The 142,367-nt window shown below is 37.4% G+C and overlaps 3 protein-coding genes across 3 annotated transcripts; all 3 read right to left on the bottom strand.

The window, feature by feature from the left end:
• Nucleotides 1-66,622: 66,622 nt before the first annotated feature.
• LOC133754709 (syntenin-1-like) lies at nt 66,623-101,967 on the bottom strand. Its single transcript, XM_062185141.1, has 2 exons — nt 101,960-101,967; nt 66,623-68,043 (listed from the first exon to the last, which is right to left on the bottom strand). The coding sequence occupies exons 1-2, from the start codon at nt 101,965-101,967 to the stop codon at nt 67,098-67,100; spliced, it is 954 nt and encodes a 317-aa protein (XP_062041125.1). The 3' UTR covers nt 66,623-67,097.
• Nucleotides 101,968-123,868: 21,901 nt separating this feature from the next.
• Nucleotides 123,869-124,586, bottom strand: LOC133754711 (syntenin-1-like). Its single transcript, XM_062185142.1, has one exon. It carries the CDS (start codon nt 124,550-124,552, stop codon nt 123,869-123,871), a length of 684 nt encoding a protein of 227 aa, XP_062041126.1. The 5' UTR covers nt 124,553-124,586.
• An 8,266-nt stretch (nt 124,587-132,852) lies between these two features.
• Nucleotides 132,853-134,703, bottom strand: LOC133754712 (MLV-related proviral Env polyprotein-like). The gene has a single exon (XM_062185143.1). It carries the CDS (start codon nt 134,701-134,703, stop codon nt 132,853-132,855), a length of 1,851 nt encoding a protein of 616 aa, XP_062041127.1.
• Between the last annotated feature and the right edge of the window lie 7,664 nt (nt 134,704-142,367).

Genomic DNA, 142,367 nt, shown 5'->3' on the forward strand with positions numbered 1-142,367 from the left:
TGTCTCCATGTGGAACCAATTAGTGTTTCCAAGCACAAAATTAAATGTTCCCTGATAAAAAAAATTAAAAGCAATAAAGTCCAAGGATAATATCTGGAAAACACACACACAGAGGCTGTAGCAATATCTGGGATTGAGTTAGCCAAAACAAAACCAGATATTTCCGGTTTCATCCAGTCATATCTGCACAAACTGGTGTGGAATTCGTATGCAATGGACCGAGAAATTCACAGTAAAAATGGTTTTAGAGAAAAGTAAAGTCTTTTCATTAAGCAAGTAGATAAAATGTCATCAATACAAACAGAAATATCATATTTGTTTGTCGCAGTTCCTCTAGCTTTCTCCCTAGAAAATACCAATATGTAGAGCTGGTGTCTCAATGTGGAACCAACTAGTGTTTCGCAGCACAAAATTAAATGTTCCCTGATAAAAAACATTCAAAACAATAAAGTCCTTTGATAATATCAAGAAAACACAAGCACAGAGGCTGTAGCAATATTTCGGATTTAGTTAGCCAAAACACAACCGGATATTTCTGGTTCCATCCAGTCATATCCGGTCAAACTGGTGTGCAATTCATATGCAATGGACCGAGAATATCACAGTAAACATCGTTTTGAAGAAAAGCAAAGTCTTTTCATTAGGCAATTGCATAAAATGTCATCGATGCAAACAGAAATATCATGTTTGGTTGCCGCTTTTCTTCTAGCTTTCTCCCTAGAAAATACGAATGTGTAGAGATGGTGTCTCCATGGGGAAAAAAATTACTGTATCCAAGAACAAAATTAAATGTTCCCTGAGAAAAAACATTCAAAACAATAAAGTCTGTGGATAATATCAGGAATAAACAAACACAGAGGCTGTAGCAATATCTGGGATTCAGTTAGCCAAAACAAAACCGGATATTTCCGGTTTCATCCAGTCATATCCGGACAAAATGGTGTGGAACTCGTATACAATGAACCGGAAAAATCACATTACATATTGTTTTGGAGAAAAGCAAAGTCTTTTCATTAGGCAAGTAGATAAAATGTCATCTATACAAACAGAAATATCATGTTTGTTTGTTGCAGTTCCTCTAGCTTTCTCTCTGTAAAATACAAATATGTAGAGCTGGTGTCTCAATGTGGAACCAACTAGTGATTCGCAGCACAAAATTAAATGTTCCCTGATAAAAAAACTTCAAAACAATAAACTCTATGGATAATATCAGGAATGCACAAACCCAGAGGCTGTAGCAATATCTGGGATGGAGTTAGCCAAAACAAAACCGGATATTTCCGGTTTCATCCAGTCATATCTGGACAAACTGGTGTGGAATTCGTATGCAATGCACCGAGAAAATCACAGTAAATATGGTTTTGGAGTAACGCAAAGTCTTTTCGTTAGGCAAGTTCATAAAATGTTATCGATACAAACAGAAATATCATGATTGTTTGCCACAGTTCCTCTAGCTTTCTGCTTAGAAAATATAAATGTGTACAGCTGGTGTCCCCATGTGGAACCTATTAGTCTTTCAATGGTACAAAATTAAATGTTTCCTGATAAAAACATTTGAAACAATAAAGTCTATCGATAATATCCAGAAAACACAAACACAGAGGGTTTCACAATATTTCGGATTCAGTTAGCCAAAGCACAATGGATATTTCTGGTTTCATCCAGTCATATCCGGAGAAAGTGGTGTGGAACTCGTATGCAATGGACCCAAAAAATCGAAGTAAAAATGGTTTTTGAGAAAAGCAAAGTCTTTTCCTTAGGCAAGTGAATAAAATGTCATCTATACAAACAGAAATATCATGTTTGTTTGTCGCAGTTCCTCTAGCTTTCTCCCTAGAAAATACAAATATGTAGAGCAGGTGTCTCAAGGTGGAACCAACTAGTGTTTTGCAGCACAAAATTAAATATTCGCTGATAAAAAACCTTCAAAACAATAAACTCTGTGGAAAATATCAGGAATGCACAAACACAGAGGCTGTAGCAATATCTGGGATTGAGTTAGCCAAAACAAAACCGGATAGTTCCGGTTTCATCCATTCATATCCGGACACACTGTTGTGGAATTCGTATGCAATGCACCGAAAAAATCACAGTACATATGGTTTTGGAGAGAAGCAAAGACTTTTTTTTAGGCAAGTACATAAAATGTCATCTACACAAACATTAATATGATGTTTGTTTGCCGCAGTTCTTCTAGCTTTCTCCTTAGAAAATACAATGATTAGAGCTTGTGTCCCTTGATGAACCAATTAGTGTTTCTACGGTACAAAATTAAATGTTCCCTGATAAAAATATTCAAAACTATAAAGTCCATCGAGAATATCCAGAAAACACAAACACAGAGGCTTTCAAAACATTTCGGATTCAGTTAGCCAAAACACAACTGGATATTTCTGGTTTCATCCAGTCATATCCGGAAAAAGTGGTTTGGAATTCGTATGCAATGGAACGAGATAATCAGAGTAAAAATGGTTTTGGAGAAAAGCAAAGTCTTTTCATTAGGCAAGTGCATATAAAGTCATCTATAAAAACAGAATATCATGTTGGTTTGTCGCCGTTCCTCTAGCTTTCTCCCTAGAAATTACGAATATGTAGAGCTGGTGTCTCCATGTGGAACCAATTAGTGTTTCCAAGCACAAAATTAAAAGTTCCCTGAAAAAAAATTAAAAGCAATAAATTCCATCGCTAATATCTGTAAAACACAAACACAGAGGCTGTAGCAATATCTGGGATTGAGTTAGCCAAAACACAACCGGATATTTCTGGTTTCTCCAGTCATATCTGGATAAAGTGGTTTGGAATTCGTATGCATATACCGAGAAAATCACAGTAGAAATGGTTTTTGGAGAAAAAGTCTTTTCGGTAGGCAAGTGCATAAAATGTCATCTATACAAACATAAATATAATGTTTGTTTGCCGCAGTTCCTCTAGCTTTCTCCCTGGAAAATACCAATGTGTAGAGCTGGTGTCTCCATGTGGAACCAATTAGTGTTTCCAAGCACAAAATTCAATGTTCCCTGAAAAAAAATTAAAAGCAATAAAGTCCATAGATAATATCTGGAAAACACAAACACAGAGGCTGTAGCAATATCTGGGATTGAGTTAGCCAAAACAAAACCAGATATTTCCGGTTTCATCCAGTCATATCCGGACAAAGTCATTTGGAATTCATATGCAATGGACCTAGAAAATCACAGTAAAAATGGTTTTGGAGAACAGCAAAGTCTTTTCGTTAGGCAAGTGCATAATACGTCATCTATACAAACATAAATATCATGTTTGTTTGCCACAGTTCCTCTAGCTTTCTCCCCAGAAAATACGAATGTGTAGAGCTGGGGTCCTCATGATGAACCAATTAGTGTTTTTACGGTACAAAAATAAATGTTCTCTGATAAAAATATTCAAACAATAAAGTCCATCGATAATATCCAGAAAACAAAAACACAGAGTTTGTAGCAATATTTTGGATTTAGTTAGCCAAAACACAACCGGATATTTCAGGTTTCAGCCAGTCATATCCGGAGAAAGTGGTTTGCAATATGAATACAATGCACCCAGAAAATCACAGTAAAAATGTTTTTGGAGAAAAGCAACATATTTTCGTTAGGCAATTGCATAAAATGTCATCGATACAAACAGAAATATCATGTTTGTTTGCCACAGTTCCTCTAGCTTTCTCCCTAGAAAATACGAATATGTAGAGCTGGTGTCCCCGTATGAACCAATTAGTGTTTCCAAGCACAAAATTAAATGTTCCCTGATAGAAAACATTCAAAACAATAAAGTCCGCGGATAATATCCGGAAAACACAAACACAGAGACTGTAGCAATATCTGGGATTGAGTTAGCCAAAACAAAACCAGATATTTCCGGTTTCATCCAGTCATATTCGGACAAACTGGTGTGGAATTCGTATGCAACGGACCTAGAAAGTCACAGTAAAAATGGTTGGGAGAAAAGCAAAGTCTTTTCGTTAGGCAAGTGCATAAAATATCATCTATACAAACAGAAATATCATGTTGTTTGCCACAGTTCCTCTAGCTTTCTCCCTAGGAAATGCGAAAGTGTAGAGCTGGTGTCTCCATGTGGAACCAGTTACTGTATCCAAGCTCAAAATAAAATGTTCCGCAATAAAAAGTATTCAAACAATAAAGTCCATCGATAATATCCAGAAAACACAAACACGGAGCTTTCACAATATTTCGGATTGAGTTAGGGAAAAGAGAACCAGATATTTCTGGTTTCATCCAGTCATATCCGGAAAAAGTCGTTTGGGATTCGGACGCAATGGACCGAAAAAATCACAGTAAAAATGGTTTTAGAGAAAAGCAAAGTCTTTCATTAGGCAAGTGCATAAACTGTCACCTATTCAAACAGAAATATCATGTTTGTTTGCCGCAGTTCCTCTAGCTTTCTCCCTAGAAAATAGTAATGTGTAGAGCTGGTGTCCCCGTATGAACCAATTAGTGCTTCAAAGCACAAAATTAAATGTTTCCTAATAAAAAAACATTCAAAGCAATAAAGTTCATCGATAAAATCCAGAAAACACAAACACAGAGGCTGTAGCAATATCTGGGATTGAGTTAGCCAAAACAGAACCGGATATTTCTGGTTTCATCCACTCATATCCGGACAAACTGGTGTGGAATTCGTATGCAATGGACCAAGAAAATCGCACTAAAAATGGTTTGGAGAAAAGCACTCTTTTCGTTAGGCAAGTGCATAAAATGTCATCGAGAGAAACAGAAATATCATGTTTGTTTGCCACAGTTCCTCTAGCTTTCTCCCTAGAAAATACGAATGTGTAGAGCTGGTGTCCCCATGATGAACCAATTAGTGTTTTCAAAAATGCATTTAAATGTTCCCTGATAAAAAAAAAATTCAAAGCAATAATGTCCATGGATAATATCAGGAATACACAAACACAGAGGCTGTAGCAATATCTGGGATTGAGTTAGCCAAACCAAAACCCCATATTTCCGGTTTCATTCAATCATATCCTGACAAACTGGTGTTGAATTTGTATGCAACGGAGTGAGAAAATCACATTAAAATTGGTTTTGGAGAAAAGCAAAGTCTTTTCATTAGGGAAAAGCATAAAATGTCATCTATACAAACAGAAATATCATGTTTGTTTGCTGCAGTTCCTCTAGCTTTCTACCTAGAAAATAAGATTATTTAGAGCTGGTGTCTCCATGTGGAACCTATTACTGTCATATCTGGACAAAGTGGTGTGGAATTCTTATGCAATGAACCAAAAAAAATTACAGTAAAAATTGTTTTGGAGAAAAGCAAAGTCTTTTTTTTAGGCAAGTGCATAAAATGTCATTGATACATGCAGAAATATCATGTTTGTCGCAGTTCCTGTAGCTTTCTCCCTAGAAAACAGTTATGTGTAGCGCTGGTGTCTCCATGTGGAACCAATTAGTGTTTCCAAGATCAAAATAAAATGTTCCCTGATAAAAAATATTCAAAAAATAGAGTCCTTGGATTATATCAGGAATACACATAGACAAAGTCTGTAACAATATCTAGGATTGAGTTAACCAAAACAAAACCGGATATTTCGGGTTTCATCCAGTCATATCCGGACAAACTGTTGTGGAATTCGTATTAAATGGACCAAGAAAATCACAGTAAAAATGGTTTTGGAGAAAAGTTAGGCAAGTTCATAAAATGTTATCGATACAAACAGAAATATCATGTTTGTTTGCCGCAGTTCCTCTAGCTTTCTCCCTAGAAAATAGTAATGTGTAGAGCTGGTGTCGCCATGTGGAACCACTTAGTATTTCTAAATACGAAATTAAATGTACCCTGATAAAAAACATTCAAAGCAATAAAGTCCATGGATAATATCAGCAATACAGAAACACAAAGGCTGTAGCAATATGTGGGATTGGGTTAGCCAAACCAAAAGCGGAGATTTCCGGTTTCATCCAGTCATATCCGGACAAACTAGTGTGGAATTCGTATGCAATGGACCAAGAAAATCACACTAAAAATGGTTTGGAGAAAAGCAGAGTCATTTCGTTAGGCAAGTGCATAAAATGTCATCTAGACAAACAGAAATATCATGTTTGTTTGCTGCAGTTCCTCTAGCTTTCTCCCTAGAAAATACGAATGTGTAGAGCTGGTGTCCCCATGATGAACCTATTAGTGTTTCAATGTTATAAAATGAAATGTTCCCTGATAAAAACATTCAAAACAGTAAAGTCCATCGATAATATCCAGAAAACACAAACACAGTGGCTTTCACAATTTTTCGCATTGAGTTAGCCAAAACACATCCAGATACTTCTGTTTCCATCCAGTCATATCCAGACAAACTGGTGTGGAATTCGTATGCAATGGACCAAGAAAATCACATTAAAAATGGTTTTGGAGAAAAGCAAAGTCTTTTCATTAGGCAAGGGCATAAAATGTCATCTATACAAACAGAAATATCATGTTTGTTTGCTGCAGTTCCTCTAGCTTTCTTCCTAGAAAATACGAATGTGTAGAGCTGGTGTCTCCATGTGGAACCAATTAGTGATTCCAAGTACAAAATTAAATGTTCCCCGATAAAAAAACATTCAAAACAATAAGATCTGTGTATAATATCAGGAATACACTAATAAAGTGGCTGGAGCAATATCTGTGATTGAGTTAGCCACAAAAAAGCAGATATTTCTGGTTAAATTCAGTCATATCTGCACAAACTGGTGTGGAATTCGTATGCAATGGACCGAGAAAATCACAGTAAAAATGGTTTTGGAGAAAAGCTAAGTGTTTTCGTTAGGCAACTGCATAAAATGTCATCTATACAAACAGAAATATCATGTTTGTTTGCCGCAGTTCCTCTAGCTTTCTCCCTACAAAATACAAATGTGTATAGCTGGTGTCCCCATGATGAAGCAATTAGTGTTCCTAAGGTACTCAATTAAATATTCCCTGATAAAAACTTTCAAAACAATAAAGTTCATCCATAATATCCAGAAAACACAAACACAGAAACTTTCACAATATTTTGGATTGAGTTACCAAAACATAACCGTATATTTCTTTTTTCATCCAGTCATATCCGGACAAAGTGGTGTGGAATTCGTATGCAATGGACTGAGAAAATCACAGTACAAATGTCACAGTACAAATGGTTTTGGATAAAACCAAAGGCTTTTCGTTGGGCAAGTGCATAAATGGTCATCGATACTAACAGATATATCGTGTATGTTTGCCGCAGTTCCTCTAGCTTCCTCCCTAGAAAATACGAATGTGTAGAGCTGGTGTCCCAATGATGAACTAATTAGTGTTTCTACGGTACAAAATTAAATTGTCCCTGATAAAAACATTCAAAACAGGAAGGTCCATTTATAATATCCAGAAAACTCAAAAAAAGAAGCTTTCACTTATTTCGCATTGAGTTAGTGAAAACACAACCGGACATTTCTGGTTTCATCCTGTCATATCCGGACAAACTGGTGTGGAATTCGTATACAATGGATGGAGAAAATCGAAGGAAAAATCTTCCCTGAAAAAAACATTCAAAACTATAAAGTCCATCGATAATATGCAGAAAACACAAACACAGAGGCTTTCACAATATTTCTTATTGAGTTAGCCAAAACACAAGCGGATATTTCTGGTTTCATCCAGTCATATCCGGACAAACTGGTGTGGAATTCGTATACAATGGACCTAGAAAAATCAGAGAAAAATGGTTTTGGAGAAAAGCAAAGTATTTTCGTTAGGCAAGTGCAGAAAATCTCATCTATACAAACAGAAATATCATGTTTGCTTGCTGCAATTCCTCTAGCTTTCTCCCTAGTAAATACGAATGTGTAGAGCTGGTGTCTCCATGTGGAACCAATTAGTGTTTCCAAGCACAAAATTAAATGTTCCCTGATAAAAAACATTCATAACAAAAAAGTCCATCGATAATATCCAGAAAACACAAACACAGAGGCTGTCGCAATATATGGGATAGAGTTAACCAAAGAAAACCCGGATATTTCTGGTTTCATCCAGTCATATCCTGACAAAGTGGTGTGGAATTCCTATGCCATGGACCATGAACATCACAGTAAAAATGCTTTTGGAGAAAAGCAAAGTCTTTTCGTTAGGCAAATGCATAAAATGTCACCTAAACAAAAAGAAATATCATGTTTGTTTGCAGCAGTTCCTCTAACTTTCTCCCTAGAAAATACGAATATGTAGAGCTGGTGTCCCCTTGTGGAACCAATGAGTGTTTCCAAGCACAAAATTAAATGTTCCCTGATAAAAAATATTTAAAACAATAAAGTTCATCGATAATATCCAGAAAACGCAAACACAGAGGCTGTCGCAATATGTGTTACTGAGTTAGCAAAAACACAACCGGATATTTCTGGTTTCATGCAGTCATATCCTGACAAAGTGGTGTGGAATTCATATAAAATTGTCACAGACAATCACAGTGAAAATGGTTTCAGAGAAAAACAATATCTTTTCATTAGGCAAGTGTATAAAATGAAATCTACACAAACAGAAATATCATGATAGTTTGCCACAGTTTCTCCAGCTTTCTCCCTAGAAAATACGAATGTGTAGAGTTGGTGTCTCCATGTGGAAACAATTAGTGTTTCCCAGCACAAAATTAAATGTTCCCTGATAAAAAACATTGAAAACAATTAAGTCCATCGATGATATAGAGAAAACAAAAACACAGAGGCTGTCGCAATATCTGGGATTGCCTTTAGCCAAGACACAACCGGATATTTCTGGTTTCATCCAGTCATATCAGGAAAAAGTTGTGTGGAAATCGTATGCAATGGACCGAGAAAATCACAGTAAAAAATGTTTTTGAAGAAAAGCAAAGTCTCTTCGTTATGCAAGTGCATGAAATGTCATCTATTCAAACAGAAATATCATGTTTGTTTGCCGCAGTTCCTCTAGTTTCTCCCTAGAAAATACGAATGTGCAGACCTGGTGTCTCCATGTGGAACCAAGCAATGATTCAAAGCGCAAAATTAAATGTTCTCTGATAAAAAACATTCAAAACAATAAAGTCTGTGGATTCTATCAGGAATAAACAAACACAGAGGCTGTAGCAATATCGGGATTGAGTTAGCCAAAACACAACCGGATATTTCTGGTTTCATCCATTCATATCCAAACAAAATGGTTTGGAATTTGTATGAAATGGACCAAGAAAATCATAGTAAAAATGGTTTTGGAAAAAAGCAAAGTCATTTCGTTAGACAAGTGCATCAAATGCCATGTACACAAACAGAAATATCATGTTTGACCCAGTTCCTCTAGATTTTCCCTAGAAAATACGAATGTTTACAGCTGGAGTCTCCATGTGGAAACAATTTGTGTTTCCCAGCATAAAAATAATGTTCACTGATAAAAAACATTCAAAACAATAAAGTCCATCGATGATATCCAGAAAACACAAACAGAAATACTTTCACAATATCTGGGATAGAGTTAGCCAAAACACAACCGGATATTTCTGGTTTCATCCACTCATATCCCCACAATGTCATGTGGAATTTGCATGCAATGGACCGAGATAATCACAGGAAAATTGGTTTTGGAGAAAAGCAAAGTCTTTTCATTAGGCAAGTGCATAAAATGTCATTTATACAAACAGAAATACCATGTTTGTTTGCCGCAATTTCTCTAGCTTTCTAACTAGAAAATACAAATGTGTAGAGTTTGTGTCTCCATGTTGAACCAATTAGAGTTTCCCAGCACAGGGTTAAATGTTCCCTGATAAAAAACAATCAAAACAATAAAGTCCCTCTATAATATCCAGAAATGACAAAAACAGAGGCTTTCACAATATTTCAGATTGAGTTAGCCAAAACACAACCAGATATTTCTGGTTTCATCCAGTCATATCCAAGCAAAGTGGTGTGCCATTCGTATGCAATGGACCGAAAAAATCACAGCACAAATATTTTTGGAGAAAAGCAAAGTCTTTTCTTTAGGCAAGTGCATAAAATGTCAACTATACAATCAAAAATATCATGTTTGTTTGCCGCAGATCCCCTAGCTTTCTCCCTAGAAAATACGAATGTATAGAGCTGGTGTCTCCATGTGGAACCAACTATTGTTTCCCAGCAGAAAATTAAATGTTCCCTGATTAAAAACATTCCAAAAAATAAATTCCATCGATAATACCCCGAAAACACAAACACAGAGACTTTCGCAATATCTCAAATTGAGTTAGGAAAACACAACTGGATATTTCTGGTTTCATCCAGTCATATCCGGAAGAATTGGTGTGACATTAATATAAAATGGACATAGACAATCACAGGAAAATGGTTTTGGAGAAAAGTAAAGTCTTTTCTTAGGCAAGTGCATAAAAAGCCATCTATACAAACAGAAATACCATGTTTGTTTGCAGCAGTTGCTCTAGGTTTATCCCTAAAAAATACGAATGAGTAGAGCTGGTGTCTCCATGTGGAACCAATTTGTGTTTCCCAGCACTAAATTAAATATTCCCCGAAAAAAACATTCAAAACAATAAAGTCCATCGATAATATCCGGAAAACACAACCACAGATGCTGTCGCAATATCTGGGATGGGGTTAGCCAAAACACAAACGAATCTTTCTGGTTTCATCCAGTCATATCCGGACAAAGTTGTGTGGCATTCGTATGCAAGGACTGAGAAAAATCACAGTAAAATGGTTTTGGAGAAAAGGAATGTCTTTTCCTTAGGCAAGTGCATAAATTGTCATGTATAGAAACAGAAATATCATGTTTCTTTGCCGCATATCCGCTAGCTTTCTCCATAGAAAATATGAATGTGTAGATCTGGTGTCTGCACATGGAACCAATTATTGTTTCCAAGCACAAAAATAAATGTTCTCTTATAAAATACATTCAAAACCATAAAGTCCGTTCATAATATCCGGAATACACAAAGAAAGAGGCTGTAGCTATATATGGGATGGAGTTAGTCAAAACACATCCAGATATTTCTGATTTCAACCAGTCTTATCCGGGCAAAGGGGTGTGGCGTTCGATAATATACAGAAAACACAAACACAGAGGCTGCAGCAATATATGGGATTGAGTTAGCGAAAACATAACTGTATATTTATCATGTCTTCCAATCATATCCGGAAAAAGTGGTGTAGAATTCGTATGCAATGGACCGAAAAAATCACAGTAGAAATGGTTTTGGAGAAAAGCAAAGTCTTTTCATTATGCAAGTGCTTAAAATGTCATCTATACTAACAGAAATATAATTTTTGTTTGCCGCAGTTCCTCTAGATTTCGTCCTAGAAAATACCAATGTGTAGAGCTGGTGTCTCCATGTGGAATAAACAAGTGTTTCCCAGCACAAAATTAAATGTTCCCTGATTAAAAACATTCAAAACAATAAAGTCCGAAGATAATATCCGGAAAAAACATAGACAATGGCAGTAGCAGTATCTGGGATTGAGATAACCACAAAACAACCGGATATTTCTTGTGTCATCCAATCAACTCCGGACAAAGTGGTGTGGAATTCGTATGCAATGGACCGAGAAAATCACAGTAATAATGATTTTGGAGAAAAGCAAATCTTTTGCTTCGGGCAGTGCATAAAATGCCATGTATACAAACAGAAATATCATCTTTGTTTGCCACAAATCCTCTGGCTTTCTCCATAGAAAAAATGAATGTGTAGAGCTGGTGTCTCCATGTGGAATCAACTAGTGTTTCCCAGCACAAAATTAAGTGTTCCCTGATAAAAAAAATCAAAACAATAAAGTCTGTCGATAATATCCAGAAAACACAAACACAGAGGCTGTAGCAATATCTGGGATATAGTTAGCCAAAACACAACCAGATATTTCTGGTTTCATCCAGGCACATCTGGACAAAGTTGTGTGGAATGAAATGGACCAAGGAAATCACAGTAAAAATGGTTCTGGAATAAGGGAAAGTCTTTTAGCTTGGAAATTGCATGAAATGTCATATATGCAAACAAAAATATCATGTGTGTTTTCTGCAGTTCCTCCAGCCTTCTCCCTAGAAAATACGAATGCGTAGAGCTGGTGTCTCCATGTAGAACCAATTAGTGTTTCCCAGCAAAAAATTAATGTTCCCTGGTAAAAAAACATTCAAAACAATAAAGTACATCCATAATATCCAGAAAACACAAACACAGAGGCTTTCACAATATTTCAGATGGAGTTAGCAAAAACACAACTGGATATATCTCATTAAATCCAGTCATATCCGGACAAAGTGTTGTGGAATTCGTATGTAATGAACTGATAAAATCAGTGTAAAAATGGTTTTGGAGAAAAGCAAAGTCTTTTTTTAGGCAAGTGTATAAATTTTCATCTATTCAAACAGAAATGTCATGATTGTTTTCTGCAGTTCATCTAGCTTTCACCCTAGAAAATATGAATGTGTAGAGCTGGTGTCTCCATGTGGAATCAACTAGTGTTTCTACGGTACAAAATTAAATGTTCCCAGATAAAAATATTCAAAACAATAAAGTCCATTGTTAATATCCGGAAAACACAAACACAGAGGCTTTCACAATATTTCACATTGAGTTAGCCAAAACACAACCGGATATATCTGGGTTCATCCAGTCATATCCGGACAAAGTGGTTTGGAATTCATATGCAATGGACTGGACTGAGAAAGTCACAGTGATAATGGTTTTGGAGAAAAGCAAAATCTTTTCGTTAGGCAACTGCATAAAATGTAATCTATAAAAAAAGAAAAATTTGTTTGCCGCAGTTCATCTAGCTTTCTCCCTAGAAAACACGAATGTGTAGAGCTGTTGTCTCCATGTGGAATCAACTAGAGTTTCCCAAGCACACAATTAAATATTCCTGATAAAAAACATTCAAAATAATAAATCCATTGATAATATCCGGGAAACAGAAACACAGAACCTGTAGCAATATCTGGGATTGAGTTAGCGAAAACACAACCGGATATTTCTGGTTTAATCCAGGCATATCCGGATAAACTGGTGTGGAATTGGTATGCAATGGACGGAGAGAATCACAGTAAAAAAGGTTTTGGAGAAAAGTAAAGTCTTTTCGTTAGGCAAGTGCATGAAATGACATCTATACAAAGAGAAATATCATGTTTGTTTGCCGAAGTTCCTCTTGGTTTCTCCCTAGAAAACACGAATGTGTAGAGCTGGTGATTCCATGTGGAACCAATTAAAGTTTCCCAGTACAAAATTAAATTTTCCATGATAAAAACATTCAAAACAATAAAGTCCATCGATAATATCCAGAAAACACAAAGATAGGCTGTAGCAATATGTGGGATTGAGTTAGCCAAAACTGAACCGCATATTTCTGGTTTCATCCAGTCATATCCGGACAAAGTGGTGCGAAATTCGTATGCAATAGACCAAAAAAAACACAATGAAAATGGTTTTCGATGAAGCTAAGTCTTTTCGTTAGGAAGTGCATAAAATATCATGTATATAATCAGAAATATCATGGTTGTTTCCCACGGTTCCTCTAGCATTCTCCAAAAAAATACAAATGTGTAGATCTGGTGTCTACATGTGGAACCAATTAATGTTTCCCATAAAAAAAATTTTTCCCTGATAAAAAACATTCAAAACAATGAAGTGCATCGATAATATCCAGAAAACTCAAACACAGAGGTGGTAGCAAGACCTGGGATTGAGTGAGCCATAACACAAGAGGATATTTCTGGTCTCATCAAGGCATATCCAGACAAAGTGCTGTGGAACTGGTATGCAATGGACTCAGATAATCACAGTCAAACTGGTTTTGGAGACTAGCAAAGTATTTTCTTAGGCAAGTGCATAAAATATCATCTATACCAACACAAATATTATGTTTCCTTGCAGCAATTGCTGTAGTTTTCTGCCTAGACAGCACGAATGTGTTGAGTTTGTGTCTCCATATGGAGCTAATTAGTGTTTCCCAGCACCAAAGAAAATATTCCCTGCTTAAATTCATTCAAAACCATAAAGTCCATCGATAATATCAAAAAACACAAACACAGAGGTTGTAGCAAGATCTGGGATTGAGTTAGCCATAACACAAGAGGATATTTCTGGTTTCATCCAGTCATTTCCAGACAAAGTGTTGTGTAATTGGTATGCAATGGACTCAGAAAATCAACCTGAACCTGGTTTTGGAGAAAAGCAAACTCTTTTTCGTGGCCATGTGTATAAAAAGTCATGTTTGCAAATATAAATATTCTGTTTGTTTGCAACGATTGCTCTCGCTTTCTGCGTAGAAAATACAAATGTGAACATGTTTGGCCTGCATATGGAAGCACTTAGCATGTCCAGCACAAAACAAAATTTCCTGTACTGAAATTCATTCTAAAATGTAAAGTCCATTGATAATATCCAGAAAAGACAAACACAGAGGTTGTAGCAAGATCTGGGATTGAGTTAGCCATAACACAAGAGGATATTTCTGGTTTCATCCAGTCATTTCCAGACAAAGTGTTGTGGAATTGGTATGCAATGGACTCAGAAAATCACCCTGAACCTGGTTTTGGAGAAAAGCAAACTCTTTTTCGTGGCCATGTGTATAAAAAGTCATGTTTGCAAATATAAATATTGTGTTTGTTTGCAACGATTGCTCTCGCTTTCTGCGTAGAAAACACAAATGTGAACACATTGGGCCTACATATGGAATCACTTAGCATTTCCAGCACAAAACAGAATTTCTTCTACAGAAATTCATTCTAAAACGTAAAGTCCATTGATAATATCCAGAAAACACAAACACAGAGGTTGTAGCAAGATCTGGGATTGAGTTAGCCATAACACAAGAGGATAATTCTGGTCTCATCCAGGCATATCCAGACAAAGTGCTGTGGAACTGGTATGCAATGGACTCAGATAATCACAGTCAAACTGGTTTTGGAGAATAGCAATGTATTTTCTTAGGCAAGTGCATAAAATGTCATCTACACCAACACAAATATCATGTTTGTTTGCAGCAATTGCTGTAGTTTTCTGCCTAGAAAACACAAATGAATGAGTTTGAGTCTCCATGTGGAAATAGAGTTTCCCAGCATCAAAGAAAATATTCCCTGCTTAAATTCATTCAAAACCATAAAGTCCATTGATAATATCAGAAACACAAACTCAGAGGTGGTAGCAAGATATGGGATTGAGTTAGCCATATCACAAGAGGATATTTAAGGTTTCATCCAGGCATATTGGGACAAAGTGCTGTGGAACTGGTATGCAATGGACTCAGAAAATCACAGTCAAACCGGTTTGGGAGAATAGCAAAGTATTTTCTTAGGCAAGTGCAAAAAATATCATCTACACCAACACAAATATCATGTTTCTTTGCAGCAATTGCTGTAGTTTTCTGCCTAGACAGCACAATAGTGTGGAGTTTGTGTCTCCATGTGGAACTAATTAGAGTTTCCCAGCACCAAAGTAAATATTCCCTGCTTAAATTCATTCAAAACCATAAAGTCCATTGATAATATCAAAAAACACAAAGCAGAGCCTGTAGCAAGATCTGGGATTGAGTTAGCCATAACACAAGAGGATATTTGTGGTTTCATCCACTCATTTCCATTCAACCTGTTGTGGAACTGGTAATCAATGGACTCAGAAAATCAACCTCAAACTGGTTTTGGAGAAAAGCAAACACTTTTTCTTGGCCAAGTGGATAAAAAGTCATGTTTGCAAATATCAATATCCTGTTTGTTTGCAATGATTGGTCTAGGTTTCTGCGTAGAAAACACAAATGTGAACACATTGGGCCTGCATATGGAATCACTTAGCATTTCCAGCACAAAACAGAATTTCTTCTACAGAAATTCATTCTAAAACGTAAAGTCCATTGATAATATCCAGAAAAGACAAACACAGAGGTTGTAGCAAGATCTAGGATTGAGTTAGCCATAACACAAGAGGATATTTCTGGTTTCATCCAGGCATATCCGGACAAAGTGCTGTGGAATTGGTATGCAATAGACTCAGATAATCACCCTCAAACTGGTTTGGAGAAAAGTAAAGTCTTTTTCTTGGCCAAGTGGATAAAAAGTCATGTCTACGAATATAAATATCCTGTTTCTTTGCAATGATAGCTCTAGCTTACTGCGTAGAGAACATGAATGTGAACACGTTTGGCCTGCATATGAAACCAGTTAGCATTTCCAGCACAAAACAAAATTTCCTCTACTGAAATTCATTCTAAAACGTAAAGTCCATTGATAATATCCAGAAAACACAAACACAGAGGTTGTAGCAAGATCTGGGATTGAGTTACTCATAAGACAAGAGGATAATTCTGGTTTCATCCAGGCATATCCACACAAAGTGCTGTAAAACTGGTTTGCAATGGACTCAGATAATCACAGTCAAACTGGTTTTGGAGACTAGCAAAGTATTTTCTTAGGCAAGTGCATAAAATGCCATCTACACCAACACAAATATCACGTTTCTTTGCAGCAATTGCTGTAGTTTTCTGCCTAGAAACACAAATGAATGAGTTTGAGTATCCATGTGGAAATAGAGTTTCCCAGCATCAAAGAAAATATTCCCTTCTTAAATTCATTCAAAACCATAAAGTCCATTGATAATATCAGAAAACACAAAGCAGAGCCGGTAGCAAGATCTGGGATTGAGTTAGCCATAACACAAGAGGATATTTCTGGTTTCATCCAGGCATATCCAGACAAAGTGCTGTGGAACTGGTATGCAATGGACTCAGCTAATCACAGTCAAACTGGTTTTGGAGACTAGCAAAGCATTTTCTTAGGCAAGTGCATAAAATGTCATCTACACCAACACAAATATTATGTTTCCTTGCAGCAATTGCTGTAGTTTTCTGCCTAGACAGCACGAATGTGTTGAGTTTGTGTCTCCATATGGAGCTAATTAGTGTTTCCCAGCATCAAAGAAAATATTCCCTGCTTAAATTCATTCAAAACCATAAAGTCCATTGATAATATCAAAAAACACAAACACAGAGGTTGTAGCAAGATCTGGGATTGAGTTATCCATAACACAAGATAATATGTCTGGTTTCATCCAGTCATTTCCAGACAAAATTTTGTGGAATTGGTATGCAGTGGACTCAGAAAATCACCCCAAAATAGGTTTTGGAGAAAAGCAAACTCTTTTTCATGGCCATGTGTATAAAAGGTCATGTTTACAAATATAAATATTCTGTTTGTTTGCAACGATTGCTCTCGGTTTCTGCGCAGAAAATACAAATGTGAACATGTTTGGCCTGCATATGGAAGCACTTAGCATGTCCAGCACAAAACAAAATTTCCTCTAGTGAAATTCATTCTAAAATGTAAAGTCAATTGATAATATCCAGAAAACACAAACACAGAGGTGGTAGCAAGATCTGGGATTGAGTTAGCCATAACACAAGAGGATATTTCTGGTTTCATCCAGGCATATCCGGACAAAGTGCTGTGGAATTGGTATGCAATAGACTCAGATAATCACCCTCAAACTGGTTTGGAGAAAAGTGAAGTCTTTTTCTTGGCCAAGTGGATAAAAAGTCATGTCTACGAATATAAATATCCTGTTTGTTTGCAATGATAGCTCTAGCTTACTGCGTAGAGAACACGAATGTGAACACGTTTGGCCTGCATATGAAACCAATTAGCATTTCCAGCACAAAACAAAATTTCCTCTACTGAAATTCATTCTAAAACGTAAAGTCCATTGATAATATCAAGTAAACACAAACACAAAGGTTGTAGCAAGATCTGGGATTGAGTTAGCCATAACAAAAGAGGATAATTCTGGTTTCATCCAGGCATATCCACACAAAGTGCTTTTAAACTGGTATGCAATGGACTCAGATAATCACAGTCAAACTGGTTTTGGAGACTAGCAAAGTATTTTCTTAGGCAAGTGCATAAAATGCCATCTACACCAACACAAATATCACGTTTCTTTGCAGCAATTGCTGTAGTTTTCTGCCTAGACAGCACGAATGTGTTGAGTTTGTGTCTCCATGTGGAACTAATTAGTGCTTCCCAGCACAAAACAAAATTTCCCTGCTGAAATTCATTCAAAACCATAAAGTCCATTGATAATATCAAAAAACACAAAGCAGAGCCTGTAGCAAGATCTGGGATTGAGTTAGCCATAACACAAGAGGATATTTCTGGTTTCTTCCAGGCATATCCGGACAACGTGCTGTGGAACTGGTATGCAATGGACTCAGATAATCACAGTCAAACTGGTTTTGGAGACTAGCAAAGTATTTTCTTAGGCAAGTGCATAAAATGTCATCTACACCAACACAAATATCATGTTTGTTTGCAGCAATTGCTGTAGTTTTCTGCCTAGACAGCACGAATGTGTTGAGTTTGTGCCTGCATGTGGAACTAATTAGTGTTTCCCAGCACCAAAGAAAATATTCCTGCTTAAATTCATTCAAAACCATAAAGTTCATTGATAATATCAAAAAACACAAAGCAGAGCCTGTAGCAAGGTCTGGGATTGAGTTTGCCATAACACAAGATAATATGTCTGGTTTCATCCAGTCATTTCCAGACAAAGTGTTGTGGACCTGGTATGCAGTGGACTCAGAAAATCACCCTCAAACTGGTTTTGGAGAAAAGCAAACTCTTTTTCTTGGTCAAATGGATAAAAAGTCATGTTTGCAAATATCAATATCCTGTTTGTTTGCAATGATAGCTGTAGCTTACTGCGTAGAGAACAGGAATGTGAACACGTTTGGCCTGCATATGAAACCAATTAGCATTTCCAGCCCAAAAATATTTCCTCTACTGAAATTCATTTAAAACGTAAAGTCCATTGATAATATCCAGAAAACACAAACACAAAGGTTGCAGCAAGATCTGGGATTGAGTTAGCCATAACACAAGAGGATATTTCTGGTTTCATCCAGGCATATCCGGACAAAGTGCTGTGGAACTGGTATGCAATGGACTCAGATAATCACAGTCAAACTGGTTTTGGAGACTATAAGTATTTTCTTAGGCAAGTGCATAAAATGTCATCTACACCAACACAAATATCATGTTTCTTTGCAGCAATTGCTGTAGTTTTCTGCCTAGAAAACACAAATGAATGAGTTTGAATCTAAATGTGGAAATAATTAGAGTTTCCCAGCATCAAAGAAAATATTGCTGCGTAAATTTATTCAAAACCATAAAGTCCATTGATAATATCAAAAAACACAAAGCAGAGCCTGTAGCAAGATCGGGGATTGAGTTAACCATAACACAAGAGGATATTTCTGGTCTCATCCAGGCATATCCGGACAAAGTGCTGTGGAACTGGTATGCAATGGACTCAGATAATCACAGTCAAACTGGTTTTGGAGACTAGCAAAATATTTTCTTAGGCAAGTGCATAAAATGTCATCTACACCAACACAAATATCATGTTTGTTTGCTGCAATTGCTGTAGTTTTCTGCCTAGACAGCATGAATGCGTTGAGTTTGTGTCTCCATATGGAACTAATTAGTGCTTCTCAGCACCAAATAAAATATTCCCTGCTTAAATTCATTCAAAACCGTAAAGTCCATTGATAATATCAAAAAACACAAAGCAGAGCATGTAGCAAGATCTGGGATTGAGTTTGCCATAACAAAAGAGGATATTTCTGGTCTATCCATTCATTTCCAGACAAAGTGCTGTGGAACTGGTATGCAATGGACTCAGATAATCACAGTCAAACTGGTTTTGGAGACTAGGTAAAGTATTTTCTTAGTCAAGTGCATACAATGTCATCTACACCAACACAAATATCATGTTTCTTTGCAGCAATTGCTGTAGTTTTCTGCTTAGACAGCATGAATGTGTTGAATTTGTGTCTCCATGTGGAACTAATTAGTGCTTCCCAGCCCCCCAAAAAATATTCCCTGCTTAAATTCATTCAAAACCATAAAGTCCATTGATAATATCAAAAAACACAAAGCAGAGCCTGTAGCAAGATATAGGATTGAGTTAGCCATAACACAAGAGGATATTTCTGGTTTCATCCAGGCATATCCAGACAAAGTGTTGTGGAACTGGTAGGCAATGGACTCAGAAAATCACCCTCAAACTGGTTTTGGAGAAAAGAAAACTCCTTTTCTTGGCCAAGTGCCTAAAAATTCATGTTTTCAAATATCAATATCCTGTTTGTTTGCAACGATTGCTCTAGCTTTCTGCGTAGAAAACACAATTTTGAACACATTGGGCCTGCATATGGAATCACTTAGCATTTCCAGCACAAAACAGAATTTCTTCTACAGAAATTCATTCTAAAACGTAAAGTCCATTGATAATATCCAGTAAACGCAAAGACAAAGGTTGTAGCAAGATCTAGGATTGAGTTAGCCATAACACAAGAGGATATTTCTGGTTTCATCCAGGCATATCCACACAAAGTGCACTGGAATTGGTATGCAATGGACTCAGATAATCACAGTCAAACTTGTTTTGGAGACTAGCAAAGTATTTTCTTAGGCAAATGCATAAAATGTCATCTACACCAACACAAATATCATGTTTCTTTGCAGCAATTGCTGTAGTTTTCTGCCTAGACAGCACGAATGTATTGAGTTTGTGTCTTCATGTGGAACTAATTAGTGTTTCCCAGCACCAAAGAAAATATTCCCTGCTTAAATTCATTCAAAACCATAAAGTCCATTGATAATATCAAAAAACACAAAGCAGAGCCTGTAGCAAGATCTGGGATTGAGTTAGCCATAACAGAAGAGGATATTTCGGGTTTCATCCAGGCATATCCGGACAAAGTGTGGTTGAACTGGTATGCAATGGACTAGAAAATCACCCTCAAACTCGTTTTGGCGAAAAGCAAAATCTTTTAATTCGCCAAGTGGATAAATATTCATGTTTACAAATATAATTCTCAAAGAGATGAACAATTTGGAACATGCTCAATCGGACTGGCTGCAAATGGTGGAGTTAGAAATGTGCCAGGGGATTCCAACACAATCCCATCAAGATGGCATGTACCAATGCCATCGCACTAGTCCAAGTGATCAATTTCAGCTCACAATTGATAGCTCTGATAGCTCTAAGAGTCAAAGAGATCACACAAACAAGACAAGTATCTGCTAATACTAACTGATAGAATCAAAAAGGGAGAGAAAGATCCAACATGGGAAGTGGGATACACAGCAGACTCATAGGATGGCAGATGTCCTAAACAACACTCTGGCCTCAGAATCAGCCCTCAAGGCATTCAGATCTGGCTGAAGAGCCCATGAGAGTATAGCAGGCATGGAAAGCCAAGATATCATGGGAAAAAAAAGACCTAAATGAATGATCTCTGTGAGTGAGATCCCAGTGGAAAGAACGGAGCCATGAAAGAAGGAGGTACCCTTCTCCGAAGGGAGGAGAGAACTTCCACTTTGACTATGACCCTATCGGAATAAGATCAAAGTCAGCGAACTCTAAAGGCTTCCATAGCCCTGGCAACTCATGACTAGAGCCTAGGGAGATTACTGACGCCATGAACAGGAGTGTCAAATTGTTAAATCAGCAACAGGAGTCACTGTGTACTTACACCCCATGTGGGATCTGTCCCTAATGTGTCGTCTAAAGCCAAGTGATGCTATAACTAGTACTGAAACAGTATTTTTATACTTTGCATTTCTGTGTGGGCACAAACTGATGAGGTCTTTACTAATTATATACTGAAGTGATCTTCTTTATATAAAGAGAATTGGAAATGAAAAAAAAAACAACCTGGTGTTAAAATGGAAATGGCATAGAAAATTAATTAATTTGAAAAAAAATTATGTAGGATCTCTGTCTTTAATGTGCTGTACATTGCTATTTAATGCTATAATTAGTAATCCAATGGTAGTTTTTTCACTTTATGTTGCTATATGGGCAAAATGTTGAAATCTTTACCTAATATATACTAAACTGATCTTCTGTATACAAAGAGAATTGAAAATGAATCTTTACATGAATGGAAGGGGAAAGGGAGCGGGAGGGGGGAGGGTTGCGGGCGGGAGGGAAGTTATGGGAGGGGGGAAGCCATTGTAACCCATAAGCTATACTTTGGAAATTTATATTCATTAAATAAAAGTTTAATAAAAAAAAACAAATATAATTCTCATGTTTGTTTGCAACGATTGCTCAAGCTTTCTGTGTAGAATAATGTCTCGTCTAAAGCCAAGTGATGCTATGACTGGTACTGAAACAGTATTTTTATACTTTGCGTTTCTGTGTGGGCGCAGACTGATGAGGTCTTTGCTAATTATATACTGAAGTGATCTTCTGTATATAAAGAGAATTGGAAATGAAAAAAAAAACAACCTGGTGTTAAAATGGAAATGGCATAGAAAATTAATTATTTTGAAAAAAAATTATGTAGGATCTCTGTCTTTAATGTGCTGTACATTGCTATTTAATGCTATAATTAGTAATCCAATGGTAGTTTTTTCACTTGATATTGCTATATGGGCAAAATGTTGAAATCTTTACCTAATATATACTAAATTGATCTTCTGTATACAAAGATAATTGAAAATGAATCTTTACATGAATGGAAGGGGAAAGGGAGCGGGAGGGGGGAGGGCTGCGGGCGGGAGGGAGGTTGTGGGAGGGGAGAAGCCATTGTAACCCATAATCTATACTTTGGAAATTTATATTCATTAAATAAAAGTTTAATAAAAAATAAATAAATAAATAAATAAATTCTTCAAAAAAAAAAAAAAAGAAAACACGAATGTGAACACATTTGGCCTACATATGGAAGCACTTAGCATTTCCAGCAGAAAACAAAATTTCCTCTACTGAAATTCATTCTAAAATGTAAAGTCAATTGATAATATCCAGAAAACACAAACACAGAGGTTTTCACAATATTTCAGATTGAGTTAGCCAAAACACAATCAGATATTTCCGGTTTTATCCAGTCATATCTGAACAAACTGGTGTGCAATTCGTATGCAATGGACTGAGAAAATCACAATAAAAATGGTTTTGGAGAACAGCAATGTTTTTCATTAGGCAATTGCATAAAATGTCAAGCATACAAAAACAAATATCCTGTTTGTTTGCTGCAGTTCCTCTAGCTTTCTCCCTAGAAATTACGAATGTGTTGAGCTTGTGTCTCCATGTGGAAGCAATTAGTGTTTCCAAGCACAAAACTAAATGTTCCCTGATAAAAAACATTCAGAACAATAAAGTCCATGGATAATTTCCTGAAATCACAAACACAGAGGCTGTAGCAATATCTGGGATTGAGATAGCCAAAACAAAACCGAATATCTCCGGTTTCATCCAGTCATATCCAGACAATGTGGTGTGGAATTCGTATGCAATGGACCGAGAAAATCACAGTAAAAATGGTTTTGGAGAAAAGCAAAGTCTTTTTGTTAGGCAAGTGGATTAATTGTCATCTACACATACATAAATATCATGTTTGCCGCAGTTCCTCTAGCTATCAGCCTAGAAATTACGAATTTGTAGATATGGTGTCTCCATTTGGAACCAATTTGTGTTTCCAAGCTCAAAATAAAATCTTCCCTAATAAAAACATTCAAAACAATAAAGTCCATTGATAACATCCAGAAAACACAAACACAGACGCTGTAGCAATATCTGAGATTGAATTAGCCAAAACAATAACGGATATTTCTGGTTTCGTCCAGTCATATCCGGACAAACTGGTGTGGAATTCGTATGCAATGGACCGACAAATCACAGTAAAAATGGTTTTGGAGAAAAGCAAAGTCTTTTCGTTAGGCAAGTGCATAAAATGACATCTAGACAAACAGAAATATCATGTTTTTTTACCGCAGTTCCTCTAGCTTTCCCCCTAGAAAACACGAATGTGTAGAGCTGGTGTCTCCATGTGGAACCAGTTAGTGTTTCAATAGTACAAAATTAAATGTTCCCTGATAAAAAACATTCAAAACAATAAAGTCCTTGATAATATCCAGAAAACAAAAACACAGAGGCTGTAGCAATATCTGGGATTGAGTTAGCAAAAACAAAACCGGATATCTCCGGTTTCATCCAGTCATATCCAGACAAAGTGGTGTGGAATTTGTATTGCAATGGACCGAGAAAATCAAGTAAAAATGGTTTTGGAGAAAAGCAAAGTCTTTTCATTAGGCAAGTGCATAAAATGTCATCTATACAAACAGAAATATTATGTTTGTTTGCCGCAGTTCCTCTAGCTTTCTCCCTAGAAAATAAGAATGTGTAGAGCTGGTGTCCCCATGATGAACAAATTAGTGTTTCAACGGTACAAAATGAAATGTTCCCTGATAAAAACATTCAAAACAGTAAAGTCCATCGATAATATCCAGAAAACACAAACAAAAAGGCTGTAGCAATATGTGGGATTGAGTTACACAGAAGAAAACCGGATATTTCCGGTTTCATCCACTCATATCCGGACAAACTGGTGTGGAATTCGTTTGCAATGGACGGACAAAATCACAGTAAAAATGGTTTTGGAGAAAAGCAAAGTCTTTTCGTTAGCCAAGTGCATAATATGTCATCTAGACCAACAGAAATATCATGTTTGTTTGCCGCAGTTCCTCTAGCTTTCTCCCTAGAAAATACGAATGTGTAGAGCTAGTGTCCTCATGATGAACCAAATAGTGTTTCAACGGTACAAAATGAAATGTTTCCTGATAAAAACATTCAAAACAATAAGTCCATCGATAATATCCAGAAAACACAAACACAGAGGCTGTAGCAATATCTGGGATTGAGTTACCCAAAACACAACCGGATATTTCTGGTTTCATCCAGTCATATCCGGACAGACTGGTGTGGAATTCGTATGCAATGGACCGAGAAAATCACAGTTAAAATGGTTTTGGAGAAAAGCAAAGACTTTTCGTTAGCCAAGTGCATAAAATGTCATCTATACAAACAGAAATATCATGTTTGTTTGCCACAGTTCCTCTAGCTTTCTCCCTAGAAAATACAAATATGTAGAGCTGGTGTCTCCATGTGGAAACAATTAGTGTTTCTCAGCACAAAATTAAATGTTCCCTGAAAAAAAACATTGAAAAATATAAAGTCCGCGGATAATATCAGTAACACACAAACACAGAGGCTGTAGCAATATTTCGAATTGAGTTAGCCAAAACACAACCGGATATTTCTGGTTTCATCCAGTCACATTTGGACAAAATGGTGTGGAATTCATATGCAATGGACCGAGAAAAGCACAGTAAATATGGTTTTAGAGAAAAGCAAAGTCTTTCGTTAGGCAAGTGCATAAAATATCATCTATACAAACAGAAATATCATGTTTGTTTGCCGCAGTTCCTCTAGCTTTCTCCCTAGAAAATATGAATATGTAGAGCTGTGTCTCCATGTGGAAACAATTAGTTTTTCAACGGTAGAAAATTAAATGTTCCCTGATAAAAAACATTCAAAAGAATAAAGTCTTTGGATAATATCAGGAATACACAAACACAGAGGCTTTCACAATATTTCGGATTGAGTTAGTTAGCCAAAAAAAACCGGATATTTCCGGTTTCATCCAGTCATATCTGGACAAACTCCTGTGGAATTCGTATGCAATGGACCGAGAACATAACATTAAAAGAGGTTTTGGAGAAAAGCAAAGTCTTTTCGTTAGGCAAGTGCATAAAATGTCATCTAGACAAACAGAAATATCATGTTGGTTTGCCAAAGTTCCTCTAGCTTTCTCCCTAGAAAATACGAATGTGTAGAGCTGGTGTCCCCATGAAGAAACAACTAGATTTTCCAAGCACAAAATTAAATGCTCCCCGATAAAACATTCAAAACCGTAAGTCCATCGATAATATTCAGAAAACTCAAACACAGAGGCTGTAGCAATATTTCGGATTTTTTAGCCAAAACACAACCGGATATTTCTGGTTTCATCCAGTCATATCTGGACAAAGTGGTTTGGAATTCATATGCAATGGACTGAGAAAATCACAGCAAATATGGTTTTGGAGAAAAGCAAATGCTTTCGTCAGGCAATTGCATAAAATATCATCTAGACAAACAGGAATATCATGTTTGTTTGCCGCAGTTCCTCTAGCTTTCTCCCTAGAAAATACGAATGTGTAGAGCTGGTGTCCCTGTGATGAACCAATTAGTGTTTTAACGGTACAAAATGAAATGTTCCCTGATAAAATCATTCAAATCAATAAAGTCCATCGATAATATCCAGAAAACACAAACACAGAATCTTTCACAATATTTCGCATTGAGTTACCAAAAAAAAAAGTAGATATTTCCGGTATCATCCAGTCATCTCTGGATGAAATGGGGTGAAATTCGTATGCATTGGACTGAGAAAATCACAGTAAATGGTTTTGGAGAAAAGCAAAGTCTTTCGTTAGGCAAGTGCACAAAAAGTCATCTATACAAAAAGAAATATCAAGTTTGTTTGCCGCAGTTCCTCTAGCTTTCTCCTTGGAAAATATGAATGTGTAGATCTGGTGTTTTCATGTGGAACCAATTAGTTTTTCCCAGCAGAAAATTAAATGTGCCCTGATAAAAAATATTCAAAACCATAAACTCCGTTGATAATATACGGTAAACAGAAATACAGAGGCTGAGGAATATATGGGATTGTGTTAGCCAAAATAAAACCGGATATTTCCGGTTTCATCCAGTCATAACCAGACAAACTGGTGTGGAATTCGTATGCAATGGACCGAGAAAATCACAGCAAAAATGGTTTTGGAGAAAAGCAAAGTCTTTTCTTTAGGCAAGTGCATTAAATGTCATCTATACAAACAGAAATATCATATTTGTTTGCCACTGTTCCTCTAGCTTTCTCCCTAGAAAATATGAATATATAGAGCTGGAGTCTCCATGTGGAACCAATTACTGTATCCAAGCTCAAAATAAAATATTCCCCCATAAAAAAATGTCAAAACAATAAAGTCCATTGATGATATCCAGTAAACAGAAATACGGAGGCTTTCAAAATACCTGGGATTGAGTTAACCTAAACGCAACCGATATTTATGGTTTCATCCAGTCATATCCGGACAAAGTGGTGTGGAATTCGTATGCAATGGACCGAGAGAGTCACAGTACAAATGGTTTTGGAGAAAAGCAAAGACTTTTCGTTTGGCAAGTGCATAAAATGTCATCTATACAAACAGAAATATCATGTTTGATTGCCGCAGTTCTTGTAGCTTTTTATCTATAAATACGAATGTGTAGAGCTGGTGTCAGCATGATGAACCAATTAGTGTTTCAACGGTTCAAAATGAAATGTTCCCTGAGAAAAAATTCAAAACCATAATGTCCATCGATAATATCCAGAAAACACAAACACAGAGGCTTTCACAATATTTCAGATTGAGTTAGCCAGAACACAACCTGATATTTCTGGTTGCATCCAGTCATATCAGGACATACTCGTGTGGAAATAGTATGCAATGGGCTGAGAAAATCAGAGTAAAAATGCTTTTGGAGAAAAGCAAAGTCTTTTCATTAGGCAAGTGCATAAAATGTCATCTAGACAAACAGAAATATCATGATTGTTTGCCGCTGTTCCTCTAGCTTTCTACCTAAAAAATACGAATATGTAGAGCTGGTGTCTCCATGTGGAACCAATTACTGTATCCAAGCTCAAAATAAAATGTTCCCCGATAAAAAATTTCAATACATTAAAGTACATTGATGATATCCAGAAAACGCAAACACAGAGGCTTTCACAATATCTGGGATTGAGTTAGCTAAAACACAACCAGATATTTCTGGTTCCATCCAGTCATATCCGGACAAAGTGGTGTGGAATTCGTAAGCAATAGACCGAGAAAATAAGAATAAAAATGGTTATGGAGAAAAGCAAATTCATTTCGTTAGTCAAGTGCATAAAATGTCATCTATACAAAGAGAAATATCACGTTTCTTTGCCACAGTTCCTCTAGCTTTCTCCCTAGAAAATACGAATATGTAGAGCTGGTGTCCCCAGGATGAACCAATTAGTGTTTCCAAGCTCAAAATAAAATGTTTCCTGATAAAAACATTCAAAACAATAAAGTCCATTCATAATATCCAGAAAACACAAACACAGAGGCTTTCACAATATTTCGGATTGAGTTAGCCAAAACACACCTGGATATTTCTGGTTTCATCCAGTCATATCAGGACAAACTCGTGTGGAAATCGTATGCAATGGGCTGAGAAAATCAGAGTAAAAATGCTTTTGGAGAAAAGCAAAGTCTTTTCGTTAGGCAAGTGCATAAAATGTCATCTAGACAAACAGAAATATCATGATTGTTTGCCGCTGTTCCTCTAGCTTTCTACCTAAAAAATACGAATATGTAGAGCTGGTGTCTCCATGTGGAACGAATTACTGTATCCAAGCTCAAAATAAAATGTTCCCCGATAAAAAATTTCAATACATTAAAGTACATTGATGATATCCAGAAAACGCAAACACAGAGGCTTTCACAATATCTGGGATTGAGTTAGCTAAAACACAACCAGATATTTCTGGTTACATCCAGTCATATCTGGACAAAGTGGTGTGGAATTCGTAAGCAATAGACCGAGAAAATCACAGTAAATATGGTTTTGGAGAAAATCAAAGTCTTTACCTTAGGCAAGTGCATAAAATGTCATCTATACAAACAGAATTATGAGTTTTGTTTGCCACAGTTACTCGAGCTTTCTCCCTAGGAAATATGAATGTGGAGAGACGGTGTCTCATGTGGAAACAATTAGTGTTTCGCAGCACAAAATTAAATGTTCCCTAATAAAAATATTCAAAACAATAAAATCTGTGGATAATATCAGGAATACACAAACACAGAGTGTGTAGAAATATCTAGGATTGAGTTAGCCGAAACAAAACCGAATATTTCCGCTTTTATCCAGTCATATCCGGTAAACTGGTGTGGAATTCATATGCAATGGACAGAGAAAATCACAGTAAAAATGGTTTTGGAGAAAAGCAAAGTCTTTTCATTAGGAAGTGCATAAAATGTTATCTATACAAACAGAAATATCATGTTTGTTTGCCGCAGTTCCTCTACCTTTCTTCCTGAAAATACGAATGTGTAGAGCTGGTGTCCCCATGATGAACCAATCAGTGCTTCTATGGTACAAAAATAAATATTCCCTGATAAAAATACTCAAATCAATAAACTTCATCGATAATATCCAGAAATCATAAACACAGAGGCTTTCACATTATTTCAGATTCAGTTAGCCAAACACAACCGGATATTTCTGGTTTCATCCAGTCATATCCGGACAAACTGGTGTGGAATTCATATGCAATGGACCGAGAAAATCACAGTAAAAATGGTTTTGGAGAAAAGAAAAGTCTTTTCATTAGGCAAATAGATAAAATGTCATCTATACAAACAGAAATATCATGTTTGTTTGCTGCAGTTCCTCTAGCTTTCTCCCTGGAAAATACGAATATGTAGAGCTTCTCTCTCCATGTGTAAACAATTAGTGTTTCCAAAAACAATAAAAATGTTCCCCGAAAAAAAAATTCCAAAACATAAAGTCCATGGTAAATTTGATGAATACACATACACAAGGGTGTAGCAATATCTGGGATTGAGTTAGCCAAAACATAATGGATATTTCCGTATTCATCCAGTCATATCCAGAAAAGCTGGTGTAAAATTCATATTCAATGGACCGAGAAAATAACATTAAACATTGTTTTGGAGTCATGGAAAGTCTTTTTGTTAGGAAAGTGCATAAAATTTCATCAATACAACCAGAAATATCATGTTTGTTTGCTGCAGTTCCTCTAGCTTTCTCCCTAGAAAATACGAATGTGTAGAGCTGGTGTCCCCATGATGAACCAATTAGTGTTTCAACGGTACAAAGTTAAATGTTCCCTGATAAAAACATTCAAAACAATAAAGTCCATCGATAATATCCAGAAAAAAAACACAGAGGCTAACACAATATTTTGGTTTGAGTTAGCCAAAACACAACTGGATATTTCTGGTTTCATCCCGTATATCCGGACAAAGTGGTTTAGAATTCGTATGCAATAGTCCCAGAAAATCAGAATAAAAATGGTTTTGGAGAAAAGCAAAGTCTTTTCGTTAGGCAACTGCATAAAATGTCATCAATACAACCAGAAATATCATGTTTGTTTGCCGCAGTTCCTCTAGCTTTCCCTAGAAAATACGAATGTGTAGAGCTGGTGTCCCCAGGATGAACCAATTAGTGTTTCTACGGTACAAAATTGAATATTCCCTGTTAAAAACATTAAAAACAATAAAGTCCTTCATAATATCCAGAAAAAACAAACACAGAGGCTTTCACAGATTTTGGATTGAGTTAGCCAAAACACAACCTGATATTTCTGGTTTCATCCAGTCATATCCGGACAATGTGGTGTGGAATTCGTATGAAATGGACCGAGAAAATCACAGTGAATATGATTTTGGAGGAAAGCAAAGTCTTTTCTTTCGGCAAGTGCATAAAATGTCATCTATACAAACAGAAATATTATGTTTGTTTGCCGCAGTTCCTCTAGCATTCTCCGTAGAAAATACGAATGTGTAGACCTGGTGTCTCCATGTGGAAGCAATTAGTGTTTCTAAGTACAAAAATAAATGTTCCCAGAAAAAAAACATTCAAAAAATAAAGTCCGTGGATAATATCAGGAATACACAAACACAGAGGCTGTAGCAATACCTGGGATTGAGTTAGCCAAAACAAAACTTGGTATTTCTGGTTTCATCCAGTCATATCCAGACAAACTGGTGTGGAATTCATATGCAATAGACCAAGAAAATCACAGTAAATATGGTTTAGGGGAAAAGTAATGTCTTTTAGTTAGGCAACTACATAAAATGTCATCTATACAAACAGAAATATCATGTTTGTTTGCCGCAGTTCCTCGAGCTTTCTCCCTAGAAAATACGAATGTGTAGAGCTGGTGTCTCTATGTGGAACCAATTACTGAATCCAAGCTCAAAATAAAATGTTCCCCTATAAAAACATTCCAAAAAATAAAGTCTGTGGATAAAAATGGTTTTGGAGAAAAGCAAAGTCTTTTCGTTAGGCAAGTGCATAAAATGTCATTAACACAAACAGAAATATCATGTGTGTTTGCCGCAGTTCCCCTAGCTTTCTCCCCAGAAAATACGAATGTGTAGAGCTGGTGTCCCCATGATGAACCAATTATTGTTTCTACGGTACTAAAATAAACTTTCCCTGATAAAAACATTCAAAACAATAAAGTCCATGGATAATATCCTGAAAAGACAAACACAGAGGCTGTAGCAGTATTTCAGATTGAGTTAGCCAAAACACAACCGGATATTTCTGGTTTCATCCAGTCATATACAGACAATGTGGTGTGGAATTCGTATGCAATGGACCGAGAAAATCACAGTAAATATGGTTTTGGAGAAAAGAAAAGTCTTTTCGTTAGGCAAGTGCATAAAATGTCATCTATAGAAACAGAAATATCATGTTTGTTTGCCGCAGTTCCTCTAGCTTTCTCCCTAGAAAATACGAATGTGTAGAGCTGGTGTCCCCATGATGAACCAATTTGTGTTTCAACGGTACAAAATGAAATGTTCCCTGAAAAAAACTTTCAAAACAATAATGTCCGGGGTGCAGAGCCAAGATGGCACATAGTGAGGACGTGCGCCTTAGCTTGGGAAAATAAAATTTCATAAAAGTGGAATTATTGTAGCCTCAGGAATAGACTGAAGAAAAAAACTGCAGAGGAAACGCTTCCAGATCTAGTGGATGTGAAACAGAGGACTTTAGGGAGCCCACCGCATGGAAGACCAACCGAGAGGAGCTGAGCGGCGGGAGAGGAGCCAGAGCCACAGAATCTCGCCAGCACGGGAACCCGAGGAGGGTAAGACAAAGACCTCAGAAACCCAAGACATTGGGGGAGGGGGGAACAGAGGCCTCTCCCTTCACTCACCAAGCAAAACAAAGAGCACTGCGATTTTACATATGTAAAGCGCAGCCAAACTCAGTAACTTTAGCGAAACTGGAGAACACTTTGAGGGCTGCATAAACTCTTTGTGTGGTCCCAGGTGTAGATCAAACAAATACTCACAGAGGCCATATTTCAACTACCCTCAACTCCACTCCCAACTGAGTCAAAAAAGAGAGAGAGAGAGAGAGAGAGAGAGAGCGAGCCAGCAAGGAGCAAGTGAGTGAGCAATCTGGGAGAGTCACTCTTTATACAGCCTTAAACCTAAACAATCAAGCATAGCTCTCTGGCCACACCCATCACAGCCCCTAAGGATTCAACAAAGCAGACAGCTCACTTAGAGGCATAGTATAATGAGAAAAAAAATACCACAGCAAAAAGAAAAAAAAACACCATAAATTATCACCAACATGCCAAACAACAAACATAGAAGCCGAGGTAACAAGAGCAAGGAAGACACTATGACGCCCCCAAGCGAACAAGACACGCCAATGCAAGATTATGAAGATGAAGAGATAGAGGAAATGCAAGAAGCAGATCTCAAAAAAATGATAAGAACATTAAGAAGTTCTCAAAAACAAATTCTTGAACTACAGAAATCCTTAATGGACAAGATAGAAAATCTCTCTCGTGAAAATGAAATATTAAGGAGGAATCAAAATGAAATGAAACAACTAGTAGAACAGGAAACTGAGATAGTGACCAAAAACCACAATGAAATGAAGAACGCAATAGATCGAATGGCAAACACATTAGAGAGCCTTAAAAACAGAATGGGTGAAGCAGAAGAGAGAATATCGGAATTAGAAGACAGAGAACAGGAAAGGAAACAGTCAAATCAAAGAAAAGAAGAAGAAATCAGAAATCTAAAAAATACTGTCAGGAATCTACAGGATACTATTAAAAAACCCAAATTCGTGTTCTAGGAGTTCCTGAAGCCATGGAAAGTGAGAAAGGATTAGAAGGCCTTTTTAGTGAGATACTAGCAGAAAATTTCCCAGGTTTGGAGAAGGACAGAGACATCCTAGTACAAGAAGCTCATAGAACCCCTAATAAACATGATCAACAGAGATCCTCACCACGACACGTCGTAATCAAACTCACCACAGTGAAACACAAAGAAAAGATCCTAAAATGTGCAAGAGAGAATGCCAGATTACTCTCAGAGGATCTCCAATTAGACTTACAGCTGACTTCTCATCAGAAACCCTACAAGCCAGGAGAGAATGGCGAGACATAGCCCAGGTACTAAGAGAGAAAAACTGCCAGCCCAGAATATTATATCCTGCAAAGCTCTCATTTGTGAATGAAGGTGAAATTAAGACCTTTCACAGCAAACAGAAATTGAAAGAATTTGTCGCCACTCGTCTAGCCCTGCAAAAGATGCTTAAAGATGTGTTACATACAGAAACACAGAAACACGGTCACCAATATGAAAGAAGGTAAAGGAAGGAAACCTCACAGCAAAAGACCACAAGAATCTCAAACCAGATATTAGAAAATATCTTTGGCAAATGGCAGGGCAACGTTACTGCTTCACAATAGTCACATTGAATGTTAATGGCTTGAACTGTCCAGTTAAAAGACACCGATTGGCTGATTGGGTTAAGGAACAAAACCCATCTTTTTGCTGCTTACAAGAAACTCATCTTTCCAACAATGATCCATACAGACTGAAAGTGAAAGGCTGGAAAAAGATATACCATGCCAACAGAAATGAAAAAAGAGCGGGCGTAGCCATCTTAATATCGGACAACATAAACTTTACCACAAAAACTGTCAGGAGAGACAAAGAGGGGCACTGTATAATGATTAAGGGATCCATTCAACAGGAAGATATAAGAATTATCAATGTATATGCACCTAATCACAGGGCACCAGCTTATTTAAAAGACTTGTTAAGGGACTTAAAGGGAGACTTAGACCCCAATACAATAGTACTGGGGGACTTCAATACTCCACTCTCAGAAATAGACAGGTCAACAGGACAGAAGATCAACAAGGAGACAGCAGATTTAAATGACACTATAGCCCAAATGGATCTAACAGATATCTATAAAACATTTCATCCTACATCTAAGGACTTTACATTCTTCTCAGCAGTATATGGAACCTTCTCTAGGATTGACCACATACTAGGCCATAAAGCAAGTCTCAGCAAATTCAAAAGAATTAGAATCATACCATGCAGCTTCTCAGACCACAAAGGAATGAAATTGGAAATTAGCAACTCGGGAATCCCCAGAGCACGTGCAAACGCATGGAGATTGAACAAGATGCTCCTGAATGAACAATGGGTCATAGAAGAAATTAAAAGAGAAATCAAAAATTTTCTGGAAGTAAATGAGGATAACAGCACAACATACCAAAACCTATGGGATACAACAAAAGCAGTGTTAAGAGGAAAGTTTATATCAATAGGTGCCTACATCAAGAAATTGGAGAGGCACCAAATAGATGAGCTTTCAAGTCATCTCAAGGATCTAGAAAATATGCAGCAAACCAAACCCAAACCCAGTAGAAGAAGGGAAATAATTAAATTCAAAGAAGAAATCAACAGGATTGAATCCAAAAAACATTACAAAAAATCAGCCAAATGAGGAGCTGGTTTTTTGAAAAAATAAACAAAATTGACACCCCATTGGCCCAACTCACTAAAAAAAGAAGAGAAAAGACCCAAATCAATAGGATCAGAGATGAAAAAGGAAACATAACAACAGACACCACAGAAATAAAAATAATCATCAGAAATTACTACAAGGACTTGTATGCCAGCAAACAGGGAAATCTATCAGAAATGGACAGATTCTTGGACACATACAACCTACCTAAATTGAGCCAGGAAGACATAGAAAACCTAAACAGACCCATAACTGACACAGAAATTGAAACAGTAATAAAGGCCCTCCCAACAAAGAAAAGCCCAGGACCAGATGGATTCACTGCTGAGTTCTACCAGACATTTAGAGAAGAACTAACTCCAATTCTTCTCAAACTATTCAGAACAATCGAAAAAGAGGGAATCCTCCCAAATTCTTTCTATGAAGCCAGCATCACCTTAATTCCTAAGCCGGAAATAGATGCAGCATTTAAAGAGAATTACAGACCAATATCCCTGATGAACATAGATGCAAAAATACTCAATAAAATTCTGTCCAATAGAATGCAACAACACATCAGAAAGATCATCCACCAGACCAAGTGGGATTTATCCCTGGTATGCAAGGATGCTTCAACATCCGCAAGACAATCAACGTAATACACTACATTAACAGGCTGCAGAAGAAAAACCATATGATTCTCTCAATAGACGCAGAGAAAGCATTTGATAAAATACAACACCCTTTCATGATGAAAATTCTAAGCAAACTGCATATGGAAGGAACATTCCTCAATACAATCAAAGCAATATATGAAAAACCCACGGCCAACATCCTATTGAATGGGGAAAAGTTGGAAGCATTTCCGCTGAGATCTGGTACCAGGCAGGGATGCCCACTCTCACCACTGCTATTCAATATAGTTCTGGAAGTTTTAGCCAGAGCTATTTGGCAAGAAAAAGAAATTAAAGGGATACAAATCGGGAAGGAAGAACTCAAACTATCCCTCTTTGCAGATGATATGATTCTTTATTTAGGGGACCCAAAGAACTCTACTAAGAGACTACTGGAACTCATCGAAGAGTTTGGCAAAGTAGCAGGATATAAAATCAATCCACAAAAATCAACAGCCTTTGTATACACAGGCAATGCCACAGCTGAGGAAGAACTTGTAAGATCAGTCCCATTCACAATAGCTACAAAAACAATCAAATACCTTGGAATAAACTTAACCAAGGACGTTAAAGATCTCTACGATGAAAACTACAAAACCTTACAGAAAGAAATAGAAGAGGATACCAAAAAATGGAGAAATCTTCCATGCTCATGGATTGGAAGAATCAATATCATCAAAATGTCTATTCTCCCAAAAGCAATTTATACATTCAATGCAATACCAATCAAGATACCGAAGACATTCTTCTAAGATCTGGAAAAAAATACTGAAATTCATATGGAGACACAGAAGACCTCGAATAGCCAAAGCAATCTTGTACAACAAAAACAAAGCCGGAGGCATCACAATACCAGATTTCAGGGCATACTACAGGGCAGTTGTTATCAAAACAGCATGGTACTGGTACAGAAACAGATGGATAGACCAATGGAAGAGAATAGAAACACCAGAAATCAATCCAAACATCTACAGCCAACTTATATTTGATCAAAGATCCAAACCTAATCCCTGGAATAAGGACAGCCTATTCAATAAATGGTGCTGGGAAAATTGGATTTCCATGTGCAGAAGCTTGAAGCAAGACCCATACCTTTCACCTTACACAAAAATTCACTCAACGTGGATTAAAGACTTAAATCTACGACCCAAAACCATCAAATTAGTAGAGAGCATTGGAGAAACCCTGCAAGATATAGGTACGGGCAAAGACTTCTTGGAAAAGACCCCAGGAGCACAGGCAGTCAAAACCAAAATTAACATTTGGGATTGCATCAAATTGAGAAGTTTCTGTACTTCAAAAGAAACAGTCAGGAAAGTGAAGAGGCAACCGACAGAATGGGAAAAAAATATTTGCAAACTATACTACAGACAAAGGGTTGATAACCAGAATCTACAAAGAAATCAAGAAAATCCACAACAACAGAACAAACAACCCACTGAAGAGATGGGCCAATGAACTCAATAGACATTTTTCAAAAGAGGAAATCCAAATGGCCAACAGACACATGAAAAAATGTTCAAGATCACTAGCAATCAGAGAAATGCAAATCAAAACCACAGTGAGATTTCACCTCACCCCTGCGAGAATGGCTCACATCCAGAAATCTACCAACAGCAGATGCTGGAGAGGATGTGGGGAAAAAGGGACACTAACCCACGGTTGGTGGGAATGCAAGCTGGTTAAGCCACTATGGAAGTCAGTCTGGAGATTCCTCAGAAACCTGAACATAACCCTACCATACAACCCAGCCATCCCACTCCTTGGAATTTACCCAAAGGAAATTAATTTGGCTAATAAAAAAGCCATCTGCACATTAATGTTTATTGCAGCTCAATTCACAATAGCTAAGACCTGGAACCAACCCAAATGCCCATCAACAGTAGACTGGATAAAGAAATTATGGGACATGTACTCCATAGAAAACTATACAGCAGTAAGGAACAATGAAACCCAGTCATTTGAAACAAGATGGAAGGATCTGGAAAGCATCATGCTGAGTGAATTAAGCCAGTCCCAAAGAGACAAATATCATTTGTTTTCCCTGTTCAGCGACAACTGAACACCAAAGGGGAAACCTGTTGAAGTGAAATAGACACTATAAGAAACAATGACCTGATCAGCTTTTGTCCTGACTCTAGATGTACAATGTAATACTTTATCCTTTTTAGTATTTGTTGTTGTTGTTATTGTTCTAGTACTAGCAGTTGAACTCTGTAATTAACACACAATTATTCTTAGGTGTTTAAATTTTAACTGAAAAGTGATCCCTGTTAAATTTCAGAGTGGAAAAAGAGAGGGAGGAGATGCACAATTTGGGACATGCACAATCAGTCTTGCCCCAAATGATGGAGTTAGAAATGTGCCAGGGGATTCCAATACAATCCCATCAAGGTGGCATGTACCAATGCCATCTCACTTGTCCAGGTGATCAATTTCAGTTCACATTCGATGGCCTGGATAGGTCTAAGAAACAAAGGGATCACACAAACAAGACAAGTGTCTGCTAATACTAACTGATAGAATCAAAAAGGGAGAGAAAGATCCAGCATGGGAAGTGGGATACACAGCAGACTCATAGAATGGCAGATGTCCTAAACAACACTCTGGCCTCAGAATCAGCCCTTAAGGCATTCAGACCTGGCTGAAGAGCCCATGAGAGTATTGTAGGCATGGAAAGCCAAGATACCATGGAAAAGAAAAAAAGAAGAAGACCTGGATGGGGGATCTCCGTTAGTGAGATCCCAGTGGAAAGAACGGGGCCATCAAAGAAGGAGGTACCTTTCTCCGAAGGGAGGAGAGAACTTCCACTTTGACTGTGACCCTATCGGAATAAGATCAAAGTCAGAGAACCCTAAAGGCTTCCATAGCCCTGGCAACTCATGACTAGAGCCTAGGGAGATTACTGACGCCATGAACAGGAGTGTCAAATTGTTAAGTCAGCAACAGGAGTCACTGTGTACTTACACCCCATGTGGGATCTGTCCTTAATGTGTTGTCTAATGTGCAGTGAGGCTATAACTAGTACTGAAACAGTATATTTACACTTTGTGTTTCTGCGTGGGTACAAACTGATGAGATCTTTACTAATTATATACTGAATCCATCTTCTGTATATAAAGATAATTGGAAATGAAAAAAAAAAAAACCTGGTGTTAAATTGGAAACGGCATAGAAAATTAATTAATTTTTTAAAAAAATATTATGTAGGATCTCTGCCTTTAATGTGCTGTACACTCTTATTTAATGCTATAACTAGTATTCGAACAGTATTTTTTTTTCACTTTGTGTTGCTATATGGGGGCAAACTGTTGAAATCGTTACCTAATATATACTAAACTGATCTTTTGTATATAAAGGGAATTGAAAATGAATCATGATGTGATTGGAAGTGGAGAGGGAGCGGGAAAGGGGAGGGTTGTGGGTGGGAGGGAAGTTTTGGTAGGGGGAAGCCATTGTAACCCATAAGCTGTACTTTGGAAATTTATATTCATTAAATAAAAGTTTAATTGAAAAAAAAGAAATAATAGTTCTCACTGGCAGGCAATTTGCAAAGGCAGACTGCCTTAGCTGTATAACATGAATATCCACCTGCACGTACTAGCACTAATCAAATTGTGAAATTAAACTTTTTATTCAAACAGAAAAAAAAACAATAAATTCCATCGTTAATATCCAGAAAACACAAACACAGAGGCTTTCACAATATTTCAGATTGAGTTAGATAAAACAGAACCGGATATTTCCGGTTTCATCCAGTCATATCCGGAGAAACTGCTGTGGAGTTCATATGCAACGGACCGAGAAAATCACAGTAAAAATGGTTTTGGAGAAAAGCAAAGTCGTTTCGTTAGGCAAGTGCATAAAATAACTTTGAAACAAACAGAAATATCATATTTGTTTGCCGCAGTTCCTCCAGCTTTCTCCCTAGAAACTACGAATGTGTAGAGCTGGTGTCTCCATGTGGAAACAATTAGTGATTCCAAGCACAAAATTAAATGTTCCCTGATAAAAAACATTCAAAACAATAAAGTCCGTGGATACTATCAGGAATAAACAAACACAGAGGCTGTAGCAATATCGGGATTGAGTTAGCCAAAACATAACTGGATATTTCCTGTTCATCCAGTAATATCCAGACAAACTGCTGTGGAATTTATATGCAACGCATTGAGAAAATCACAGTAAAAATGGTTTTGGAGAAAAACAAAGTCTTTACTTTAGGTAAGTGCATAAAATGACATCTACACAAACAGAAATATCATGTTTGTTTACCGCAGTTCCTCTAGCTTTCCCCCTAGAAAATACGAATGTGTAGAGCTGGTGTCTCCATGTGGAACCAATTAGTGTTTCCAAGCAGAAAATTAAATGTTGCCTGAAAAAAAAAAACATTGAAAAATATAAATTCCATGGATAATATTAGGAATACACCAACACAGAGGCTGTAGCAATATTTCGGATTGAGTTAGCCAAAACACAACCGGATATTTCTGGTTTCATCCAGTCATATCCATACAAAGTGGTGTGTAATTCGTATGAAATGGACTGAGAAAATCACAGTAAAAATGGTTTTGGAGAAAAGCAAAGTCTTTTCCTTATGCAAGTGTATAAAATGTCATCACTACAAACAGAAATATCATGTTTGTTTTCAGCAGTTCCTCTACCTTTCTCCCTGGAAAATATGAATGTGTGGAGCTGGTGTCTCCATGTGGAACGAATTAGTGTTTCCAAGCATAAAAAAAAGTTCCCCGAAAAAAAATTTTCAAAAAATAAAGTCCGTGGATAATATCAGGAATACACAAACACAGAGGCTGTAGCAATATCTGGGATTGAGTTAGCCAAAACACAGCCGGATATTTCTCTTTTCATCCAGTCATATCCAGACAAACTGTTGTGGAATTCGTATGCAATGGACCGTGAACATCACAGTAAAATTGGTTTTGGAGAAAAGCAACATATTTTCGTTAGGCAAGTGCATAAAATGTCATCTATACAAACATAAATATCATGTTTGTTTGCCGCAGTTCCTCCAGCTTTCTCCCTAGAAAATTTGAATGTGTAGAGCTGGTGTCCCCATGATGAACCAATTAGTGTTTCAACGGTACAAAATGAAATGTTCCCTGAAAAAATATATTCAAAACTTTAAAGTCCATTGATAATATGCAGACAACACAAACACAGAGGCTGTAGCAATATCTGGGATTGAGTTAGCCAAAACAAAACCGGATATTTCCGGTTTCATCCAGTCTTACCTGGAGAAACTGGTGTGGAATTCGTATGCAATTGACCAAGAAAATCACAGTACAAATGGTTTTGGAGAAAAGCAAAGATTTTTCATAAGGCAATAGATAAAATATCATCGATACAAACAGAAATAATATTTTTGTTTGCCTCAGTTCCTCTAGCTTTCTTCCTAGAAAATACGAATGTGTAGTGCTGGTGTTCCCATTATGAACCAATTAGTGTTTCAACAGTACAAAATGAAATGTTCCCTGATAAAAACATTCAAAACAATAATTCCATCGATAATATCCACAAAACACAAACACAGAGGCTGTAGCAATATCTGGGATTTTGTTAGAGAAAACAAAACCGGATATTTCCGGTTTCATCCAGTCATATCTAGTCAAACTGGTGTGGAATTCATATGCAATGTACTGCGAAAATCACAGTAAAAATGCTTTTGGAGAAAAGCAAGGTCTTTTCATTAGGCTAGTTGATAAATTATCATCAATACAAACAGAAATATCATGTTTGCTTGCCGCAGTTCCTCTAGCTATCTCCCAAGAAACTACGAATGTGTAGAGCTGGTGACTCCATTTGGAACCAATTAGTGTTTCCAAACAAAAAATTAAATGTTCCCTGATAAAAAACATTCAAATCAATATGTCCATGTAGAATATCCGGAAAACACAAACACAGAGGCTATGGCAATATCTGGGATTGAGTTAGCCAAAACAAAACCGCATATTTCAGGTTTCATCCAGTCATATCCGGACAAACTCGTGATTTTCTCGTTGCATTGCATAAGTATTCCACTCCACTTTGTCAGGATATGACTTGATAAAATTGGAAATATCTGGTTTTGTTTTTGCTAATTCTATCCTAGATATTGCTACAGCCTCTGTGTTTGTGTTTTCTGGATATTATCAATGGACTTTATTGTGTTGGATGTTTTTTATCAGGGAACATTTTATTTTGAGCTTGGATACAGTAATTGGTTGCACATGGGGACACCAGCTCTACATATTCATATTTTCTAGGGAGAAACCTAGAGGAACTGCAGAAAACTAACATGATATTTCTGTTTGTACAGATGACATTTTATGCACTTACCTAACGAAAAGACCTTGCTTTTCTCCAAAACCATTTGTACTGTGATTTTCTTAATCCATTGCATACGAATTCCACACGACTTTGTCCGGATATGACTGGATGAAACCAGAAATATCCGGTTGTGTTGTGGCTATCTCAATCCGAAATATTGCTACAGCCTCTGTGTTTGTGTTTTCTGGATATTAACGAAACACTTTGTTGTTTTGAATGTTGTTATCAGGGAACATTTCATTTTGTAACGTTGAAACACTAATTAGTTCATCATGGGATCAGCAGCTCTACACATGCGTATTTTCAGGGAGAAAGCTAGAGGAACTGCGGTAAACAAACATGATATTTCTGTTTGTATAGATGACATTTTATGCACTTTCCTAACGAAAAGACTTTGCTTTTCTCCAAAACCATTTTTACTGTGATTTTCTCAGTCCATTGCATACGAATTCCACAGCAGTTTGTCCGGATATGACTGGATGAAAGGGGAAATATCCGGTTTTGTTTTGGCTAACTCAATTCCAGATATTGCTACAGCCTCTGTGTTTGTGTTTTCTGGATATTATCAACCGACTTTATTGTTTTGAATGTTTTTTATCAGGGAACATTTAATTTTGTTCTTGGAATCAGTAATTACTTCCACATGGAGACACCAGGTCTACACATTGGTATTTTCTAGGGAGAATGCTAGAGGAACAGTGGTAAACAAATATGATATTTCTGTTTGTATCGTTGACATTTTATGCAGTTGCCTAATGAAAAACTTTGCTATTCTGCAAAACAATTTTTATTCTGATATTCTCCATCCATTGCATACGAATTCCACACCTATTTGTCCGTATATGACTGGATGAAAATGGAAATATCCGGTTCTGTTTTGGCTAGCACTCCCCGATATTGGTACCGCCTCTTTGTTTGTGTATTCCTGATATTACCCATATACTTTATTTTTTTGAATGTTTTTCATCAGGGAACATTTAATTTTGTGCTTCGATACACTAATTGGTTCCACACGGAGACAACAGCTCTATATATTCGTATATTCTAGGGAGAAAGCTAGAGGAACTGCGACAAAAAAACATGATATTTCTGTTTGTATAGATGACATTTTAAGCACTTGCTAATGAAAAGAATTTGCTTCTCTCTAAAATCATTTTTACTGTGATTTTCACAGTACATTGCATACGAATTCCACACCACGTTGTCCAGATATGACTGGATGAAACCGGAAATATCCACTTCTGTTTTGGCTAACTCAATCCGAAATATTGTGAAAGATTCTGTGTTTGTGTTTTCAAGATATTATCAATGGACTTTATTGTTTTGAAAGTTTTTATCAGGGAACATTTCATTTTGTACCGTAGAAACACTAATTGGTTCATCATGGGGACACCAGCTCTACACATTCGTATTTTCTAAGGAGAAAGCTAGAGGAACTGCGGCAAACAAACATGATATTTCTGTTTGTACAGATGACATTTTATGCACTTGCCTAACGAAAAGACTTTGCTTTTCTCCAAAACCATTTTTACTGTGATTTTCTCGGTCCGTTGCATACGAATTCCAGGCTACTTTGTCCGGATATGACTGGATGAAACCTGAAATATCCATTTTTTTTCTGGCCTACTCAATCCCAGATATTGCTACAGCCTCTGTGTTTGTGTATTCCTGATATTATCGATGGACTTTATTGTTTTGAATGTTTTTATCAGGGAACATTTAATTTGTGCTTGGAAACACTAATTGGTTCCACATGGAGACACCAGCTCTATATTTGAATTTTCTAGGGAGAAAGCTAGAGGAACTGCGACAAACAAACATGATATTTCTGTTTGTATCGATGATATTTTACGCACTTGCCTAACGAAAAGACTTTGCTTTTCTCCAAAACCTTTTTTACTGTGATTTTCTCAGTCCGTTTCATACGAATTCCACAGCAGTTTCTCTGGATATGACTGGATGAAACCGGAAATATACGGTTGTGTTTTGGCTAACTCAATCCGAAATGTTGTGAAAGCCTCTGTGTTTGAGTTTTCTGGATATTATCGATGGATTTTATGGTTTTGAATGTTGTTATCAGGGAACATTTCATTTTGTAACGTTGAAACACTAATTAGTTCATCATGGGATCAGCAGCTCTACACATGCCTATTTTCTAGGGAGAAAGCTAGAGGAACTGCGGCAAGCAAACGTGATATTTCTGTTTGTATAGATGACATTTTATGCACTTGCCTAACGAAAAGACTTTGCTTTTCTCCAAAACCATTTTTCTGTGATTTTCTCGATACAGTGCATACGAATTCCACAACAGTTTCTAAAGATATGACTGCATGAAACTGGAAACATCGGATTTTTGTTTTGCTATCTCAATCCCAGATATTGCTACAGACTCTGTGTTTGTGTATTCCTGATATTTCTGTTTGTATCGATGACATTTTATGCACATGCCTAACGAAAAGATTTTCCTTTTTCCAAAACCATTTTTACTGTGATTTTATCGGTCCATTACATACGAATTCCACACCACATTGTCCGGATATGACTGGATGAAACCGGGAATATCCGCTTGTGTTTTGGCAAACTCAATCTGAAATATTGTGAAAGATTCTGTGTTTGTGTTTCCAAGATATTATCAATGGAATTTATGGTTTTGAAAGTTTTCATCAGGGAACATTTAATTTTGTAATGTTGAAACACTAATTGGTTCATCATTGGGACACCAGCTCTACACATTCAAATTTTCTAGGGAGAAAGCTAGAGGAACTGCGGCAAAGAAACATGATATTTTTGTTTGTATCGATGACATTTTATGCACTTGCCTAATGAAAAGACCTTGCTTTTCTCCAAAACCATTTTTACTGTGATTTTTTCGGTCCATTGCATTCGAATTCCAAAGTACTTTCTCTGGATATGACTGGCTGAAACCGGAAATATCCGGTTTTCTTTTGGCTAACTCAATCCCATATATTGCTACAGCCTCTGTGTTTGTGTTTTCTGGATATTATCAACGGTCTTTATTGTTTTGAATGTTTTTTATCGGGGGACATTTTATTTTTCGCTTGGATACAGTATTTGGTTCATCATGGAGACAGCAGCTCTACATATTCCTATTTTCTAGGGAGAAAGCTAGAGGAACTGTGGCAAACAAACATGATATTTCTGTTTGTATAGATGATCTTTTATGCACTTTCCTAAGGAAAAAAACTTTGCTTTACTCCAAAACCATTTTTACTGTGATTTTCTTAGCCCATTGCATACGAATACCACAGCACTTTGTCCGGATATGACTGGATGAAACCAGAAATATCCGGTTGTGTTTTGGCTAACTCAATCCAAAAAATTGTGAAAGTTTCTGTGTTTGTGTTTTCTGGATATTATCGATGGACTTTATAGTTTTGAGTGTTTTTTATCAGGTAACATTTCATTTTGTACTGTAGAAACACTAATTGGTTCATCATGGGGGCACCAGCTCTACACAGTCATATTTTCTAAGGAGAAAGCTAGAGGAACTGCGGCAAACAAACATGATATTTCTGTTTGTATCGATGACATTTTATGCACTTGCCTAACGAAAAGACTTTGCTTTACTCCAAAACCATTTGTACTGTGATTTTCTCGGTGCATTGCATGCGAATTCCACACCACTTTGTCCGGATATGACTGGAAGAAACCAGAAATATCCGGTTGTGTTTTGGCTAACTCAATCCAAAAAATTGTGAAAGTTTCTGTGTTTGTGTTTTCTGGATATTATCGAAGTATTTTATTGTTTTGACTGTTTTTATCAGGGCATATTTAATTTTGTATCTTAGACACACTAATTGGTTCATCATGGGGACAGCAGCTCTATACATTCGTATTTTCTATGGAGAAAGCTCGAGGAACTGCGGCAAGCAAACATGATATTTCTGTTTGTATCGATGACATTTTATGCGGTTGCCTAACAAAAACACTTAGCTATTCGCCAAAACCATTTTTACTGTGAGTTTCTCAGTACATTGCATACAAATTCCACACCAGTTTGTCCGGATATTACTGGATGAAACCGGAAATATCCGGTTTTGTTTTGGCTAACTCAATCCCAGATATTGCTACAGACTTTGTGTATGTGTATTCCTGATATAATCCACCGAATTTATTGTTTTGTATGTTTTTTATCAGGGAACATTTAATTTTTGGTTGGAATCTCTAATTGGTTCCACATGGAGACACAAGCTCTGCACATTCTTATTTTCTAGGGAGAAAGCTACAGAAACTGCGACAAACGAACATGATATTTCTGCTTGTATCGATTATATTTTATGCACTTGCCTAATGAAAAGACTTTGCTTTTCTCCAAAACCAATTTACTGTTATTTTCTCAGTCCATTGCATACGCATTCCACACCACGTTGGCCGGATAGGACTGGATGAAACCAGAAATATCTGGTTTTGATTTGGCTAACTCAATCCCAGGTATTGCTACAGCCACTGTGTTTGTGTTTTCTGGATATTATAGATGGACTGGCCTAACGAAAAGACTTTGTTTACTCCAAAACCATATTTATGTTTGTTTTCAGCAGTTCCTCAAGCTTTCTCCCTAGAAAATACAAAATGTAGAGCTGGTGTATCCAGGTGGAACCAATTACTCTATCCAAGCTCAAAATAAAATATTCCCCGATAAAAAACATTCAAAAAAAAAAAGCCCATCGATAATATCCAGAAAAAACAAACTCAGAGTCTGCAGCAATATCTGGGATTGACTTAGCCAAAATAAAACTGGATATTTCTGGCTTTATCCAGTCATATCCGGACAAACTGGTGTGGAATTCATATGCAATGGACCGAGAAAATCACAGTAAAAATGGTTTTGGAGAAAAGCAAAGTCTTTTCATTTGGCAAGTGCATAAAATGTCATCTATACAAACAGAAATATCATGTTTGTTTACCACAGTTCCTCCCTAGAAAACACGAATGTGTAGAGCTGGTGTCTCCATGTGGAACCAATTAGTGTTTCCAAGCAAAAAATTAAATGTTACCAGAAAAAAAAAAACATTCAAAAAAAATGAAGTCCGTGGATAATATCAGGAATACACAAACACACAGGCTGTAGCAATATTTCGGATTGAGTTAGTCAAAACATAACCAGATATTTCTGGTTTCATCCCGTCATATCCGGACAAAGTGATGTGGATCTCGTATGCAATGGACCGAGAAAATCACAGTAAAAATGCTTTTGTAGAAAAGCAAAGTGTTTTCGTTAGGAAGTGCATAAAATGTCATCGATACAAACAGAAATATCATGTTTGTTTGCCGCAGTCCCTCTAGCTTTCTCACTAGAAATTACGAAAGTGCAGAGCTGGTGTTTCCATGTGGAACCAATTACTGTATCCAAGCTCAAAATAAAATGTTCCCCGATAAAAAAATTTCAAAATATTAAAGTCCATTGGTAATATCCAGAAAACACAAACAAAGAGGCTGTAGCAATATCTGGGATTGAGTTAGCCAAAACAAAACCGAATACTTCCGGTTTCATCCAGTCATATCCGGACAAACTAGTAAAAATGGTTTCCCAGAAAAGCAAAGTCTTTTCGTTAGGCAAGTGCATAAAATGTCATCTATACAAACAGAAATATCATGTTTGTTTGTCGCTGTTCCTCTAGCATTCTCCCTAGAATATACGAATCTGTAGAGCTGGTGTCTCAATGTTGCACCAATTAGTGTTTCCAAGCACAAAATTAAATGTTCTCTGATAAAAAAACATTCAAAACCATAAAGTCCGTAGATAATATCAGGAATACACAAACACAGAGGCTGTAGCAATATCTGGCATTGGGTTAGCCAAGCCAAAACCCGATATTTCTGGTTTCATCCAGTCATATATGGACAATGGTGTGGAATTCGTATGCAATAGACCGAGAAAATCACAGTAAAAATGGTTTTGGAGAAAAGCAAAGACTTTTCGTTAGGCAACTGCATAAAGTGTCATCTACACAAACATAAATATCATGTTTGTTTGTCGAAGTTCCTCTAGCTTTCTCGCTAGCAAATAAGAATGTTTAGAGCTAGTGTCTCCATGTGGAACCAATTAGTGTTTCCAAGCACAAAACTTAATGTTCCCTGGTAAAAAAATTCAAAGCAATAAAGTCCGTGGATAATATCAGGAATACACAAACACAGAGGCTGTAGCAATATCTGGGATTGAGTTAGCCAAAACAAAACCAGATATTTTTGGTTTCTTCCAGTCATATCCGCAGAAACTGGTGTGGAATTCGTATGCAATGGGCCGAGAAAATCACAGTAAAAATGGTTTGGAGAAAAGCAAAGTCTTTTCGTTAGGCAAGTGCATAAAATGTCATCTAGACAAACAGAAATATCATGTTTGTTTGCCGCAGTTCCTCTAGTTTCTCCCTAGAAAATACGAATATTTAGAGCTGGTGTCAGCATGATGAACCAATTAGTGTTTCTATGGTACAAAATGAAATGTTCCCTGATAAAAAATTTCAAAATAGTAAAGTCCATCGATAGTATCCAGAAAACACAAACACAGAGGCTTTCACAATATTTTGCATTGAGTTAGCCAAAACACAACCGGATATTTCCGGTTTCATCCAGTCATATGCGGAGAAAGTCCTTTGGAATTCATATGCAATGGACCGAGAAAATCACTGTAAAAATTGTTTTGGAGAAAAGCAAAGTCTTTTCGTTAGGCAAGTGCATAAAATGTCATCGATACAAACAGAAACATCATTTTGTTTGCTGCAGTTCCTCTAGCACTCTTCCTAGAAAATACGAATGTGCAGTGCTGGTGTCTCCATGTGGAACCAATTACTGTATCCAAGCTCAAAATAAAATGTTCCCCAATAAAAAACATTCAAAACAATAAAGTCCATTGATAATATCCAGAAAACACAAACTGCGATGCTGTAGTAATATCTGGGATTGAGTTAGCCATAACAAAACCGGATATTTCCGGATTCATCAAGTCATACCCAGACAAACTGGTGTGGACTTCGTATGCAATGTATTGAGAAAATCACAGTAAAAATGGTTTTGGAGTAAAGCAAAGTCTTTTCGTTAGGCAAGTGCATAAAATGTCATCTATACAAACAAAACTATCATGTTTGTTTGCCGCAATTCCTCTACCTTTCTCCGTAGAAAATGCGAATATGTAGAGCTGGTGTCTCCATGTGGATCCAATTAGTGTTTCGAAGCACAAAATTAATAATCCCTGATAAAAAATATTCAAAACAATAAACTCCGTGGATAATATTAGGAATACAGATACACAGAGGCTTTAGCATTATCTGGGATTGAATTAGCCAAAACAAAACCGGATATTTCCGTTTTCATCCAGTCATATCTGCACAAACTTTTGTGGACTTCCCATGCAATGGACCGTGAAAATCACAGTACAAATGGTTTTGGAGAAAAGCAAAGTCTTTTCATTAGGCAAGTGCACAAAATGTCATCTATACAAACAGAAATATCATGTTTGTTTGCCGCAGTTCCTCTAGCATTCTCCCTAGAAAGTACGAATGTGTAGAGATGCTGTCTCCATGTGGAACCAATTAGTGTTCCAAGCAGAAAATTAAATGTTCCCTGATAAAAACATTCAAAACAATAAAGACCATCGATAATATCAAGAACAAGCAAACACAGAGACTTTCAAAATATTTTGGATTGAGTTAGCCAAAACACAATCAGATATTTCTATTTTCATCCAGTCATATCCGGACAATCTGGAGTGGAATTCATATGCAATGGACCGAGAAAATCACAGTAAAAATGGTTTTGGAGAACAGCAAAACCTTTTCGTTAGGCAACTGCATAAAATGTCATCGATACAAACAGAAATATCATGTTTGTTTGCCGCAGTTGCTCTACCTTTCTCCGTAGAAAATGCGAATATGTAGAGCTGGTGTCTCCATGTGGATCCAATTAGTGTTTCGAAGCACAAAACTTAATAATCCCTGATAAAAAATATTCAAAACAATAAACTCCGTGGATAATATTAGGAATACAGATACACAGAGGCTTTAGCATTATCTGGGATTGAGTTAGCCAAAACAAAACCGGATATTTCCGGTTTCATCCAGTCATATCCGGACAAACTGTTGTGGACTTCCTATGCAATGGACCGAGAAAATCACAGTAAAAATGGTTTTGGAGAAAAGCAAATCTTTTCGTTAGGCAAGTGCACAAAATGTCATCTATACAAACAGAAATATCATGTTTGTTTGCCACAGTTCCTCTAGCTTTCTCCCTAGAAAGTACGAATGTGTAGAGCTGCTATCTCCATGCGGTACCAATTAGTGATTCCAAGCACAAAATTAAATGTTCCCTTATAAGAACATTAAAAACAATAAAGACCATCGATAATATCCTGAACAAACAAACACAGAGCCTTCACAATATTTCAATGAGTTAGCCAAAACACAATCGGATATTTCTATTTTCATCCAGTCATATCCGGACAATCTGGTGTGGAATTCGTATGCAATGGACCAAGAAAATCACAGTAAAAATGGTTTTGGGGAAAAGCAAGTCTTTTCATTAGGCAAGTGCATAAAATGTCATCGATACAAACAGAAATATCATGTTTGTTTGCCGCAGTTCCTCTAGCTTTCTACCTAGAAAATACGAATGAGTAGAGCTGGTGCACCCATGATGAACCAATTAGTGTTCCAACGGTACAAAATTAAATGTTCCCTTATAAAAACATTCAAAACAATAAAGTCCATCGATAATATCCAGAAAACTCAAACACAGAGGCTTTCACAATATTTCGAATTGAGTTAGCCAAAACACAACCGGACATTTCTGGTTTCCTCCAGTCATATCCGGACATAGTGGTGTGGAATTCATATGCAATGGACCGAGAAAATCACAGTAAAAATGGTTTTAGAGAAAAGGAAAGACTTTTCGATAGGCAAGTGCATAAAATGTCATCTATACAAACAGAAATATCATGTTTGTTTGCCGCAGTTATTCTAGCTTTCTCCCTAGAAAATACGAATGTGCAGCGCTGGTATCTCCATGTGGAACCAATTAGTGTTTCCAAGCACAAAATTAAATGTTCCCTGATAAAAAAAAACATTCAAAACAATAAAGTCCATCGATAATATCCAGAAAACACAAACATAGGGGCTTTCAAAATATTTCTGATTAAGTTAGCTAAAACACAACCGGATATTTCCGGTTTCATCCAGTCATATCCGGACAATCTGGTGTGGAATTCATATACAATGTTCCGAGAAAATCACAATAAAAATGGTTTTGGAGAAAAGCAAAGTATTTTCGTTAGGCAAGTGCATAAAATGTCATATATACAATCAGAAATATCATGTTTGTTTTCGCAATTCCTCCAGCTTTCTACCTAGAAAATAATAATACGTAGAGCTGGTGTCTCCATGTGAAACCAATACTGTATCCAAGCCCAAAATAAAATGTTCACTGATAAAAACTTTCAAAACAATAAAGTCCATTGATAATATCCAGAAAACACAAACACAGAGGCTGGAGCAATATTCCGGATTGAGTTAGCCAAAACACAACCGGATATTTCCGGTTTCATCCACTCATATCCGGACAAACTGGTGTGGAATTGGTATGCAATGGATCAAGAAAATCACAGTACAAATGGTTTTGGAGAAAAGCAAAGACTTTTCGTTCGGCAAGTGCATAAAATGTCATCTAAACAAACAGAAATATCATGTTTGTTTGCCGCAGTTCCTCTAGCTTTCTCCCTAGAAAATACAAATATTTAGAGCTGGTGTCTCCATGAGGAACCAATTAGTGTTTCGCAGCACAAAATTCAATGTTCCCTGATAAAAAACATTCAAAACAATAAAGTCTGTGGATAATATCAGGAGTACACAAACACAGAGGCTGTAGCAATATCTGGGATTCAGTTAGCCAAAAAAAAACTGCATATTGGTGGTTTCATCCAGTCATATCCAGACAAACTGCTGTGGAATTCGTATGCAATGGACTGAGAAAATCACAGTAAAAATGGTTTTGGAGAAAAGCAAAGTTTCTTCATTAGGCAAGTTGATAAAATACCATCAATAGAAACAGAAATATCATGTTTGTTTGCCGCAGTTCCTCTAGCTTTCTCCCAAGAAAATACGAATATGTAGAGCTGGTGTCCCCATGATGAACCAATTAGTGTTTCTACGGTACAAAATTAAATGTTCCCTGATAAAAACATTCAAAACAATAAAGTCCATTGATAATATCCAGAAAACACAAACACAGAGGCTGTTGTAATATCTGTGATTGAGTTAGCCAAAACAAAACCTGATATTTTCGGTTCCATCCAGTCCTAGCCGGATATAGTGTTGTGGAATTCATATGCAATCGACCGAGAAAATCACAGTAAAATGGTTTTGGAGAAAAGCAAAGTCTTTCCGTTAGGCAAGTGCATAAAATGTCATCTATACAAACAGAAATATCATGTTTGTTTGCCGCAGTTCCTGTACCTTTCTCCATGAAAATACGAATATGTAGCGCTGGTGTCTCCATGTGGAACCAATTACTGTATCCAAGCTCAAAATAAAATGTTCCCCAATAAAAAACTTTCAAAAGAATAAAGTCCATTGATAATATACAAAAAACACAAACACAGAGGCTGTAGCAATATCTGGGATTGAGTTAGCTAAAACAAAACCTGATATTTCCGGTTTCATCCAGTCATATCCGGACAAACTGCTTTGGAATTAGTATGCAACGGACCAAGAAAATCACAGTAAATATGTTTTTGGTGAAAAGCAAAGTCTTCTCGTTAGGAAAGTGCATAAAATGTCATCTAGACAAACAGAACTATCATGCTTGTTTGCTGCAGTTCCTCTAGCTTTCTCCCAAGAAAATAGGAATGTGTAGAGCTGGTGCCCCATGATGAACCAATTTGTGTTTCAACGGTACAAAATTAAATGTTCCCTGATAAAAAACATTCAAACAATAAAGTCCGTGGGTAATATCCGGAAAACACAAAACAAATGCTGTAGCAATATCTGGGATTGACTTAGCCAAAATAATACTGGATATTTCTGGCTTTATCCAATCATATCCGGAGAAACTCCTGTGGAATCCGTATGCAGTGGACCGAGAAAATCACAGTAAAAATGGTTTTGGAGAAAAGCAAAGTCTTTTCTTTAGGCAAGTGCAGAGAATGTCATCTATACAAACAGAAATATCATGTTTGTTTGCCGCAGTTCCTCTAGCTTTCTCCCTAGAAATTACAAATGTGCAGAGCTGGTGTTTCCATGTGGAACCAATTACTGTATCCAAGCTCAAAATAAAATGTTTCCCGATAAAAAAATTTCAAAATATTAAAGTCCATTGATAATATACAGAAAACACAAACAAAGAGGCTGTAGCAATATCTGGGATTGAGTTAGCCAAAACAAAACCGAATACTTCCGGTTTCATCCAGTCATATCTGGACAAACTGGTGTGGAATTCGTATGCAATGGACCGAGAAAATCTCAGTAAAAAGGGTTTTGGAGAAAAGCGAAGTCTTTTCATTAGGCAAGTAGATAAAATATCATCCTTAAAAACAGAAATATCATGTTTGTTTACCGCAGTTCCTCTAGCTATCTCCCTAGAAATAACGAATGTGTAGAGCAGGTGTCTCCATGTGGAAACAATTAGTTTTTCCAAGAAAAGAATTAAATGTTCCCTGCTAAAAAACATTCAAAACAATAAAGTCCGTGGTTAATATGCGGAAAACACACACACAGAGTCTATAGCAAAATCTGGGATTGAATTAGCCAAAACAAAACCGGATTTCCGGTTTCATCAAGTCATATCCGGACAAACTGGTGTGGAATTCGTATGCAATGCAATGCACCGAAAAAATCACAGCAATATCTGTGATTGCATTAGCCAAAACACAACCAGATATTTCTGGTTTCATCCAGTCATATCCGGACAAAGTGGTTTAGAATTCGTATGCAATGGACCGAGAAAATCACAGCACAAATAGTTTTGGAGAAAAGCAAGTCTTTTCGTTAGGCAAGTGCATAAAATGTCATCGATACAAACAGAAATATCATGTTTGTTTGCCGAAGTTCATCTAGCTATCTCCCTATAAATTACGAATGTGTAGAGCTGGTGTCTCCACGTAGAACCAATTAGTGTTTCCAAGCACAAAATTAAATGTTCCCTGAAAAAATTATTGAAAAATATAAAGTCCACTGATAATATCAGGAATACACAAACACAGAGGCTGTAGCAATACTTCGGAATGAGTTAGCCAAAACACAGCCAGATATTTATGGTTTCATTTAGTCATATCCGGACAAATGGTGTGGAATTCGTATGCAATGGACTGAGAAAATCACAGTAAAAATGGTTTTGGAGAAAAGCAAAGTGTTTTCAACAGTCAAGTGCATAAAATGTCATCTATACAAACAGAAATATCATCTATGTTTGCCGCAGTTCCTCTAGCTTTCTCCATATAACATACAAATGTGTAGAGCTGGTGTTCCCATGATGAACCAATTAGTGTTTCAACGGTATGAAGTTAAATGTTCCCTGATAAAAAATATTCAAAACCATAAACTCCATAGATAATATCCAGAAAACCCAAACACAGAGGTTTCACAATATTTCGGTTTGAGTTAGTCAAAACAAAACCGGATATTTCCGGTTTCATCCAGTCATATCCAGACAAACTGGTGTGGAATTCGTAAGCAGTGGACAGAGAAAATCACAGGACAAATGCTTTGGAGAAAAGCAAAGTCTTTTCATTAGGCAAGTGCATAAAATATCATCTATACAAAGAGAAATATCATGTTTCTTTGCTGCAGTTCCTCTAGCTTTCTCCCTAGAAAATATGAATGTGTAGGGCTGGTGTCTCCATGTGGAATGAATTAGGGTTTCCAAGCACAAAAAAAAAAAATATGTTCCCCGAAAAAAAATATTCAAAATAATAAAGTCTGTGGATAATATCAGGAATACACAAACACAGTGTCTGTAGCAATACCTGTGATTGAGTTATCCAAAACAGAACCGGATATTTCCTGTTTCTTCCAGTCATATCTGGACAAAGTGGTGTGGAATTTGTATGAAATGGACTGAGAAAATCAAAGAAAAATGGTTTTGGAGAAAAGCAAAGTCTTTTCTTTGGCAAGTGCATAAATTGTCATCTACACAAACAGAAATATCATGTTTGTTTGCCGCAGTTCCTCTAGCTTTCTCCCTGGAAAATACGAATCTGTAGAGCTGGTGTCTCCATGTGGAACGAATTATTGTTTCCAAGCAGAAAAAAAAAATGTTCCCTGAAAAAAAGATTCAAAAAAATAAAGTCGGTGGATAATGTAAGGAATACACATTCACAAAGGCTGTAGCAATATCTGGGATTGAGTTAGCCAAAACACCACCAGATATTTCTGGTTTCATCCAGTCATATCCGGACAAATGGTGTGGAATTCGTATGCAATGGAACGAGAAAATCACAGTAAATATGGTTTTGGAGAAAAGCAAAGTCTTTTCGCTAGGCAACTGCAGAAAATGTCATCGTTACAAAGAGAAATATCATGTTTGTTTGCCGCAGTTCCTCTAGGTTTTCCGTAGAAAATACGAATGTGTAGAGCTGGTGTTCTGATGATGGACCAATTAGTGTTTCAAAGCAAAAAATTAAATGTTCCCTGAAAAGAAACATTGAAAATAATAAAGTCTGTGGATAATATCAGGAATACACAAAAACAGAGGCTGTATCAATATTTCAGATTGAGTTAGCAAAAACACAGCCAGATATTTCTGGTTTCATCAAGTTATATCCAGACAAACTGGTGTGGAATTCGTATGCAATGGACTGAGAAAATCACAGTAAAAATGATTTTGGAGAAAAGCAAGTCTTTTCGTTAGGCAAGTGCATAAAATGCCATCGATACAAAGAGAAATATCATGTTTGTTTGCCGCAGTTCCTCTAGCTTTTCCGTAGAAAATATGCATGTGTAGATCTGGTGTATCCATGTGGAAACAATTAGTGTTTCCAAGCACAAAATTAAATGTTCCCTGAAAAAAAACATTCAAAACAATAAAGTCTGTGGATAATATCAGGAATACACAAACACAGAAGCTGTAGCCATATCTGGAGTTGAGTTAGCCAAAAAAAAAACGGAGATTTCTGTTTTCATCCAGTCAATCCGGACAAAGGGGTGTGGAATTCTTATGCAATGGACCGAGAAAATCACAGTAAAAATGGCTTTGGAGAAAAGCAAATTCTTTTCGTTAGGCAAGTGCATAAAATGTCATTGATACAAACAGAAATATCTTGTTTGTTTGTGGCAGTTCCTCTAGCTTTCTCACAACTCACAACTAGAGCCTAGGGAGATTACTGACGCCATGAACAGGAGTGTCAAATTGTTAAGTCAGCAACAGGAGTCACTGTGTACTTACACCCCATGCGGGATCTGTCCCTAATGTGTCGTCTAAAGCCAAGTGATGCTATGACTGGTACTGAAACAGTATTTTTATACTTTGCATTTCTGTGTGGGCGCAGACTGATGAGGTCTTTGCTAATTATATACTGAAGTGATCTTCTGTATATAAAGAGAGTGGGAAATGAAAAAAAAAAAAACAAAAAACAACCTGGTGTTAAAATGGAAATGGCATAGAAAATTAATTATTTTGAAAAAAAAATTATGTAGGATCTCTGTCTTTAATGTGCTGTACATTGCTACTTAATGCTATAATTAGTAATCCAATGGTAGTTTTTTCACTTGATATTGCTATATGGGCAAAATGTTGAAATATTTACCTAATATATACTAAATTGATCTTCTGTATACAAAGAGAATTGATAATGAATCTATACATGAATGGAAGGGGAAAGGGAGCGGGAGGGGGGAGGGTTGGGGACGGGAGGGAAGTTATGGGAGGGGGGAAGCCATTGTAACCCATAAGCTATATTTTGGAAATTTATATTCATTAAATAAAAGTTTAATAAAAAAAAAGAAAATACAAATGTGTAGAGCTGGTGTCTCCATGTGGAACCAATTACTGTATCCAAGCTGAAAATAAAATGTTCCCCGATAAAAAACATTCAAAACAATAAAGTCCGTTGATAATATCAGGAATACAGAAACACAGAGGCGGTAAAAATATCTGGGATTGAGTTAGCCAAAACAAAACCGGGGATTTCCGGTTTCATCCAGTCATATCTGGAAAAAGTGGTGTGGAATTCGTATGCAATGGACCAAGAAAATCACAGTAAAAATGGTTTTGGAGAAAAGCAAAGTCTTTTCCTTAGGCGAGTAGATAAAATGTCATCTAGACAAACAGAAATATCATGTTCGTTTGCCGCAGTTCCTCTAGCTTTCTCCCTAGAAAAAACAAATATGTAGAGCTGGTGTCTCCTTGTGGAACCAATTATAGTTTCCAAGCACAAAATGAAATGTTCCTTGATAAAAAACATTCAAAACAATAAAGTCCGTTGATAATATCCAGAAAACACAAACACAGAGGCTGTAGCAATATCTGGGATTGAGTCAGCCAAAACAAAACCGGATATTTCCGGTTTCATCCAGTCATATCCAGACAAACTGGTGTGGAATTCGTATGCAATGGATCGAGAAAATCACAGTACAAATGGTTTTGGAGAAAAGCAAAGTCTTTTCTTCGTTTAGGTGCATTAAATGTCATCTATACAAACAGAAATATCATGTTTGTTTGCCACAGTTCCTCTAGCTTTCTACCTAGAAAATACGAATATGTAGGGCTGGTGTCTCCATGTGGAACCAATTACTGTATCCAAGCTCAAAATAAAATGTTCCTCAATAAAAAACTTTCAAAACAATAAAGTCCTCGATAATATCCAGAAAACACAAACACAGAGGCTGTAGCAATATCTGGGATTGAGTTAGCCAAAACAAAACCGGATATTTCCAGTTTCATTCCGTCATATCCGGACAAACTGGAATGCAATTCCTATGCAATGCACCGAGAAAATCACAGTTAACATGGTTTTGGAGAAAAACAAAGACTTTTCGTTTGACAAGTGCATAAAATGTCATCTATACAAACAGAAATATCATGTTTGTTTGCCGAAGTTCATCCAGCCTTCTCCGTAGGAAATACAAATGTGTAGAGCTGGTGTCTCCATGTGGAACCAATTTGAGTTTCCTACCACAAAATTAAATGTTCCCTGATAAAAAACATTCAAAACAATAAAATCCATTGATAATATCAGGAATACAGAAACACAGAGGCTGGAACAATAACTGGGATTGAGTTAGCCAAAACAAAACCGGAAATTTCCGGTTTCATCCAGTCATATCCGGACAAAGTGATGTGGAATTCGTATGCAATGGACCGAGAAAATCACAGTAAAAATTGTTCTGGAGAAAAGCAAAGAGATTTCGTTAGGCAAGTGCATAACATGTGATCTATACAAACAGAAATATCATGTATGTTTGCCGCAGTTCCTCTGGTTTTCTCCCAAGAAAATACAAATTTTAGAGCTGGAGTCTCCTTGTGGAACCAATTAGAGTTTCCAAGCACAAAATGAAATGTTCCTTGAGAAAAAAACGTTCAAAACAATAAAGTCCGTGGATAATATCAGGAATACACAAACAAAGAGGCTGTAGCAATATCTGGGATTGAGTTAGCGATAACAAAACCGGATATTTCCGGTTTCATCCAGTCATATCCGGACAAACTAGTGTGGAATTCGTATGCAATGGACCGAGGTAAAAACAGTCAAAATGGTTTTGGAGAAAAGCAAAGCCTTTTCATTGGGTAAGTGCATCAAATGTCATCTATAAAAACAGAAATATCATGTTTGTTTGCCGCAGTTCCTCTAGCTTTCTCCATAGAAAATACGAATGTGCAGAGCTGGTGTCTCCATGTTGAACTAATTATTGTATCCAAGCTCAAAATAAAATGTTCCCCGATAAAAAACATTCAAAACAATAAACTCCGTCAATAATATGCAGAAAATACGAATATGTAGAGCTGGTGTCTCCATGTGGAACCAATTAGTTTTTCGCAGCACAAAATTAAATGTTCCCTGATAAAAAAACATCAAAACAATAAAGTCCGTGGATAATATCAGGAATACACAAAAACAGAAGCTGTAGCAATATCTGGGATTGAGTTAGCCAAATCAAAACTGGATGTGTCCGGTTTCATCCAGTCATATCCGGACAAAGTGTTGTGGAATTGATATGCAATGGATCGAGAAAATCACATAAAAATGGTTTTGGAGAATAGGAAAGTCTTTTTGTTAGGCAAGTGCATAAAATGTCATCTAGACAAACAGAAATATCATGTTTTTTTGACACAGTTCCTCTAGCTTTCTCCCTAGAAAATACGAATGTGTAGAGCTAGTGTCCCCATGATTAACCAATTAGTGTTTCTACGGTAAAAATTAAATATTCTCTGATGAAAACATTCAAAACCATAAGTCCATCGATAATATCCAGAAAACACAAACACGGAGGCTGTAGCAATATCTGGGATTGAGTTAGCCAAAACAAAACCGGTTATTTCTGGTTTCATCCCGTCATATCCGGACAAACTGGTGTGGAATTCCTATGCAATGGACCGAGAAAATCACAGTTAACATGGTTTTGGAGAAAAGCAAAGTCTTTTCGTTTGACAAGTGCATAAAATGTCATCTATACAAACAGAAATATCAGGTTTGTTTGCCGCAGTTCATCTAGCTTTCTCCGTAGAAAATACAAATGTATAGAGCTGTTGTCTCCATGTGAAACCAATTATAGTTTCCAACCACAAAATTAAATGTTCCCTGAGAAAAAACATTCAAAACAATAAAGTCCGTGGATAATATCAGGAATACACAAACACAGAAGCTGTAACAATATCTGGGATTGAGTTAGCCAAAACAAAACCGGAGATTTCCGGTTTCACCCAGTCATATCCGGACAGTGTGGAATTCTTATGCAATGGCCCGAGAAAATCACAGTACAAACGGTTTTGAGAAAAGCAAAGTCTTTTCGTTAGACAAGTGCATAAAATGTCATCGATACAAATAGAAATATCTTGTTTGTTTGCCGTAGTTCCTCTAGCTTTCTCCTTAGAAAATACAAATGTGTAGAGCTGGTGTCTCCATGTGGAACCAATTACTGTATCCAAGCTGAAAATAAAATGTTCCCCGATAAAAAACATTCAAAACAATAAAGTCCGTTGATAATATCAGGAATACAGAAACACAGAGGCGGTAAAAATATCTAGGACTGAGTTAGCCAAAACAAAACCGGGGATTTCCGGTTTCATCCAGTCATATCTGGAAAAAGTGGTGTGGAATTCGTATGCAATGGACGAAGAAAATCACAGTAAAAATGGTTTTGGAGAAAAGCAAAGTCTTTTCCTTAGGCGAGTAGATAAAATGTCATCGATACAAACAGAAATATAATGTTTGTTTGTCGCAATTCTTATAGCTTTCTCCCTTGAAAATACGAATGATTAGAGCTGGTGTCTCCTTGTGGAACCAATTAGAGTTTCCAAGCACAAAATGAAATGTTCCTTGAGAAAAAAACATTCAAAACAATAAAGTCCGTGGATAATATCAGGAATACACAAACAAAGAGGCTGTAGCAATATCTGGGATTGAGTTAGTGAAAACAAAACCGGATATTTCCGGTTTCATCCAGTCATATCTGGACAAACTAGTGTGAAATTCGTATGCAATGGACCGAGGTAAAAAAGGTCAAAATGGTTTTGGAGAAAAGCAAAGTCTTTTCTTCGTTTAGGTGCATTAAATGTCATCTATACAAACAGAAATATCATGTTTGTTTGCCACAGTTCCTCTAGCTTTCTCCATAGAAAATAAGAATGTGCAGAGCTGGTGTCTCCATGTTGAACTAATTATTGTGTCCAAGCTCAAAATAAAATGTTCCCCGATAAAAAACATTCAAAACAATAAAGTCCGTCAATAATATCCAGAAAACACAAACACAGAGGCTGTAGCAATATCTGGGATTGAGTCAGCCAAAACAAAACTGGATATTTCAGGTTTCATCCAGTCAAATCCGGACAAAGTGGTGTGGAATTCGTATGCAATGGACCGAGAAAACCACAGTAAAAGCTTTTGGAGAAAAGCAAAGTCTTTTCATTAGGCAAGTAGACAAAATGTCATCTATACAAACAGAAATATCATGTTTGTTTGCTGCAGTTCCTCTAGCTTTCTCCCTAGAAAATAAGAATATATAGAGCTGGTGTCTCCATGTGGAACCAATTAGTTTTTCACAGCACAAAATTAAATGTTCCCCGATAAAAAACATTCAAAACAATAAAGTCCATCGATAATATCCAGAAAACACAAACACAGAGGCTGTAGCAATATCTGGGATTCAGTTAGCCAAAACAAAACCGGTTATTTCCGGTTTCATCCTGTCATATCCGGACAAACTGGTGTGGAATTCCTATGCAATGGACCAAGGAAATCACAGTTAACATGGTTTTGGAGAAAAGCAAAGTCTTTTCGTTTGACAAGTGCATAAAATGTCATCTATACAAACAGAAATATCATGTTTGTTTGCCTCAGTTCATCTAGCTTTCTCAGTAGAAAAAACAAATGTGTAGATCTGGTGACTCCATGTGAAACCAATTAGAGTTTCCAACCACAAAATTAAATGTTCCCTGATAAAAAACATTCAAAACAATAAAGTCCGTGGATAATATCAGGAATACACAAACACAGAAGCTGTAACAATATCTGGGATTGAGTTAGCCTAAACAAAACCGGAGATTTCAGGTTTCACCCAGTCATATCCGGACAGTGTGGAATTCTTATGCAATGGCCCGAGAAAATCACAGTACAAACGGTTTTGAGAAAAGCAAAGTCTTTTCGTTAGGCAAGTGCATAAAATGTCATCTAGACAAAAAAAAATATCATGCTTCTTTGCCGCAGTTCCTCTAGCTTTCTCCCTAGAAAATTCGAATGTGTAGAGCTAGTGTCTCCATGTGGAACCAATTAGTGTTTCCAAGCACAAAATTAAATGTTCCCTGATAAAAAAAATTCAAAACAATAAAGTTCGTGGATAATATCAGGAATACACAAACACAGAAGCTGAGGCAATATCTGGGATTGAGTTAGCCAAAACAAAACCGCATATTTCTGGTATCATCCAGTCATATCCGGACAAACTGGTGTGGAATTCGTATGCAATGGCCAGAGAAAAAAACAGTAAAAATGGTTTTGGAGAAAAGCAAAGTCTTTTCGTTAGGCAAGTGCATAAAATGTCATCGATACAAACAGAAATATCATGTATGTTTGCAGCAGTTCCTCTAGCTTTGTGCCTAGAAAATACGAATGTGTAGAACTGGTGTCTGCATGTGGAACCAATTAGTGTTTCCAAGCACAAAATTAAATGTTCCCTGACAAAAAACTTTGAAAAAAATAAAGTCCGTGGATAATATCAGGAATACACTAACACATAGGCTGTCACAATATCTTGGATTGAGTTAGCCAACACAAAACTGGATATTTCCGGTTTTATCCAGTCATATCCAGACAAACTGTTGTGGAAATCCTATGCCATGGACCGAGAAAATCACAGTAAAAATGGTTTTTGAGAAAAGCAAAGTCTTTTCGTTAGGCAAGTGTATGAAATGTCATCTACACAAACATAAATATCATGTTTCTTTGCCGCAGTTCCTCTAGCTTTCTCCCAAGAAAATACGAATGTGTAGAGCTGGTGTTCCCAGGATGAACCAATTAGTGTTTCTATGGTACAAAATTAAATGTTCCCTGATAAAAACATTCAAAACAATAAACTCCATTGATAATATCCAGAAAGCACAAACATAGAGGCTGTAGCAATATTTCCGTTTGAGTTAGCCAAAACACAACCGGATATTTCTGGTTTCATCCAGTCATATCTGGAAAACGTGGTGTGGAATTCGTTTGCAATGGAACGAGAAAATCACAATAAAAATGGTTTTGGAGAAAAGCAACATATTTTCGTTAGGCAAGTGCATAAAATGTCATCTAGACAAACAGAAATATCATGCTTCTTTGCCGCAGTTCCTCTAGCTTTCTCCCTAGAAAATACGAATGTGTCGAGATGGTGTCTCCATGTGGAACCAATTAGTGTTTCACTGCACAAAATTAAATGTTCCCTGACAAAAAACTTTGAAAAAAATAAAGTTCCTCGATAATATCAGGAAAACACAAACACAGAGGCTGTCGCAATATCTGGGATTGGGTTAGGCAACTCAAAACCGGATATTTCCTGGTTCATGCAGTCATATCCGGACAAACTGTTGTGTAATTCCTATGCAATGGACCGAGAAAATCAAAGTAAACATGGTTTTGGAGAAAAGTCGTTTCCTTAGGCAAGTGCATGAATTGTCATCTACACAAACATAAATATCATGTATGTTTGCCGCAGTTCCTCTAGCTTTCTCCCAAGAAAATACGAATGTGTAGAGCTGGTGTCCCCATGATGAACCTATTAGTGTTTCTACGGTACAAAATTAAATGTTCCCTGATAAAAACATTCAAAACAATAAAGTCCATTGATAATATCCAGAAAACACAAACACAGAGGTGGTTAGCAATATTTCGGATTTAGTAAGCCAAAACACAACCAGATATTTCTGGTTTCAGTCAGCATATCCGGAGAAAGTCGTGTGGAATTCATATGGAATGGACCGAGAAAATCACAGTAAAAATGTTTTGGAGAAAAGCAAAGTCTTTTCGTTAGGCAAGTGCATAAAATGTCATCGATACAAACAGAAATATCCTGTTTGTTTGCCGCAGTTCCTCTAGCTTTCTCCGTAGAAAATACAAATATGTAGAGCTGGTGTCTCCATGTGGAACCAATTAGTGTTTCCAAGCACAAAATTAAATGTTCCCTGATAGAAAACATTCAAAACAATAAAGTCCGTGATTAATATATGGATGACACAAACACAGAGGCTGTAGCAATATCTGGGACTGAGTTAGCCAAATCACAACTGGATATATCTGGTTACATCCAGTCATATCTGTAAAAACTGGTGTGGAATTCGTATGTAATGGACCGAGAAAGTCACTGTGAAAATGGTTTTAAAGAAAAGCAAAGTGTTTTCGTTAGGCAAGTGCATAAAATGTCACATATACAAACAGAAATATCATGTTTGTTTGCCGCAGTTCCTCTAGCTTTCTCCCTACAAAATACAAATGTGTAGAGCTGGTGTCTCCATGAAGAACCAATTAGTGTTTCCCAGAACAAAATTAAATGTTCCCTGATAAAAACATTCAAAACAATAAGTCCATCGATAATATCTGGAAAACACAAACACAGAGGCTGTCGCAACATGTGGGATTGAGTTAGCCAAAACACAGGCTGATATTTCTGGTTTCATCCAGTCATATCCTGACAAAGTGGTGTGGAACTCGTATGCAATTGACACAGACAATCACAGTAAAAATGGTAGTGGAGAAAAGCAAAGTGTTTCCATTTAGCAAGTGCATAAAATGTCACCTATACAAACAGAAATATCATGTTTGTTTGCCGCAGTTCATCTAGCATCTGCATATGGAATCACTTAGCATTTCCAGCACAAAACAGAATTTCTTCTACAGAAATTCATTCTAAAACGTGAAGTCCATTGATAATATCCAGAAAACACAAACAAAGTTTGTAGCAAGATCTGGGATTGAGTTAGCCATAACACAAGAGGATATTTCGGGTTTCATCCAGTCATATCCACACAAAGTGCAACATATTTTCGTTAGGCAAGTGCATAAAATGTCATCTAGACAAACAGAAATATCATGCTTCTTTGCCGCAGTTCCTCTAGCTTTCTCCCTAGAAAATACGAATGTGTCGAGATGGTGTCTCCATGTGGAACCAATTAGTGTTTCCAAAAACAAAATTAAATGTTCCCTGACAAAAAACTTTGAAAAAAATAAAGTTCCTCGATAATATCAGGAAAACACAAACACAGAGGCTGTCGCAATATCTGGGATTGAGTTAGGCAACTCAAAACCGGGTATTTCCGGGTTCATGCAGTCATATCCGGACAAACTGTTGTGTAATTCCTATGCAATGGACCGAGAAAATCAAAGTAAACTTGGTTTTGGAGAAAAGCAAAGTCTTTTCGTTAGGCAAGTGCATGAAATGTCATCTACACAAACATAAATATCATGTATGTTTGCCGCAGTTCCTCTAGCTTTCTCCCAAGAAAATACGAATGTGTAGAGCTGGTGTCCCCATGATGAACCTATTAGTGTTTCTACGGTACAAAATTAAATGTTCCCTGATAAAAACATTCAAAACAATAAAGTCCATTGATAATATCCAGAAAACACAAACACAGAGGTTGTTAGCAATATTTCGGATTTAGTAAGCCAAAACACAACCGGATATTTCTGGTTTCAGTCAGCATATCCGGAGAAAGTCGTGTGGAATTCATATGGAATGGACCGAGAAAATCACAGTAAAAATGTTTTGGAGAAAAGCAAAGTCTTTTCGTTATGCAAGTGCATAAAATGTCATCGATACAAACAGAAATATCCTGTTTGTTTGCCGCAGTTCCTCTAGCTTTCTCCGTAGAAAATACAAATATGTAGAGCTGGTGTCTCCATGTGGAACCAATTAGTGTTTCCAAGCACAAAATTAAATGTTCCCTGATAGAAAACATTCAAAACAATAAAGTCCGTGGATAATATCCAGAAAACACAAACACAGAGGCTGTAGCAATATCTGGGACTGAGTTAGCCAAATCACAACTGGATATATCCGGTTTCATCCAGTCATACTGTAAAAACTGGTGTGGAATTCGTATGTAATGGACCGAGAAAATCACTGTGAAAATGGTTTTAAAGAAAAGCAAAGTGTTTTCGTTAGGCAAGTGCATAAAATGTCACATATACAAACAGAAATATCATGTTTGTTTGCCGCAGTTCCTCTAGCTTTCTCCCTACAAAATACAAATGTGTAGAGCTGGTGTCTCCATGAAGAACCAACTAGTGTTTCCCAGAACAAAATTAAATGTTCCCTGATAAAAACATTCAAAACAATAAAGTCCATCGATAATATCTGGAAAACACACACACAGAGGCTGTCGCAACATGTGGGATTGAGTTAGCCAAAACACAACCGGATATTTCTGGTTTCACCCAGTCATATCCTGAGAAAGTTGTGTGGAACTCGTATGCAATGGACACAGACAATCACAGTAAAAATGGTAGTGGAGAAAAGCAAAGTGTTTCCATTTAGCAAGTGCATAAAATGTCACCTATACAAACAGAAATATCATGTTTGTTTGCCGCAGTTCATCTAGCTTTCTCCCTAGAAAATACGAATGTGTAGAGCTGGTGTCTCCATGTGGAACCAATTAGTGTTTCCAAGCACAAAATTAAATGTTCCCTGAGAAAAAACATTCAAAATAATAAAGTCTGTCCATAATATCCAGAAGACAGAAACACAGAGGCTGTCGCAACTTGTGGGATTGAGTTAGCCAAAATACAACCGGATATTTCTGGTTTCATGCAGTCATATCCGGACAAAGTGGTGTGGAATTCATATGCAATGGACCAAGAAAATCACAGTACAAATGGTTTTGGAGAAAAGCAAAGTCTTTACATTAGGCAAGTGCATAACATGTCATCTATACAAACCGAAATATCATGTTTGTTTTCCGCAGTTCCTTTTTTTTCACTTTATACATGTTTAATTAGGATAGGCATAAACCAAAACAGAAAAAAAAGATAAAGTGTCACTGTCACTTTGTTTACAGGCAAGAGTCAGGAAATAGAACAAATTACCAGGAAAACATTTTTCCTAAGTAGGTAGGTTACATAATTTTAACATTCAGATGCCAAAATTAGTATTATTCTACTTAATCTACAAATGAAAAGAGGAATCAAAAGTTCATCCTGTTTCGTATAAGAAATTTTACATTAAATATATAGCGCTTTGTTTCTCAGGAAGCAGTACTGGCAATTTGGAGAAGATATTTCTGTTACGTGATGACTAGAAAATGTCAAATACAACCAAGCAGCTATGCTATAGCTCAGAAAGTACTATTAACCTCTTTTGGGCTAGTGCACATTTCAGTTTAATACAGAACTACATCTTGAGTTTTAGGAAGGCAGCAATAATTATATTTTGGCTTTTGTTCTAGAGCTTAGCATAGTTAAGGCGACAGTTGAAGCATATTAGTGAAGGTAGTTAAAATTTAATGACAATCATCATAATCTCTTATAACCTACATAAACTGTATAATGCTTACATGGAATGAAACCAGCATTACCTAATTGGTGTTTACATACATACAGAGGGAGAAAAAAACCTACCAAAGGCAATCACTCTAAATGTACTATCACGTACTTGTTAAAAATGCAAATATACCATAGAACTAAAATGACGTGAAGAGCACTACTCATTACCTAGAAGAAAGGTAACTGGTTCTCATACAAAGCTAAGCTGGCATCAATCACCCTCGTCACAATGGCTTAGAAAAGCATCAGGTTTCCAGTAGAGAAACTATTCTAGGAAAGTCAGTCAATCTTGTGAAAGTTTCACAGCTGTAAAACCAGGCTAAGACTACAACGACCGTGAAATCTGAGGAGATCAGATGAACCAGTAGATTCCCAGCCATAACGTGAGACGGGAAGGTCCTCATGCAGCATATGCTCCCTGGCTCCGGGAAAGCTTCGTGTGCATAATACAGAAGTAGTTGAGAAAGGAAACTGGAGATGCTCAGCGGTTTCCATTGTGTCCTAACTGTTAAACTTCAGGGATGGTGTGATCCATCAGGCTTTTCATAATGCTTGGCACCATCCGTTTAATAATATGTTCAAAGATAAAAGCAGGCATGATTGTGACGGTAACTACAGTCCCAGATGTTGATAGTATGTCTGCAATTTGAGAGTCCTTCAATCCAATGACGTTCTGGCCGTTGATCTCACAGATGTTATGTTCCGTGAGAAGACCGTTTCTGGCTGCAGAACTATCTTTCACTATGGATGTTACTTTCCCATTTTTAAAGATAAAGCCAATGTTTCCAGTACTGTCCTTATGCATAGTAATTGTCCGCTCAAAAGGCCTGTCACGAATGGTCATTGTGATCTTCTCTCCAAAAGCCTGTTTGAGCACCTTGTGAGCTTTATCAGAGCTCCAGCCTGCACAGTTTTCACCATTGATCTGGAGTACCTGGTCGCCAAATCTCAAACCAACCAATGAGGCTGGAGAATTTGCCTGGACTAGCTGAACAAATATACCATTATCTATTGATTTAAGCCTGAGTCCAATTTTTCCATCTTGATCCTTACATAAAATGACTTCACGAATCCCTTGTTTAATTTCTGCTCTGCGAATCCCAACATCATTTCCAGTTACAGGAGCCACCATATAGTTCATACTGGAAGGTCTTGCTACCAACTGCCCCTGAAGTGGTGCTCCAGAGACCATCACCAGATTTGCATGTATTTTTTCTTCATTTAAACTCAGGCCCATGTATTGAGAAAGTTCCGGATACAGTTTAGGATAAAGATTTCCATCTTGAGAGATGGGAGCAGAAGCTTCTGACAAAATTGCTGGATTGGCAGGGTTTGCAGAAAAAGCAGTCTGAGCCTGAATTACTTTGTCTACCTTCAAGTCTTCAAGAGATGGATAGAGAGATATTTTTCCTGATTTATCTAGACCACAAGGACTCGCTCGCCGCTGCCACCGCCTCGAATACAGCTAGCGACTTCCGAGACCCGAGAAAAGGAGAGCAGCACGCGCGCAAGGACCGACCACCAGGGGCGTCACAGCACCGCCCCCCCCACCCCCCCGTGTTTTCCTCACTTCCTCTAGCTTTCTCCCTAGAAAATATGAATGTGTGGAGCTGGTGTCTCCATGTGGAAACTGTTAGTGTTTCCAAGCACAAAATTAAATGTTCCCTTATAAACAAAAATTCAAAACAATAAAATTCGTCAATAATATCCAGAAAACACAAACACAGAGGCTGTCGCAATATGTGTGATTGAGTTAGCCAAAACACAACTGGATATTTCTGGTTTCATCGAGTCATATCCATACAAAGTGGTGTGGTATTCGTATACAATGGACACAAACAATCACAGTAAAAATGGTTTTGAAGAAAAGCAAAGTCTTTCCGTTAGGCAAGTGCATAAAATGTCATCTATACAAACAGAAATATCATGTGTTTCCTGCAGTTCCTTGAGCTTTCTCCCTACAAAATACAAATGTGTAGAGCTGTTATCTCCATGTGGAGTCAACTAGTGTTTCCCAGCACAAAATTAAATATTCCTTGATAATAAACATTTAATAAAATAAGTCCGTCGATAATATCCAGAAAACACAAACACAGTGGCTCTCGCAAAATGTGGCATTGAGTTAGCCAAAACACAACTGGATATTTCTGGTTTCATCCAGTCATATCCGGACAAAGTGGTGTGGAATTTGTATACAATACACACAATCACAGTAAAAATGGTTTTGGAGAAAAGCAAAGTCTTTTTGTAAGGCAAGTGCATAAAATGTCATCTATACAAACAGAAATATCATGTTTCTTGCCGCAGTTCCTCTTGCTTTCTCCCTAGAAAATACGAATGTGTAGAGTCGGTGTCTCCATGTGGAACCAATTAGTGTTTCCAAGCACAAAATTAAATGTTTCCTTATAAAAAACACTTAAAATAATAAAGTTCCTCGATAATATCCAGAAAACACAAACACAGAGGCTGTCGCAATATGTGGGATTCAGTTAGCCAAAACACAACCGGATATTTCTGGTTTCATCCTATCATATCCTGACAAAGTTGTGTGGAATTCATATGCAATGGACTGGGAACATCACAGTAAAAATGGTTTTGAAGAAAAGCAAAGTTTTTCGTTACGCACGTGCATAAAATGTCACCTATCCAAAGAGAAATATCAGGTTTGCTTGCTGTAGTTACTCTAGCTTTCTCCCTAGACAATACAAATGTGTAGAGCTGGTGTCTCCATGTGGAACCAATTAGTGTTTCCAAGCACAAAATTAAATGTTCCCTTATAAAATACTTTTAAATCAATAAAGTCCGTCGATAATATCCAGAAAATACAAACACAGAGGCTGTCGCAATATGTGGGATTTTGTTAGCCAAAACACAAACGGATATTTCTGGTTTCATCCAGTCATATCCTGACAAAGTGATGTGGAGTTTGTATGCAATCAACCGGGAACATCACAGTAAAAAAGTTTTTGAAGAAAAGCAAAGCATTTCCGTTAGGCAAATGCATAAAATGTCACCTATACAAACAGAAATATCATGTTGTTTGCCGCAGTTCCTCTAGCTTTCTCCCTACAAAATATGAATGTGTAGAGCTGGTGTCTCCATGTGGAACCAAATAGTGTTTCGAAGCAGAAAATTAAATGTTCCTTGATAAAAAACATTCAATAAAATAAAGTCCGTCGATAATATCCAGAAAACACAAACACAGTGGCTCTCGCAAAATGTGGGATTGAGTTAGCCAAAACACAACTGGATATTTCTGGTTTCATCCAGTCATATCCGGACAAAGTGGTGTGGAATTTGTATACAATACACAAAGACAATCACAGTAAAAATGGTTTTGGAGAAAAGCAAAGTCTTTTCGTTAGGCAAGTGCATAAAATGTCATCTACACAAACAGAAATATCATCTTTGTTAGCAGCAGTTCCTCTAGCTTTCTCCCTATAAAATACGAATATGTAGAGCTGGTGTCTCCATGTGGAAACAATTAGTGTTTCCAACCACAAATATAATGTTCTCATATAAAAAACATTCAAAACAATAAAGTCCGTCGATAATATCCAGAAAACACAAACACAGAGTCTGTCGCAATATGTGGGATTGAGTTAGCCAAAACACAACCAGATATTTCTGGTTTCATCCAGTCATATACGGTCAAAGTGGGTGGAATTCCTATGCAATGGACCTGGAACATCACCGTAAATATGGTTTTGGAGGAAAGCAATGTCTTTTCGTTAGGCAAGTGCATAAAATGTCATGTGTACAAACAGAAATATCATATTTGTTTGCCGCAGTTCCTCTAGCTTTCTCCCTAGGAAATACAAATGTGCAGAACTGGTGTCTCCGTGTGGAAACAATTAGTGTTTCCAACCGCAAAATTAATGTTCCCTGATAAAAAACTTTCAAAACAATAAAGTCTGTCGATAATATCCAGAAAACACAAACTCCGATGCTTACAAAATATTTGCTCTTCAGTTAACCAAAACACAACCAGATATTTCTGGTCACATCCACTTATATCTCCGCAAAGTGGTCTGGAATTTGTATGCAATGGATCGAGAAAATAACAGTAAAAATGGTTTTGGAGAAAAGCAATGTCTTTCCGTTAGGCAAGTGCATAAAATGACATCGATACAAACAGAAATATCATGTATGTTTGCATCAGTTCCTCTAGCTTTCTCGCTAGAAAATACGAATGTGTAGAGCTGGTTTCTCCATTTGGAAACAATTAGTGTTTCCCAGCACAAAATTAAATGACCCCTGATAAAAAACATTCAAAAAAATAACGTCCATCGATAATATCCAGAAATCACAAACACAGAGTCTATAGCAAAATCTGGGATTGAGTTAGCCAAAACACAACCGGATATTTCTGGTTTCATGCAGTCATATCCAGAGAAACTGGTGTGGAATTCCTAAGCAATGGACCGAGAAAATTACAGTAAAAATGGTTTTGGAGAAAAGCAAAGTCTTTTTTTAGGCAAGTGCAAAAAATGTCATCTACACAAACAGAAATATAATGTTTGATTGCCCCAGTTCCTCTAGCATACTGGCTAGAAAATACGAATGTTAAGAGCTGGTGTCTCCATGTGGAAACAATTAGTGTTTCCAAGCAAATAATTAAATGTTCCCTGATAAAAAACATTCAAAACAATAAAGTCCATCGATGATATCCAGAAAACACAAACAGAAATACTTTCACAATATCTGGGATGGAGTTAGCCAAAACACAACCGGATATTTCTGGTTTCATCCACTCATATCCCCACAATGTCATGTGGAATTTGTATGCAATGGACCGAGATAATCACAGGAAAATTGGTTTTGGAGAAAAGCAAAGTCTTTTCATTAGGCAAGTGCATAAAATGTCATTTATACAAACAGAAATACCATGTTTGTTTGCCGCAATTTCTATAGCTTTCTAAGTAGAAAATACAAATGTGTAGAGTTTGTGTCTCCATGTTGAACCAATTAGTGTTTCCCAGCACAAAGTTAAATGTTCCCTGATAAAAAAAATCAAAACAATAAAATCCCTCTATAAATCCAGAAATGACAAAAACAGAGGCTTTCACAATATTTCAGATTGAGTTAGCCAAAACACAACCGGATATTTCTGGTTTCATCCAGTCATATCCAAGCAAAGTGGTGTGGCATTCGTATGCAATGGACTGAAAAAAATCACAGCACAAATATTTTTGGAGAAAAGCAAAGTCTTTTCTTTAGGCAAGTGCATAAAATGTCAACTATACAATCAGAAATAATATGTTTGTTTGCCGCAGATCCCCTAGCTTTCTCCCTAGAAAATAGGAATGTATAGAGCTGGTGTCTCCATGTGGAATAACTATTGTTTCCCAGCAGAAAATTAAATGTTCCCTGATTAAAAACATTCCAAACAATAAATTCCATCGATAATACCCCGAAAACACAAACACAGAGACTTTCGCAATATCTCAAATTGAGTTAGGAAAACACAACCGGATATTTCTGGTTTCATCCAGTCATATCCGGACAAAGTGGTGTGACATTTGTATAAAATGGACATAGACAATCACAGGAAAAATGGTTTTGGAGAAAAGCAAAGTCTTTTCCTTAGCCAAGTGCATAAAAGTCCATCTATACAAACAGAAATACCATGTTTGTTTGCCGCAGTTGCTCTAGGTTTATCCCTAAAAAATATGAATGTGTAGAGCTGGTGTCTCCATGTGGTACCAATTTGTGTTTCCCAGCACTAAATTAAATATTCCCCCCAAAAAAACATTCAAAACAATAAAGTCCATCGATAACATCCGGAAAACACAAACACAGAGGCTGTCTCAATATCTGGGATGGGGTTAGCCAAAACACAACCGGATATTTCTGGTTTCATCCAGTCATATCCGGACAAAGTTGTGTGGCATTCGTATGCAAGGACTGAGAAAATCACAGTAAAATGGTTTTGGAGAAAAGGAAAGTCTTTTCCTTAGGCAAGTGCATAAATTGTCATGTATACAAACAGAAATATCATGTTTCTTTGCCGCATATCCTCTAGCTTTCTCCATAGAAAATACAAATGTGTAGATCTGGTGTCTGCACATGAAACCAATTAGTGTTTCCAAGCACAAAAATAAATGTTCCCTTATAAAATACATTCAACACCATAAAGTCTGTTCATAATATCCGGAATACACAAAGAAAAATGCTGTAGCTATATGTGGGATGGAGTTAGCCAAAACACATCCGGATATTTCTGATTTCATCCAGTCTTATCAGGGCAAAGGGGTGTGGCATTCGTATGCAATGGAGCAAGAAAATAAAAATACAAATGGTTTTGGAGAAAAGCAAAGTCTTTTCCTTAGGCAAGTGCATAAAAAGCCATCTATACAAACATAAATACCATGTTTGTTTGCCGCAGTTGCTCTAGGTTTATCCCTAAAAAATACGAATGAGTAGAGCTGGTGTCTCCATGTGGAACCAATTTGTGTTTCCCAGCACTAAATTAAATATTCCCCAAAAAGAACATTCAAAACAATAAAGTCCATCGATAATATCCGGAAAACAGAAACACAGAGGCTGTCACAATATCTGGGATGGGGTTAGCCAAAACACAAACGAATCTTTCTGGTTTCATCCAGTCATATCCGGACAAAGTTGTGTGGCATTCGTATGCAAGGACTGAGAAAAATCGCAGTAAAATGGTTTTGGAGAAAAGGAATGTCTTTTCCTTAGGCAAGTGCATAAATTGTCATGTATACAAACAGAAATATCATGTTTCTTTGCCACATATCCTCTAGCTTTCTCCATAGAAAATATGAATGTGTAGATCTGGTGTCTGCACATGGAACCAATTAGTGTTTCCAAGCACAAAAATAAATGTTCCCTTATAAAACACATTCAACACCATAAAGTCCGTTCATAATATCCGGAATACACAAAGAAAGAGGCTGTAGCTATATATGGGATGGAGTTAGTCAAAACACATCCAGATATTTCTGATTTCAACCAGTCTTATCCAGGCAAAGGGGTGTGGCGTTCGTATGCAATGGAGCAAGAAAATAAAAATACAAATGGTTTTGGAGAAAAGCAAAGTCTTTTTGTTAGGCAAGTGCATAAGATGTCATCTATACAAACAGAAATATCATGTTTGTTTGCCGCAGTTCCTCTAGCTTTCTCCCTAGAAAATAGGAATGTGTAGAGGTGGTGTCTGCATTTGAAACCATTTTGTTTTTCCAAGCACAAAATTAATTGTTCCCTGATAAAAAAACATTCAAAACAATAAAGTCCATGGATAACATCCAGAAAACAGAAACACAGAGGCTGTTGCAATATCTACGATTGAGTTAGCCAAAACACAACCGGATATTTCCGGTTTCATGCAGTCATATTGGGACAAAGTGGTGTGGAATTCATATGCAATGGACGGAGAAAATCACAGGAAAAATGGTTTTGGAGAAAAGCAAAGTCTTTTCGTTAGCCAACTGCATAAAATGTCATCTGTACAAACAGAAATTTGATGTTTGTTTGCAGCAGTTCCTCTAACTTCTCCCTAGAAAATACAAATGTGTAGAGCTGGTGTCTCCATGTGGATCCAATTTGTGTCCCAGCACTAAATTAAATGTTCTCTGATAAAAATCATTCAAAACAAGACAGTATGTCGATAATATCCAGAAAACACAAACAGAGAGGCTCTCACAAATCTGGGATTGAGTTAGCCAAAACACAACTGGGTATTTCTGGTTTCATCCAGTCATATCCGGACTAAGTGTTGTGCAATTCGTAGGAAATGGACCGGGAAAATCACAGTAAAGTGGTTTTGGAGAAAAGCAAAATCATTTCATTAGGCAAGTGCATAAAATGCCATCTATACAAACAGAAATACCATATTTGTTTGCCGTGATTACTCTGGATTTCTCCCTAGAAAATTTGAATGTGTAGAGCTGGTGTCTCCATGTGGAACCAATTAGTGTTCCTACGGTACAAAATTAAATGTTAACTAATAAAAACATTCAAAGCAATAAAGTCCGTTGATAATATCCAGAAAACACAAACACACAGGCTGTAGCGATATCTGGGATTGAGTTATCCAAAATACAACCGGATATTTCTGGTTTCATAAAGTCATACCGGGACAAACTGGTGTGGAATTTGCATGCAATGGACCGAGAAAATCACAGTAAAAATGGTTTTGGAGAAAATTAATGTCTTTTCATTAAATAAGTGCTTAAAATGTCATCTATTCAAACAGAAATGTCATGTTCGTTTGCCACAGTTCCTCTAGCTTCCATCCCAGTAAATACAAAAGTGCAGAGCTGGTGTCTCCATGTGGAATCAGCTAGTGTTTCCCAGAACAAAATTAAATGTTCCCTGATAAAAACATTCAAAACAATAAAGTCCATCGATAATATCCAGAAAGCACAAACACAGAAGCTGTAGCCATATCTGGGATTGAGTTATCCAAAACACAACCGGATATTTCTGGTTTCATTCAGGCATATCCGGAAAAATTGTTGTGGAATATATATACAATGGATTGAGAAAATCACAGTAAAAATGGTTTTTTGAAAAGCAAAGTCTTTTCCTTCGGCAAGTGCATAAAAGTCAACTATACAAACAGAAATGTCATGTTTATTTGCCACAGTTCCTCTAGCTTTCTCCCTAGAATATACGAATATGTAGAACTGGTGTCTCCATGTCGAACCAATTAGTGTTTCACAGCACAAAATTAAATGTTCCCTGATAAAAAACATTCTAAAGAATAAAGTGGGTCAATAATTTCCAGAGAAAACAAACACAAAAGCTGTTGCAATATCTGGGATTGAGTTAGCCAAAACACAACCGGAAATTTCTGGTTTCAGCCAGTCATATCCGGACAAAGTGGTGTGGAATTTGTATGCAATGGACCAAGAAAATCACAGTAAAAATGATTTTGGAGAAAAGCCAAGTCTTTTCGTTAGGCAAGTGCATAAAATGTCATCAATACAAACAGAAATGTCATGTTTGTTTGCCGCAGTTCCTCTAGCTTTCTCCCTAGAAAATACGAATGCGTAGAGCTGGTGTCTCCATGTGGAGTCAACTAGTGTTTCTACGGTACAAAATTAAATATTCCCTGATAAAATCATTGAAAACCGTAAAGTCCATCGATAATAGCTAGAAAACACAAACACAGATGCTTTCAATAATTTCGGATTGAGTTAGTCAAAACACAACCGGATATTTCTGGTTTCATCCAGGCATATCTGGACAAAGTGGTGTGGAATTCGTATGCAATGGACCGAAAAATCACAGTAAAAATTGTTTTGGTGAGAAGCAGAGACTTTTCGTTAGGCCAGTACATAAAATGTCATCTATACAAACAGAAATATCATATTTGTTTGCCGCAGTTCCTCTGGCTTCTCCGTAGAAAATATGAATATGTAGAGCTGGTGTCTCCATGTGGAACCAATTACTGTTTCCCAGCACAAAATTAAATGTTAACTGATAAAAAATATTCAAAACATAAATCCTTGGATAATATTCGAATACAGAAACGCAGAGCATGTAGCAATAACTGGGATTGAGTTAGCGAAAACACAACCAGATATTTCTAGCTTCATCCAGTCATATCCGGACAAAGTTGGGGGAATTCGTATGCAATGGACCGAGAGAATCGCAATAAAAAATTATGGAGAAAAGCAAAGTCTTTTCTTTAGGCAAGTGCATAAAATGTCATCAATACAAACAGAAATGTCATGTTTGTTTGCCGCAGTTCCTCTAGCTTTCTCCCTAGAAAATACGAATATGTAGAGCTGGGGTCTCCATGTGGAATCAACTAGTGTTTCTAAGCACAAAATTAAATGTTTCCTGATAAAAAACATTCAAAACCATAAAGTCCATCGATAACATCCGGAAATCACAAACACAGAGGCTGCAGTAATATCTGGGATTGAGTTAGCCAAAAGAAAACTGGATATTTCTGGTTTCATGCAGTCATATCTGGACAAATTGTTTTGGAATTCGTATGTAATGCATGGAGAAAATCACAGTAAAAATTGTTTTGGAGAAAACAAAGACTTTTCGTTAGGCAAGTGCTTAAAATGCCATCTATACAAACAGAATTATCATGTTTGTTTGCCACAGTTCCTCTAGCTTTCTCCCTAGAAAATATGAATGTGTAGAGCTGGTGTCTCCATGTGGAGTCAACTACTCTTTCTCAGCACAAAACTAAATGTTAACTGATAATAAACACTCAAAACAATAAAGTCCATCAATAAAATCCAGAAAACACAAACACAGAGGCTGTAGCAATATCTGGGATTGAGTTAGCCAAAACACAACCGGATATTTCTGGTGTCATCCAATCATCTCGGGACAAAGTGGTGTGGAATTCGTATGCAATGGACCAAGAAAATCACAGTAAAATGGTTTTGGGGAAAAGCAAAGTCTTTTCCTTTGGCCAGTGCATAAAATGCCATGTATACAAACAGAAATATCATCTTTGTTAGCCACAGATCCTCTGGCGTTCCCCCTAGAAAATACAAATGTGTAGAGCTGGTGTCTCCATGTGGAACCAATTAGTGTTTCCCAACACAAAATTAAATGTTCCCTGTTAAAAACATTCAAAATAATAAAGTCCCTCGATAATATACAGAAAACACAAACACAGAGTCTGTAGCAATATCTGAGATGGTGTTAGTGAAAACATAACTGGATATTTATCATGTCTTCCAATCATATCCGGACAAAGTGGTGTGGAATTCATATGCAACAGATAGGGAACATCACAATAAAATGGTTTTGGAGAAAAGCAAAGTCTTTTCCTTGGGCTAGTGCATAAAAAGTCATCCATACAAACTGAAATATCATGTTTCTTTGCCGCAGTACCTCTAGCTTGCTCCCTAGAGAATACGAATGTGTAGAGCTGGTGTCTCCACGTGGAATCAACAAGTGTTTCCCAGCACAAAATTAAATGTTCTCTGATAAAAAAACATTCAAAACAATAAAGTCTGTCGATAATATCTGGAAAAAACCTAGACAATGGCAGTAGCAATATCTGGGACTGAGATAGCCACAACACAACCGGATATTTCTGGTTTCATCAAGTTATATCCAGAAAAAGTGGTGTGGAATTCGTATGCAATAGGCTGAGAAAATCAGTGAAAAAGGTTTTGGAGAAAAGCAAAGTCTTTTCGTTAGGCAAGTGCATAAAATGTCATGTAAACAAACAGAAATATAATGTTTGTTTGCCACAGATCCTCTGGCTTTCTCCCTAGAAAATACGAATGTGTAGAGCTGGTGTCTCCATGTGGAATCAACTAGTGTTTCCCAGCACAAAACTAAATGGTCCCTGATAAAACATTCAAAACTATAAAGTCCTTCGATAATATCCAGAAAACACAAACACAGAGGTTGTAGCAAGATCTGGGATTGAGTTAGCCATAACACAAGAGGATATTTCTGGTTTCATCCAGGCATATCCGGACAAAGTGCACTGGATTTGGTATGCAATGGACTCAGAAAATCACAGTCAAACTGGTTTTAGAGAATAGCAAAGTATTTTCTTAGGCAAGTGCATAAAATGTCATCCACACCAAAACCAATATCATGTTAGTTTGCAGCAATTGCTGTTGTTTTCTGCCTAAAGAGCATGAATGTGTTGAGTTTGTGTCTGCATGTGGAACTAATTAGTGTTTCCCAGCACCAAAGAAAATATCCCCTGCTTAAATTCATTCAATCCATAAAGTCCATTGATAATATCAAAAAACACAAAGCAGAGCCTGTAGCAAGGTCTGGGATTGAGTTAGCCATAACACAAGAGGATATTTCTGGTTTATCCAGTCATTTCCATTCAACCTGTTGTGGAACGGGTATGCAATGGACTCAGATAATCACAGTCAAAATGGTTTTAGAGACTAGCAAAGTATTTTCTTAGGCAAGTGCATAAAGTGTCTTCTACACCAAAACAAATATCATGTTTGTTTGCAGCAATTGCTGTAGTTTTCTGCCTAAACAGCACGAGTGTGTTGAGTTTGTGTCTGCATGTGGAACTAATTAGTGATTCCCAGCACCAAAGTAAATATTCCCTGCTTAAATTCATTCAAAACCATAAAGTCCACTGATAATATCAAAAAAACACAAAGCAGAGCCTGTAGCAAGATCTGGGATTGAGTTTGCCATAACACAAGAGGATATTTCTGGTTTCATCCAGTCATTTCCAATCAACCTGTTGTGGAACTGGTAGGCAATGGACTCAGAAAATCACCCTCAAACTGGTTTTGGAGAAAAGCAAACTCTTTTCCTTGGCCAAGTGGATAAAAAGTCATGTTTGCCAATATCAATATCCTGTTTGTTTGCAACAATTGCTCTAGCTTTCTGTGTAGAAAACAAAAATTTGAACACATTGGGCCTGCATATGGAATCACTTAGCATTTCCAGCACAAAACAGAATTTCTTCTACAGAAATTCATTCTAAAACGTAAAGTCCATTGATAATATCCAGAAAACACAAACAAAGTTTGTAGCAAGATCTGGGATTGAGTTAGCCATAACACAAGAGGATATTTCTGGTTTCATCCAGGCATATCCACACAAAGTGCTGTAAAACTGGTATGCAATGGACTCAGATAATCACAGTCAAACTGGTTTTGGAGAATAGCAAATTTTTTCTTAGGCAAGTGCATAAAATGTCATCTACACCAAAACCAATATCATGTTAGTTTGCAGCAATTGTTGTAGTTTTCTGCCTAGAAAACACAAATGAATGTGTTTGAGTCTCCAGGTGGAAATAGAGTTTCCCAGCATCAAAGAAAATATTCCCTGCTTAAATTCATTCAAAACCGTAGAGTCCATTGATAATATCAAAAAACACAAAGCAGAGCCTGTAGCAAGATCTGGGTTGAGTTAGCCATAACACAAGAGGATATTTCTGGTTTCATCCAGGCATATCCAGACAAAGTGCTGTAGAACTGGTATGCAATGGACTCAGATAATCACAGTCAAACTGGTTTTGGAGAATAGCAAATTATTTTCTTAGGCAAGTGCATAAAATGTCATCTACACCAAAACACATATCATGTTTCTTCAGAGCAATTGCTGTAGTTTTCTGCCTAGACAGCACGAATGTGTTGAGTTTGTGTTTCCATTTGGAACTTATTAGTGCTTCCCAGCACCAAAGAAAATATCCCCTGCTTAAATTCATTCAAAACCATACAGTCCATTGATAATATCAAAAAACACAAAGCAGATCCTGAAGCAAGATCTGGGATTGAGTTAGCCATAACACAAGAGGATATTTCTGGTTTCATCCAGTCATTTCCAGACAAAGTGTTGTGGAACTGGTAGGCAATGGACTCAGAAAATCAACCTCAAACCGGTTTTGGAGAAAAGCAAACTCTTTTTCTGGCCAAGTGCCTAAAATTCATGTTTACGAATATAAATATCCTGTTTGTTTGCAATGATAGCTCTAGCTTTCTGCGAAGAAAACACAAATGTGAACATGTTTGGCCTGCATATGAAACCAATTAGCATTTCCAGCACAAAACAAAATTTCCTCTACGGAAATTCATTCTAAAACGTAAAGTCCATTGATAATATCCAGAAAACACAAACACAATGTTTGTAGCAAGATCTGGGATTGAGTTAGCCATAACACAAGAGGATATTTCTGGTTTCATCCAGGCATATCCGGACAAAGTGCTATGGAACTGGTATGCAATGGACTCAGATAATCACAGTCAAACTGGTTTTGGAGACTAGCAAAGTATTTTCTTAGGCAAGTGCATAAAATGTCATCTACACCAAAACCAATATCATGTTAGTTTGCAGCAATTGCTGTAGTTTTCTGCCTAGACAGCATGAATGTGTTGAGTTTGTGTCTCCATGTGGAGCTAATTAGTGCTTCCCAGCACCAAAGAAAATATTCCCTGCTTAAATTCATTCAAAACCATAAAGTCCATTGATAATATCAAAAAACACAAAGCAGAGCCTGTAGCAAGATCTGGGTTGAGTTAGCCATAACACAAGAGGATATTTCTGGTTTCATCCAGTCATTTCCATTCAACCTGTTTTGGAACTGGTAGGCAATGGACGCAGAAAATCACCCTCAAACTGGTTTTAGAGGAAAGCAAACTCTTTTTTTGTCCATGTGTATAAAAAGTCATGTTTGCAAATATAAGTATCCTGTTTGTTTGCAACGATTGCTCTCGCTTTCTGCGTAGAAAATACAAATGTGAACATGTTTGGCATGCATATGGAAGCACTTAGCATGTCCAGCACAAAACAAAATTTCCTCTACTGAAATTCATTCTAAAATGTGAAGACCATTGACAATATCCAGAAAACACAAACACAGAGGTTGAAGCAAGATCTGGGATTGAGTATGCCATAACACAAGAGGATATTTCTGGTTTTATCCAGTCATTTCCATTCAACCTGTTGTGGAACAGGTATGCAATGGACTCAGATAATCACAGTCAAACTGGTTTTAGAGACTAGCAAAGTATTTTCTTAGGCAAGTGCATAAAGTGTCATCTACACCAATACAAATATCATGTTTGTTTGCAGCATTTGCTGTAGTTTTCTGCCTGAACAGCACAAGTGTGTTGAGATTGTGTCTGCATGTGGAACTAATTAGTGATTCCCAGCACCAAAGTAAATATCCCCTGCTTAAATTCATTCAATCCATAAAGTCCACTGATAATATCAAAAAACACAAAGCAGAGCCTGTAGCAAGGTCTGGGATTGAGTTTGCCATAATACAAGAGGATATTTCTGGTTTCATCCAGTTATTTCCAGAAAAAGTTTTGTGGAACTGGTATGCAATGGACTCAGAAAATCACCCTCAAACTGGTTTTGGAGAAAAGCAAACTCTTTTTCTTAGCTAAGTGTCCAAATTCATGTTTACGAATATAAATATCCTTTTTGTTTGCAACGATTGCTCAAGCTTTCTGTATAGAAATCACAAATGTGAACACATTGGGCCTGCATATGGAATCTCTTAGCATTTCCAGCACAAAACAGAATTTCTTCTACAAAAATTCATTCTAAAACGTAAATTCCATTGATAATATCCAGAAAACACAAACACAGAGCTTGTAGCAAGATCTGGGATTGAGTTGGCCATAACACAAGAGGATATTTCTGGTTTCATCCAGGCATATCCACACAAAGTGTTGTAAAACTGGTATGCAATGGACTCAGATAATCACAGTCAAACTGGTTATTGGAGACTAGCAAAGTATTTTCTTAGGCAAGTGCATAAAATGCCATCTACACCAACACAAATATCACGTTTCTTTGCAGCAATTGCTGTAGTTTTCTGCCTAGAAAACACAAATGAATGAGTTTGAGTCTCCATGTGCAAATAGAGTTTCTCAGCATCAAAGAAAATATTCCCTGCTTAAATTCATTCAAAACCGTAAAGGCCATTGATAATATCAAAAAACACAAAGCAGAGCCTGTAGCAAGATCTGGGATTGAGTTAGCCATAACACAGAGGATATTTGTGGTTTCATCCAGTCATTTCCATTCAACCTGTGTGGAACTGGTAGGCAATGGACTCAGAAAATCACTCTCAAACTTGTTTTGGAGGAAAGCAAACTCTTTTTCTTGGCCAAGTGCCTAAAAATCATGTATACCAATATAAATATCCTGTTTTTTTGCAATGATAGCTCTAGCTTTCTTCCTAGAAAACACAAATTTAAACACATTGGGCCTGCATATGGAATCACTTAGCATTTCCAGTACAAAACAGAATTTCTTCTACAGAAATTCATTCTAAAATGTAAAGTCCATTGATAATATCCAGAAAACACAAACAAAGTTTGTAGCAAGATCTGGGATTGAGTTAGCCATAACACAAGAGGATATTTCTAGTTTCATCCAGTCATATCCACACAAAGTGCTGTAAAACTGGTATGCAATGGACTCAGATAATCACAGCCAATCAGGTTTTGGAGAATAGCAAAGTATTTTCTTAGGCAAGTGCATAATATGTCATCTACACCAACACGAATATCATGTTTGTTTGCAGCAATTGCTGTAGTTTTCTGCCTAGACAGCACGAATGTTTGAGTTTTTGTCTCCATGTGGAACTAACTATTGCTTCCCAGCACCAAAGAAAATATTCCCTGCTTAAATTCATTCAAAACCATAAAGTCCATTGATAATATCAAAAAACACAAAGCAGAGCCTGTAGCAAGGTCTGGGATTGAGTTAGCCATAACACAGAGGATATTTCTGGTTTCATCCAGGCATATCCGGACAAAGAGTTGTCGAACTGGTATGCAATGGACTAGAAAATCACCCTCAAACTGGTTTTGGAGAAAAGCAAAATCTTTTAATTCGCCAAGTGGATAAAAATTCATGTTTACAAATATAATTCTCATGTTTGTTTGCAACGATTGCTCAAGCTTTCTGCCTAGAAAACATGAATGTGAACACATTTGTCCTACATATGGAAGCACTTAGCATTTCCAGCAGAAAACAAAATTTCCTCTACTGAAATTCATTCTAAAATGTAAAGTCCGTTGATAATATCCAGAAAACACAAACACACAGAGGTTGTAGCAAGATCTGGGATTGAGTTAGCCATAACACAAGAGGATATATTTCTGGTTTCATCCAGGCATATCCGGACAAAGTGCACTGGAATTGGTATGCAATGGACTCAGATAATCACAGTCAAACAAGTTTTGGAGAATCACAAAGTATTTTCTTATGCAAGTGCATAAAATGTCATCTACGCAAACACCAGTATCATGTTTTTTTGCAGCAATTGCTGTAGTTGTCTGCCTAGACAGCACGAATGTATTGAGTTTGTGTCTCCATGTGGAACTAATTAGTGTTTCCCATCACCAAAGAAAATATTCCCTGCTTAAATTCATTCAAAACCATAAAATCCACTGATAATATAAAAAAACACAAAGCAGAGCCTGTAACAACATCTGGGTTTGAGTTAGCCATAACACAGAGGATATTTGTGATTTCATCCAGTCATATCTGGACAAAGTGGTGTGGAATTTGTATGCAATGGATCGAGTAAATCACAGTAAAATGGTTTTGGAGAAAAGCAAATATTTTCTTAGGCATGTGTATAAAATGTCATCTATTCAAACAGAAAATAAGAATGTGCAGAGGTTGTGTCTCCATGGGGAACCAATTAGTGTTTCTACGGTACAAAATGAAATGTTCCCTATTAAAAACACTCAAAACAATAAAGTCCGTCCATAATATCATAAAACAAACACAGAAGCTTTCACAATATTTTGGATTGAGTTAGCCAAAACACAACCGGGTATTTCTGGTTTCATCCAGGCATATAAGGACAAAGTGGTGTGGAATTCGTATGCAATGAACCGAGATAATCATAGTAAAAATGGTTTTGGAGAAAAGCAAAGTCTTTTCGTTAGGCAAGTGTATAAAATGTCATCTATACAAACAGAAATAACATGTTTGTTTGCTGCAGTTCCTCTAGTTTCTCCCCTGAAAATACGAATGTGTAGAGCTGGTGTCTCCATGTGGAGTCAACTACTGTTTCCCAGCACAAAATTAAATGTTCCCTGATAAAAATAAATTCAAAACAATAAATCCCTGGATAATATCCGGGAAACAGAAACGCAGAGCATGTAGCAATATCTGGGATTGAGTTAGCTAAAACACATCCGGATATTTCTAGTTTCATCCAGTCATATCCAGATAAAGTGGGATGGAATTTGTATGCAATGGACCGAGACAATCACAGTAGAAATGGTTTTGGAGAAAAGCAAAGTCTTTTCGTTAGGCAAGTGCATAAAATGTCATCTATACACACAGAAATATCATGTTTGTTTGCCGCAGTTCCTCTAGCTTTCTCCCTAGAAAATACAAATGTGTAGATATTCTGTCTCCATCTGGAGTAACTAGTGTTTCTACGGTACAAAATTAAATGTTCCCTGATAAAAACATTCAAAACAATAAACTACATCGATAATCCTGAAAACACAAACACAGAGTCTTTCACAATATTTCGGGTTGAGTTAGCCAAAACACAACCGGATATTTCTGGTTTCATCCAGGCATATAAGGACAATGTGGTGTGGAATTCATATGCAATGGACCGAAAAAATTACAGTACAAATGGTTTTGGAGAAAAGCAAAGTCTTTTCGTTAGGCAAGCATATAAAATGTCATATATTCAAACAGAAATATCATGTTTGTTTGCTACAGTTCCTCTAGGTTTCTCCCTAGATATACGAATATGTAGAGCTGGTGTCTCCATGTGGAGTCAACTAGTGTTTCCCAGCAAAAAATTAAATGTTCCCTGATAAAAAAACATTCAAAACAATAAAGTCCGTTGATAATATCCAGAAAACACAAACACAGTGGCTGTAGCAATATCTGGGATAGAGTTAGCGAAAACAAAACCGGATATTTCCGGTTTTATCCAGTCATATCCGTACAAAGTGGTGTGGAATTCATATGCATTGGACTGAGAAAACCAGAGTAAAGATGGTTTTGGAGAAAAGCAAAGTCTTTTCGTTAGGGAAGTGCATAAAATGTCATCTACACAAACATAAATATCATGTGTGCCACAGTACCTCTAGCTTTCTCCCTAGAAAATACGAATGTGTAGAGCTGGTGTCCCCATGATGAACCAATTAGTGTTTCTTCGTTAGAAAAATAAATGTTCCCTGATAAAAATATTGAAAACAAATAGTCCATCGATTATATCCAGAAAACACAAACACAGAGGCTTTCACAATATTTCGGATTGAGTTAGTTACAACACAACCGGATATTTCTGGTTTCTTCCAGTCATATCCAGACAAAGTGGTTTGGTATGTGTATGCAATGGACCGTGAAAATCACAGTAAAACTAGTTTTGGAGAAAAGCAAAGTCTTTTCATTAGGCAAGTACATAAAATATCATCGAAAAAAAACAGACATATGATGTTTGTTTGCCGCAGTTCCTCTAGCTTTCTCCCTAGAAATAACGAATGTGTAGAGCAGGTGTCTCCATGTGGAACCAATTAGTGTTTCCAAGCAAAGAATTAAATGTTCCCTGATAAAAATCATTCAAACAATAAAGCCCATGGTTAATATCCGGAAAACACAAACACAGAGCCTGCAGCAATATGTGGGATTGAATTAGCAAAAATACAATCGGATATTTCTGGTTTCATCCAATCATATCCGTACAAGTTGGTGTGGAATTCGTATGCAATGGATCGAGAAAATCACAGTAAAAATGGTTTTGGATAAAAGTAAAGTCTTTTTATTAGGCAAGTGCATAAAATGTCATCTAGACAAACAGAAATATCATGTTTGTTTGCCACAGTTCCTCTAGCTTTCTCCATAGAAAATACAATTGTGCAGAGCTGGTGTCTCCATGTGGAACCAATTAGTGTTTCCAAGCAAAAAATTAAATGTTCCCAGAAAAGAAAATTCAAAACAATAAAGTCCGTGGATAATATCAGGAATACACAAAGACAGAGGCTGTAGCAATATTTCGGATTGAGTTAGCAAAAACACAACCGGATATTTCCGGTTTCATCCAGTCATATCCGGACAAAGTGTTGTGGAATTTGTATGCAGTGGACCGAAAAAATCACAGTACAAATGGTTTTGGAGAAAAGCAAAGTTTTTTCGTTAGGCAAGTGCATAAAATGTCATCTAGACAAACAGAAATATCATGTTTGTTTGCCACAGATCCTCTAGCTTTCTCCCCAGAAAATACGAATGTGCAGAACTGGTGTCCCCAGGATGAACCAATTAGTGTTTCTACGGTACAAAATGAAATCCTCCATGATAAAAACATTCAAAACAATAAACTCCAATTATAATTTCCAGAAAACACAAACACAGAAGCTTTCACAATATTTCAGATTGAGTAAGCCAAAACACAACCGGATATTTCTGGTTTCATCCAGTCATATCTGGACAAAGTGGTTTTGAATTCTTATGCAATGGACCGAGAAAATCATAGCAAAAATGGTTTTGGAGAAAAACAAAGCCTTTTCATTAGGCAAGTGGATAAAATGTCAGCTAAACAAACAGAAATATCATGTTTGTTTGTCAGTTCCCCTACCTTTCTTCCTAGAACATACGAATATGTAGAGCTGGTGTCTCCATGTGGAACCAATTACTGCATCGAAGCTCAAAATAAAATGTTCCCCGATAAAAAACAGTCAATACAATAAAGTCCATTGATAATATCCAGAAAAAAGAAACACAGAGGCTGTAGCAATATCTGGGATTGAGTTAGACAAAACACTACTGGATATTTCCGGTTTCATCGAGTGATATCCGGTCAAACTTCTGTGGAATTCGTATGCAATGGACTGAGAAAATCACAGTAAAAATGGTTTTGGAGAACAGCAAAGTCTTTCCATTAGGCATATAGATAAAATATCATCGATACATACAGAAATATCATGTTTGTTTACAGCAGTTCCTCTAGCTATCTCCCTAGAAATTAGGAATGTGTAGAGCTGGTGTCTCCATGTGGAAGCAATTATTGTTTGAAAGCAAATAATTAAATGTTCCCTGATAAAAAAAAAACAATCAAAACTATAAAATCCATGGATAATATCAGGAAAACAAAAACGCAGAGGCTGTAGAAATATCAGTGTTTGAGTTAGCCAAAACTAAACCGGATATTTCCGGTTTCATCCAGTCATATCTGGACAAACTGCTGTGGAATTCGTATGCAATGGACCGAGAAAATCACAGTAAAAATGGTTTTGGAGAAAAGCAAAGTCTTTTCGTTAGGCAAGTGCATAAAATGTCATCTCTAGAAACAAAAATATCATGTTTGTTTGCCGCAGTTCCTTGAGCTTTCTCCCTAGAAAATGCAAATATATGGAGCTGGTGTCTCCATGTGGAACCAATTAGTGTTTCCAAGCTCAAAATAAAATGTTCCCTGATAAAAAACATTCAAAACAATAAAGTCCGTGGATAATATCAGGAATACACAAAAACAGAGGCTGTAGCAATATCTGGGGTTGAGTTAGCCAAAACAAACCGGATATTTCCGGTTTCATCCAGTCATATCCGCACAAACTGGTGTGGAATTCGTATGCAATGGACCGAGAAAATCACAGTAAAAAAGGTTTTGGTGGAAAGCAAAGTCTTTTTTATGCAAGTGCTTAAATGTCATCTACACAAACATAAATATCATGTTTGCCGCAGTTCCTCTAGCTTTCTCCCCAGAAAATACGAATGTGTAGAGCTGGTGACCCAGGATGAACCAATTAGTGTTTCAACGGTAAAAAATGAAATGTTCCCTGATAAAAACTTTCAAAACCAAAAAGTCCATCGATAATATTCAGAAAACACAAACACAGAGGCTTTCACAATATTTCGGATTGAGTTAGCCAAAACACAACCGGATATTTCCGGTTTAATCCAGTCATATCCGGACAAACTGGTGTGGAATTCGTATGCAATGGACCGAGAAAATCACAGTAAAAATGGTTTTGGAGAAAAGCAAAGTCTTCTCGTTAGGCAAGTGCAGAAAATGTCATCTATACAAACAGAAATATCAGGTATGTTTGCCGCAGTTCCTCTAGCTTTCACCCTAGAAAATATGAATTTGTAGAACTGGTGTCCCCATGATGAACCAATTAGCGTTTCCAAGCTGAAAATAAAATGTTCCCTGATAAAAACATTCAAAACAATAAAGTCCATCGTTAATATCCGGAAAACACAAACACAGAGGCTTTCACAATATTTCGATTGAGTTAGCCAAAACACAACCGGATATTTCTGGTTTCATCCAGTCATATCCAGACAAAGTGGTGTGGAATTCGTATGCAATGGACTGAGAAAATCAGAGTACAAAGGGTTTTGGAGAAAAGCAAAGTCTTTTCGTTAGGCAACTGCATAAAATGTCATCTATACAATCAGATATATCATGTTTGTTTGCTGCATTTCCTCTAGCTTTCTCTCTAGAAAATATGAATGTGTAGAGCTGGTGTCCCCAGGGTGAACCAATTAGTGTTTCTACGGTACAAAATGAAATGCTCCCTGAAAAAAACATTCAAAACAATACAGTTCATTGATAATATCCAGAAAGCAGAAACACAGAAGTTTTCGCAATATTTAGGATTGAGTTAGCCAAAACACAACCGGATATTTCTGATTTCTTCCAGTAATATACGGACAAAGTGGTGTTGAATTCTTATGCAATGGATTGAGAAAATCACAGTAAAAATGGTTTTGGAGAAAAGCAAAGTGTTTTCGTTAGGCAAGTGCATAAAATGTCAGCTATACAAACAGAAATATCATGTTTGTCAGTTGCTCTATATTTCTCCCTAGAAATACGAAAATGTAGAGCTGGTCTCTCCATGTGGAACCAATTACTGTATCTAAGCTCAAAATAAAATGTTCCCTGGTAAAAAAACATTCAAAACAATAAAGTCCATTGATAATATCCAAAAATCACAAACACAGAGGCTGTAGCAATACTTCGGATTGAGTTAGACAAAACACAACCGGATATTTCTGGTTTCATCCAGTCATATCTGGACAAACTGCCGTAGAATTCGTATGTAATCGACTGAGAAAATCACAGTAAAATGGTTTTGGAGAAAAGCAAAGTCTTTTAGTTAGGCAAGTGCATAAAATGTCATCTATACAAACAGAAATATCATGTTGTTTGCCACACTTCCTCGAGCTTTCTCCCTAGAAAATGCAAATATGTAGAGCTAGTGTCTCCATGTGGAACCAATTAGTGTTTCCAAGCTGAAAATTAAATGTTCCCTGATAGAAAACATTCAAAACAATAAAGTCCGTGGATAATATCAGGAATACGCAAACACAGAGGCTGTAGCAATATCTGGGATTGAGTTAGCCAAAACACAACCGGATATTTCCGGTCTCATCCTGTCTTATCCGGACAAAGTGTTGTGGAATTCGTATGCACTGGACCAAGAAAATCAGAGTAAAAGTGGTTTTGGAGAAAAGCAAAGGCATTTCGTTAGGCAAGTGTATAAAATGTCATCTATACAAACAGAAATATGATGTTTGTTTGCCGCAGTTCCTCTAGATTTCTCTGTTGAAAATACGAATGTGTAGAGCTGGTGTCTCCATGCTGAAACATTTATTGTTTCAACGGTACAAAATTAAATGTTCCCTGATAAAAAACATTCAAAACAATAGTGTCTGTGGAAAATATCAGGAATGCACAAACACAGATGCTGTAGCAATATTTTGGATTGAGTTAGCCAAAACACAACTGGATATTTCCGGTTTCATCCTGTCTTATCCGGACAAAGTGGTGTAGAATTCATATGCAATGGACCGAGAAACTCACAGTAAAAATGGTTTTGGAGAATAGCAAAGTCTTTTCGTTAGGCAAGTAGATAAAATTTCATCGATAAAAACAGAAATATCATGTTTGTTTACCGCAGTTCCTCTAGCTATCTCCCTAGAAATAATGAATGTGTATAGCTGGTGTCTCCATGTGGAACCAATTAGTGTTTCCAAGCAAAAAATTAAATGTTCCCTGATAAAAAACATTCAAAACAATAAAGTCCATGGGTAATATCCGGAAAACACAAACACAGATGCTGCAGCAATATTTCGGATTGAGTTAGCCAAAACACAACCCGATAATTCTGGTTTCATCCAGTCATATCAGGACAAAGTGGTTTTGAATTCTTATGCAATGAATCGAGAAAATCACAGTAGAAATGGTTTTGGAGAAAAGCAAAGTCTTTGCATTAGGTAAGTGCATAAAATGTCAGCTATACAAACAGAAATATCATGTTTGTTTGTCAGCTCCTCTACCTTTCTTCCTAGAAAATACGAATATGTAGAGCTGGTGTCTCCATGTGGAACCAGTTACGGTATCCAAGCTCAAAATAAAATGTTCCCCATTAAAAAACCTTCAAAACAATAAAATGCATTGATAATATTCAGAAAAAACAAACACAGAGGTTGTTAGCAATATCTGGGATTCAGTTATCCACACCAAACCGGATATTTCCGGTTTCATCCAGTAATATCCGGAGAAACTCCTGTGGAAATCCTATGCAATGGACCGAGAAAATCACAGTAAAAAAGGTTCTGTAGAAAAGCAAAGTCTTTTCGTTAGGCAACTGCATAAAATGTCATCTATACAAACAGAAATATCATTTTGTTTGCCGCAGTTCCTCGAGCTTTCTCCGTAGAAAATACAAATATGTAGAGCTAGTGTCTCCATGCGGAACCAATTAGTGTTTCCAAGTGCAAAATTAAATGTTCCCTGATAAAAAACATTCAAAACAATAAAGTCCGTGGATAATATCAGGTATACACAAACACAGAGGCTATAGCAATATCTGGGATTGAGTTTGCCAAAACACAACCGGATATTTCTGGTTTCATCCAGTCATATCCCGACAAAGTGGTGTGGAATTGGTATGCAATGGTCTGAGAAAATCAGAATAAAAATGATTTTGGAGAAAAGCAAAGTCTTTTCATTAGGCAAGTGCATAAAATGTCATATGTACAAATAGAAATATCAAGTTTGTTTGCCGCAGTTCCTCTAGCTTTCTAACTAGGAAATAGGAATCTGTAGATATGCTGTCCCCATGATGAACCACTTAGTTTTTCCAAGCTCAAAATAAAATGTTCCCTGATAAAAACTTTCAAAACAATAAAGTTCATCGATAATATCCAGAAAAAACAAACAGAGAGGTTTTCAAAATATTTCGGATTGAGTTAGCCTAAACACAACCCGATATTTCTGGTATCATCCAGTCATATCCGGATAAACTGGTGTGGAATTCCTATGCAATGGACTGAGAAAATCATAGTAAAAATGGTTTTGGAGAAAAACAAAGTCTTTTTGTTAGGCAACTGCATAAAATGTCATCTATTAAACAGAAATATCATGTTTGTTTGCCGCAGTTCCTCTAGCTTTCTACCTAGAAAATAATAATATGTAGAGCTGGTGTCTCCGTGTGGAACCAATTAATGTATCCAAGCTCAAAATAAATTGTTTCCCGATAAAAAACATTCAAAACAATAAAGTCCATTCGTAATATCCAGAAAAGACAAACACAGATGCTTTCACAATATGACGGATTGATTTAGCCAAATAACAACCGGCTATTTCTGGTTTCATCCAGTCACATCCGGACAAACTAGTGTGGAAATCGTATGCAATGGACTGAGAAAATCAGAGTAAAAACGGTTTTGGAGAAAAGCAAGGTCTTTTCGTTAGGCAACTGCATAAAATGTCATCTATACATAGAAATACCATGTTTGTTTGCCGCAGTTCCTCTAGCTTTCTCCCTAGAAAATACAAATGTGTAGAGCTGGTGTCTGCATGTGGAACCAATTAGAGTTTCGCAGCACAAAATTAAATGTTTCCTGATAAAAAATATTCAAAACAATAAAGTCCATTGATAATATCCAGAAAACACAAATACAGAGGCTGTAGCAATATTTTGGATTGAGTTAGCCAAAAAAGAATAGGATATTTCTGGTTTCATTCAGTCATATCCGGACAAAGTGATGTGGAATTCGAATGCAAAGGACCGAGAAAATCACAGTAAAAATGGTTTTGGAGAAAAGCAAAATCTTTTCGTTAGGCAAGTGTATGAAATGTCATCTACACAAACATAAATATCATGTGTGCCACAGTACCTCTAACTTACTCCCTAGAAAATACGAATGTGTAGAGCTGGTATCCCATGATGAACCACTTACTGTTTCTTCGGTAGAAAAATAAATGTTCCCTGATAAAAATATTCAAAACAATAAAGTGCATTGATAATATCCAGAAAACACAAACACAGAGGCTTTCACAATATTTTGGATTGAGTTAGCCAAAACACAGCCAGATATTTCTGGTTTCATCCAGTCATATCTGGACAAACTGGTGTGGAATTCGTATGCAATGGACCGAGAAAATCACCGTAAAAATGGTTTTGGAAAAAGGCAAGTGCATAAAATGTCATCTAGACAAACAGACATATCCTGTTTGTTTGCCGCAGTTCCTCTAGCTTTCTCCCTAGAAAATATGAATGTGTAGAGCTGGTGTCCCGATGATGAACCAATTAGTGTTTCCAAGCACAAAATGAAATGTTCCCTGATAAAAAACATTCAAAACCATAAAGTCCATCGATAATATTCAGAAAACACAAACACAGAGGCTTTCACAATGTTTCGGATTGAGTAAGCCAAAACACAACCGGATATTTCTGGTTTCATCCAGTCATATCCAGACAAAGTGGTTTGGAATTCATATGCAATGGACCAAGAAAATCAGAGTAAAAATCGTTTTGGAGAAAAGCAAAGTCTTTTCATTAGGCAAGTGCATAAAATGTCATCGATACAAACAGTAATATCACGTTTGTTTGCCGCAGTTCCTCTAGCTTTCTCCCTAGAAAACATGAATGTGTAGAGCTGGTGTCCCCATGATGAACCAATTAGTGTTTCCAAGCTGAAAATAAAATGTTCCCTGATAAAAAACATTCAAAACAATAAAGTCCATGGATAATATCCAGAAAACACAAACAGAGAGGTTTTCAAAATATTTCGGATTGAGTAGCCAAGACACAACCGGATATTTCTGGTTTCATCCAGTCATATCCGCACAAAGTGGTGTGCAATTTGTATCCAATGGACTGAGAAAATCAGAGTACAAATGGTTTTGGAGAAAAGCAAAGTCTTTTCTTTAGGCAAGTGCATAAAATGTCATCGATACAAACAGAAATATCATGTTTGTTTGCCGCAGTTCCTCTAGCTTTCTCCGTAGAAATATGAATGTTTAGAGCTGGTGTACCCATGATGGACCAATTAGTGTTTCAACGGTACAAAATGAAATGTTCCCTGATAAAAACATTCAAAACAATAAACTCCATTGATAATATCCAGAAAACACAAACACAGAAGCTTTCACAATATTTCGGATTGAGTTAGCGAAAACACAACTGGATATTTCTGGTATCATCCAGTCATATCCGGACAAACTGGTGTGGAATTCGTATGCAATGGACCGAGAAAATCACAGTAAAAATGGTTTTTGAGAAAAGCAAAGTCTTTTCATTAGGCAAGTGCATAAAATGTTATCCATACAAACAGAAATATCAGGTTTGTTTGCCGCAGTTCCTCTAGCTTTCTCCCTAGTAGTATGAATGTTTAGAGCTGGTGTACCCATGATGGACCAGTTAGTATTTCAACAGTACAAAATTAAATGTTCCCTGATAAAATGTTTCCCTGAGAAAATCGCAGTAAAATGTTTTGGAGAAAACAAAGACTTTTCGTTAGGCAAGTGCTTAAAATGTCATCAATTCAAACAGAAATGTCATGTTTCTTTGCCACAGTTCCTCTAGCTTTCTCCCTAGAAAATACGAATGTGTAGAGCTGGTGTCTCCATGTGGAGTCAACTAGTGTTTCCCAGCAGAAAATTAAATGTTCCCCAATAAAAAACATTCAAAACAATAAAGTCCATCGATAATATCCACAAAACACAAACACAGAGGCTGTAGCAATATCTGGGATTGAGTTAGCCAAAACACAACCGGATATTTCTCGTGTCATCCATTCATCTCTGGAAAAAATGGTTTGTAATCGTATGCATTGGACCAAGAAAATCACAGTAAAAATGGGTTTGGAGAGAAGCAAAGTCTTTTCCTTCGTCCAGTACATAAAATGCCATGTATACAAACACAAATATCATCTTTGTTTGCCGCAGATCCTCTGGTGTTCTCCCTAGAAAATATGAAAGTGTAGAGGTGGTGCCTCCACGTGGAGTCAACTAGTGTTTCCCAGCACAAAACTAAATGTTCTCTGATAAAAAACATTCAAAATAATAAAGTCTGTCGATAATATCTGGAAAACATTAACACAGAGCCTGTGGCCATATCTGGGATATAGTTAGCGAAAACAAAACCGGATATTTCTGCTTTCATCCAGGCATATCTGGAGAAAGTGGTGTGGAATGCAATGGACCAAGAGAATCACATTAAAAATGGTTTTGGAATAAAGCAAAGTCTTTGAGTTTGACAAGTGCATAAAATGTCATCTATACAAACAGAAATATCATGTTTTCTGCAGCTCCTCCAGCTTTCGCCCTAGAAAATACGAATGTGTAGAGCTGGTGTCTCCATGTAGAACCAATTAGTGTTTCCCAGCAAAAAATTTAATGTTCCCTGGTAAAAAAAACCATCAGAACAATAAAGTACATCGATAATATCCAGAAAACACAAACACAGAGGCTTTCAGAATATTTCAGATGGAGCTAGCCAAAACACAACCGGATATATCTCGTTAATCTAATAATATCCGGACAAAGTGTTGTGGAATTCGTATGCAATGGACTGAGAAAATCAGAGTACAAATGGTTTTCGAGAAAAGCAAAGTCTTTTCTTTAGGCAAGTGTATAAATTGTCATCTATTCAAACAGAAATGTCATGATTTTTTGCCACAGTTCTTCTAGCTTTCACCCTAGAAAATATGAATGTGTAGAGCTGGTGTCTCCATGATGAACCAATTAGTGTTTCTACGGTACAAAATGAAATGTTCCCTGATAAAAATATTCAAAACAATAAAGTCCGTTGATAATATCCGGAAAACACAAACACAAAGGCTTTCACAATATTTCAGATTGAGTTAGCCAAAACACAACCGGATATTTCTGGTTTCATCCAGTCATAGGCGGACAAAGTTGTGTGGAATTCGTATGCAATGGACCGGATTGAGAAAGTCACAGTAAAAATGGTTTTGGAGAACAGCAAATTATTTTCGTTAGGCAAGTGTATAAAATGTCATCTATACAAACAGAAATGTCAGGTTTGTTTCCCGCAGTTCCTCTAGCTTTCTCCCTAGAAAATACAAATGTGTAGAGCTGGTGTCTGCATGTGGAACCAATTAGAGTTTCCCAGCACAAAATTAAATGTTTCCTGATAAAAAACATTCAAAACAATAAAGTTCATTGATAATATCCTGAAAGCACAACCACAGAGGCTGTAGCAATATCTGGGATTGAGTTAGCCAAAACATAACTGGATATCTCTGGTTTCATATAGTCATACCGGGACAAACTGGTGTGGAATTCGTATGCAATGCCATGAGAAAATCGCAGTAAAATGTTTTGGAGTAAAGCAAAGTCTTTTCGTTAGGCAAGTGCATAAAATGTTATCTATACAAACAGAAATGTCATGTTTATTTGATGCAGTTCCTCTAGCTTTCTCCTTAGAAAATACAAATGTGTAGAGCTGGTGTCTCCATGTGGAACCAATTAGTGTTTCTACGGTTCAAAATTAAATGTTCCCTTATAAAAAACATTCAAAACAATAAAGTCATTTGATAATATCTGGGAAACACAATCAAAGAGGTTGTAACAATATTTGGGTTTGAGATAGCCAAAACACAACCGGATATTTGTGGTATAATAAAGTCATACGGGACAAACTGGTGTGGAATTCGTATGCAATGGATCGAGTTAATCACAGTAAAAATGGTTTTGGAGAAAAGCAAATCTTCTCATTAGGCAAGTGTATAAAATGTCATCTATATAAACAGAAATATCATGATTATTTGCCTCAGTTCGTGTAGATTTCTCACTAGAAAATTAGAATGTGTAGAGCCGGTGTCTCCATGTGGAGTAAACTACTGTTTCGCAGCACAAAATTAAATGTTCCCTGATAAAAAAACATTCAAAACAATAAAGCTTGTCGATAATATCCAGAAAATATTATCACAGTGTCTGTAGCAATATCTGGGATTGAGTTAGCCAAAACACAACCGGATATTTCTGGTTTCATCCAGGCATATCTGTACAAATTGTTGTGGAGTTCATATGCAATGGACCAAGAAAATCACAGTAAAAACAGTTTTGGAGAAAAGCAAAGTCTTTTCCTTGGGCTAGTGCATAAAATTTCATCTATACAAACTGAAATGTCATGTTTCTTTGCCGCAGTTCCTCTAGCTTCCTCCCTAGAAAATACGAATGTGTAGAGCTGGTGTCTCCATGTGAAAACAATTAGTGTTTCCAAGCACAAAATTAAATGTTCCCTGATAAAAAAACATTTAAAACAATAAAGTCCATCGATAATATCAGGAATACACCAACAAAGAGGCTGTCGCAACATATGGGATTGAGTTAGCCAAAACACAACTGGATATTTCTGGTTTCATCCAGTCGTATCCTGACAAAGTTTTGTGAAATTCGTATACAATGGACACAGACAATCATAGTAAAAATGGTTTTGGAGAAAAGCAAAGTCTTTTCATTAGGCAAGTGCATAAAATGTCATCTATACAAAGAGAAAGATCATGTTTGTTTGGACAGTTCCTCTAGCTTTCTCCCTAGAAAACACGATTGTGTAGAGCTGTTGTCTCCATGTGGAACCAATTATTGTTTTAAGCAAAAAATTAAATGTTCACTGATAAAAAAACATTCAAAACGATAAAGACCATAGATAATATCCAGAAAACACAAACACAGAGGCTATCAGAATATCTGGGATTGAGTTAGACAAAACACAACTGAATATTTCCGGTTTCATCCAAGCATATCCGGAGAAACTGATGTGGAATTCATATGCAACAGACTGGGAACATCACAATAAAAATGGGTTTGGAGAAAAGCGAGTCTTTTCATTAGGCAAGTGCATAAAATGTCACCTATACAAACACAAATATCATATTTATTTGCCGCTGTTCCTCTAGCTTTCTCCTTGGAAAATACGAATGTGTAGAGCTGGTGTCTCCATGTGGAACCAATTACTGTATCCAAGCCCAAAATTAAATTTTCCCTGATAAAAACAGTCAAAACCATAAAGTCGATTGATAATATCCAGAAAACACAAACACAGGAGCTTTCGCAATATCTGGGATTGGGTTAGCCAAAAAAAACCAGATATTTCCGGTTTCATCCAGTCATATCCGGACAAACTGGTGTGCAATTCATATGCAATGGGCCGAGAAAATCACAGTGAAAAAGGTTTTGGAAAAAAGCAGTCTTTTCGTTAGGCAAGTGCATAAAATGTCATCGATACAAACAGAAATGTCATGTTTGTTTGCCGCAGTTCCTCTAACTTTCTCCTAGAAAATACGAATGTGTAGAGCTGGTGTCTCCATGTGGAACCAATTAGTGTTTCTACGGTACATAATTAAATGTTCCCTGATAAAAACATTCAAAACTATAAAGTCCTTCGATAATATCCAGAAAACACAAACACAGAGACTGTCGCAATATCTGGGATTGAGTTAGCCAAAACACAACCGGATATTTCTGGTTTCATCCACACATATGTGGACAAAATGGCTTAGATTCGTATGCAATGGACTGAGAAAATCACAGTAAAAATGGTTTTGGAGAAAAGCAAAGTCTTTTCGTTAGGCAAATGCATAAAATGTCATCTATACAAACAGAAATATCACATTTGTTCGCCGAAGTTCCTCTTGCTATCTCCCTAAAAAATACGAATGTGTAGAGCTGGTGTCTCCATGTGGAACCAATTAGAGTTTCACAGCACAAAATTAAATGTTCCATGATAAAAACATTCAAAACAATAAAGTCCATCGATAATATCCAGAAAACACAAACACAGAGGCTTTTGCAATATCTGGGATTGAGTTAGCCAAAACTGAACCGCATATTTTTGGTTTCATCCACTCATATCTGGACAAAGTGGTGTGGAATTCGTATGCAATGGACTGGGAAAATCACAGTAAAAATGGTTTTGGAGAAAAGCAAAGTCTTTTCTTTAGGCAAGTGCATAAAATGTCATGTAAACAAACAGAAATACAGTGTTTGTTTGCCGCAGTTCCTCTTGCTTTCTCCCTAGAAAATATGAATGTGTAGAGCTTGTGTCCCCATGTAGAACGAGTTAGTGTTTCATAGCACACAATTAAATGTTCCCTGATTAAAAAAAAACCTTTCAAAACAAAAAAGTCCATCGATTATTTCTAGAAAACACAAACACAGAGGCTGTCGCAATATCTGCGATTGGGTTAGCCAAAGCAAAACCGTATATTTCTGGTTTCATCCAGGCATATCCGGACAAGGTGGTGTGGAATTCCTATGCAATAGACCGAGAAAATCACAGTGAAAATGGTTTTGGAAGAAAGCAAATCTTTTTGTTAGGAAGTGCATAAAATATCATGTATACAATCAGAAATATCATGTTTGTTTCCCATGGTTCCTCTAGCATTCTCCTAGAAAATATGAATGTGTAGAGCTGGTGTCTCCACGTGGAACCAATTAGAGTTTCCCAGTACAAAATAAAATATTCCCTGATAAAAATCATTTAAAACAATAAAGTGCATCGATAATATCCAGAAAACACAAACACAGAGGTGGTAGCAAGATCTGGGATTGAGTGAGCCATAACACAAGAGGATATTTCTGGTTTCATCCAGGCATATCTGGACAAAGTGCTGTGGAACTGGTATGCAATGTATTCAGATAATCACAGTCAAACTGGTTTTGGAAACTAGCAAAGTATTTTCTTAGGCAAGTGCATAAAATGTCATCTACACAAACACAAATATTATGTTTCCTTGCAGCAATTGCTGTAGTTTTCTGCCTAGACAGCACGAATGTGTTGAGTTTGTGTCTCCATGTGGAGCTAATTAGTGTTTCCCAGCTCCAAAGAAAATATTCCCTGCTTAAATTCATTCAAAACCATAAAGTCCATTGATAATATCAAAAAACACAAAGCAGAGCCTGTAACAAGATCTGGGATTGAGTTTGCCATAACACAAGATGATATTTCCTGTTTCATCCAGTCATTTCCAGACAAAGTGTTGTGGAACTGGTATGCAGTGGACTCAGAAAATCACCGTCAAACTGGTTTTGGAGAAAAGCAAACTCTTTTTCTTAGCCATGTGTATAAAAATCATGTTTGCAAATATAAATATCCTGTTTGTTTGCAACGATTGCTCTCGCTTTCTGCATAGAAAATACAAATGTGATCATGTTTGGCCTGCATATGGAAGCACTTAGTATTTCCAGCACAAAACAAAATTTCCTCTACTGAAATTCATTCTAAAATGTAAAGTCCATTGATAAGATCCAGAAAACACAAACACAGGGGTTGTAGCAAGATCTGGGATTGAGTTAGCCATAACACAAGAGGATATTTCAGTTTTTCCTGGCATATCCGGACAAAGTGCTGTGGAACTGGTATGCAATGTATTCAGATTATCACAGTCAAACTGGTTTTGGAAACTAGCAAAGTATTTTCTTAGGCAAGTGCATAAAATGTCATCTACACAAACACAAATATTATGTTTCCTTGCAGCAATTGCTGTAGTTTTCTGCCTAGACAGCACGAATGTGTTGAGTTTGTGTCTCCATGTGGAGCTAATTAGTGTTTCCCAGCTCCAAAGAAAATATTCCCTGCTTAAATTCATTCAAAACCATAAAGTCCATTGATAATATCAAAAAACACAAAGCAGAGCCTGTAACAAGATCTGGGATTGAGTTTGCCATAACACAAGATGATATTTCCTGTTTCATCCAGTCATTTCCAGACAAAGTGTTGTGGAACTGGTATGCAGTGGACTCAGAAAATCACCTTCAAACTGGTTTTGGAGAAAAGCAAACTCTTTTTCTTAGCCATGTGTATAAAAATCATGTTTGCAAATATAAATATCCTGTTTGTTTGCAACGATTGCTCTCGCTTTCTGCATAGAAAATACAAATGTGATCATGTTTGGCCTGCATATGGAAGCACTTAGTATTTCCAGCACAAAACAAAATTTCCTCTACTGAAATTCATTCTAAAATGTAAAGTCCATTGATAAGATCCAGAAAACACAAACACAGGGGTTGTAGCAAGATCTGGGATTGAGTTAGCCATAACACAAGAGGATATTTCAGTTTTTCCTGGCATATCCGGACAAAGTGCTGTGGAACTGGTATGCAATGTATTCAGATAATCACAGTCAAACTGGTTTTGGAAACTAGCAAAGTATTTTCTTAGGCAAGTGCATAAAATGTCATCTACACAAACACAAATATTATGTTTCCTTGCAGCAATTGCTGTAGTTTTCTGCCTAGACAGCACGAATGTGTTGAGTTTGTGTCTCCATGTGGAGCTAATTAGTGTTTCCCAGCTCCAAAGAAAATATTCCCTGCTTAAATTCATTCAAAACCATAAAGTCCATTGATAATATCAAAAAACACAAAGCAGAGCCTGTAACAAGATCTGGGATTGAGTTTGCCATAACACAAGATGATATTTCCTGTTTCATCCAGTCATTTCCAGACAAAGTGTTGTGGAACTGGTATGCAGTGGACTCAGAAAATCACCGTCAAACTGGTTTTGGAGAAAAGCAAACTCTTTTTCTTAGCCATGTGTATAAAAATCATGTTTGCAAATATAAATATCCTGTTTGTTTGCAACGATTGCTCTCGCTTTCTGCATAGAAAATACAAATGTGATCATGTTTGGCCTGCATATGGAAGCACTTAGTATTTCCAGCACAAAACAAAATTTCCTCTACTGAAATTCATTCTAAAATGTAAAGTCCATTGATAAGATCCAGAAAACACAAACACAGGGGTTGTAGCAAGATCTGGGATTGAGTTAGCCATAACACAAGAGGATATTTCAGTTTTTCCTGGCATATCCGGACAAAGTGCTGTGGAACTGGTATGCAATGTATTCAGATTATCACAGTCAAACTGGTTTTGGATAATAGCAAAGTATTTTCTTTGGCAAGTGCATAAAATGTCATCTACACAAATACAAATTTCTTGTTTCTTTGCAGCAATTGCTGTAATTTTCTGCCTAGACAGCACGAATGTGTTGAGTTTGTGTCTCCATGTGGAACTAATTAGTGTTTCCCAGCACCAAAGAAAATATTCCCTGCTTAAATTCATTCAAAACCATAAAGTCCATTGATAATATCAAAAAACACAAAGCAGAGCCTGTAGCAAGGTCTGGGATTGAGTTAGCCAGAACACAGAGCATATTTGTGGTTTCATCCTGTCATATCCGGACAAAGCGTTGTGGAACTGGTATGCAATGGACTCAGAAAATCACCCTCAAACTGGTTTTGGAGAAAAGCAAACTCTTTTTCTTGGCCAAGTGGATAAAAAGTCTTGTTTGCAAATACAAATATCCTGTTTGTTTGTAATGATAGCTCTAGCTTTCTGCGTAGAAAACACAAATGTGAGGCGGAACAAAAGAAAAGCAGTCTTTTCCATCCTAAATCATGGAGGTAATGTGCAGAGAAGAATATCCATATTTCAAGAACGAGGAAAGTGACTGGATAAAGGAAGCATGACTACCCACTCTAGGAGTCAACACAGAAATATTTGCCAAATCCTGAGTTCAGAATCTTGTTTTCCAGATGAATAAAAAGCACCTAAATGTCAAGGGAAATGTTCTTCCTGTGATAAGGAACCTTACACGGCCCAACTGCTACACTTGGCCTCCTGGGGGCCTTACGCCCCCGGCCCAGAGGCCAGCAGGCCATGGCCCGCCTCACTCCGCCATCTTCGCTCCACTTTTCTTTTGTTCCACCTCTCAGATTCGACAGAGATCCCCGTGGCATGCAGCTGTCAGGCTGACTTTCCCAGAAAGAAAGAAGCCACTGAGAAGCAATCTTCTGCTGCAGTTTTCCTAATTATAAAGAAATTATTTTACACACTGAAGGCTGATGTTTAGTTTGAAGCAGGTGCTTAGGTAGGGGTACTTGTCAGTTCTCTACCTGTTGTTCCAAACAAGAAGACTAAATATAAGGATGGGTGACTGCAGAGCTTGTCTTCCAGATCAGCTACTACCATGAGGAGCACAGTTAAGACCTCAGCAGTAAATTCCAAATCTGCATTTGAATTTGAAATGAAAAGAGATGCTAAAAGTGACACATATTTATATATTTGAATCCTGGCTCATCCTGTGACATAGATTTCCTGGATAAGATCAAAGGTCCAGTTTAGCTGTTAAAGAAGAGTGAGGACAAGATTTCAAGGTTCATTTTATGTGTGAATAAACCACCACAATTTCTTTTCAAATACACATTTTTACATGTGTAAATCCACATTTTTGGATAAAAAGAGGGATTTTTCTCTTAGAGAAGATAGTTGTTGACTTCTTTCTCAGAAGTCTGAACAGTTGAGTTTTTACAATGTGTTTTCATTGTTCTAAGGAAGGACCAGATTGTGCAGTGGCTAACCCTGTGAATGAATGCTTGGATTTAGTTGCAAGGATGCTGAAAGAAAGCAAAAGTTTTGTGTTCAGTATGAAACCTATTCACCTCTCTAGATGGGAGGCTGCTGTGTTATAAATTACTTAATTTTTTGTGGACTCTTAATAGCACATGAGACTGTTTTCTTGTTGCTATGGTTAGAATAAAAATGGCATAAGTGGTTTTTCAGTTCGGAAGATGTGATGGACCTTATAATATAACCTGCCTACAACTTTGGACATAGAGGAATGAAAAAATGAAAAAAAAAAGTATCCATATAGTTCCTTTCTCCCAAGAAAAAGAAACAAAGATATCTTATGTAGCACCACTGACATTATGGCATTTTGTATTCTATCCCACATTTTATATAAAAGCATAGATGACTCTTTTTCTTCAACGATGGGTACCTGGATGTGTGATTAGTTTTTCTGGGTGATAAGGGTAATGTTTGAAAAGACTGGGACTTGGGTGCCTTTCGCCAGTAGAAACTGAACTCAAAGAAAGGATCTCAGAAGCAATGTGCCCAAATTTGTGGTTGGGTCATTGTAGATTCAGAAGAAATTCAGGGTCTGAAAAATCTCAATAAAAATAGTTTCAATAAGAAATATGGATCTTCCTTTTTTTCCCCCTTAGCAGTTATCAGCAGTTGATGAACAGACTAAGGGAACGCAGTCCTTGCTTCCATGCCAACAGAAGACCATTGGATGAGTTCTTCCATCTGTACCTAAGAGTAAATTCTTTGCTTATGAGTCTTTGTGAGTAAAGAAGCATATTTGACTTTTTAGATGAAATTAAGAACAGGTAGTGTTAAATCCTCTCTGTTTTCTGAAATGTTTGCCCAGGGCCTTGCATGCTGTGATGTTGGGAACTTGGGGCAGATTTACTAAAATTTGAAAGTAATAGAAATGGCAAAAAAAAGAAAGAAAACCCAAATGTGAACATGTTTGGCCTGCATATGAAACCAATTAGCATTTCCAGCACGAAACAAAATTTAATCTACTGAATTTCATTCTAAAACTTAAAGTCCAATGATAATATCTAGAAAACACAAACACAGAGGCTGTAGCAAGATCTGGGATTCAGTTAGCCATAACACAAGAGGATATTTCTGGTTTCATCCAGGCATATCCAGACAAAGTGCTGTGCAACTGGTATGCAATGGACTCAGATAATCACAGTCAAACCGGTTTTGGAGAATAGCAAAGCATTTTCTTAGGCAAGTGCATACAATGTCATCTACACCAACACAAATATCATGTTTCTTTGCAGCAATTGCTGTAGTTTTCTGCCTAGACAGCACGAATGTGTTGAGTTTGTGTCTCCATGTGGAACTAATTAGTGCTTCCCAGCACCAAAATAAATATTCCCTGCTTAAATTCATTCAAAACCATAACGTCCATTGATAATATCAAAAAACACAAAGCAGAGCCTGTAGCAAAATCTGGGATTGAGTTAGCCATAACACAAGATGATATTTGTGGTTTCATCCAGTCATTTCCAGACAAAGTGCTGTGGAACTGGTATGCAATGGACTCAGAAAATCACCCTCAAACTGGTTTTGGAGAAAAGCAAACTCTTTTTCTTGGCCACGTGGATAAAAAGTCATGTTTGCAAATATAAATATCCTGTTTGTTTGCAATGATAGCTCTAGCTTTCTGCGTTGAAAACAAAAATGTGAACATGTTTTGCCTGCATATGACACCAATTAGCATTTGCAGCACAATACAAAGTTTCCTCCATTGAAATTCATTCTAAAATGTAAAGTCCATTGATAATATCCAGAAAACACAAACACAAAGGTTGTATTGCAAGTTCTGGGATTCAGTTAGCCATAACACAAGAGGATATTTCTGGTTTCATCCAGGCATATCCGAACAAAGTGCTGTGGAACTAGTATGCAATGGACTCAGATAATCACAGTCAAACTGGTTTTGGAGACAAGCAAAGTATTTTCTTAGGCAAGTGCATAAAATGTCATCTACACAAACAAAAATATTATGTTTGTTTGTAACAATTGCTGTAGTTTTCTGCCTAGACAGCACGAATGTGTTGAGTTTGTGTCTCCATGTGGAGCTAATTACTGCTTCCCAGCACCAAAATAAATATTCCCTGCTTAAATTCATTCGAAACCATAACGTCCATTGATAATATCAAAAAACACAAAGCAGAGCCGGTAGCAAGATCTGGGATTGAGTTAGCCATAACACAAGAGGATATTTCTGGTCTCATCCAGGCATATCCAGACAAAGTGCTGTGGAACTGGTATGCAATAGACTCAGATAATCACAGTCAAACTGGTTTTGGAGAATAGCAAAGTATTTTCTTAGGCAAGTACATAAAATGTCATCTACACCAACACAAATATCATGTTTCTTTGCAGCAATTGCTGTAGTTTTCTGCCTAGACAGCACGAATGTGTTGAGATTGTGTCTCCATGTGGAACTAATTAGTGCTTCCCAGCACCAAAATAAATTTTCCCTGCTTAAATTCATTCGAAACCATAACGTCCATTGATAATATCAAAAAACACAAAGCAGAGCCTGTAGCAAAATCTGGGATTGAGTTTGCCATAACACAAGATGATATTTCTGGTTTCATCCAGTCATTTCCAGACAAAGTGTTTTGGAACTGGTATGCAATGGACTCAGAAAATCACCGTCAAACTGGTTTTGGAGAAAAGCAAACTCTTTTTCTTGGCCAAGTGGATAAAAAGTCATGTTTATGAATATAAATATCCTGTTTGTTTGCAACGATAGCGCTAGCTTTCTGCATAGAAAACAAAAATGTGAACATGTTTTGCCTGCATATGAAACCAATTAGCATTTCCAGCACAAAACAAAATTTCCTCTACTGAAATTCATTCTAAAACGTAAAGTCCATAGATAATATCCAGAAAACACAAACACAAAGTTTGTATTGCAAGTTCTGGGATTCAGTTAGCCATAACACAAGAGGATATTTCTGGTTTATCCAGGCATACCGGAACAAAGTGCTGTGGAACTAGTATGCAATGGAATCAGATAATCACAGTCAAACTGGTTTTGGAGAATAGCAAAGTATTTTCTTAGGCAAGTGCATAAAATGTCATCTACACAAACAAAAATATTATGTTTGTTTGCAACAATTGCTGTAGTTTTCTGCCTAGAGAGCACGAATGTGTTGAGATTGTGTCTCCATGTGGAGCTAATTAGTGCTTCCCAGCACCAAAGAAAATATTCCCTGCTTAAATTCATTCAAAACCATAACGTCCATTGATAATATCAAAAAACACAAAGCAGAGCCTGTAGCAAGATCTGGGATTGAGTTAGCCATAACACAAGAGGATATTTCTGGTCTCATCCAGGCATATCCAGACAAAGTGCTGTAAAACTGGTATGCAATGGACTCAGAAAATCACCGTCAAACTGGTTTTGGAGAATAGCAAAGTATTTTCTTAGGCAAGTACATAAAATGTCATCTACACCAACACAAATATCATGTTTCTTTGCAGCAATTGCTGTAGTTTTCTGCCTAGACAGCACGAATGTGTTGAGATTGTGTCTCCATGTGGAACTAATTAGTGCTTCCCAGCACCAAAATAAATATTCCCTGCTTAAATTCATTCAAACCATAACGTCCATTGATAATATCAAAAAACACAAAGCAGAGCCTGTAGCAAGATCTGGGATTGATTTAGCCATAACACAAGATGATATTTCTGGTTTCATCCAGTCATTTCCAGACAAAGTGTTTTGGAACTGGTATGCAATGGACTCAGAAAATCACCGTCAAACTGGTTTTGGAGAAAAGCAAACTCTTTTTCTTGGCCAAGTGGATAAAAAGTCATGTTTATGAATATAAATATCCTGTTTGTTTGCAATGATAGCGCTAGCTTTCTGCATAGAAAACACAAATGTGAACATGTTTTGCCTGCATATGAAACCAATTAGCATTTCCAGCACAAAACAAAATTTCCTCTACTGAAATTCATTCTAAAACGTAAAGTCCATAGATAATATCCAGAAAACACAAACACAAAGGTTGTACCAAGATCGGGGTTTCAGTTAGCCATAACACAAGAGGATGTTTCTGGTTTCATCCAGGCATATCCGGACAAAGTGCTGTGGAACTGGTATGCAATGGACTCAGAAAATCACCCTCAAACTGGTTTTGTAGAAAAGCAAACTCTTTTTCTTGGCCAAGTGGATAAATAGTCATGTTTGCAAATACAAATATCCTGTTTGTTTGCAATGATAGCTCTAGCTTACTTTGTAGAAAACACAAATGTGAACATGTTTGGCCTGCATATGAAACCAATAGGCATTTCCAGCTAAAACAAAATTTCCTCTACTGAAATTCATTCTAAAACGTAAAGTCCATTGATAATATCCAGAAAACACAAACACAAAGGTTGTAGCAAGATCTGGGATTCTGTTAGCCATAACACAAGAGGATATTTCTGGTTTCATCCAGACATATCCACACAAAGTGCTGTAAAACTGGTATGCAATGGACTCAGATAATCACAGTCAAACTGGTTTTGGAGAATAGCAAAGTATTTTCGTTGGCAAGTGCATAAAATGTCATCTACACAAACAAAAATATTATGTTTGTTTGCAACAATTGCTGTAGTTTTCTGCCTAGACAGCACGAATGTGTTGAGTTTGTGTCTCCATGTGGAGCTAATTAGTGCTTCCCAGCACCAAAGAAAATATTCCCTGCTTAAATTCATTCAAAACCATAAAGTCCATTGATAATATCAAAAAACACAAAGCAGAGCCTGTAGCAAGATCTGGGATTGAGTTAGCCATAACACAAGAGGATATTTCTGCTCTCATCCAGGCATATCCAGACAAAGTGCTGTGGAACTGGTATGCAATGGACTCAGATAATCACAGTCAAACTGGTTTTGGAGTATAGCAATGTATTTTCTTATGTTTTGCCGCAGTTCCTCTAGCTTCTCCCTAGAAAATACGTATTTGCAGAGCTGGTGTCTCCATGTGGAAACAACTAGAGTTTGTATGGTACAAAATTAAATGTTCCCTGATAAAAACATTCAAAACAATAAAGTCATCGATAATATCCAGAAGACACAAACACAGAAGCTGTAGCAATATCTGGGATTGAGTTAGCCAAAACACAACCGGATATTTCTAGTTTCATCCAGTCATAGGCGGACAAAGTGGTATGGAATTCGTATGCAATGGACCGAGAAAATCACAGTAAAAATTGTTATGGAGAAAAGCTATGTCTTTTCCTTTCGCCAGTGCATAAAATGTCATGTGTACAAACAGAAATATCATGTTTGTTTGCCACAGTTCATCTAGCTTTCTCCCTAGAAAAAAGGAATGTGTAGAGCTCGTGTCTCCACGTGTAGTCAACTAGTGTTTACCAGCACAAAATTAAATATTCCCTCATAAAAAACATTAAAAATAATAAAGTCCGTTGATAATATGCGGAAATCCCAAACACAGAGGCTTTCACAATATTTCGGATTGAGTTAGCCAAAACACAAAAGCATATATCTGGTTTCATTCAGTCACTTCCGGAAAAACTGGTGTGGAATTCATATGCAATGGACTGAGAAAATCACAGTAAAAATGGTTTTGGAGAAAAACAAGCCTTTTCCTTCGTCCAGTGCATAAAATGTCATCTATACAAACAGAAATATGATGTTTGTTTGCCGCAGTTCCTCTAGCTTTCTCCCTAGAAAATACGAATGTGTAGAGCTGGTGTCTCCATGTGGAGTCAACTAGTGTTTACCAGCCCAAAATTAAATGTTCTGAGATAAGTAATATTCAAAATAATATAGTCTGCCAATAATATCCAAAACATTAACACAGAACCTGTAGCAATATCTGGGATTGAGTTAGCCAAAACACAACCGGATATTTCTGGTTTAATCCAGGCATATCTGGACAAACAGGTGTGGAATTCGTTTACAATGGACCAAGAAAATCACAGTAAAAATGGTTTTGGAGTAAAGCAAAGTCATTTCATTAGGCAAGTGCATAAAATATCATCTATACAGACAAAAATATCATGTTGGTTTCCCGCAGTTCCTCTAGCTTTCTTTCTAGAAAATACGAATATGTAGAGGTGGTGTCTCCATGTGTAACCTATTAGTGTTTCCCAGCAAAAATTAAATGTTCCCTGATAAAAAACATTCAAAACAATTAGGTCTGTCGATAATATCCAGAAAACACAAACACAGAGCCTGTGGTAATATCTGGGATTGAGTTATCCAAAACACAACCGGATATTTCTGGTTTCATCAAGTCATATCTGGAAAAAGTGGTGTGGAATTCGTATGCAATGGACCGAGAAAATTACAATAAAAATGGATATGGAGGAAATCAAAGTCTTTTCTTTAGGCAAGTGCATAAAATGTCATCGATACAAACAGAAATATCATGTTTCTTTGCCGCAGTTCATCTAGCTTTCTCCCTAGAAAATACGAAAGTGTAGAGCTGGTGTCTCCATGTGGAACCAATTAGTGTTTCCCAGCACAAAATTAAATGTTCCCTGATAAAAAACATTCAAAACAATAAATCCCTGGATAACATCCAGGAAACACAAACACAGAGCATGTAGCAATATGTGGGATTCAGTTAGCCAAAACACAACCGGATATTTCTAGTTTCATCCAGTCATATGCAGACAAAGTGGGATAGAATTCGTATGCAATGGCCCAAGATAATCACAGTACAAATGGTTTTTGAAAAAGCAAAGTCTTTTCGTTAGGCAAGTGCTTTAAATGTCATCTATACAAACAGAAATATCATGTTTGTTTTCAGCAGTTCCTCTAGATTTCTCCCTAGAAAATATGAATGTGTAGAGCTGGTGTCTCCATGTGGATTCAACTAGTGTTTACCAGCCCAAAATTAAATTTTCTCTCATAAGAAATATTCAAAATAATAAAGACTGTCGATAATATCCGGAAACATTAACACAGAGGCTGTAGCAATATCTGGGATTGAGTTAGCCAAAACACAACCGCATATTTCTGGTTTCATCCAGGAATATCTGGACAAAGTGGTGTGGAATTCGTATGCAATGGCCCAAGATAATCACAGTACAAATGGTTTTGTAGAAAAGCAAAGTCTTTTCGTTAGGCAAGTGCATATAATATAATCTATATAGACAGAAATATCATGTTTGTTTGCCACAGTTCCTATAGTTTTCTTACCAGAAAATACGAATATGTAGAGCTGGTGTCTCCATGTGGAGTAACTATGTTTCTATGGTACAAAATTAAATGTTCCCTGATAAAAACACTCAAAACAATTAGGTCCATCGATAATATCCTGAAAACACAAACACAGAGGTTTTCACAATATTCCAGACTGAGTTAGGCAAAACACAACCGGATATTTCTGGTTTCATCCAGTCTTATCAGGACAAAGTGGTGTGGAATTCGTATGAAATGGACCAAGAAATCACAGTACAAATGGTTTTGGAGAAAAGGAAAGTCTTTTCATTAGGCAAGTGCATAAAATGTCATCTATACAAACAGAAATATCATGTTTGTTTGCGGAGTTCCTCTAGATTTCTCCCTAGAAAATACTAATGTGTAGAGCTGGTGTCTCAATGAGGAAACCATTAGTGATTTCAAAAACGAAATTAAATGTTCCCTGATAATAAACATTCAAAACAATAAAGTCCGAGGATAATATCAGGAATACACAAACACAGAGGTTGTAGCAATATCTGGAACTGAGATAGCAAAAATAATATCCGATGATTCCAGTTTCATGCAGTCATATCCGGGGAAACTGTTATGGAATTCGTATGCACTATCTCGAGAAAATCTCAGAAAAATGGTTTTGGAGAAAAGCAAAGTCTTTTCGTTAGGCAAGTGCATAAAATGTCATCTATTCAAACAGAAATATCATGTTTGTTTGCCACAGTTCATCTAGCTTTCTCCCTAGAAAAAAGGAATGTGTAGAGCTCGTGTCTCCACGTGTAGTCAACTAGTGTTTACCAGCACAAAATTAAATATTCCCTCATAAAAAACATTAAAAATAATAAAGTCCGTTGATAATATGCGGAAATCCCAAACACAGAGGCTTTCACAATATTTCGGATTGAGTTAGCCAAAACACAAAAGCATATATCTGGTTTCATTCAGTCACTTCCGGAAAAACTGGTGTGGAATTCATATGCAATGGACTGAGAAAATCACAGTAAAAATGGTTTTGGAGAAAAACAAGCCTTTTCCTTCGTCCAGTGCATAAAATGTCATCTATACAAACAGAAATATGATGTTTGTTTGCCGCAGTTCCTCTAGCTTTCTCCCTAGAAAATACGAATGTGTAGAGCTGGTGTCTCCATGTGGAGTCAACTAGTGTTTACCAGCCCAAAATTAAATGTTCTGAGATAAGTAATATTCAAAATAATATAGTCTGCCAATAATATCCAAAACATTAACACAGAACCTGTAGCAATATCTGGGATTGAGTTAGCCAAAACACAACCGGATATTTCTGGTTTAATCCAGGCATATCTGGACAAACAGGTGTGGAATTCGTTTACAATGGACCAAGAAAATCACAGTAAAAATGGTTTTGGAGTAAAGCAAAGTCATTTCATTAGGCAAGTGCATAAAATATCATCTATACAGACAAAAATATCATGTTGGTTTCCCGCAGTTCCTCTAGCTTTCTTTCTAGAAAATACGAATATGTAGAGGTGGTGTCTCCATGTGTAACCTATTAGTGTTTCCCAGCAAAAATTAAATGTTCCCTGATAAAAAACATTCAAAACAATTAGGTCTGTCGATAATATCCAGAAAACACAAACACAGAGCCTGTGGTAATATCTGGGATTGAGTTATCCAAAACACAACCGGATATTTCTGGTTTCATCAAGTCATATCTGGAAAAAGTGGTGTGGAATTCGTATGCAATGGACCGAGAAAATTACAATAAAAATGGATATGGAGGAAATCAAAGTCTTTTCTTTAGGCAAGTGCATAAAATGTCATCGATACAAACAGAAATATCATGTTTCTTTGCCGCAGTTCATCTAGCTTTCTCCCTAGAAAATACGAAAGTGTAGAGCTGGTGTCTCCATGTGGAACCAATTAGTGTTTCCCAGCACAAAATTAAATGTTCCCTGATAAAAAACATTCAAAACAATAAATCCCTGGATAACATCCAGGAAACACAAACACAGAGCATGTAGCAATATGTGGGATTCAGTTAGCCAAAACACAACCGGATATTTCTAGTTTCATCCAGTCATATGCAGACAAAGTGGGATAGAATTCGTATGCAATGGCCCAAGATAATCACAGTACAAATGGTTTTTGAAAAAGCAAAGTCTTTTCGTTAGGCAAGTGCTTTAAATGTCATCTATACAAACAGAAATATCATGTTTGTTTTCAGCAGTTCCTCTAGATTTCTCCCTAGAAAATATGAATGTGTAGAGCTGGTGTCTCCATGTGGATTCAACTAGTGTTTACCAGCCCAAAATTAAATTTTCTCTCATAAGAAATATTCAAAATAATAAAGACTGTCGATAATATCCGGAAACATTAACACAGAGGCTGTAGCAATATCTGGGATTGAGTTAGCCAAAACACAACCGCATATTTCTGGTTTCATCCAGGAATATCTGGACAAAGTGGTGTGGAATTCGTATGCAATGGCCCAAGATAATCACAGTACAAATGGTTTTGTAGAAAAGCAAAGTCTTTTCGTTAGGCAAGTGCATATAATATAATCTATATAGACAGAAATATCATGTTTGTTTGCCACAGTTCCTATAGTTTTCTTACCAGAAAATACGAATATGTAGAGCTGGTGTCTCCATGTGGAGTAACTATGTTTCTATGGTACAAAATTAAATGTTCCCTGATAAAAACACTCAAAACAATTAGGTCCATCGATAATATCCTGAAAACACAAACACAGAGGTTTTCACAATATTCCAGACTGAGTTAGGCAAAACACAACCGGATATTTCTGGTTTCATCCAGTCTTATCAGGACAAAGTGGTGTGGAATTCGTATGAAATGGACCAAGAAATCACAGTACAAATGGTTTTGGAGAAAAGGAAAGTCTTTTCATTAGGCAAGTGCATAAAATGTCATCTATACAAACAGAAATATCATGTTTGTTTGCGGAGTTCCTCTAGATTTCTCCCTAGAAAATACTAATGTGTAGAGCTGGTGTCTCAATGAGGAAACCATTAGTGATTTCAAAAACGAAATTAAATGTTCCCTGATAATAAACATTCAAAACAATAAAGTCCGAGGATAATATCAGGAATACACAAACACAGAGGTTGTAGCAATATCTGGAACTGAGATAGCAAAAATAATATCCGATGATTCCAGTTTCATGCAGTCATATCCGGGGAAACTGTTATGGAATTCGTATGCACTATCTCGAGAAAATCTCAGAAAAATGGTTTTGGAGAAAAGCAAAGTCTTTTCGTTAGGCAAGTGCATAAAATGTCATCTATTCAAACAGAAATATCATGTTTGTTTGCCGCAGTTCCTCTAGCTTTCTCCCTAGAAAATACGAATGTGTAGAGCTGGTGTCCCCATGATGAACCAATTAGTGTTTCAATGGTAAAAATTAAATATGCCCTGATAAAAACATTCAAAACAATAAAGTCCATCGATAATATCCAGAAAACAGAAACACAGAGGCTGTAGCAATATTTCTGATTGAGTTAGCCAAAACACAACCGATATTTCTTTTTTCATCCAGTCATAACTGGACAAAGTGGTGTGGAATTCGTATGCAATGCACTGAGAAAATCACAGTAAAAATGGTATTGGAGAAAAGCAAAGTCTTTACGTTAGGCAAATGCATAAAATGTCATCGATACAAACAGAGATATCATGTTTGTTTGCCGCAGTTCCTCTAGCTTTCTCCCTAGAAAATACGAATGTGTAGAGCTGGTGTCTCCATGTGGAACCTATTACTGTATCCAAGCTCAAAATACAATGTTCCTTGTTAAAAAAACATTAGAAACAATAAAATCCATTGATAATATCCAGAAAACACAAACACAGAGGCAGTAGCAATTCTGGGATTGAGTTACCCAGAACAAAACCGGATATTTCCGGTTTCATCCAGTCATATGCGGACAAAATGGTGTAGAATTCGTATGCAATGGACCGAGAATATCACAGTATAAATGGTTTGGAGAAAAGCAGAGTCATTTCGTTAGGGTAGTGCATAAAATGTCATCTATACAAACAGAAATATCATGTTTGTTTGCTGAAGTTCCTCTAGCTTTCACCCTAGAAAATACGAATGTGTAGAGCTGGTGTTCCCATGATGAACCAATTAGTGTTTCAACTTTACAAAATGAAATGTTATCTGATAAAAACATTCAAAACAATAAAGTCCATCGATAATATCCAGAAAACACAAACACAGAGGCTTTCACAATTTTTCGGATTGAGTTAGCCAAAACACATGCGGATATTTCTGTTTTCATCCAGTCATATCTGGACAAACTGGTGTGGAATTCGTATGCAATGGACCAAGAAAACCACAGTAAAAATGGTTTTGGAAAAAAGGAAAGTCTTTTCGTTAGGCAAGTGCATAAAATGTCATCTATACAAACAGAAATATCCTGTTTGTTTGATGCAGTTCCTCTAGCTTTCTCCCTAGAAAATACGAATTTGTAGAGCTGGTGTCTGCATGTGGAACCAATTAGTGATTCCAAGCACAAAATTAAAAGTTCCCCGATAAAAAACATTCAAAACAATAAAGTCCATGTATAATATCAGGAATACACTAACAAAGAGGCTGTAGCAAATTCTGTGATTGAGTTAGCCACAAAAAAGCAGATAATTCCGGTTAAATTCAGTCATATCTGGACAAACTGGTGTGGAATTCATATGCAATGGATCGAGAAAATCACAACAAAAATGGTTTTGGAGAAAAGCTAAGTGTTTTCGTTAGGCAACTGCATAAAATGTCATCTATACAAACAGAAATATCCTGTTTGTTTGCCGCAGTTCCTCTAGCTTTCTCCCTAGAAAATACGAATGTGTAGAGCTCGTGTCCCCATGATGAACCAATTAGTGTTCCTAAGGTGCAAAATTAAATATTCCCTGATAAAAACTTTCAAAACAATAAAGTTCATCCATAATATCCAGAAAACACAAACACGGAAACTTTCACAATATTTCGGATTGAGTTAGCCAAAACAGAACCGTATATTTCTTTTTTCATCCAGTCATATCCGGACAAAGTGGTGTGGAATTCATATGCAATGTACTGAGAAAATCACAGTACAAATGGTTTTGGATAAAACCAAAGGCTTTTCGTTAGGCAAGTGCATAAAAGATCATCCATACTAACAGAAATTTCATGTTTGTTTGCCGCAGTTCCTCTAGCTTACTCCATAGAAAATACGAATGTGTAGAGCTGGTGTCGCCATGTGGAACCAATTAGTGTTTCCAAAAACTAAATTAAATGTTCCCTTATAAAAAAATTCAAAGCAATAAAGTCCGTGGATAATATCAGGAATACACATATACAGAGGCTGTAGCAATATCTGGGATTGGGTTTGCCAAACCAAAACCCAATATTTCCGGTGTCATCCAGTCGTATCTGGACAAACTGGTGTGGAATTCATATGCAACTGACCGAGAAAATCACAGTAAAAATGGTTTGGAGAAAAGCTAAGTATTTTCATTAGGCAAGTGCATAAAATGTCATCTATACAAACAGAAATATCATGTATGTTTGCAGCAGTTCCTCTAGCTTTCTCCCTAGGAAATACGAATGTGTAGAGCTGGTGTCCCCATGATGAACTAATCAGTGTTTTTATGGTACCAAATTAAATGTTCCCTGTTAAAAACATTCAAAACCATAAAGTCCATTGATAATATCCAGAAAACCCAAAAAAAGAAACTTTCACTTATTGCGCATTGAGTTAGCGAAAACACAACCGGACATTTCTGGTTTCATCCTGTCATATCCGGTAAACTGGTATGGAATTTGTATGCAATGGGCTTAGAAAATCAGAGTGAAAATGGTTTCGGAGTAAAGCATAGTCTTTTCGTTAGGCAAGTGCATATAATGTCATCGATACAAACAGAAATATCATGTTTGTTTGCCGCAGTTCCTCTAGCTTTCTCCCTAGAAAGTGAATGTGTAGAGCTCGTGTCTCCATTTGGAACCACTTAGTGATACTAAGCACAAAATTAAATGTTCCCTGATAAAAAAACATTCAAAACAATAAAGTCTGTGGATAATATCAGGAATACAGAAACATAGATGCTGTAGCAATATCTGGGATTCAGTTAGCCAAAACATAACTGGATATTTCCGGTTTCATCCAGTCATATCCGGTAAACTGGTGTGGAATTCACATGCAATGGACGGAAAAAATCACAGTAAAAATGGTTTTGGGAAAAGCAAAGTCTTTTTGTTAGGCAGGGGATAAAATGTCATCGATACAAACAGAAATATCATGTTTGTTTGCCGCAGTTCCTCTAGCTTTCTCCCTAGAAAATACGAATGTGTACAGCTGGTGTCCCCTTGATGAACCAATTAGTGTTTCAACGGTACAAAATGAAATGTTCCCTGATAAAAACATTCAAAACAATAAAGTCTATCGTTAATATCCAGAAAACACAAACACAGAGGCTTTCACAGTATTTCTTATTGAGTTAGCCAAAACACAACCGGATATTTCTGGTTTCATCCAGTCATACCCGGACAAAGTGGTGTGGAATTCGTATGCAATGGACCTAGAAAAATCAGAGAAAAATGGTTTTGGAGAAAAGCAAAGTATTTTCTTTAGGCAAGTGCAGAAAATGACATCTATGCAAACAGAAATATCATGTTTGTTTGCCATAGTTCCTCTTGCTTTCTCCCAACAAAATATGAATGTGTAGAGCTGGTGTCTCCATGCGGAACCAACTAGTGTTTCGCAGCACAAAATTAAATGTTCCCTTATGAAAAACATTGAAAATAATAAATTCGGTCGATAATATCCAGAAAACACAAGCACAGAGCCTGTGGCAATATGTGGGATTGAGTTACCCAAAACAAAACTGGATATTTCCGGTTTCATCCAGTCATATCTGGAGAAAGTGTTGTGGAATTCGTATACAATGAATATAGACCATCACAGTAGAAATGGTTTTGGAAAAAGTAAATTTATTTCATCAGCAAGTTAAAAAAGTATCATTTATACAAACCGAAATATCATGTTTGTTTGCCCCAGTTCCTTTAGGATTCTCCCTATAAAATTCGAATGTGTAGAGCTGGTGTGTCTCCATGTGGAACCAATTTGTGTTTCCATGTACAAAATTAAGTGTTCCCTGATAAAAAACATTCAAAATAATAAATCCAGCGACAATATCCAGAAAACACAAATGTAGAGGCCGTCGCATTATCTGGCATTGAGTTAGCCAAATCACAAAGGATATTTCTAGTTTCAAGCAGTCATATCAAGAGAAAGAGGTGTGGAATTAATATACAATGGACATAGACAATCATAGTAAAAATGGTTTTGGTGAATAGCAAAGACTTTTCATTAGAAAAGTCCATAAAATCTCATCTATACAAACAGAAATATCATGTTTGTTTGCCGCAGTTCCTCTAGCTTTCTCCCTAGAAAGTGAATGTGTAGAGCTCGTGTCTCCATTTGGAACCACTTAGTGATACTAAGCACAAAATTAAATGTTCCCTGATAAAAAAACATTCAAAACAATAAAGTCTGTGGATAATATCAGGAATACAGAAACATAGATGCTGTAGCAATATCTGGGATTCAGTTAGCCAAAACATAACTGGATATTTCCGGTTTCATCCAGTCATATCCGGTAAACTGGTGTGGAATTCACATGCAATGGACGGAAAAAATCACAGTAAAAATGGTTTTGGGAAAAGCAAAGTCTTTTTGTTAGGCAGGGGATAAAATGTCATCGATACAAACAGAAATATCATGTTTGTTTGCCGCAGTTCCTCTAGCTTTCTCCCTAGAAAATACGAATGTGTACAGCTGGTGTCCCCTTGATGAACCAATTAGTGTTTCAACGGTACAAAATGAAATGTTCCCTGATAAAAACATTCAAAACAATAAAGTCTATCGTTAATATCCAGAAAACACAAACACAGAGGCTTTCACAGTATTTCTTATTGAGTTAGCCAAAACACAACCGGATATTTCTGGTTTCATCCAGTCATACCCGGACAAAGTGGTGTGGAATTCGTATGCAATGGACCTAGAAAAATCAGAGAAAAATGGTTTTGGAGAAAAGCAAAGTATTTTCTTTAGGCAAGTGCAGAAAATGACATCTATGCAAACAGAAATATCATGTTTGTTTGCCATAGTTCCTCTTGCTTTCTCCCAACAAAATATGAATGTGTAGAGCTGGTGTCTCCATGCGGAACCAACTAGTGTTTCGCAGCACAAAATTAAATGTTCCCTTATGAAAAACATTGAAAATAATAAATTCGGTCGATAATATCCAGAAAACACAAGCACAGAGCCTGTGGCAATATGTGGGATTGAGTTACCCAAAACAAAACTGGATATTTCCGGTTTCATCCAGTCATATCTGGAGAAAGTGTTGTGGAATTCGTATACAATGAATATAGACCATCACAGTAGAAATGGTTTTGGAAAAAGTAAATTTATTTCATCAGCAAGTTAAAAAAGTATCATTTATACAAACCGAAATATCATGTTTGTTTGCCCCAGTTCCTTTAGGATTCTCCCTATAAAATTCGAATGTGTAGAGCTGGTGTGTCTCCATGTGGAACCAATTTGTGTTTCCATGTACAAAATTAAGTGTTCCCTGATAAAAAACATTCAAAATAATAAATCCAGCGACAATATCCAGAAAACACAAATGTAGAGGCCGTCGCATTATCTGGCATTGAGTTAGCCAAATCACAAAGGATATTTCTAGTTTCAAGCAGTCATATCCAGAGAAAGTGGTGTGGAATTAATATACAATGGACATAGACAATCATAGTAAAAATGGTTTTGGTGAATAGCAAAGACTTTTCATTAGAAAAGTCCATAAAATCTCATCTATACAAACAGAAATATCATGTTTGCTTGCTGCAATTCCTCTAGCTTTATCCCTAGTAAATACGAATGTGTAGAGCTGGTGTCTCCATGTGGAACCAATTAGTGTTTCCAAGCACAAAATTCAATGTTCCCTGATAAAAAACATTCATAACAAAAAAGTCCATCGATAATATCCAGAAAACACAAACACAGAGGCTGTCGCAATATTTGGGATAGAGTTAGCCAAAGAAAACCCGGATATTTCTGGTTTCATCCAGTCATATCCTGACAAAGTGCTGTGGAATTCTTATGCCATGGACCGTGAACATCACAGTAAAAATGCTTTTGCAGAAAAGCAAAGTCTTCTCGTTAGGCAAGTGCATAAAATGTCACCTATACAAACAAAAATATCATGTTTGTTTGCCGCAGTTCCTACAACTTTCTCCCTAGAAAATGCAAATATGTAGAGCTGGTGTCCCCATGTGGAACCAATGAGTGCTTCCAAGCACAAAATTAAATGTTCCCTGATAAAAAATATTTAAAACAATAAAGTTCATCGATAATATCCAGAAAACACAAAGACAGAGGCTGTCGCAATATGTGTTACTGAGTTAGCAAAAACACAACCGGATATTTCTGGTTTCATGCAGTCATATCCTGACAAAGTGGTGTGGAATTCATATAAAATAGTCACAGACAATCACAGTAAAAATGGTTTCAGAGAAAAACAATGTCTTTTCGTTAGGCAAGGGCATAAAATGACATCTACACAAACAGAAATATCATGATGGTTTCCAACAGTTTCTCCAGCTTTCTCCCTAGAAAATACGAATGTGTAGAGTTGGTGTCTCCATGTGGAACCAATTAGTGTTTCCCAGCACAATATTAAATGTTCCCTGATAAAAAACATTGAAAACAATTAAGTCCATCGATGATATAGAGAAAACAGAAACACAGAGGCTGTTGCAATATCTGGGATTGCATTAGCCAAAACATAACCGGATATTTCTGGTTTCATCGAGTCATATCAGGAAAAAGTGGTGTGGAAATCGTATGCAATGGACCGAGAAAATCACAGTACAAATGGTTTCGGAGAAAAGCAAATTCTTTCCATTGGGCAAGTGCAAAAAATGTCATCTATGCAAACAGAATTATCATGTTTGTTTGCCGCAGTTCCTCTAGCTTTCTCCCTAGAAAATACGAATGTGTAGAGCTGGAGTCTCCATATGGAACCAACAGATGTTTCTAAGCATAAAATTAAATGTTCCCTCATAAAAAACTTTAAAAAAATAAAGTCCATCGATAATATCCAAAAATCACAAACACAGAGGCTGTCGCAACATGTGGGATTTTGTTAGTGAAACCACAACCGGATATTTCTGGTTTCATCCAGTCGTATCTGGAGAAACTGGTGTGGAATTCGTATACAATGGACCAGGAACATAACAGTAAAAATGTTTTTGAAGAAAAGCAAAGTGTCTTCTTTAGGCATTGCATAAAATGTCATGTATACAAACAGAAATATCATGTTTGTTTGCCGCAGTTCCTCTAGCTTTCTCCCTAGAAAATATGAATATGTAGAGCTGGTGTCTCCATGTGGAACCAATTAGTGTTTCCCAGCACAAAATTAAATGTTCCCTGATAAAAAACATTGAAAACAATAAAGTCCATCGATAATATCCGGAAAACACAAACACAGAGGCTGTCGCAACATGTGGGATTGAGTTAGTCAAAACACAACCGGATATTTCTGGTTTCATCCAGTCATACCCTGACACAGTGGTGTGGAACTCATATGCAATGGACACAGACAATCACAGTAAATATCATATTGGAGAAAAGCAAAGTGTTTCCATTAGGCAAGTGCGTAAAATGTCACCTATACCAACAGAAATATCATGTTTGTTTGCCGCAGTTCATCTGGCTTTCTCCATAGAAAATACGAATGTGTAGAGTCGGTGTCTCCATGTGGAATCAATTAGTGTTTCCAAGCACAAAATTAAATATTCCCTGACAAAAAACACTCAAAATAATAAAGTCCGTCGATAATATCCTGAAAACACAAACACAGAGGCTGTCGCAACATGTGGGATTGAGTTAGCAAAAACACAACCGGATATTTCTGGTTTCATCGAGTCATATCTGGAGAAAGTGGTGTGGAAATTGTATACAATACACACAGACAATCACATTAAAAATGGTTTTGGAGAAAAGCAAAGTCTTTTCGTAAGGCAAGTGCATAAAATGTCACCTATACAAACAGAAATATCATGTTGTTTCCCGCGTTCATCTGGCTTTCTCCCTAGAAAATACGAATGTGCAGAGCTGATGTCTCCATGTGGAACCAATTAGTCTTTCCAAGCACAAAATTAAATGTTCACTGATAAAAAACTTTTAAATCAATAAAGTCCATTGATAATATCCAGAAAACACAAACACAGAGTCTGTCGCAACATGTTGGAGTGAGGTAGGCAAAACACAACTGGATACTTCTGGTTTCATCCAGTTTATCCGGACAAAGTGGTGTGGAATTCATATGCAATGGACACAGACAATCACAGTAAAAATGGTATTGGAGAAAAGCAAAGTGTTTCAGTTAGGCAAGTTCATAAAATGTCAACTATACCACAGAAATATCATGTTTGTTTATCGCATTCCTCTTGCTTTGTCCCTAAAAACTACGAATGTGTAGAGCTGGTGTCACCATGTGGAACCAATTAGTCTTTCCAAGCACAAAATTAAATGTTCCCTGATAAAAAACTTTTAAAACAATAAAGTCCGTAGATAATATCCAGAAATCACAAACACATAGGCTGTCGCAACATGTGGGATTAAGTTAGCCAAAACAAAACCGGATATTTCTGGTTTCATCCAGTCATATCCTGACAAAGTGATGTGGAATTTTTATGCAATGGACCGGGACCATCACAGTAAAAATGTTTTTGAAGAAAAGCAAAGTATTTCTGTTAGGCAAATGCATAAAATGTCACCTATACAAACAGAAATATCATGTTGTTTCCCGCAGTTCCTCTTGCTTTGTCCCTACAAAATACGAATGTGTAGAGCTGGTGTCTCCATGTGGAACCAAATAGTGTTTCCCAGCAGAAAATTAAATGTTCCTTGATAATAAACTTTCAATAAAATAAAGTCCGTCGATAATATCCAGAAAACACTAACACATAGGCTGTCGCAATATGTGGGATATTGTTAGCCAAAACACAACTGGATATTTCTGGTTTCATCTAGTCATATCCTGACAAAGTTGTGTGGAATTTTTATGCATTGTACTGGGAACTTCACAGTAAAAATTATTTTAAAGGAAAGCATAGTCTTTTCATTAGGCAAGTGCATAAAATGTCACCTATACAAACAGAAATATCATGTTTGTTTGCCGCAGTTCCTCTAGCTTTCTCCCTACAAAATACAAATGTGTAGAGCTGGTGTCTCCATGACGAACCAATTAGTGTTTCCCAGCACAAAATTAAATGTTCCCTGATAAAAAACATTGAAAACAATAAAGTCCATCGATAATATCTGGAAAACACACACACAGAGGCTGTCGCAACATGTGGGATTGAGTTAGCCAAAACACAACCAGATATTTCTGGTTTCACCCAGTCATATCCTGACACAGTGGTGTGGAACTCGTATGCAATGGACACAGACAATCACAGTAAAAATGGTAGTGGAGAAAAGCAAAGTGTTTCCATTTAGCAAGTGCATAAAATGTCACCTATACAAACAGAAATATCATATTTGTTTGCCGCAGTTCATCTAGCTTTCTCCCTAGAAAATACGAATGTGTAGAGCTGGTGTCTCCATGTGGAACCAATTAGTGTTTCCCAGCACCAAATGAAATGTTCCCTGACAAAAAACATTCAAAATAATAAAGTCTGTCCATAATATCCAGAAGACACAAACATAGAGGCTGTCGCAACATGTGGGATTGAGTTAACCAAAATACAACCGGATATTTCTGGTTTCAGGCAGGCATATCTGGACAAAGTGGTGTAGAATTCGTATGCAATGGACCAAGAAAATCACAGTAAAAATGGTTTTGGAGAAAAGCAAAGTATTTCTGTTAGGCAAGTGCATAACATGTCATCTATACAAACAGAAATATCATGTTTGTTTTCCGCACTTCCTTTTTTTTCACTTTATACATTTTTAATTAGGATAGGCATAAACCAAAACAGAAAAAAAGATAAAGTGTCACTGTCACTTTGTTTGCAGGGAAGAGTCAGGAAATGGAACAAATTACCAGGAAAACATTTTTCCCAAAGTAGGTAGGTTACATAATTTTAACATTCAGATGCCAAAATTAGTATTATTCTACTTAATCTACAAATGAAAAGAGGAATCAAAAGTTCATCCTGTTTCGTATAAGAAATTTTACATTAAATATATAGCACTTTGTTTCTCAGGAAGCAGTACTGGCAACTTGGAGAAGATATTTCTGTTACGTGATGACTAGAAAATGTCAAATACAACCAAGCAGCTATGCTATAGCTCAGAAAGTACTATTAACCTCTTTTGGGCTAGTGCACATTACAGTTTAATACAGAACTACATCTTGAGTTTTAGGAAGGCAGCAATAATTATATTTTGGCTTTTGTTCTAGAGCTTAGCATAGTTAAGGAGACAGTTGAAGCATATTAGTGAAGGTAGTTAAAATTTAATGACAATCATCATAATCTCTTATAACCTACATAAACTGTATAATGCTTACTTGGAATGAAACCAGCATTACCTAATTGGTGTTTACATACATACAGAGGGAGAAAAAAACCTACCAAAGGCAATCACTCTAAATGTACTATCACGTACTTGTTAAAAATGCAAATATACCATAGAACTAAAATGACGTGAAGAGCACTACTCATTACCTAGAAGAAAGGTAACTGGTTCTCATACAAAGCTAAGCTGGCATCAATCACCCTCGTCACAATGGCTTAGAAAAGCATCAGGTTTCCAGTAGAGAAACTATTCTAGGAAAGTCAGTCAATCTTGTGAAAGTTTCACAGCTATAAAACCAGGCTAAGACTACAACGACCATGAAATCTGAGGAGATCAGATGAACCAGTAGATTCCCAGCCATAACGTGAGACGGGAAGGTCCTCATGCAGCATATGCTCCCTGGCTCCGGGAAAGCTTCGTGTGCATAATACAGAAGTAGTTGAGAAAGGAAACTGGAGACGCTCAGCTGTTTCCATTGTGTCCTAACTGTTAAACTTCAGGGATGGTGTGATCCATCAGGCTTTTCATAATGCTTGGCACCATCCGTTTAATAATATGTTCAAAGATAAAAGCAGGCATGATTGTGACGGTAACTACAGTCCCAGATGTTGATAGTATGTCTGCAATTTGAGAGTCCTTCAATCCAATGACGTTCTGGCCGTTGATCTCACAGATGTTATGTTCCGTGAGAAGACCGTTTCTGGCTGCAGAACTATCTTTCACTATGGATGTTACTTTCCCATTTTTAAAGATAAAGCCAACGTTTTCAGTACTGTCCTTATGCATAGTAATTGTCCGCTCAAAAGGCCTGTCACGAATGGTCATTGTGATCTTCTCTCCAAAAGCCTGTTTGAGCACCTTGTGAGCTTTATCAGAGCTCCAGCCTGCACAGTTTTCACCATTGATCTGGAGTACCTGGTCGCCAAATCTCAAACCAACCAATGAGGCTGGAGAATTTGCCTGGACTAGCTGAACAAATATACCATTATCTATTGATTTAAGCCTGAGTCCAATTTTTCCATCTTGATCCTTACATAAAATGACTTCACGAATCCCTTGTTTAATTTCTGCTCTGCGAATCCCAACATCATTTCCAGTTACAGGAGCCACCATATAGTTCATACTGGAAGGTCTTGCTACCAACTGCCCCTGAAGTGGTGCTCCAGAGACCATCACCAGATTTGCATGTATTTCTTCTTCATTTAAACTCAGGCCCATGTGTTGAGAAAGTTCCAGATACAGTTTACGATAAAGATTTCCATCTTGAGAGATGGGAGCAGAAGCTTCTGACAAAATTGCTGGATTGGCAGGGTTTGCAGAAAAAGCAGTCTGAGCCTGAATTACTTTGTCTACCTTCAAGTCTTCAAGAGATGGATAGAGAGACATTTTTCCTGATTTATCTAGACCACAAGGACTCGCTCCCCGCCGCCGCCGCCTCGAATACAGCTAGCGACTTCCGAGACCTGAGAAAAGGAGAGCAGCGCGCGTGCGAGGACCGCCCACCAGGCGCATCACAGCACCGCTCCCCCTGTGTTTTCCTCACTTCCTCTAGCTTTCTCCCTAGAAAATACAAATGTGTGGAGCTGGTGTCTCCATGTGGAAGCTGTTAGTGTTTCCAAGCACAAAATTAAATGTTCCCTTATAAAAAAAATTCAAAACAATAAAGTTCGTCAATAATATCCAGAAATCACAAACACAGAGGCTGTCTCAATATGTGGGATTGAGTTAGCCAAAACACAACCGGATATTTCTGGTTTCATCCAGTCATATCCGGAAAAACTGGTGTGGAATTTGTATACAATACACACAGACAATCACAGTAAAAATGGTTTTGGAGAAAAGCAAAGTCTTTTCGTAAGGCAAGTGCATAAAATGTCACCTACACAAACAGAAATATCATGTTTGTTTGCCGCAGTTCCTCTAGCTTTCTCCCTAGAAAATACGAATATATAGAGCTGGTGTATCCATGTGGAACCAATTAGTGTTTCCAAGCACAAAATTCAATGTTCCCTGATAAAAAAAACATTTAAATCAATAAAGTCCATCGATAATATCCAGAAAACACAAACACAGAGGCTGTCGCAACATGTGGGATTGAGGTAGGCAAAACACAACCGGATATTTCTGGTTTCATCCAGTTATATATGGACAAAGTGCTTTGGAATTCGTATGCAATGGACACAGACAATCACAGCAAAAACGGTATTGGAGAAAAGCAAAGTGTTTATGTTAGGCAAGTGGATAAAATGTCACCTATACCAATAGAAATATCATGTTTCTTTGCCGCAGTTCCTCTTGCTTTCTCCCTAGAAAATACGAATGTGTAGAGTCGGTGTCTCCATGTGGAACCAATTAGTGTTCCCAAGCACAAAATTAAATGTTTCCTTATAAAAAACACTTAAAATAATAAAGTTTCTCGATAATATCCAGAAAACACAAACGCAGATGCTGTCCCAATATGTGGGATTAAGTTAGCCAAAACAGAACCGGATATTTCTGGTTTCATCCTGTCATATCCTGACAAAGTTGTGTGGAATTCATATGCAAGGGACTGGGAACATCACAGTAAATATGGTTCTGAAGAAAAGCAAAGTTTTTCGTTACGCAAGTGCATAAATTGTCACCTATACAAACAGAAATATCAGGTTTGCTTACTGTAGTTCCTCTAGCTTTCTCCCTAGACAATACGAATGTGTAGAGCTGGTGTCTCCATGTGGAACCCATTAGTGATTCCAAGCACAAAATTAAATGTTCCCTGACAAAAAACTTTTAAAACAATAAAGTCCGTCGATAATATCCAGAAAAAACAAACACAGAGACTGTCGCAATATGTGGGATTTTGTTAACCAAAACACAACCGGATATTTCTGGTTTCATCCAGTCATATCCAGACAAAGTGATGTGGAATTTGTATGCAATGGACCGAGAAAATCACAGTAAAAATATTTTCGAAGAAAAGCAAAGTATTTCCGTTAGGCAAATGCATAAAACGTCACCTATACAAACAGAAATATCATGTTGTTTCCCGCAGTTCCTCTTGCTTTGTCCCTACAAAATATGAATGTGTAGAGCTGGTGTCTCCATGTGGAACCAAATAGTGTTTCCCAGCAGAAAATTAAATGTTCCTTGATAATAAACATTCAATAAAATAAAGTCCGTCGATAATATCCAGAAAACACAAACACAGCAGCTGTCGCAATATGTGGGATTGAGTTAGCCAAAACACAACCGGATATTTCTGGTTTCATCCAGTCATATCCTGACAAAGTTGTGCGGAATTTGTATGCAATGGACCGGGAACATCAAAGTTACAATGGTTTTGGAGAAAAGCAAAGTCTTTTCGTTAGGCAAGTTCATAAATGTCACTTATACAAACAGAAATATCTTGTTTGTTTCCTGCAGTTCCTTGAGCTTTCTCCCTACAAAATACAAATGTGTAAAGCTGGTGACTCCATGTTGAACCAACTATTGTTCCCCAGCACACAATTAAATGTTCCCTGATAATAAACATTCAATAAAATAAAGTCCGTCGATAATATCCAGAAAACACAAACACAGTGGCTCTCGCAATATGTGGGATTGAGTTAGCCAAAACACAACTGGATATTTCTGGTTTCATCCATCATCTCCGGAGAAAGTGCCTGGAATTTGTATACAATACACAAAGACAATCACAGTAAAAATGGTTTTGGAGAAAAGCAAAGTCTTTTGCTTCGGCCAGTGCATAAAATGTCGTTCTATACAAACAGAAATATCATCTTGTTATCAGCAGTTCCTCTAGCTTTCTCCCTATAAAATACGAATATGTAGAGCTGGTGTCTCCATGTGTAACAAATTAGTGTTTCCCACCACAAAATTAAATGATCCCTGATAAAAAACATTCAATACAATAAAGTCCATCGATAATATCCAGAAATCATAAACACAGAGTCTATAGCAATATCTGGGATTGAGTTAGCCAAAACACAACCGGATATTTCTGGTTTCAGCCAGTCATATGAAAGCAAAGTGGTGTGGCATTCGTATGCAATGGACCGAAATAATCACAGCACAAATATTTTTGGAGAAAAGCAAAGTCTTTTCTTTAGGCAAGTGCATAAAATGTCAACTATACAATCAGGAACATCATGTTTGTTTGCCGCAGATCCTCTAGCTTTCTCCCTAGAAAATACGAATGAATAGAGCTGGTGTCTCCGTGTGGAACCAACTATTGTTTCACAGCAGAAAATTAAATGCTCCCTGATTAAAAACATTCCAAACAATAAATTCCATCGATAATTCCACGAAAACACAAGCACAGAGACTTTCACAATATCTCAAATTGAGTTAGGAAAACACAACCTGATATTTCTGGTTTCATCCAGTCATATCCGGAGAAAGTGGTGTGACATTCGTATAAAATGGACATAGACAATCACAGGAAAAATGGTTTTGGAGAAAAGCAAAGTCTTTTCCTTGGGCAAGTGCATAAAAAGCCATCTATACAAACAGAAATACCATGTTTCTTTTGCGCATATTCTCTATCTTTCTCCATAGCAAATACGAATGTGTAGATCTGGTGTCACATGTAACCAATTAGTGTTTCCAAGCACAAATATAAATGTTCCCTTATAAAATACATTCAAAACCATAAAGTCCATTCATAATATCCGGAATAAACAAAGAAAGAGGCTGTAGCTATATGTGGGATGGAGTTAGCCAAAACACATCTGGATATTTCTGATTTCATCCAGTCTTATCCGGGCAAAGGGGTGTGGCATTTGTATGCAATGGAGCAAGAAAATAAAAGTATAAATGGTTTTGGAGAAAAGCAAAGTCTTTTAGTTAGGCATGTGCAAAAATGTCATCTATACAAACAGAAATATCATGTTTGTTTGCCACAGTTCCTCCAGCTTTCTCCATAGAAAATACGAATGTGTAGAGGTGGTGTCTGCATTTGAAACCATTTTATTTTTCCAAGCACAAAATTAATTGTTCCCTGATAAAAAACAATCAAACAATAAAGTCCATCGATAATATCCGGAAAACACAAACACAGAGGCTGTCACAATATCTACGATTGAGTTAGCAAAAACACAACCAGATATTTCTGGTTTCATCCAGTCATATCTGGACTAAGTGGTGTGGAATTCGTATGCAGTGGACACAGACAATTACAGGAAAAATGGTTTTGGAGAAAAGCAAAGTCTTTTTGTTAGGCAACTGCATAAAATGTCATCTGTACAAACAGAAATATGATGTTTGTTTGCAGCAGTTCCTCTAATTTTCTCCCTAGAAAATATGAATGTGTAGAGCTGGTATCTCCATGTGGAACCAATTAGTGTGTCCCAGCACTAAATTAAATGTTCCCTGATAAAAAACATTCAAAACAAGACAGTATGTCGATAATATCCGGAAAACACAAACAGAGAGGCTCTCACAAATCTGGGATTGAGTTAGCCAAAACAAAACTGGATATTTCTGGTTTCATCCAGTTATATCCGGAATAAGTGTTGTGCAACTCGTAGGAAATGGACCAGGAAAATCACAGTAAAATGGTTTTGGAGAAAAGCAAAATCATTTCGTTAGGCAAGTGCATAAAATGTCATCTATAGAAACAGATATACCATGTTTATTTGCCGCAGTTCCTCTGGATTTCTCCCTAGAAAATACGAATGTGTAGAGCTGGTGTCTCCATGTGGAACAAATTAGTGTTTCTACGGTACAAAATTAAATGTTCCCTGATAACAAAATTTCAAAACAATAAAGTCCGTTGATAATATCCAGAAAACACAAACACAGAGGCTGTAGAGATATCTGGGATTGAGTTAGCCATAATACAACCGGATATTTCTGGTTTCATAAAGTCATACCGGGACACACCGGTGTGGAATTCGTATGCAATGGACTGAGAAAATCACAGCAAAAATGGTTTTGGAGAAAAGTAATGCCTTTTCATTAAGCAAGTGCATAAAATGTCATCTATTCAAACAGAAATATCATGTTGGTTTGCCACAGTTCCTCTAGCTTCCATCCCAGAAAATACGAAAGTGCAGAGCTGGTGTTTCCATGTGGAATCAGCTAGTGTTTCCCAGCACAAAATTAAATGTTCCCTGATAAAAACATTCAAAACAATAAAGTCCATCGATAATATCAAGAAAACGCAAACACAGAGTCTGCAGCAATATCTGGGATTGAGTATTCCAAAACACAATCGGATATTTGTGGTTTCAATCAGGCATATCCGGACAAAGTGGTGTGGAATTCATATACAATGGAACGAGAAATCACAGTAAAAATGGTTTTGGAGAAAAGCAAAGTCTTTTCCTTCTGCAAGTGCATAAAATGTCAACTATACAAACAGAAATGTCATGTTTTTTTGCCGCAGTTCCTCTATCTTTCTCCCTAGAAAAGATGAATATGTAGAGCTGGTGTCTCCATGTGGAACCAATTAGTGTTTCACAGCACAAAATTAAATGTTGCCTGATAAAAAACATTCTAAATAATAAAGTAGGTCAATAATTTCCAGAGAACACAAACACAAAGGCTGTCGCAATAACTGGGATTGAGTTAACCAAAACACAACCGGATATTTCTGGTTTCAGCCAGTCATATCCGGACAAACTGGTGTGGAATTTGTATGCAATGGACCGAGAAAATCACAGTAAAAATGTTTTTGGAGAAAAGCAAAGTCTTTTCATTAGGCAAGTGCATAAAATGTCATCTATACAAACAGAAATTTCATGTTTCTTTCCTGCAGTTCCTTGAGCTTTCTCCCTACAAAATACAAATGTGTAGAGCTGTTGTCTCCATGTGGAGTCAACTAGTGTTTCCCAGCACAAAATTAAATGTTCCTTGATAATAAACATTCAATAAAATAAAGTCCTTCGATAATATCCAGAAAACACAAACACAGTGGCTCTCGCAAAATGTGGGATTCAGTTAGCCAAAACACAACCGGATATTTCTGGTTTCATCCAGGCATATCCGGATAAACTGGTGTGGAATTGGTATGCAATGGACCGAGAGAATCACAGTAAAAATGGTTTTGGAGAAAAGTAAAGCCTTTTCGTTAGGCAAGTGCATGAAAGGTCATCTATATAAACAGAAATATTATGTTTGTTTGCCGCAGTTCCTCTAGCTTTCTCTTTAGAATTTACGAATGTGTAGAGCTGGTGTCTCCATGTGGAGTCAACTAGTGTTTCCTACCACAAAATTAAATGTTCCCTGATAAACAACATTCAAAACAATAAAGTCTGTCGATAATATCCTGAAAACACAAACACAGAGGCTGTAGCAATATCTGGGATTGAGTTAGCCAAAACAAATCTGGATATTTCAGGTTTCATCCAGTCATATCCGGACAATGTGGTGTGGAATTCGTATGCAATGGTCCGAGAAAATCACAGTAAAAAAGGTTTTGGAGAACAGCAAACTTTTCATTAGGCAAGTAGATAAAATGTCATCTATACAAACAGAATTTTCATGGTTTTTTACCAAAGTTCCTAGAGCTTTCTCCGTAGAAAATACGAATGTGTAGAGTTGGTTTCCCCAGGATGAACCAATTAGTGTTTCTACGGTACAAAATGAAATGCTCCCTGATAAAAAACATTCAAAACAATAAAGTCCTTCGATAACATCCAGAAATCACAAACACAGAGTCTTTCACAATATTTCGGATTGAGTTAGCAAAAACACAACCTGATATTTCTGGTTTCATCCAGTCATATCCGGACAAAGTGGTGTGGAATTCGTATGCAATGGACCGAGAAAATCACAGTAAAAATGGTTTTGGAGAAAAGCAACGTCATTTTGTTAGGCAAGTGCATAAAATGTCATCTATACAAACAGAAATATCATGTTTGTTTGCCGCAGGTCCTCTAGCTTTCTCCCAAGATAATATCAATCTGCAGAGCTGGTATCTCCATGTGGAACCAATTAGTGTTTCCAAGCAAACAATTAAATGTTCCCTGAAAAAAAACAACATTCAAAACAATAAAGTCCGTGGATATTATCAGGAATACACAAACACAGAGTTTGTAGCAATATTTCGGACTGAGCTAGCGAAAACACAACTGGATATTTCCGGTTTTATCCAGTCATATCCGGACAACGTGGTGTGGAATTCGTATGCAATGCTGCTTAGAAAATCACAGTAAAAATGATTTTGGAGAAAAGCAAAGTCTTTACGTTAGGCAAGTGTTTAAAATGTCATCTATACAAACAGAGTTATCATGTTTGTTTGCCGCAGTTCCTCGAGCTTTCTTCCTAGAAAATACGAATGTGTAGAGCTGGTGTCCCCAGGATGAACCAATTAGTGTTTCTACGGTACAAAATGAAATGTTCCCTGATAAAAAATATTCAAAACAATAAAGTCCATCGATAATATCCAGAAAACATAAACACAGAGGCTGTAGCAATATCTGGGATTGAGTTAGCAAAAACAAAACCGGATATCTCCGGTTTCATCCAGTCATATCCGGACAAAATGGTGTGGAAATCGTATGCAATGGACTGAGAAAATCACAGTAAAAATGGTTCTGGAGGAAAGCAAAGTCTTTTCGTTAGGCAAGTGCATAAAATGTCCTCTACACAAACATAAATATCATGTTTGCCACAGTTCCTCTAGCTTTCTCCCCAGAAAATACGAATGTGTAGAGCTGGTGTCCCCATGATGAACCAATTAGTGTTTCTACGGTAGAAAATGAAATGTTCCCTGATAAAAATATTGAAAACAATAAAGTACGTCGATAATATCCGGAAAACACAAACATAGAGGCTTTCACAATATTTCGGATTGAGTTAGCCAAAACACAACCGGATTGTAAGACCCCTTAGGCAGGTGTCCCACAATCCGGACCCCCAGAAACACAGACTCCACTCCAATCGCTGCAAGAGCAAGAGGAAGTTTATGGCATTTGCAAATGGGCCATCTCAACAGCACAACAGCACCCTCTAGTGCAGTGCAGAGAGAGCGGCCCCGATCATCAATTTCACAGAGTATTTAAGGCTTAAAACCACAACATTAGCATATTTTCACAATGTTACAATTTCATTTGGTAACCTAAAGATTTACAGGGTAAAAAGGGGGTTTCCTGGGTAAAAGGGAAGAAGTTACATGCTGTACGTGCCTTGTGGTTTTCATTTTTAGCTTGAGCAAGCAAGGGCAGGGGTCAATGTAGTGTGTAATAACTTGTAGTGTTGTAACAGGATATAAGTTGGGTACATTTTCTGTTAACTTTGGCTTTTATAGTTCCTAAAAACGGTTACAAAAACGATTACATACTGCAAGTTTTAGCTAAAGTTCAGCTATCTTATGAAAGCATTTTCATTTCTTGCAAAAATTGTTGCAAGCCCAGCCAATTAATACAGAAGCAGAACAATATGCAGTTAGCTCAAGTGACTCCATCTCAAACCTAACCTGCCTAATTCTTTCACTCCCTCCTCTTTTTCTTGGCAAATTTTAATCTTAAAATTTAAGGAATAGCTGCATCCTAAAATGTTTGTTCTATGTCTTCTGTTTTTAAACTTTGGTACTGCTGGGTCAGGACCAGGGCATGGGTGATAGACAGTCTACTGTTAATAAACTGAAGAAGCCTATTTATTATGTAGGGTCCAAAGGTTAAGATTAAAAGTAATATTATCAAGGGCCCTGTGATGGTGGAGATTAGGGTTGTTAACCAAGGGGATGAGTTAAACCAGCTCTGAAACCAGGACTGTCCCGCCTCAAAATGGCTCTGTCGTTGTTTTAGTCTCTCCCTTAATTTTGCCATGCTGTCTCTGACCACTCCAGTGTGATCCGCATAGAAACAACACTCTTCCTTTAGGGCTGCACAGAGTCCTCCTTCCTTTAAAAATACCAGGTCCAGCCCCCTTCTATTTTGTAATACTACCTCTGAGAGTGAAGTTAAGGACTTTTCCAAGGCACTGACAGATTCTTCTAAAGCTTGTAAATCTGAATGCATAGCTTGTTGTAACAGGTGAAACTGATTTGTCTTAGACAGGGCAGTGGCTCCGGTAACTACACCTGCTCCAATGCCCCCGACTGTGAGTCCTCCCAATATGAGGGCTAGGGTTATTGTTAGGGGTTCCCTAGGGAGCCGAAGATTTCCCTCATATTGTCGGTAGACTTCCTCAGGGTCATGTAATGTGACCCGAGGCCATACTTCAACCATGACGCACCATTCATGAGTTCGATTATGAGCTTGTCCTGCCAAGCAGGGGGTTAGGCCTGTATTGCATGCCCAAAATGTTCCATTTGGTCCTGTTAAATAATAGGTGCCTGGTTTGAGGGTCATAGTTTTATTACAGAGGCCCTGATATTGAGGGGGAATGGAGCCTACACAGAGTCCCTGTCCTGATACTTCTGGAAGAGTTAGGCGGTGGGATGGCAAATTGGTGCACTGGGGAGGGACAATAGTATGGTTGGTCCAATTCCCAATGACAGCTACTCCTTCATAATAAGGGGGAGGTGAGGCTAGGCACAGCCAGCAATCCCGGGTCCTATCGGGGTCAGAGCCATTTAGTGCTTGGAAGGCCCCATGTATTAGGTTAAGGAGCCTATCCCCCGTTCCGGGTAAGGAGGAATTTTCGGGGCCGGGCGGAGGAGGCGTTGCTACTACGTGCTCATTCAGGAAAATGGGTGTCGGGGAAGCCAGGCTGAACTGATTGTTAGCGGGCATCTGACTGGGCCGATTTTTGACAAGTACCTGTCCAAGAGATTCCCCCTTCTCAGAGTGTAGGGAGGTTGGGCTCTTCTGATCTGTTAATACTTTATTTGGTCCATCCGATACGGTCGTGACAGTAACCGTTCGGCTCAAGGCGAATAGGGCAAAGGGGTCTCTGGCCGGTCTATACAAGTATATGCCCCATGACTTAGGCCCGACCCATTTATCCTGTTTTCCCTTATCTGTGAAGCGAAGGATCTGGAGGTGACACCTACCCAACGTCCCATTTATACAAGTACTACAGTCCCTACCCCCACAGTTACTAAATATTATACCTGGAGCCGCCCCGATAGTAATCAGGTCCCATGAAGAGGAGGGTTTCCAATGTGCACTTCCAGTGGTTTCACATCCCCATTTTTCACAGTATCCTACTTCGGGGCCCCCGCAACCAGGAAGGGATTTTCCATTCTTTCCCCCGGGACAGACATAGGTTCCTCCCTTCCCAACACATACATCATCAGCATCAAAAAGTTGACAAAGGTCAAAATACAATTCAGGAAAATAATCACTAAGAACATTAAAACCAGAGGTGCTATTGACAATTGCTCCGGTTCTTAAATTAATAAGCTGCCAAGTAATATGATAAGGGATATGAGGACTTGAGTTTACTACAACCATGCTGAAAAAGAATACTAAGAGCGAAATAGTCTTATCTTGAGGGGGTTTTGAGTGCGTTGTAGTCTCCATTCCGGTATCGGCTTGTCGGCAGGGCTGCCTGTCCCTTGACTCTGTTCAGTTGCTGCTTTCTTGACGTGCGACACGTGAATCCAGGCGGCGATTCCGTCCACCTTTACCGCCGTTGGTGTGGTCAGTAGTACTGTGTAAGGTCCTTTCCAGCGCGGCTCAAGATTCTTGGTCTGGTGCCTGCGAACGTAGACAGTGTGCCCAGCCTGGAACGAGTGTGGGAGCACGGGGCCTTTGGACTGATATGCGGCAGCCAGCTGCTTCCCTATGTGCTTGTGAATCAGCTGCAAGGCACGGAAACGAGTCTGCAAAGTAGGGGATGTTGCAAAAGAGTCAATACTGGGTCCCAACAAATCTGCCGCGGGTGGAGGGCCTCCATACAATATTTCATAAGATGTTAGTCCACATACAGAAGGTGTTTTGCGAGCCCTAAACAAAGCCATTGGCAGCAATTCAACCCAGTCTCTAGTGCCAGTCTCCATTATTAACTTAGTTAAGGTCTCCCTAATTGTTGTTTTGAAACAAAGGAGGGGAGCAGGGTGTTTGAGATGCAGATGCATATAAATGCCTTCTCTTTAGGCCTGTCACACACACATAAGCTCATAACTGGCTTCCTGCCTAACATTTCCCCTCAAGAGGAATACCCAAAATTTTGGGATTATGGATGGAGTTCCGTCTTCCGTAACTTCTTCACAGCTGGCATATGGGCGTCGAGGGAGATTTGGGTATTCTCTCTTGCTATCTGTCTTATGGTATGTGACAGTAGCCTTAGGAACACTGTGCAGCTCGATCCAGGGGGCCGCTCAGGTCGTCCAGTGGGATGGGCCGGAAAACGAAACGAACAAGGCATTAAAGACGCACAATCCAAAGAGAAGCAGCAAAATTACAGAAGTTAATTACAAATTTGGGTTTGTCAGTTGAAACCCCCAGCAGCAGCAGTTGACATGTAGTGTTTAATACCCCCCCTTTTTTTTATTTTTTTTTTAAATTTTTTTGTATGCTCTTGGCACCTTCTTTTTTTTTTATTTTTGACAGGCAGAGTGGACAGTGAGAGAGAGACAGAGAGAAAGGTCTTCCTTTTGCCGTTGGTTCACCCTCCAATGGCCGCCGCGGTAGCGCGCTGCGGCCGGCACACCGCGCTGTTCCAATACAGGAGCCAGGTGCTTATCCTGGTCTCCCATGGGGTGCAGAGCCCAAACACTTGGGCCATCCTCCACTGCACTCCCTGGCCACAGCAGAGAGCTGGCCTGGAAGAGGGGCAACCGGGACAGGATCGGTGCCCCGACCGGGACTAGAACCCGGTGTGCCGGCGCCGCAAGGCGGAGGATTAGCCTGTTGAGCCACGGCGCCGCCCCCCCCCCCTTTTTTTTAATAACCTTTTGTGACTTTCACACACCCTCTTTAACTTACTTCAAATATTTTACCATTTCCATTCCAGTCTAGAGTAAACTAGCCATCAGGATAAAGTCATTCTTACAAACCATGTCCTTTCCTTATTTAAAAAGCTCTTTTCTTTTTAGCCCTTCTTACTAACAACACTCTTTACCAAGTACACACTTTTATACTTGATGTTTTCCATAGAGCCTGGTTGGCTCTTCTTACCTCACCAGAAGACTAACAAAGCCAGATCAATCAGGACTACTGCAAAACACTCAGTCAATTAAAACAGATAGTTAACTTTAGCTCCTTTCCAGATTTAGTCCTCGGACAATTAAAGTCTAGCAACAGTAATATTACGAGCCTTCAACAAAGCCATCGGCAGCAACTTGACCCAGTCCCTAGTGCCAGTCTCCACTATTAATTTAGTTAAGGTCTCCTTAATTGTTCTGCTCATACGTTTTACCTGACTAAATCCCCAGCACCCTGGCCACCAACTGACTCACCCGGGAGACGAAAACGGGTCCGTTGTCTGACCCCAGTACCTTTTGGTAATTTAAATCGGAGAAATATTAGTGCGGTTTCTTCCTTGGTCGGGAAGGCTTCTGTCTATTTTGAGATCGTCCACATAAATTTAACACCATATACCAAGTGCGCGACGGGGACAAGGTACTTAGCAAGTTGTACGGATTTGGCACTGTCGGGTGAATGTCCCCTCCTGTCGTATAGACGATGTTCATCTTCCAGTCAAAGAGTTAATACCTGCAAAAGGTGCCCCCTAGAATCTGCTACTGAGGCCCCTTCCTTCTGAAAGTGGATCTGGGCTCCCACCTTAGAAAGCAGGTCTCGCCCTAGTAGGGGGTATGGACAGTTTGGCACCAGAAGGAATAAGTGGGTGACTCGGCCGGTGGCCAGGTCTACCTGGCGTTCTGTAGTCCATCGGTACATTTTCCCTCCAGTCGCTCCCTGGACAAATGAAGTTTTTGAGCTAAGGGGGGTCAATATTTTTGTTTAAGACCGAATGTTGGGCTCCGGTGTCCACCAGAAATGTGACTGGTCTGCCTCCCACTCTAAGAGTTACCTGGGGCTCAGGGGGAGGCTCCTGGCCCTGACCCCCCCCTAGTCATCGTCTTCCTCCAGGTGGAGGACTGGAATGTTTGTCTCTTCTTCCCTTCGGGTGGCATTTTTGTTTGGACAGTCCCTGGCCCAGTGTCCTCTCTCCTTGCAGTACACACACTGGTCTCGTTCTATCCGTGGTCTTTTCCGTGGTCTATTATTATCTCCCGGGTATTTCCCTGTCTGACCTCTACCGTAACCTGACCTATCTTGTCTGTTTAATTTGCTCACTGCGGTGACCAGGATTTTAGCTAATTCTTTCTTTTTTTCTCTTCGATCCCGCTCCTTTTGTAATCTTTTCTCTTTTTCCTCTTTAGTTTTTCTCTTATTGAAAGTTCTTTCTGCTTCTTTTAGGAGGTCCGGCAATGTATAGCCCCATAGGTTCGCCAGCCTCTGCAGCCGCGTCCAGATGTCTGGGGCCAACTGGCCTATGAAAGACATTATTACATCCGACTGTCGGTCTGGGGCCTGAGGATTGAACGGGGCATACATTCGGTATCCCTCCTTTAACCTTTCCAGAAACCCCGCCGGGGTCTCTTCCTTACCCTGGATTATGGCTCGTACCTTAGCCAAATTAGTAGGGCGTCTCCCTGCCCTTTTGAGACCTGTCAGGAGAATCTGGCGATAGAGACGGAGTCGTTCCCTACCGGCTGCCGTATTGAAATCCCAATCTGGTCTGGTTAACGGAAAAGCTGCATCAATTTCATTTGGCAGTTGGGTGGGTTGACCATTGTCCCCCGGAATGCTCTTCCGAGCTTCCGTGAGAACTCGTTGTCTTTCTTCCGTAGTCAGGAGGGCCTGCAAAAGCTGCTGGCAAACATCCCAAGTCGGTTGGTGGGTCAAAAGGATAGATTTGATTAACCCTGTTAAAGCCTGTGGGTCTAGAGGTGTCGCAGATAGGGGCGGAGTGGGTTTGGGGCCCGACTCCGCCGCCGGGGTGGCCATTGGCAACTCAGGGCTGGGCTTCATTTTTAGGGCGGTGACGGGAGCAGCGGGATCGAGCTCCGCCACCACCCTGTTGGAGAAAAGAAAAGGTTTTACCCATTTTGGGGGATTTTGCGCCTGGTTTTGCACCTTCACGGACAAGATTTGGGCCCGTTCTTGGACCTCTTTCCAATGATCTAAAGTAAGGCTTAAAGGCGTGGTTAATCCCTGTCTCATATTGGGAAAGAAAAAGTAAATCATAATCATAATCATAACACAGAACGTAATTACAAAACACACAATCATACTGCGCGCGACAATGGAACGAAATAAAACTGAAACCAAAACTTCAGATGGGAGCAGCCGCCTAACAGGCAGGCTCCGGGAGCGGCTGCTAGCAGCCAGGCTCTCCCGAAGAAGGAGTGAGACGAAATCCACCTCCTTCTCCTCCCAGAATGCCACCGGAGGCTCGAGCCAGGGGTCCGGACACGTCTGTCCTTACCTACTACTGGCTCTTACGTTCTATCACCCGTAAACATAAACACTGGTATGCCAGGCGCCCCGGGGAAATGGACAGTGAAACACACAAAAATACACGAAACAGAAGAGACTTACCTCCGATTGGGAGATGGAGGGTGAATCTGGGGGGGGTCTGAATCCCGGACGAGCCCCCAAGAAATGTAAGACCCCTTAGGCAGGTGTCCCAATTCCGGACCCCCAGAAACACAGACTCCACTCCAATCGCTGCAAGAGCAAGAGGAAGTTTATTGCATTTGCAAATGGGCTGTCTCAACAGCACAACAGCACCCTCTAGTGCAGTGCAGAGAGAGCGGCCCCGATCATCAATTTCACAGAGTATTTAAGGCTTAAAACCACAACATTAGCATATTTTCACAATGTTACAATTTCATTTGGTAACCTAAAGATTTACAGGGTAAAAAGGGGGTTTCCTGGGTAAAAGGGAAGAAGTTACATGCTGTACGTGCCTTGTGGTTTTCATTTTTAGCTTGAGCAAGCAAGGGCAGGGGTCAATGTAGTGTGTAATAACTTGTAGTGTTGTAACAGGATATAAGTTGGGTACATTTTCTGTTAACTTTGGCTTTTATAGTTCCTAAAAACGGTTACAAAAACGATTACATACTGCAAGTTTTAGCTAAAGTTCAGCTATCTTATGAAAGCATTTTCATTTCTTGCAAAAATTGTTGCAAGCCCAGCCAATTAATACAGAAGCAGAACAATATGCAGTTAGCTCAAGTGACTCCATCACAAACCTAACCTGCCTAATTCTTTCAGGATATTTCTGTTTTCATCCAGTCATATCTAGACAAAATGGTTTGGAATTCGTATCCAATGGACCGAGATAATCACAGTAAAAATGGGTTTGGAGAAAAGCAAAGTCTTTTCATTAGGCAAGTGGATAAAATGTCAGTTACACATACAGAAATATAAAGTTTTTTCCGCAGTTCCTCTAGCTTTCTCACTAGAAAATAAGAATATGTAGAGCTGGTGTCTCCATGTTGTACCAATTACTGTTTCCAAGCTCCAAATATAATGTTCCCTGGCAATAAAAATTCAAAACAATACAGTCCATTGATAAAATCCTGAAAAAACATACACAGAGTCTGTAGAAATATCTGCGATTGTGTTAGCCAAAACACTACCGGATATTTCCGGTTTCATCCAGTGATATCCGGTCAAACTGGTGTGGAATTCATATGCAGTGGACTGAGAAAATCACAGTCAAAATGGTTTTGGAGAACAGCAAAGTCTTTTCATTAGGCAAATAGATAAAATATCACCGATACAAACAGAAGTATCATGTTTGTTTGCCGCAGTTCCTCTAGCTATCACCCTAGAAATTACGAATGTGTAGAGCTGGTGTCTTCATTTGGAACCAATTAGTGTTTCAAAGCAAAAAATTAAATGTTCCCTGATAAAAAACATTCAAAACAATAAAGTCCATGGATAATATCAGGAAAACACAAACACAGAGGCTCCAGCAATATCTGGGATTCAGTTAACCATAACAAAACCGGATATCTCCGGATTCATCCTGTCTTATCCGGACAAAGTGGTGTGGAATTCATATGCAATGGACCGAGAAACTCACAGTAAAAATGGTTTTTGGAGAAAAGCAAAGTCTTTTCATTAGGCAAGTGCATAAAATGTCATCTACACAAACATAAATATCATGTTTGCCGCAGTTCCTCTAGTTTTCTCCGTAGAAAATATGAATGTGACCAGCTGGTGTCCCCATGATGAACCAATTAGTGTTTCAATGGTACTAAAATAAACATTCCCTGATAAAAAACATTCAAAACAATAAAGTCCATGGATAATATCCGGAAAACACAAACAAATAGGCTGTAGCAATATTTCGGATTGAGTTAGCCAAAACACAACCGGATATGTCTTGTTTCATCCAGTCATATCCAGACAATGTGGTGTGGAATTCGTATGCAATGGACCGAGAAAATCACAGTAAAAATGGTTTTGGAGAAAAGCAAAGTCTTTACGTTAGGCAAGTGCATAAAATGTCATCTATACAAACAGAAATATCATGTTTGTTTGCCGCAGTTCCTCTAGCTTTCTACCTAGAAAATTCGAATATGTAGAGCTGGTTTCTCCATGTGGAACCAATTGCTGTATCCAAGCACAAAAAAAAATGTTCCCCAATAAATAATATTCAATACAATAAAGTACGTTGATAATATGCAGAAAACACAAACACAGAAGCTGTAGCAATATCTGGGATTGAGTTAGCCAAAACACAACCGGATATTTCCAGTTTCATCCAGCCATATCCGGACAAATTTTTCAGGAATTCATATGTAATGGACTGAGAAAATCAGAGTAAAAATGGTTTTGAATAAAAGCAAAGTCTTTTTGTTAGGCAAGTGCATAAAATGTCATCTAAACAAACAGAAATATCATGTTTGTTTGCCGCAGGTCCTCTAGCTTTGTCCCTAGAAAATACAAATGTGTAGAGCTGGTGTTCCCATCATGAACCAATTAGTGTTTCTATGGTACAAAATTAAATGTTCCCTGATAAAAATATTCAAAATAATAAAGTCCTTCGATAATATCCGGAAAACACAAACACAGAGGCTGTAGCAATATCTGGGATTGAGTTATCCAAAACAAAACCGGATATTTCAGATTTCATCCAGTCATTTCCGGACAAAGTTTTGTGGAATTCGTATGCAATGGTCTGAGAAAATCACAGTAAAAAAGCTTTTGGAGAACAGCAAAGTTTTCACTAGGCAAGTAGATAAAATGTCATCTATACAAACAGAATTTTCATGGTTTTTTACCACAGTTCCTCGAGCTTTCTCCCTAGAAAATACGAATCTGTAGAGTTGGTGTCCCCAGGATGAACCAATTAGTGTTTCTACAGTACAAAATGAAATGCTACCTGATAAAAAACATTCAAAACAATGAAGTCCTTCGATAACATCCAGAAATCACAAACACAGAGGCTTGCACTATATTTCGGATTGAGTTAGCAAAAACACAACCTGATATTTCTGGTTTCATCCAGTCATATCCGGACAAAGTGGTGTGGAATTCGTATGCAATGGGCTGAGAAAATCACAGTAAAAATGGTTTTGGAGAAAAGCAAAGACATTTCGTTAGGCAAGTGCATAAAATGTCATCTATACAAACAGAAATATCATGTTTGTTTGCCGCAGGTCCTCTAGCTTTCTCCCTAGGTAATATCAATGTGCAGAGCTGGTGTCTCCTTGTGGAACCAATTAGTGTTTCCAAGCAAACAATTAAATGTTCCCTGAAAAAAAAACATTCAAAACAATAAAGTCCGTGGATATTATGAGGAATACACAAACACAGAGTTTGTAGCAATATTTCGGACTGAGTTAGCGAAAACACAACCGGATATTTCCGGTATCATCCAGTCATATCCGGACAAAATGGTGTGGAAATCGTATGCAATGGACTGAGAAAATCGCAGTAAAAATGGTTTTGGAGAAAAGCAAAGACATTTCGTTAGGCAAGTGCATAAAATGTCATCTATACAAACAGAAATATCATGTTTGTTTGCCGCAGGTCCTCTAGCTTTCTCCCTAGGTAATATCAATGTGCCGAGCTGGTGTCTCCGTGTGGAACCAATTAGTGTTTCCAAGCAAACAATTAAATGTTCCCTGAAAAAAAAAACATTCAAA

This window comes from Lepus europaeus, unplaced genomic scaffold, assembly GCF_033115175.1.
Source record: "Lepus europaeus isolate LE1 unplaced genomic scaffold, mLepTim1.pri SCAFFOLD_281, whole genome shotgun sequence".
NCBI lineage: Eukaryota > Metazoa > Chordata > Mammalia > Lagomorpha > Leporidae > Lepus > Lepus europaeus.

What these genes read in the sequence shown, in the direction of transcription:
- LOC133754711 (XM_062185142.1), bottom strand. Translation starts at nt 124,552, where the DNA reads ATGGTCTCTGGAGCACCACTTCAGGGGCAGTTGGTAGCAAGACCTTCC.
- LOC133754712 (XM_062185143.1), bottom strand. Translation starts at nt 134,703, where the DNA reads ATGGTTGTAGTAAACTCAAGTCCTCATATCCCTTATCATATTACTTGG.